This window comes from Monodelphis domestica, chromosome 1, assembly GCF_027887165.1.
Source record: "Monodelphis domestica isolate mMonDom1 chromosome 1, mMonDom1.pri, whole genome shotgun sequence".
NCBI lineage: Eukaryota > Metazoa > Chordata > Mammalia > Didelphimorphia > Didelphidae > Monodelphis > Monodelphis domestica.
Window position 1 is genome coordinate 446,829,940 of NC_077227.1, and position 144,179 is coordinate 446,974,118.

Sequence of the window (144,179 nt, forward strand, 5' to 3'; positions counted from 1 at the left end):
ATACATATTAATCATAAGAAAAAAATAGGTAAATGAGGCTGGAGAAGAGGAGCAAACTGTGGAATGGGCAAAAATTCTCTTTAATGGCCAGGGAAAAGGGTAGTGAGCAAGATGGGAGCCTTTACTGGCCCTGGGTGTATTCTGTGCCTCTCCATAAGAAACTCTTCAATGGAAAGCAAATGGGATTTGGAATCAGAGGATCTGAGTTCAAAAGCTGCTCTGCTGCTCACTACTTATAGGAACTGGGTCAAGTCCCTTCCATGAACTCAGTTTCCTCATCTGTAAGATGAAAGGGTTTGACTTGATGACCTCTGCAATCACTCCCAGCTCTAAGTCTATGATCCCAACTAGAAAACTTTATACATCTATAGATAGAGGCTGGCAGGATTTGAAGGCTCTTATTCTTCCCTGGAGAAATGTGCCTTTCCTCTCTTTACATAAACAAACTCATTTTGTTTTATTTGTTTAGTGAGGGAAATCGTTCCCTGTCATCCTCTGGTGGGATGGTAGTTCACAAGAATTAATAATTATTGTATGATGTGGAAGATCACAGGATTCCCTGTAAACAAGCCATCGCTGTTCAGAGAGAAGGAACATCTTGCCTGCATATGTTTCATTAGTAACAAGGCATTCCTCACGGGCTTCTTTCCTTATTTTGAGAAATGGGATGCACAGAATTAACTTCCTAATGGCCCAAGTGGTAACAAAATGAGATGGAAAGGAGCCAAAGTTCAATGGATTCCAGCACAGTGATCCCCTCTAGGAAGTCGTTTGGCCCCATGCTATTCCATTCGTCTTGGGTTAATGTTGTATTGCTCTACTGGAGAGGTGAGGGCTCCAGAGGGTCTAGCCCTGGTGTATTCTAGCCTTTAAGGCAACTTGAGCTTCCTTCTTATGTTGTTGGCAAAGGAATGGGGGCAGGTCTTCTATCAAGGCTGCTTCGGTGTAACCCCCCTCAAGTTCCATTCAGGTCAACAAATATTTTCTGAACTCCTTCTATGGGTCCAGCTCTATAACAGAGGAGAAGGCCTTGCCCTTGTCCTCAGGAAGCTCACCACCTGGTTAGAAAACACACAAGAAATTGTTGGCAACAACAAAGGAGGCAATGCTGTTTGTGAATCATCCTGGAAGAGACAGTGCAGAAGTAGAGGGCTGGAGAGATCAAGGGAGGCGTCCTAGAAGAAGCAGGACTTAAACCAATGGTTTTCCACATTTATTTAAGTAACAAAAGGAGAAAGGCATGCAACTTAAGGACTAATGAGTAGTAAGAAGAAGCAGGAGGGAAACAATCAGGGATGGATTATCATGAATATGAATATAGAAGAGGTGTTTGCAGATGGATTTGGGAGTACATCCTGACATACTGGCCTGTATCTGGCAATGACCTGGTGAAAGATCCTCTAAGAAACACAGATGGGGAGGAAATTGAATATTTTCAATAGCTTCTGTAGGCCAGAAGCCAGGACACTTTGAGTCTGGTTTCCTGAAGCTATCTTTTGAAGTTGGTCCCTTTTCTCAGAGCCCTGAATAATTCTATTAACTATGTGCTGTGGGGTCTGGTTCTTTGGAGTGTGCTTTGGGGGAAAGACTAAGGAAATCTGTGGAAAAAATAAAGGCATTTGTAAGGTCAAGCCAGGAGGTGGCAATCCCTTTGTAAAAAGCAAAAACAATTTTTAAAAATCACTTTTTAAGTGAGCTGTTTATGTCCTCATTCAAAAGGAAAGGGATAACAATTCCCATACCCAACTCTGCCCCCCCAAATAATAATAATAACAAAATCCAAGTTGCTGTCCTCTCTTGAAGCTGAACCTCAAACTCAGAATCCAAAAATTGGGTTTGGACAATTCATGTCTACCAGAGCAGTTTCCGTTTTATCTAAAAAAATCATCTATTTAAATTCAAACTAGGAATCTGGAGACAGACACCCGGACATCTGGTTGATTGTTCTACCTTTCCATTTCATATTATAGATGTAGACGTAGCCCTGAACACCTGACATACTCTCTCTCTCCAATTGCTCTGTCTGCCTGATGACATCAGGTGCTGAAAATATTGCCAAAGGGCTCTTGATGGTTCAGTTCAAGGTTCTTCACGGTTTTTGGGGTTTTTTTTGACAGTCTGGTGAAACCTCAGAATCATGTGATTAGACTGATAAAGAAAATTCACAGGAAACCAATTATATTGAAATAGTTATTTTAAAAAAATTCTTAGGACTCAAGTTATAGAGAAATGGACATAGTATAGGAGAGACCCAAGTTCAAGTTCTCCTCCCAAGCAAGAGACCTTGGGCAAGTTATCTCACTTTTCTGAGCCTGTTTCCTCATTTATTAAATATAGATAATAAAACTTAAACTAACTACCTCATAGATCTGTTGTTTAAAAAAAAAAGAGCTTTTAAAGCTGCCCTCTTGTCTTCTTACCTCTTATTCTCCACCACACTCTCTTTGTTTTAACAATAGTAGTTTGAGTCCTGTCTGCATGCCTTTGTAGTAGCCATATGCCATGCTGGAATCTTTTCTCCTCTCATCTCTGCCTCTTAGCTTCTCTGGCTTCCTTCAAGATCCAGCTCAAATCCCACTTACTTACTCTGGGAGTCCTTTACCACCTCGGTATCTTATATTTGCTCTATTTATATATCTTTGATTTCCCTACATATTATCTCCCTACATGGTTATACGTCCTCTCCCCAATAGAATGTGAGCTCTTTTCTGGGTAGAGGTTGCATTTGCCCTCCTCTGTATCCCCAGGGCTTAGGATAATTCTTGGCACATAGTAAGAGTCCCATAAATCTTCATTGCCTTGACCTGACTTGGCTGCAAAGCCATCCCGAAATGTGAAGCGTTATTTTCATCGCCAGGTTTAGTGTAAGTATTCTCGGACAGTGAGTTCTTTCAAGGTGACCCCTCTGGCTGGGGTCTTCTGGAGCTGACTTTCCTCCAGCCTCTCTTGCAAAGATACAAAGTCCTTCCCCAACATGTAGGCCAGGTGGATCATAGCCTCCAGCAGTGGGACGTAGTACCTGTGACTAGAGCGGGTCTGCAAGTGGAGAAGAGCCTTCTCCCCAACCTCGAAAGCCTCCGTGGGGCGCTCCAGGTCTCGGTGGCACACCAACATGGCACACAGGGAAGGGATCACCAGAGTAGGGCAGTGACGGGTGAGTTTCTCCTGCAGGGGCACCACCTGGATAAAAATATCCAAGGCCTTGATGTACTGTCCTGCCCTGAGGCAACCATAGGCCTCCTTCAGCTCTGCTCTGGTGAGGAAGTCGATGAACTCCCTGGAGCGGCGGACACACTTGATGGAGTACAGAAGACTCAGGTACTCCTTGAAGGCAAGCTTCCTCTCACTGATCATCTCCTCTGTGAAGTTGCCTGTCAGGTATTTCTTGGGGAAGATGATATCTTCAATTTCTTCGCTGAAATTCTTCAGGAGGTTTTTGTGGAGGGCCTCAAAGTCTGAGTACCGCCTCTCCAGGATGGCTTTGTTGCTGTCAAAACTCCCTGTCTGGATGACAATGATTTTGTACATCTGAGATTTAAAAAAAAAGAAAGAAAAGAAAAGACAAAATCATTTAACTCCAAATCAGGTCTCATCCGGAGGTTCTCAGCCTTTCTAATCATAGATCCCTTTGCAGTCTGGCAAAGTTTATTGACCCCTTCTCAGAATAATGTATTTAAATACATAATATAAAATACATAGGATTATAAAGGAAACCAATTACACTGAAATACAGCTATCAAATTGAAATTAAACAAGCTGAATTAAACAAGTTTTTAAGGAAGTTCATGAGTCCCAGGTTAAGACCCTCTACTAAACTTACATCCCACATGGAAATCCAGATTTTGTAATGACTTTGTACTTTTTTAACCCTTATCTTCCATCTTAGAATCAAGTGAGTATTGGTTCCAGGGCAGAAGAGCAGTAAGGGCTAGGCAATGAGGGTTAAGTGACTTGCCCAAGGTCACACAGGTAGGAAGTGTCTGAGGTCATATTTGAACCCAGGACCCTCCTGCTAGTCCTGGCTCTCAATCCACTGGGCCACCTCATTTTCTTCTTGTAATGGTTTTAATAATTAATTTCAAGGAGTAGCCAGGTGGCTCAGTGGATAGAGAGCCAGGCCTGGACACAGGTGAGTCCTGAGTTCAAATCTGCCTTCAGATACTTCCTATATTTGGACAAGTCTCTTAACCCCCATAACCTAGCCCTTACTGCTCTTCTGCCTTGGAACCAATACTTAGCATTGCTTCCAAGACAAAAGGTAAGCATTTTTTTCAAAAAATAATTAATTTCATTGGGTACTTTCAGTGATCTGAGCTTCTCCCTAACACAAAAACCCATCCTTTTAGTACCAGAATCCTTTTAGTGATGCTACATGGCTATGTATTATATCATACCCCAATCTCCAAAGAATCAAACTCTGTGGGGACTCCCAAGAGTAACAGAAATACACATTTTGATTCAAAGAGGCTTGCCATTTGTTACTAATCATGACTTATTGTCATTTAGCCCTGTCCTGCTATTTGTGACCTTATTCGATGTTTTCTTGATAAAGATACTGGAGTAATTTGCCACTTCCTTCTCCAGCTCATTTTATAGAAGAGGAAACCAAAACAAATAGGGTGAAGTGACTTGCCCAGAGTCACACAGGTAGGAAGTGTCTGAGGTCAGATTTGAATACAGGAAGAGGAGTCTACTTGATCCTGCACCTGGCACTCGATCCATTCATCTTCCTAGTTGCCCAATGATGGCTTGCTCATGAGAAATAGCATAGAAGCGATCTTTAAAGGAGATGGGCTGGCCATGGAGAGAGAGTAAGAGATAACAGTTGGAAAGCCTCCTGCTGTCAATGATATTGGGAAGAAGAAAAAAAAAACTAGGGCAAGGCTACTGGCTGTTGGAGAAATACTTTATGGAGAATTTATGGGAAGATATAGACAGGAATTTTACAGAATAAGAGGTTATTGATGGGCTACAATCTATACCTATGAATGAAATGTTTATAATGAGGAAATCAAGGCTCTACTAATGGAAGCATTTGTTTGGAACCTGCTGTTCCACATATAGGACATTTTAATCCTCTACCTGTCTTTGTGCAAAAATGGTTCCCCCATGACTAGAATGCACTTCTTCCTCACCTTGTCTCTAAGCTGCCATCTTCTAAAGGAAAGTCTTGCTTGAGATCCCCTAGTTGTTAGTGCTTCCTCTTATTATTTTGTATATATTTTGTATTTAGATATTTATGCAAATGTAATTTCCTACAAATCAGAGGTGAGCTCCTTAAGTACATTCAATTGAATTTCTGGTGCCTGCCATAGTGCCTGGGACACAGTAAATACTTTAAAAAATAATTTCAGAATGAATTTAGAACTTAATAAGTACTGTGTAATAAAAGTGATAATAAATGTAGAATTGCTCTGTAAATCTTAAAGTGTTAACATGTCTGTATATGAGCATTATTGTATGGAGTGGTATAAGTAGAAAGATATTTTTCTTTGAGTATTCTCTTTGGCTGCCTTCCATGCCTAGAAGGCTCCCTCCTCGGTTTCCCAGCTTCTCTTAAATCCCAATTAAAATCTCATCTTTTACTGGAAGTCTTTTTCAACTTCTTTAATTCTAGTGCTTTCCACTGTTAATTATAGTACTTATTTGTCCTCTATATAGCTTCCTTTTTATATATTTGTTTTCATGTTGTCTTCCCTATTAAAAGATCAATTCCTTGAGGATGAGAACTGTCTTTTGCCTATTTAGCACAGTGCTTGGCATACAGTGAGGATCTAATAGATGTTTTTTGATTGATTGGAAAGATATTTAATTATACATTGCATTGGGTTCTTTATTATTATAACATATATGACTTATTGTTCTACCTAGATCATGAGCTTCCAGAGGGCAGTACAATATCTTTTTTCTATCTGGAACTTTATAATCTCCTTTTTTTACACTTATATTTTATTAGAATTTCAAACTCAATACATTCACACATACATACATACCCAATTAGTATATTTTTTCCAAATTTTAACTTCTGTGGAATTGCCCCCCACCCTTTCCATTGAGGACATCACCATCTTCCAGACCCAGCTTAAATCTTAGGAATTTTATAATCTTCTCCCCCCCCAAAAAAAAGACATTCACTTACATCCCATAGCATATGACAACATTGAGAGGTAAGTAGAATATTATTCTCATTTTCAAGGAATCTGGGGCCCAGTGAGTTGCCCACAGGTTACATAGTTAGTGGCATGGCCAAGATGAGGTGCCAATGGAAGGCAGTAGACCCTTCTGTAGTTCAGCTTACCACATATTTGGAAGAATATTTTTTTGCAATTCTGGCAGATGAGATTTCAAAGAGCAGTTTGACTGGTTTCCAATGGCATTTCTCATTCCTCCAGTATTCTTGGAGCTCCTTTGTGGTCATGGAAGAGTTGGAGCTTGGGTCATTGCTGCAATCTGGAAGGACAGCACCATTAGTGGTAAGAACATGGGGAAACAGACAACCATTTCTCTAAGAATATGGGAAGATGGCTGGGCCTCTCTCTGCCAAGGGAGACTCACAAGTATTATGAGAAGTTATTAATCATAGAACTAATATTCCAATCCTCTACTTTCACTGAATCACAGGAAAAGTTGGTAGAGACTTTAGAGATCCTCTAGTTCAACCTCTTAATTTTTCATAGGTCCCTGAGAAATAAGGAGACTGGGCCAAGATTATACAGCTGGTCCATGGTAGAACCAGAACTAGAATCTGGATCTCCTTACTTCTAGGCCAATAAGCTATCATATTCTCTTTTTTAAGCTATTCTATTCTTTATTATAATATAATATAATATTATCATCTACTATTTCAACTCCTACTGAAATTAAGATCCCCTTACAGTAATCCCCCCCAAATCATCATTCACCCTTGGTTTAAAGACTGAGGAAGCTCATTCTTCTCCAAGGCAACTCATTTCATTTTTAGTCAGCTCTAACATTTAGGAAATTTTTCCTTTTCCTCCATGGAAACCTGCCTTTTTCTTGGGGGTGGTCCCCCGTAGTCTAATCCAACCACTCATTTTGTAGGTGAAGAAATTACATTTCAGAGAGCGTAGGCCTTTGTCCAAGGTCCCACAACTAGGTGGAGTAGAGTCTGAAGTGAAAGTTAATAAGACATCTGTGGGCAGATGGGCTAAGTTCATCATGCAGTCCTGATGCCTAAGGCATTTCTGGTTTTAGACACTACTAAATAAAAACCAAAAAAACCAAGTCTCTATTATCCACGCTAATGCTAATCGTTTCTGTAAAAGTCTTCCATAAAGGAGCAAAAAAGGGAAGCAGTGCCATTGATAGGCTAGATATAATACAAAAGCTGTTTTGTACTTCTTTATCTTTCAAATGCAATATGACATATAATTTATAAAATATGTGTGTGCATGCATATATATGGATGGTATACTGACATGGCATCTCTCTATATGCATATATATTTATACATACATCTATAGCATATGTATATATGCATACCTACACATATTCATGTATTTACAATAGATTTAACTTCATAATTTTGGGTCATGTTAAGTCAGTCAATTAGTCAATCAATAAACATTTATTAAGCAACTCCTATTTGCTAGGCATTGTGCCAAGCACTAGAAATACAAAAGGTAATCCCTGCCCTTGAGGAATTCACAATCCAATAGAGGAAATGATGTGCAGACAACTGAACAAACAAATGATATACAGGATTGATAGGCAAAAAAATCAACAAAGGAAAGGCACTAGAATTAAGGGAGATCAGGAAAGGCTTCCTGTAGAAGGTGAGATTTTAGCTAGGATTTAAAGGAATCCAGGAATGCTGGGAGGCAGAGATGAGGAGAGGGAGCATTCTGTGCATGAGAGCTAGTCAGTGAAAATACCAAGTCAGGAGATTAGAGTGCCATATACTAGGAATAGCAAGGAGGCCAGGGTCAGCGGATCAAAGAGTTAGTGGAGGTTGGAGGTGGGGTGAGGGTGGTGCCAAGTTTGGAAGAATTTTTTATATTTTTATATAATTTTTATATTTAACCTTGGAGGCGATAGGGAACCAGTGGAATTTATTGAGTACAGAAGTGACGTGGATAGACCTGTGCTTTAGGAAAATACCTTTGGTGGCTAAGTGGAGAATGGACCGGAATGGGGAGACCCAAGGCAGGAAGTCCAACCAGTAATAGTATAATCATGGCCTGAGGAGAGCTTACATCAAGTTGTGGCTGTAGCAGAGGAGAGAAAAGGACTTCAGGAACTGCTAGACCTTGGCAACAGATAGACTAAAACCCAGAGAGAAGAGAGTCAAGGAGAAAAGGGTGATTGATGTGGTAAAAGGCCTTTGAGAGGTCAAGAGGAGAAGGATTATGGAGAGGCCCAATGCAAGGGGCAGCTAAGTGACTCACTGGACTGAGAGCCAGGCCTTGAGATGAAGAGGTCCTAAATTCAAATGTGACCTCAGACACTTCCTAGTTGTGTGACCCTGGACAAGTCACTTAACCCCCATTGCCTAGCTCTTACTGCTCTTCTGCTTTAGAATCAATACATAGTATTGGTTCTAAGACAGAAGGTAAGGATTGGTTTTTGTTCTTTTTTTTTTTAAAGAAAAAGCTCAATGCATTGGCAATTAATAAAGCACTGATAATTTTGAACCAAGAATTTTGAAGAAAAAAAAAGTTTGAAAAATGAGGTCAGAAGCCAGACTACAGAAAGTTAAGAATGAGAAGAGGAGAGAAGGTGGAAAACCTCTTGTACCCAACTTTCTTAGTGAGTTTAGTTGCCCAAAACAGGAGAGACACTGGATCATAGTTTGCAGAAGTAGCTTAGATCAAAGTTCATTTGGAAGAACAAAAGATCAAGGATATCCAGGGAAATAATGAAAAAAAAAATACAAAGGAAGGGGGCCTTGCAGTCCCAGATCTTAGACTATATTATAAAGCAACGGTCATCAAAACAATTTGGTACTGGCTAAGAGACAGAAAAGAGGATCAGTGGAATAGACTGGGGGCAAGCGACCTCAGCAAGAGAGTATATGACAAACCCAAAGATCCCAGCTTTTGGGACAAAAATCCACTATTTCATAAAAACTGCTGGGAAAATTGGAGGACAATGTGGGAAAGATTAGGTTTAGATCAACACCTCATACCCTACACCAAGATAAATTCAAAATGGGTGAATGACTTGAACATAAAGAAGGAAACTATAAGAAAATTAGGCGAACACAGAATAGCATACATGTCAGACCTTTGGGAAGGGAAAGACTTCAAAACCAAGCAAGAATTAGAAAGAGTTACAAAATGCAAAATAAATAATCTGGAATACATCAAATTAAAAAGCTTTTGCACAAACAAAACCAATGTAACCAAAATCAGAAGGGTAGCAACAAATTGGGAAACAATCTTCATAAAAACCTCTGACAAAGGTTTAATTACTCAAATTTACAAAGAACTAAATTAATTGTACAAAAAATCAAGCGATTCTCCAATTGATAAATGGGCAAGGGACATGACTAGGCAGTTCTCAGCCAAAGAAATCAAAATTATTAATAAGCACATGAAAAAGTGCTCTACATCCCTTATAATCAGAGAGATGCAAATCAAAACAACTCTGAGGTATCACCTCACACCTAGCAGATTGGCTAACATGACAGCAAAGGAAAGTAATGAAAGCTGGAGGGGATGTGGCAAAGTAGGGACACTAATTCATTGCTGGTGGAGTTGTGAATTGATCCAGCCATTCTGGAGGGCAATTTGGAACTATGCCCAAAGGGTGATAAAAGACTGTCTGCCCTTTGATCCAGCCATAGCACTGCTGGGTTTGTATCCCAAAGAGATAATAAGGAAAAAGATTTGTACAAGAATATTCATAGCTGCACTCTTTGTGGTGGCCAAAAATTGGAATACGAGGGGATGCCCATCAATCGGGGAATGGCTGAACAAATTGTGGTATATGTTGGTGATGGAATACTATTGTGCTAAAAGGAATAATAAAGTAGAGGAATTCCATAGAGACTGGAATGACCTCCAGGAAGTGATGCAGAGCGAGAGGAGCAGAAGCAGGAGAACATTGTACACAGAGACTGATACATTGTGGTACAATCGAAGGTGATGGACTTCTCCATTAGTGGCAATGCAATGTCCCTGAACAATCTGCAGGGATCTAAAAAATACTATCCACAAGCAGAGGATAAACTGTGGGGGTAAAAACACTGATGAAAAGCAACTGCTTGACTACAGGGGTTGAGGGGATATGACTGAGGAGAGACTCTAAATGAACACTCTAATGCAAATACCAACAACAGGGAAATGGATTAGAGTCAAGAACACATGTGATAACCAGTGGAATCATGTGTCGGCTATGGGAGAGGGAAAGGTGGTGGGAGAGGGGGTGGGGAGGAAAAGAAAATGATCTTTGTTTCCAGTGAATAATATTTGGAAATGACCAAATAAAATAATGTTTAAAATTAAAAACAAAAAGAAGTGGCTTAGATCAGGTAAGGGGTTTTGAGGATAGTGGAGAAATGGACATGTTTATAGGTAGTGGTGATGCAAGCAACAGAGAGGGAGAGACTGAAGGTAAGTGAGAGAGTGGAGATGATGGAGGATTGCGGGGTCGGGGTGGCAATCTGTGGGAGTTCTTAAAAACATTCCAGTTGATAGCATGGGAAGATGGTGAGAAGTGGATTGGATAGCAGGAGAAGTCAGCCTTGGAAGGACCTTTCTGCCACATTGTAGCCCTTAGTTCATAAGAGGAAGTCATGCTCTCTTCAAAGGGGCCCAAAGTTAATGAGACATAGGAAGAGTCCTTGGATTTCTCCAATCTCCTGCCTGTTCCGGGAGTTTTACAGGGAGTAACCTACTCAAGTCTTTCTCTGGTGTTGGGCTGAAGGGACCAGGATGGAGTGGGGCTGTTGCTCCTGCTTCATTTTCCATTTTCTCAGTGTGGTGGGCATCAAGATGCCTATTCCAGCCTGAGCTCCCAGGGTGCTGGTCATTCTCCATATTTTGTAGGCTGCTGTGGGCACAAGAGAGAGACAATTGGCTGGAAGAGAACTAAAGTTTCTAGAGTCAGAGACCTGTTTAAATTCCTCTTGCTAGTGGAAAGAGGAAAATAGATATAATCACAGGGTCACATTTATATGATGCTTTAAAGGCGGATAAACTTTTTCATACATTATTTCATTTAATCTCTCATAACAACCCTAGGAGTTAGGTGGTGGTGGTAGTAGGTGATTGGTTGGTTGTTGTCCTTTATACTTGAAGAGAACCCAAATGATACCGTTGGTCATATCTTTTGACTTGAAAGAAATTAGATATATGTGAGGCAAAGTTGCACAGTCATCAGCCTCACTTTCTTTTCCAGAGTCATTGAAGGCCTGTGGTAAGGCAAAAGTCAAGACAACCGGAGATGACTCAGGATGTAGTGGATGACCTTGGCTTCTTTGATGCCTGGTCAAGCTCTAAACACTCTACAATACCCTCTTCAATCGCCTTCATGGCTTTTGGAATAAATTGTGCTCATCTGACCCTTCCTCTGGAAAAGTCTCCATGTGCCCCGGGTTGGACACCCCCCAACTAACCAACGAGTTTGAGGCCAGTGAGTTATCCTCAACCTAGTTTAGCCCATTTGCCTAGACAGTTTGCCAGGGTGTGGCTGCTCTTGGGCATGCTACCACTTCTTGGAGTCATAGGCAATAGTATGATTATTAGAGCCACTTCACAGATGAAACTAAAACTGAGGGGTTAAGTGACTTGGTCAGGGTCACACAGCTAGTAACTGTGTGAGGTAGGAGTAAAAGCCATGTCTTCCTGGTTCTAAATCCATCTTTCTATCCAACATACCACCTACTTTTCTCTCATGTCAAATTCTTGTGGTGAACTATCTTGGGGATTATTGTCTCATTGTGTGATTAGCTTTTTGGGTCTAGGTCCCAGACTGAGGACAATATTTCCTGAGCTGCATGCCAGAAAAGCTAATAGTAGCTTTTTAAATTAAGATTTTGCTTTTTAATAAAAGCTAATGGTCTCTGTTTTTTTTTTTTTAAACCCTTACCTTGCGTCTTGGAGTCAATACTGTGTATTGGCTCCAAGGCAGAAGAGTGGTAAGGGTTAGGCAATAGGGTTAAGTGACTTGCCCAGGGTCACTCAGTTGGGAAGTGTCTGAGGCCAAATTTGAACCCAGGACCTCCCATCTCTAGGCCTGACTCTCAATCCACTAAGCCACCCAGCTACTCCCTAAGCTATTGGTCTCTTGAAGAACTCCTAGTTCAGGGTGTAGGTGCCTGTATGTAGCAGCTTCTTTATTCTTGGTGGAGATGTGTTCTAGGGTCCTGATCAAAATCCCTTGAAAAGGCATTGCTTAGAGGCTCCCAGGATCCTGATGAGGGGATTCATATTTTTGTTTTGAAAACTGAAAGCTTGCTTTTTTTTTAGCTTTTTAAAAAAAATTAAATTAAAATTAATTTTTTTTAGTCAATTTAGAACATTATTCCTTGGTTACAAGAATAATATTCTTTCCCTCTCTTCCCTCCCCCAACCCCTTCCCATAGCTGACATGCAATTCCACTTGGTATTACATGTGTCCTTGATCAGAACCTATTTCCATGTTGTTGATGTTTGCACTAAGATGTTCATTTAGAGTCTACATCCCCAGCCATATCCCCTCGACCCATGTAATCTAGCAGTTGTTTTTCTTCTGTGGGAAAATTGAAAACTTTCTTAAAGTGCAAAGAGAAGACTATAAGATTACGTTATCATCTTGCCATGCTTTGCTTGAGTTATTATTTCTAAAAATCTTTCACAATGGGGCTCACATTTTCCTTAAATCCCTTTATAATATCCTTGCACCCTTATAATAATAGCCAAAATTTATATAGCACTTTGTGGTTCACAAAACACTTTACATCTATCATTTCATTTGATCTCCACAACAACCCAGTGAGGCAGGTCCTATTTATTATCTCCATTTTACAGATGAGGAAATGGAGGCTGAGAGAGGTGAAATGAATCATCTAAGGCCACACAGTTCATCAATGTGAAAGGGAGGGTTAACTCAGGTCTTCTGGTTGCAGGTCAAGAGTTGTACCTATGACATAATATTCTCTCTTTTTCATGTAGGGAATCTAGACAAAACAAGCAGCCTACCAGAGGTCAAATGTTATAGATTATTACATAGCATCCTTTCTCCTACTCCTCAGAAGGGTCAGGATGCTCTTGCCTTTTGCCAGTCCAATGGAGGCCATTTAGAGAGGAGACTTTTATAGCATCAGAACCACAGTCAAAACCCAGGCTCTCTGAAGTGTCTGTTGATTCTTCCAGTTATGCCCATGAAATTGAAGAGTCTGGTTAAGCCAGTCAGGCAGCTAGGCAAACAGATGTTCAACTGGCCTCTGGTCCAGATCTAGGTATTTGCCTCCTGGAGCTTGCATCCCCTGGACCCTAGAAGCCATTGTTCAGGCTTACTAACTCACCATATTAGCCATTTGCATGTTTCAGTTCATATGCAGAGCGGTTTGACAATGCCACAATCAGAATCTGTACACTCTGGGATGGGAGGTTCATTTTAGACAAAGGGAAATCAGGTAACTCTGGGGTCCATGTAAAACCTGGATAACTCTTGACAAGCCAATTGCTCCACATGTATCTCCTTTTAATGTAACAGGTTCAGTCTCCAAAACTAAGTTGCAGAAGATTTGCCTATCTGCTTTGGGAGAGGGATTTTTCTATGCCATTAAAATCAAAGACTTGAATCCCTGAACCCCTTCCAACCTCTCATCCCCAAATAGTTTATAGAATCACAGGTTTGGAACTAGGAGTGACTTTAGGGACTACCTAGTCTAATCCACTAATTTTACAGATAAGGAAGTTGAGATACAGAGGAGCTGAAAAATTCACCCAAGGTCATACTTTGTTATTATATTTACTGTATGGCAGAGACAAGAACTGAACCCAGGTCCTATGGCTTCAAATCCAGCTTTCTTTCCTTTGCACCACACAATCTCTGACACCAGGCTTCCCTATGGCTTTGGGAGAAAGGTAGGTTCAAAAAAAAGTATCCCTTATATAAGGGCAATTAGGTGGAACAGTGGATAGAGTGCTGACCTGGGACTCAGAAAGACTCATCTTCCTGAATTCAAATTTGACCCTCAAACACTTACTATTATTTGTGTGACCCTAGGCAAGTCACTTAATCCTGTTGGCCTCAGTTTCATCATCTATAAAATTAATGGGAGAAGGAAATGACAAACCACTCCAGTATCTTGGCCAAAAAAAACAAAAAACAAATGAGGTCATGAAGAGTCAGACGTGACTGAAATGACTAAGCGATGAACAACAGCAATATTCCTTACATTAACGATCATTAAGTATATTAAAGCAGAGGATTTTAGAAGGAAAGAGGGAATAGTAACACACCCATTCTTGGAACTTGATATTACTCCCCACTTCCATCAGAAGATTTCACCACAGGCCCCCCCACTTACTAACCAGTTAGCAATCTTTCCCAGTCCTACTTCACAGATGTTAAGCCTGGCCAAGAAATTCTTTCTCCCTGAGTATAGAAGAAGAGTCTGTGCCATGTTTTCTGCCCCATCGGGTAGTCAGAGGGAGAAGCCAAGAGAAGGTTTCAAAGGAACTACTGTACTTGCAGGTCGACAGACTCATGTAGGAAAATCAATGACCCAGCCAACCGTGTCAAAAAATACTGACCTGAAGCCTCTAGGGATTACTTCTTGTATGTATCCACTGTCAGGAGAGATGCTGTTGGATTTCACATAATTTCTGAGCCTTTCTGAAGCATGGTTGTATTCTTTTTCTGCTTTTCTCTGACTTCCTTATTCTACAAAAAGGAAATAAGCAGTGTACTTACTAAAATCTCTTTAATTTGATTGGCTGGCAGGCTGGGGAGGATATGGAGTTTGATCTCAAAGTGAAAGTCTCTTCTGATTGCCATTTCTCCTGCCTGTGAGACCTGATAACTCTGTGAGCCAAGGATTTTTTTTTCTAGTGGATTTTCTCTTCTAAAAGCTGGATGTCTTCCTCTCATTCTTGAAACCAATCTTCCTAATTGATAGTTCCTTTCTATGTTAATATTAGAAAGTATGGGTGAACCTGACTAAGCCACTTAATCTCTATTTCCTCATTTGTAAAATGAGGATAATAACAGCACCTCTCTCAAAGCATTATTATAAGATCAAATGAAATAATATAGGTAGAATGTTTTGCAAGCTCTAAAGAACTATATGAAGTACTTTTAGCTCTATACCATAGGGACAAGAAATGTTCTTGCAGACTTTGAGTTCAGTGCAATCTTAGGCAGTTGTGTGGCACAATTGTTAGAGAGCTGGAGCTGGGGTCTGGAAGACCTGTCTTTGACACTTACTACCAATGTGACTCTGGGCAAGTTACTCAAATTCTCTCCAGCTCAAGTTTCTTTATCTGTAAAACTGGAGTAATAACAGTACCTACAACCCAGAGCTGCTATAAGGATTAAATGAAATAATGTCTTTTTAAAAAATTATCTAGTGTACTTAAAAAATTTTTAATTTTGACAAATTTCCACATGAGTTTTCCAAAGTTATAGGATCCATATTGTCTCCCTCCCTTCTTTCCTTCCTCCTCCAAGAGCTGACAAGAAATTCAATCTGGGTTATATATGTATTATCACACAAAACATATTTCCATATTATTCATTTTTGTAAGCAGTCTTATAAAACCAGCATCCCAAAACATACACCCAAATAAACAAGTGATAAAGCATATGTTTTCTTCTGCATTTATACTTAACTAATTCTTTCTCTGGAGGTGGACAGTATTCTTTTTTAACAAGCTATCAAAATTGTTCTAGATCATTCTACTTCTATTAGTCACAAAGTATATCACATTTGATTGTTCCACATTATTACAGCTACTGTGTATAATGTTCTCCTGGTTCTACTTATTTCAATCTGCATCAGTTCACATAGGCCTTTCTAGCTCTTTCTGAAATCATCCTGTTCATCATTCCTTATAGCTCAATAGTATTCCATCACCATTATATACTACAATTTGTTCAGTCATTCCCCAACTGAGGGACATCCTTTTAGTTTCCAATTTTTTGCCACCACAAAAAGCACAGCTATAAATATTTTTGTAATGAGATAATATTTGTAAAGCTAATATTGTCAAGATCAAATTGGCTAATATTTCTAAATGAAATAATATTTCTGAAAATTACATAAATCTTCTTTCCATGTAGATGTATAAATATTTTTACTTTAATGAGTCTTTTAAACTTTCTCTTTCTTATTTACCTTTTCAGACATCTCTTATGTCTTGGGTTTGGACTTCAAATTTTTTTTTTTAAATCTGGCTTATTCCTCACGAATGCTTGGAAATCTTCTATCCTATTGAATGACCATTTCCACCCCTGAAAGAATATACGCAGTTTTGCTAGATTTGTGACTCTAAATTGTAAACCCAAATCTTTTGTCTTCTTGAATATCATAGTCCATGCCTTTTAGTCCTTTAATGTAGAAGTTACTCCATCCTGGGTGATCCTGATTGCAGCTCCTTGTTATTTGAATGGTTTCTTTATGGCTGCTTGAAGAATTTTCTCCTTAGCTTGGTGGCTCTTGAATTTAGCTATTATATTCCTGGAAGTTGTCATTTGAGGATTTCTTTATGGAGGTGATCTGTAAATTTTTTCAATTTCAATTTTATTTTCTTGTTCAAGGATCTCTGGGCAGCTATCTTTGATAATTTCTTGTAATATAATATCCAAGGGTTTTCTTGATCATGGATTTCAGGTAGTTCAATAATTCTCAAATTGTGTCTCCTAGATCTATTTTCAAGGTCTGAAGGGTTTCAGTTATAACAAATCATGAAGATATTAAAGATATATTCAAAATCTGACTCTAATGAGAAAAGAGTTCATGGACCAGGCTTATGGTTATATTTCTAATATTTCACATGATTGATTCCTGAATCCTTAAATTAGATGGGACTTAAATTTTGTTGAACTTAAAAATTAAGCCTCTACTATTGTCTACAGTCTGAAGGCTAGCAAGTCATTTGTAAATGTCCTTTGTAATGTCGAAGACCAACACTTAACATCTAAATAAACTTGGTGCCAGTGGTATGGGAAGAAAAAGATTTGACCAAAGTTGGGAAGGACTTTGAAGTGAGCTTCTTTCCTGGGTACATTGCTATACAGTTGTGTTGCTATTCATTCTTTTATTTTGTAATTGGTTTTTAAAATTAGGGTAATACTTCTGTTGTTTTACTTGTTTCATTGACATCCCCAGAATCCCCTATCCTATGATCCTATATAAAATCAGTTCAGCTTGCTCACTTACTCTCTCTGACTTTCGGAGGAAGAGCTCACAGGCTGACATGATGCCGGTGATCTCTGCGTATCTTGAGTTTTTTCTATCTATGTCATTCCTCCCTTAATCTTTAAACCTTACACACATATTCTCCCAGCTCTTGATTTCCCTTCTAGGTAATTAGACCCACGTGATAATTTTGTAAAGAGGCTGGTTCTCTTCATAGGTCAGTCATTTTTTCAATAAGATATTTCATGTTTTCTGCTGTTTTTTTCATTCCTTTGATTCTGATTTATTGTTTCTTGATTTGTCATGAAATCATTAGTTTCTAGATAGTCAATTCTTATTTTTAAGGTCTGATTTCCTCAGTCAGTTTTTGGTTCTCCTTTTTCAATTGGCCCATTTCTTCTTGCATCACCTGCATTTCTCTTTCTCACTTTTCCTCTTCTTCTCTTAATTTGTTTCTAAAGTCTTTTTTGAGTACTTTGAAAATTTGTGTCAAATCCATATTTTTCTTTTGGACTTTGCATGTGTTTCCTTTGCTTTCACTGTCCTGTTATGTGTCTGTACCTTGTTCTTTGTCTCCACAAAAATTCTTTAGAATTAGGTGGGGTTTTTTTTGTTTGCTCATTTTTCCTATCTAATTATAGGTAGATTCTATTTTCTGGAAAGTTGGGGTACCCTTTTAAACTTCAGTCCTTGTTTGATATTATTCTCAGCTTATTTTCTGGGCCTGAGGGCTAAACCTCTGGCAGCTCCCTCTCACTGATGATGCAATTGATCCTTGAGGTGCTGATGGCTTAAGGACTTGCCTCAGGCTTGGATGTAAGCGTTTGATCTTACTCTGACCTTGATCAGGTCAAGGGCTGATCAAATTCTAGGCCCAGGCTTAGGCTCAAGTTTTTGGTCTTGCTATGTACTTGATCCAATCAGGTACATCCTTGATTACCCTATCTTGGAGCTCTGCCCTGAACTTTAGGCAGAAAGATTACTACTTAGTACTTAATACTATCAACCACCTCAAACTGTGTACTATGTCCTTATCCCAAGCCCAAACTGGAAATTCTGGATTCACTCTGGGCTCACATGGATCAGTCCACTTCAGCTCAGACTACCCTGGACTGGGACTTCAGAATTCTCAACAGGTTTGAAATTTTAAAGGGTGTGGGTTGACTTGTATCACTATTTGCCTAGGCAGGATCTCAGACTCTGAATGTTAGCTTGAGCTTAGGTTCTGAACCTCGGACAGCAGATGTGAGGGGAAGAGGTAGCTTGCTCTTCCCTCCTTGCTACAGTCTTTTCATGGCTCTGCTTTCCTCTCATCCCAGTTCCCCAGATGATCTCTGCCTACCTTTTGGGTTTTTCTTTTCTTGAAAATTGTTTCACTCTGTCTCCCTATTGGTTCTTTCACTCCTGTATTCGTTTTGGGGTGATATTTTAATCTTGGTCGGAGAGGATTCTCATGGTGACATGGAGCACCTCTGGTTCACTTTTCCATCTTGGCTCTGAAATAATAGTTCTGGTATGTTACTCCTTGAATACTTTGTAAATTACGAAGTACTATATTGTTATTTATTTGTTTCAGTCATGTCTGACGCTTCATCACCCCATCTGCGGTTTTCTTGGCAAAGATACTAGAGTGGTTTGATATTTCTTTCTCCAGCTTATTTTCTAGATGAGGAAACTGAGGCAAACAAGATAAAGTGACTTGCTCAGGGTCACACAGATAGGAAATATCTGAGGCCAGATTTGAATTCTGGAAGACAAATCTTCCTAATTCCAGGCTTAGTTCTTTATTCTTATCCATTGTACCACTTAGCTGCCCACAGAATACTAACATAAGTAATATTATTGTTCTTCTTATCATTATCATTCTAGGCAAGTTTTCTGTATTATAATAGACAAAGTTGTTTGTTTGTTTTTTCATTTGAAATGATGCAGGGCTAAGAACTAGGAAACTTAACCTGAGTTTCAAGGAAAATTTGATCTGATCTACTGACTACATATATGAACAAGTCATCACACTTCTCTGACCCTCGAATTTCTTATTTGTAAGATTAAAGTGTTGGACTAAATGATCTCTTAGATCTCTTATAGCTCTCAAAGTCTGTATGATTTTATGATTCTACAATAGTTACCAGGATAGAGAGAAAGCTTATTGAAAGAAATGGAGTGGGAAGATGACTTCATCAAGACTGTCTGAGCTGGCTAATAGCTCAGAAAATATTACTTTCAATGAAGAATTTCTTTGGGACTGTTTATTGTAACCTCACAATCTAGCCTAGGTTGAAGTTGAACCCCAAGACAAAACATTTCTTGGCTAGGACCTCAACTATACAGACCCCTATGGTACAGAGACAATTCACAGAACTTAGAGATGCCAAGATATTGGATGCTGATGTCATTTTCTTTAATGGAATCACAGAGATTTGGAAAGATCTCCTGGGGAGGGTAGAGAATCCTAGAGCTGAGATTGTTAACTGGAATTCTGAGAAATCAAGCTCTTCCTTCTTTTTTTTTTTAAACCCTTACCTTCTGAAACCTTAGCATCAATACTGTGTATTTGTTCCAAGGCAGAAGAGTGGTAAGGACTAGGCAATAAGGGTTAAGTGACTTGCCCAGGATCACACAGCTAGGAAGTGTCTGAGGTCAGACTTGAACCCAGGACCTCCCATCTCTAGGCCTGGCTCTCAATCCACTGAGCTACCCAACTTTCCCCTGGAACTCAAGTTCTTTGAGAGAACTGTTTCTTTGGGAATTCTAGGAACCTAGGTTTGGGACCCCATGCAAGGAAGCAGGAAGGTATGACTGGGGCTCAGGCAGATGATCTAGTGATTGAATTAGAGAGGAAGAAAAAAAGAAGAAAGATGTGGGGCAGAGGAGTGGATAAGAGCTGATACCAGGCTAAATCGGCAGTTGTGACAGTTGGTAAGAACTCATTTAGAAACCTCTTTCACCTGATTTCCCAGATCACAAAAAGCCATGCTGTACTTTGCCTAAAGGTTTATTTGTTATTTAATTCTGCTGACAAATTACCTGGACATTATGGTGGTTTTTTTGTTTGTCTGCTTGTTTTTTATCTAAGCCTAAAAGTATGTAGTTTTAAATTGAGAGAAGGAATATTAGCCCATAGAACAACATTGTTTTTCTTATTTACTCAGGAGTACTTTGGGGGCTGAGCAATAAGAGAATGACTGCAATTTTGGTCACTTCTGACCTATTATTCTACTTTGTACTTGGGGAGAGCAAATTTATAAAGAAATGAGTCAGTAGGGGCAGCTAGGTGGCTCTGTGGAGAGTGAGGCTTAGAGACAAGAGGTTTGGGGTTTAAATTTGATCTCAGAAAGTCCCTTTCTATATGACCCTGGGCAAATCACTTAATTCCAATTGCCTAGCCCTTCTTGTTCTTCTGCTTTGGAACAGATACCTTGTATTGATTCTAAGACAGAAGGTAAGGGTTATTTAAAAAAGCAAACAAAAAGTAAGCATCAATAATACATTCTGCTTGTGTGTGTGTGTGTGTGTGTGTGTGTGTGTGTGTGTGTGTGTGTGTGTGTGTGTGTGTGTATTTTCTTGAGTTCACCATCCATAGCCTAGTGGCACATCCCTGTTCTCCTCAGTTCTCTGCTTTTATATAGTAATTGAAAGTTTGCAAAGCATTTTACATTGATTATTTCATTTGCTTTTAATAACTCTTACAGATGAAAAAACTGAGGTTCAGGGTTAAGTGAATTAGCCAATTTTCCTCAAGAATTACATAGCAAATGTAATGGCACTCCGGTGCCATCGTTAAAATCCAGTTCTTTTTAATATCAACATTTTACTCTATGTGGTTTTGTTATATGTCAACAAGAAAAAAAAAGTCTCTGAAGAGCTGAAAATAAATGCCACAGAAGTACACAGTGTGTGTGAGTAGACAGCCCCATATAATCAATCAGGAATTTTGAAGACTAGGTAAACGTCTTTGCAACTTATAATCTTAGAAAGTTGCTGAGAGCACTTAGGTTAAATGACTTGCTCAGGGTCACATAGCCAGTATGTGTCAGAGACTGGATTTGAATCCAGGAATTTCTGGCTTCAAAGCCAACCCTTTATTTGAAGCCTCTCTGCCTCTTATGCCTCTTAAAAGTAGCTCTGGAGCAATTTTGTAGGGAGATTAATTTTGCACTTTGCAAAATGGAAAGAAAGCGGGAAAGATTGGAGTTAGGGGGCTATTACAAATGTTTCCAGTTATCTGAGCATGTATCCCTTGGACTCCTTGAAGCCAGGGGCTGTGTAACAACATAACATCTTTGTATCTCCAGGTTACCTAACACAGACCCTTTTTGCAGGCTCTTAATAATTTGAATGAATTGAACTATCAAAATTACATGATCGATCACCACATCCATCTAGCAGTTGGACCAGTTAATAAGAATTTATTAAGAGTTAGTACTGGGTGCCAGGCACTATGATAAATGCCAGAGACACAAGGGAAACAACAGGGTCCCTGCCTTCAAATTTCTAATATGGAAGACAACATGCAAATAACTGTATACATACAAGATAAATGTGATACATACATACAAGATAATAACACACATTTGAGATTAATAAATAGATAAGAGATAATCACAAATGAAGGGTATTGTTATTTGCTGTGTGGAGCAGAAGTTGAGGGACTTGGAATGGCCTCCTGCAAAAAGTGGGACTTGAGTCTTCCCTCCAGACAATACTTTTCATCTGTGATTATCTCGAATCTATTAATTCATCTTGTATGTAGGCATGCCTTGGTAAAAAGCCAGGTGGTGGAGGTAGGCAAGGAGGTCATTCCATGCATGGGGGATAGGCAATACAAAGTTATGGAGTCAGTAGATGAAGCGTCCCATATGAGAAATAGCAAGTTGGGCAATTTAATAGGATTTCTATCTTGAGGGAGGGGGGGGGGGCGGGATGAGGGATAAGTGGAGAGTGGCTGCATAGAGTATAAGAAATCTGAATAGCCAGGAAGGAGGGAAAAGAAGTAATGCCCTTAGGTGCAGAAAATTGCCAAACTTTAACTTGGAGGTCCCAGGTCTTAGCCCCAGGGACTCTGACCACTACTTACCTATTTAATTATAACCCTTCTGGTTGACTATTTTCTCACCATTTTGCAGAGGTCCTGAAGGAAAGTCAAGCCTAGAAAGAATAAACTGGTTAGTCCACCATACTCCCCCAGGGAAAATATTTTAACTTTATTCTTCAAGCTATGTCTGGGGATTTATTTGTTTTTTTCTTTTTAAAAGGGTAAGGGTCTTAGACCAGAGGTCTAAGCAGGGCAAAATCCCAGTGAAATAAAGAAACTTTTCAAGGTCTGATGTTATAAAGTAGAAGGGTTTGAATCCCTGTTCTCTGAGGGCAATGACTTCTTTTTCCACAAGACCATCTGGCCATTGAAGTCCATCTCTGGTACACAGTTGTATACCTTTCTGTATTACTCTTTTATTGCTTCATAGTTGCAGGTCCTACCCAACTGGTGAAACAGTTAACTCAGAGATGGCAGGAATCCTCGCTCTTCCTTCTTCAGCCCCCTGTAGCTAATTCCCTGCCAGGCATACAATCTAGAAGAGCTAAGAAAATGTATCCTTAACAGTTATTTCCTTCAACCCCCTCATTATATAGGAGAGGAAACTGAGTCCCAAAGGGAGGGGTGGGGATTAACTTGCTGGGATCAAAGAGCTAAATAATGAGGAGCAGTGGCAGAGATGGGGCAGAATGACTTGATAATTTTTAGGAAAAAAGATTCTTCTGCTTACCATACTCTCATTAAGTCCACTGTAGATTTATTTATTTTGGGGCCAGGATTTTTTTTTAAAGCTATTTTCAACCACCTAGCATGTTACAAGTCTTGAGAAATATTTGATGGATGAAACTCATAAATTGCCTAACCCTAATTCTTTCTAATAAAGAGATGAATACCATAATGTATGAGCTGACAGAGTTTTGTGATAAGAAATTCAGATTTCAGTGATGATAAAAATTCCTTAGTTTCTGCCACCAACATTCAGTTGGATAAATTATAAATGTAAAGCATTTGGAGCAATAGCTATTCTGAATTATTTCATTATCTCTGAACAAAATAGTTTGTGGAGTTGTTTTAATCAACTTTATAACTCCTTCAAGCACTGTGTGAATTGTAAAATTCAAAGCTTTTCACTCTTCAAAAAACTCTTTTCAAAAATTTAGAAAACCTACTCAAACAAAGGTCATCCATTTTCGGTGTTTTCCATTTTGATATGCTTTTCCTAAGAGCTTATAATGAAAAGAACCCATGTTACTGTGCCTCTACCCCGTCCAAAGATAATGTTCTCTCAGCATGGTAAAATCTGAATTGAAGAAAATCTCAGATGAACATTGAGAGCTAGAAGAGCTCTTGGAGTTTTCTGAGCTAATGGCAACCTTTTTTACAAGCAAGGAAGACTGTGCTAGTAGCAGAAACAATTCTGGTTTTGCAATCAGAGGGCTGCAATCTGCTCCGTCCACAGACTAATTTAATTTTTCCCAGCTTCAATCTCTTCAGTTGTAAAATGAGAGGTTGGGCTAGGTGACCAACCTCTGAGGTTCCAGCTTTTATAGCTATATTCCTAGGAGCTGAGGCCCGGAAAATTTAAATGATTTAGCCAATGTCACATATTTAGGCTGCCTTGAACTGAATTTCTTTCTTGGGTTCTCTCCAAACTAATTGTCAGACTGGGTCAGGATCACTTGGAAGATTTTGTACCAAACATTACTAAGTTTTCCAGGAGGAAAGCCATTGTGCTTTTTCTAAGGACTCTGAAAATCTAGTTCTAACGCATATAAGAAATCGCTGTACGTCCCTCACCCTGTAGTAGGTACCACTCTGGGAATGCGTGTACATGGGTGGGGTGTCTTATCTCCCAGGAGGAAGCAGCCCAGAGCCCGTGGGGGTGGGGACATCCCAAGCAGGAGCCCGACGTGCCTCAGGGAGCTATGGCAGGAACTGGGCGGAGCTGGCGCTGCCAGAACTTTGGTGGCAGAGCCCAGGCTGCCGGAGGGGCAGACGGGAGCAGGCGGAGTCAATGGCCTGAGTGATCTTGCAGGTGTGTGGAAGGGTCGGGGAGAGGGGAGGGCCGGACTGTCTGCGCCTGGTGTTGGGGAGGAAGAAGCCCCCTTCCCTACTTCCTAACTGACTATGGATTTCACTTTTCTGTTTGGCCCTGGGTGGCACAGAGTGGGAAGGGCACATAGCAGTCCTGGTACTGGACCCCTGGCTCCTCCCCGCACCGCTCTAGGTTGTGACTGCACTTTGTTTTGGTTCCGCAGGGAAGGGGCCGGAGATGTGAGGAAGATTTAAGAGAATGGCTGCTGTGTACTTTTGCCGAGGCTTGAGCCTCTAGCTCTGTGTCTAGGTATGAAATGCGATTGGATTTAAGTGACTACTGTCTGCCATTCACCGAGCTAGGCGCTGAGGATGCAAAGAATGAAACAATTCCTCCTTTAAAGCGCTTACAAAAAACAAGTAGGTATTTCTTGGGATGGGGGAATTTTCGGAAGTTTGACCAAGATGAGGAGCCTCTTTGCTTATAGCCCAGAAGGACTCCAAAGTAGACATTCGGTTGTTGTGGTTTCATCGTTTTTCAGTCTATGTCCCACTCTTTCTGACCCCTTTTGGGATGTTTTTGCAAAGATATTGGAGTGGTTTGCTCTCTCTTTCTCCAGCTGCATTTTATAGATAAGGAAACTGAGGCAAACAGGGTAGGTGACTTTCCCGGGCTCACGGGAAACTCAAATCTGAGGCAGGGTTGAACTTTTGGTCTGGCTTTCTGCCACCTAGTTGCCCTCGGGGCACTGGGACTCCAGGCTTCATTTCTTGTTTCTGATAACCCTGCCCCTTCCACTAGGTTGGCACCAAGGAACGGCTGACCCTCCATCCTGGAAAGAACACTTCCTCCTCAAAATATTGATGGAGCTAGCAGAAAGTTGTAGATACTTTAGGACAAGCTGAAGCTCTCCAGAGAAGTTCTGCCGCCCCATGGAGAGGGTAAGTGGAATTCAGTAGCTATTGGAGATTGGAGATAAGACTCTCCTGGCCCTATTTTTAGGTCTTAACCTCTCCTGTTTTGGGGTGTGTGTGTGTGTGTGTGTGTGTGTGTGTGTGTGTGTGTGTGTGTGTGTGTGTGTGTGTGTGTGTGTGTGTCCTTAAGCTCCTATATGTCCGGGACTTCAGTGAGCAGTATCTACATCTTCTGTGTAGAGCAGAATAGGCTCCTTTAAGACTGAATACTTTCACTATGAAGTTCTTGTGCTCAAACCTCTGTATGTTTCCCTTCGATGTTCTTTTGCTCTGATTAGCAAAGATTGCTGAAGATCATTTACTTCCTAGGTTATTGTCTAAAGACTGGAATTATAGAAGTCATCTTAGTACAACTACCAGTCTAAGGCAGCAACTACTGCAGTAGCACCTCCCACAAGTGTTTGCACAGCCTCAGCTGGAAGATTTTTGAGATGGAGAACTCCCCCCTTTTCAAGGAAGCCATCTGACTTCATTGTTGGGCAGCAAACATTGTTTGAGAAATTATTTTTCTTATGGAACTGGAAGCTGTTTCTCTGCCACCAAGGCCTCTACCCCTCCTGGATCACAAAGGATTAATCTAATACCCCTTAACAGCATCAAATTTAAAGCTAGGGATCATGTTTTGGACTAAATGGTCCCATTTCTTTCAGCTTTCTATGATATCATTTCATGTTCTTTTCTCATCTTGATCATTGTTCTGGGGATGTGTCCAAAGTTTTCAGTGTTCCTCAGGAAATGTCCTCAGAACTAGATACAATGATTCAGAGGTGGTTTGTCCTCCTTAGCATTTCTACAATATATCCCCTTCTCATACCACAACCACTGCAGTTTAGGGCCTCCATTACCTCTAGTCTCCCATCTCCAATCCATTCTCCACACCATTGCCAAAGTGATATTCCTGAAGCATGGGTCTGAACATGTCACTCTTGAGCAGAGCTGTTTGTATGTTATTCTTTTAAAATCCTTACCTTCTCTCTCAGAATCGATATGAAGTATTGGTTCCAAGGCAGATGAGGGATAAGGGCTAGGCAATTGGGGTTAAGTGACTTTCTCAGGGCCATACAGCTTCATGGTATCTGAGATCAGATTTGAACCCAAGACTTCCAGTCCCAGGCTTGGCTCTCTCTCCACTGAGCCACCTAGCTGTCTCTGAACAGGGATTTGTTTTTGCATTTTTTTGTATTTCCCATGTTTGGCATAATGCCTGGCAAAAAATAATTGTTTAATAAATGCTTATTTATTATAAATATATTATACAAATAAGTATTTATTAACATAAGTGCTCCAGGGAAGGAACCATCTTGAAATTTTGTATTTCTATCCTAGAATCTATCACAGTGCCAGGCAAAGAGCAGGCAATTGGTAAATGCTTTATAGCTCTAGACACTGTGCTAATTATAAGATGATGTTAACTGACATTCTTTGCTATTCTTCAGGGGCTGGTCATTTATGGAAAGGTGGCATGAGAACTCTCAGAAAGAAAGGTAGAAGAATCCTTAGAAATGATCTATCTAATTCAAAACAGTTGTTTTAAGGAGGAGAAAAATGAAGCTCAGAGAGGGAAAGTGACTGTTAATGGTATTTATGGAATAAAGTCACAGATTGGAACATGCTTGTTTTGGGGGACCCGTGGAGGAGGTTGTAGGAATGAAGACTGTTTTCAGGTTTCCAGGACTGCTATGAATTTAGAATTTGGCCTCTGGTCTTATTACTTGAAATAGGTTCAGCTTGACTCATCTAATCTGAGAGGTCGCTCCACTTAGAGGTGTTGTAGAGGGATAGATGATTGAACTTAGTCGGTCCACTGGTGAGAAGATGCTTGCTTTGGATTAATGTCTTTTGAGGGAAGATAGCTTCTTAGAGGGAAAGGATGATGTCTTATTTGAATAATTCTTTATAGCACCTAGTCAAAGACACTTCATTAATAAGAGTGGATGATATCTATTCTGAGTAAACCTCAGAGCAGAGTGGAGTTAACTGTTCCCCTAATTTTCCAGTGATTCCTCCTTTGCTCCTTATGGATCACATAGCTATAGACTTGATGTGTATTTGGAATTATTTGGGGCTTAATTGGGCTATTATTGAGATTTTGGCTATCCTTTAGATATTTTTTCTCTCCACCTAATTTGTATTTCTTAGTTGGTCAATTTTTCCTCTCTCTTCCTTTTAGGAGTTTCTGGTTAAGGGTAAAGTTAATCTTCAGCCAAGTTCAGACATGATAAGAGTGGGAGAGCTACCAAGAGAATCTAGTTCAAGGTTTGGCATCCTGTAGAATGTATGCCAAAGGAAGCAAATTCAAGTTGTAGAGAAGCAGAAATGCAAATTACTGGGCCCACACTATAGGGAAAAAATTAGACACACCTGGAAGTTACTGATAGTGATGTCATACAGGATGTCAGCAACAGAGAGAGGTTCCAGAGTTGCCAATTCTTTTTGTTTATTCTTCCAGCTTCTTCAAGGAAATGATTCCTTGTAACCCTTCCCTTCAAGTTCCATGCCCCGACTTTGAATTGAAACTGAATTAAGGAATTTCATTCTTCATTTCCAGGGCATGATTCAAGGGATTGGAAAATGAGCTAATTTTTTAAAACTGAAAACAAATAGAGGATTTAGCTAGGAGAGACCAAGATGTTATTGGATAGTGAGTGGGTAAGGGGATTTATGAAGAGTTTTTGCAATGAATAGGGAATGATCATATTAATTTTTTTCCATTAGGGAAGAATGAACCTTAATTGCAGCAGAAGAAATTGGAGTTCAGCAAAAGAACCATGAGATCATAGATTTAGAGCTAGAAAGGCCTTTAGATTACTTTGAGTCCAACTCTCTGAAGAAACTGAGACATAGAGATGCCAAGTTTCCCAGGAGCCACAGCTTATAAGGTCTGAAACAGGATTTGAACTCAGGTCTTTCTAACTCTAAATCCAGAACTCTTAAAAACCTTCTCATGGTGTCACTAGGAACTGGAATAAGCCAGATGTTCAGAGAGGTAGAAGATACAGCTTTGTTTGGAGGTGGAGAGTTGGATAAGCTCATCTCTAAATGTTTGTTTCAGACCTGATTTCTAGGACTGATGTTAGGGAGGCAGTGTGGGACTTTCCCACTGCTAGTTTTAGAAGGCAGGGCTCATGTTTCATGCAACCAGTCTGACCACTTCTTATGTGGGATATGTAGCTACCTTGTGACTGAGCTTAGAGAAGTGTGGTCTCATCCTTGAGGGTGTGACCTTAATGGGCCCTCCCATCCTGTTATGTGCTCTGAAATGCGAAATAATACTTTTCCCTTATGTCTCTTTTCAGTCTATATTGTCTATGTGTGTCTGATAGGTTTCTTATGAGTATTTCTCCTGTTCATATCTGTATTTCTTGGTATGTCTCTGCATCTTGGTATGCCTATCACAAGTAGGTACCTTTGTCAATCTTGTATGTGCCCATTTGCTTCTCTGTATCTGATGTGTTTGGGATCCTGTGCAAGGGATAACTCAGAGCATGGACAAAAATGGCCTAAAATTTCTGTATTTGTTCTTTTTCTCTTGGATATCAGGGCTTAGGGGTAAGGTAATACTTATAGAAGTGTGCTGGTTGGGCTGTTTTCTTGAATTAAATTAGGACTGTATTCACAGGAACAATATTAAAGTTCTTTCATAAGTTTTTTTAAGAAATTAATTCCACTCTTTTGTACTCTAGAATACCTTCTATCTATCTACCTACCCTTTCTGCTGCCCATCCAAACATCTGCTTAGGATCTAGGGTGTTAATGGTAGAGGAAGAAGAGTTTCCCTGGGAGAAAGAAAGAAAGAGAGGGGGAGAGGGAGAAGGAGAGGGGGAGAAAGAGAGGGAGAGGGAGAAGGAGAGGGGGAGAAAGAGAGGGAGAGGGAGAGAAAGAGAAGGAGAGGGAGAGAAGAAGAGGAAAGAGAGACAGAGAGAGAGACAGAGAGAGACAGAGAGAGAGACAGAGAGAGAGACAGAGACAGACAGACAGACAGACATATAGATACACAGACACACAGAGAAAGCCAGGGACAGAAACAGTCTGCTATAATAGGAAAACTGTATTTGTAGTCAGAAAACCTGGGTTTAAATTCTTGTTTTATATACTTATTAATTATGCAAACTTGGGCAAGTCACTTTTCTTTGGCCCTCAGTTTCTTCCCTTAAATAATTTGGATTTGGATTAGATGATCTCTAAGATTTTTTTTAATCTCCTTATCTCATATGGACCAGCAACTTGGTACAATGGAAGCAACATCAATAGGGAGCTGGGGACCTAAGTTCTTATCGTGGTACAATGGAAAGAAGTCAGCCTCTGGAGTCATAGAACTGAGGTTCAAATCCTCTCCCTGAAGCTTACTATCTGTATGACTTTGTGTAAGTCATTCAGACTCTCTAGGTTGAATCTTTAAAATGAAGGAGTTGGACTAGGTTATCTCCAAAGTTCCTTCTAGCTCTACATCTGTGACCCCATGATGTCATCTCCTACCTCTATACCTCAGTTTTTCTCTTCTGTCATATGGGGATTTTTAAAATTAGATAATTCGATATATTAGATAGAAGTCCATTCTTACTACAATTTGCTTCTAGTTCTATGCTTCCATGATCATACTGTTTTATTTTGGTATTTTTATTAACTTTTTGTTTTTGTTAAAAATATATACATTTCTGAATATATTCAGAGTATGAATATTCTTTTTGTTCTCTAGTGGACCCTCTCTTGTAACAGCAACAGCAACAACAACAACAACAAAAAAAACAACTAACTCATCACCAGAAGAGACTTTTATAGTCCCCCATCTCTGCAAAGACAGAAGGGCATTATACTTTCTCACCTCTTCTCTAGGGACAACTTCTTGATCATTAGAACTTCCCAGCCTAGTTTTTAAAATTGTTCTTTCCACTTAAATTATTGTAGTCATTGTATATTTTGTTTTCTTGGTTAACTTGATGCACTCTCCAACAATTCATATAATTCTTCCCATGGTTTTCTGAATTTTTTTTTAACCCTTACACTCCTTCTTAGAATCAATACTGTGTATTGGTTCCAAGGCAGAAGAGTGGTACGGGCTAGGCATTGGGGGTTAAGTGACTTTCCCAGGGTCACACAGCTAGGAAGTGTCTGGGGCCATATTTGGACCCAGGACCTCCTGTCTCTAGGCCTGGCTCTCAATCCACTGATCCACCTAGCTGCCCCCTTCTGAATTCTTTATGTTCACATTTCTCTTCCCCAGTTTGTTCGTCTATTCTCCAAAGTTCCACCTCCACAGTCTATTTTCTTTCAAAATTTTTGTTGTCACAAAAAGTGCTGCTGTAAGCATTTTTGATGTATATTCCATGAAAATTTTAAAGGAAATTCAAGTCCAAAGACTCTTCTAAAGGAAGAGTGTATACTTTAGGTGGGAGAGATGAGAGCTAGAGAGATTAGGAGGTGGAGGAGCTTGGAAAGGATGCTTTGGAGTTGTTCCACTTTCAGATGCCATTATTGAAACAAAGCTTCATGTTTCCTTTTACTTTTTCTGCTCACCTTCCTGTCTGGGCTCCATCGTAGCTCCGTTGTTATTCTCTATCTAACTTTATCCCTCCTAAATATATTTGTAGTTGTGGTTGTAGGGTGTGTGTGTGTGTGTGTGTGTGTGTGTGTGTGTGTGTGTGTGTGTGTGTGTGTGTGTGTGTGTGTGTTTCAGGGAAGGATATGCAATTTTATTCAACCTTCCCTACTTGTTGCCCCATGAGTTTGTTCCATCATGCACGAAGCAGTAAGGAACAGGGCTCTGCAGTTGTGTCTACAAGTGTGTGTGTGCCAAAGGGCTCTTAGTGTTTCTGAATTCATTCTCAATCTTGAAGATGAAGCCTGGAAATTACAGTTCTGCTCCCTGGCCCGACAGTTTGGGGGAGTTACCAGGAAAAGACAACACAGAAGGAGAAGATGATAGAAGGGCATCACTTGTAGGATTTTAGAATGAAGAAGATGTAAACGTAGAAACCTGCACAGAAGTATTTGGGGAAAGCTTTATGCAAGAGGTTTCTGTTTTGTCATGGGGTGGGGACAGAGTTGCTTCTCAATCTCTTTCTGGGCCTTGCCCCTGTGAAAGAGGATGCATTTTGGGAGCCAAGCCTGCTTCCAAGCATTTCATCAAATATATTCTTCAGGCTGCCTTCATATCTCTTCTTTGTTGTTTGGTCATAGCACAGTTACCTCTTGTAAAACTGGGGCTAAGTGGTAACTGAGGAGGCTGGGCAGCAGAAGCCTCAGAGCAAAAAAGAACTTTAGAGGATGCAGGGCAGAAAGTGAAACAAGGTTATCAGAATTGGAGTGCCTGGTTCTCAGAAATTTTGTTCCCTTTGCAGTTATATTAGTAGTAGAGTTAAAAGAAAATGGTCAAAATTATTCCTCTGCACAATTATGCGACCTGGGACAAGTAATTTTATCTTCTTCATTTCTTCATCTGTAAAATAAGGTTAGCCTCAATGGTCAGGACTTCCAGCCTCCCAGCTATAATTCCAAAAATATTCTATTGATTTGTGTAGAAAAAGGAAGAATTCCAGTTGCTGGTTTTCAGTTTTTTTCTGGAATGAGTATACTGATACTACTTTGACAAGTGATGTAACTTCTCTGCCTCAGTTTCTCCATATGGCTACCTCTGATTTAATCTTCCAGGATGGAGGAATTTGTTTTATTTTATTTTCTTCTGTTGGTTTCGCTTGGCTTTTGTGTGTATAAGCACTCAAGTGCCCCTCCCCACAGGAGCAGAAAACCAAAATCAGTATTGCTATTTTTCCTAAATGCTCCAAAGAAGGAAGCATGAAGCTTTTTTCTAGCCTGATTTGAACTGGAGATGAAATTGGGGATTCATTTGTTCCTCTCCTGTACAAACATCAAGTGTGGGACTTGGTGCTGATTCAGTGAAGGATGAACAAAACATAGCCTCTACCTTCACAGAGCTTATGATGTCTTTCTTGTTTCATTTCTAGTCTGGGAATATTTTCACTGTTGTAGCTGGCAACATATCAACTCTTTGTTTGAGCTCTGAATATAAGAAATGAACTTCTCGTACCATTTTGTGAGATTTCCTTTGTTAGGTTGAGAATAGGACTTTACCCTTCTCTCCAGTATAACAGTCCCCACCCCCCTAAAACCTATTAACCAGAATGAAATAGGTACTAGGTTGGAGATACTTGGGCATGTACAATCCTTGAAGTTGACTTTTCTTTTGGTCTAGATTCCTGGGCACTTGTGGAGTGAAATTATCTGCCAGTGCAGATGGGCAACTGACCTGAAACTTCTAGTCTGTAAGATTTTCCTGGGGACTTTGAGAACTTTAGTGACTTGCCCATGGTCCTACAGTTAGTATGTGTGAGAAACAGAATTTGAATCCAGGTCTTTCTGACACAGTCAGGACCCCAGCTCCACACTGCCTCTCAGCTAACTATGGGTAGACTGCAAAATGGCAGGACATAGAGGGATGGGGTGACAGAGCCTTAGATCAGTTTTGATCCACTGAGGCAAGAAACCAGAAGGGAAATCTCAGAGAGAGGCAGAAGTTCTGTGTAGCATTAAGATTTTTTGTCCTTGCAGAAATCTTATCAACATAGCATAAATGCCTCTCTCTGAGATTTCCCTTCTGGTTTCTTGCCTCAGTGGATCAAAACTGATCTAAGTCTCTGTTAATGGTGTGTGTGTGTGTGTGTGTGTGTGTGTTTATGTGGCCAGAAGAAGGATTGGGAATAAAGAAGGGAGAAAGATGGTGGGAATATGTAAACAGGACCAACATTTAATATACACTTCTCTACCCTTAGGTATCCACAAGTAGTTCGAAACTGATGTATCCTACTTTGGTATGTAAATGTGGAATTCTCCAGGGCAAGAGACTGTTTGCTTTTTAAATTTTTTTATCCCCAACAGCTAGCAGAATGCACAGCACAAGGCAGAGGCTTAATAAATGCTTGTGAAATTGAACCAATGTGTTGGGACTTTCCTAGAAAACACGGCAGCCTGTACCTTGTAAGGAGAAGATAGAGAATCAGGGGCCAGAGACCCTGGAGACATTCCCCAGTAGCCTGGCCCCCTAGAGCTGTACCCTGCCAGTTGAAAAGTCATCAAAGGGCAGTTAGGTAGTTTCTAGAGAGCCAGGCTGGAGCACATAGGTTCAGATTTGGCCACAGAATACTTCCTAGCTGTGTGATCCTGGGCAAGTCATTTAATTCCAGTTGCCTAGCCCTCATTGCTCTTCTACCTTGGAACTAATAACTAGTATTAATTCTAAGAAAGAAAGTAAGAGTTTAAAAAAAATTCTAGAAAGGAAGTGACTGCTTCCCATCTAGCATAGGGTGGTCTAGAGAAGTTATTTATAGAGGAAAGTTATCACTATTTACTTGTGGGGCTCAGGATCTCAAGGTTAGATAATGTATTGGGATTCAGGCAATGTGGGTTACAGTCCTGACTCACTAATTAGCTGAATGGCCTTTGACTTACTATTTCCTCTTTCTGGACCTGTTGCTTCATCCATAAAAAGAGAATGTTAAATGAGGGGATTTCTTGGGTCGTGGCATTTTGTGTGTTCGGTGACTTTATGCTTCTCTAATTCTCTATGCTACTGCATTTTATCTCCTGAATTCTAGACTGATGTTTGACTGTTCCCAGCCTGGCTTTTTTGGAGAAGCTGAGTATTTATTTCTCTTTCCTCCCTAGGATGAGAAATGTACACCCAAGAGTTTTTCCAGGCTCAGCGGAGCCAGTTGGTGGGGCGGCTGGCCTTAAGGTCGTTGGAGAACTTTGAAAGTGTCTTGGACTATCTGCTCTCTTGGGAAGTGCTTACTTGGGAGGATTATGAGAGTGTGAGCCTCCCTGGGCAGCCCTTGTCCACTTTGGCTCGACGTCTCCTGGATATTGTCTGGAATAAAGGCGGGCAAAGCTGTGAGCTGCTCTTTGCTGCGGTGCAGAAGGCTGAGGGAGCAGATGAACAAACAGAACCACTGAGGAAGTGGAGTCAGAATGAATCCTGTTCAGTGCAGGACCTGCAGAAACACAGGCCGACGATTGTCAGGAAAATCTATGGCCACGTGGAAAGCATTTTAAACCTCTTACTTGAACGCGGTTTCCTCACCAAGTACGAATGTGACGAAATCAGGCTGCCCATATTTACGTCATCCCAGAGGGTAAGAGCTTGCATGAGAAAGAATCATGAGCTGGGTGTTTAGCCACCAGAAAATGTTTCACAGGTAAACCCTGCAGACCAGTGGGGTCACAGCCCTGAACACAGTTGTACATGAAAAATGTTCACACGGTGTTGCCCTAGGAGGAGCACAGGCTCAGGATCATAGAGCAGAGCTGGAAGGGATGTCGGGGCTGCTAGCCCCCTCTACTCATTTTACAGCTAAATAAAGCAGGCAAGACAATTGGAATACGACTGCTGGCATAATTTTTACATATTTCCCTAGTGCCTTTGTTTGCAGTTTCCTTGACACCGCTTTCCCCCAAAGCACTTTCATAGTATGATACCGAAGGAAGAGCCCTGACCCTCGACTCAGGGGACTTGGGTTCAAATCCAAGTGATTACTCCCTGAGGTACCTTGGGCGAGTCATTCAGAATCCCTCTACAAAATGAGTGGGTTGTTTCCAGTGGCCTCTTCAGTCTCTTCCAGATCTAGACATTTGGTGTCATTTTAATAATCTTGCAAAAGGACTCATTGTCTCCATTTATGGAGGAGGGAGTCAGATCTTGGCGAAGATAACCTGGAAGAGGGTTGTGTGTGAATGGCAGAGCCGGCATGAGAGCCCAGGCTGGGCTCAGACCACTTTTCCACAGCCTTCATGATCTCAGAGCTCATGGGCATTACCCTGGCATCGGGGTGGGTGAGGAAAACAGCCCTGCCCTGGGTGAGCTTCTGCCACTTGTTATTTGTATGACCTTCAGGAAATCAGGCCCTGCCTCTGCTCTGCCTCAGTTTCCTTATTTGAGGAGCCCAGACTATAGGACCATGAAAGTTCATTCCAGCTCTCTATCCTGTTGTTGGTTTTCCTTTTAGTCTTCCTGCCCCTCCTGCCAAGCACAATAAGCAATTACCTTGCAGCTAGTAAGTGCTTTTAAAAAAATCTGTGTTAGATTAGATTGGATTGGATTGGACTGGATTGGATTAGCCTTTTTTTTTTTAACCCTTACCTTTTGTCTCAGTTCTAAGATAGAGTGGTATGAGTTAGGCAATAGGGGTTAAGTGACTTGCCCAGGGTCACACAGCTAGGAAGTGTCTGAAGCCAGATTTGAATGCTGGTCCTGACAAATCCAAATCTGATGCTCTATTCACTGTGCTACCTAGTTGCCCCATGATTGAACGTTTTGCTAACCCATATATATATTTGGGAAGAAGGATAGGTATTGGATATATGATTTCATGAGTCTAAGGAATTTCCAGGTAAGAAAACTACCTCTGCTGATGCAAATTGGCATCTTTTTTTGCAACTCAGAATCTTAGAAAGTTGCACAGAGTATGGAGAAGTTAAGTGACTTGCCTAGGGTCACGCATCAAGTATGTGTCAGAGGCAGGACTCAAACCCAGGCCTTTGTGGTTCTTTTACATGAAATATCTCTTTGCAGCTATTATACAACTGGCTCAAGTGGGGGGGGGGCAGTTAGGTAGTACAGTGGTTAGAGCAGCAGACCTGGAGTCAGGGGGACCTAGGTTCAAATGTGACCTCAGATACTTCCTAGCTGTGTGACCCTGAGCAAGTCACTTTATCCCATTTGCCCAGCCCTTACTTACCCCTCTTCTGTCTTAGAAATGATACTAAGAAGATATGGGTTAAAAAAAAATTAACGCTGCTAGGGAAATGTGTATATGCTTATTCAGCAAACAATTTATTCCATTCTAAGGAAATCAAGTTCTGTTAAGTCACACGCATTTGTTGAAATCCTAACGTTTGTCCTAATCAAATGTGTCCAGCCCTGTGGGGATACTGAGCTAGGGGTCCTAGTCTTGCCTGGAAAGTCCCGACAGTCTCATGAGACAACAGAGGCCAGGACACACCAGCCTGGGGGCAAGCCGTGGAGTCCAACAGCCCAGAATCCCAGAGGATTCTGAGGGAATTCAGGGATGGATGAGATCCGTGTAGGCTTGGGTCCTTACCGAAAGTATTACAGAGGAGGTTGGGCCTCGAACTGGGCCTTGAGAGATGCGAAGAGTTCAGAGAGAGAGAAGAGGGGAAGAGATTTCCCGCAGAAGTCACCGCATGAGCACAAGCATGGAGGTGGAATGGAGGCAATTGACTATGGAGAAGGGACATGAGTGCCCCTGGAGGGAGCACAACGCCCAGGTTTGATCGAGGTGACTTTGGCCAAGTGAGCACATCTCTCTGGGCCTCCGAAGAGGCAGGAGTGGAGGCATCATCTCTGCTCTCCTTTCTAGTTCCAGATTGTAGGATTTGGTGAGAGGTAGGATAGTCAGCTAGGTGGAGCAGCAGATAGAGCGGTAGGCCTGGAGTCAGAAAGACCCCCGGTCATTTCTGGCCTCAGACACTTACTAGGTGTGTGATCCTGGGCAAATCACTTCATCCTGTTGGCCTCAGTTTCCTCTTCTGCAAAATGAGCAGGAGAAGGAAATGGCAAACCACTTCAGTATCTTTGCCAAGCAAACCCCAAATGAGTCCTGAAGGGCCAAACTGGACTGAAAACAATTGAACAATAGCAGGATAAGATCAGATGATAAGACTGCCAAATCCCAGGATTTAGAGGTGGGAGGGTCCTTAAAAGTCATCTTATCCAAGCCCTTTATCTTAGCGAGAGGGTGATGAAGTCCAGAGATAACCTTAGCTGCCCCGGCTCAGGAAGGGACTCCAGGGAACACTGGCTGAGATTTTAAAAAATAGATGCTCCCATTTCACAGACATTCTTCTCTATTTTCTCTCTGAATTAATATCCATGAACTGTCTTTGGAGTATGTTGGAGGTGATAGCTGAGCAAGGGAAGAGATTCAAAGGAGCCTGGGAGATCCTCCACTAAAATGGGGCTTTTCATTTTCTTGGAGCTAGCCATTTCCTTTGATTGGCATGCCATGCACAGGGAGGCCCAACCGGCATCAGGGGAATGATGCAAAATGTCTATTTTGGGAAGAGAAACTATAGTGAGGAAATTCAGGCTCCCTTAGAGTTTTTCTCACTGAACTTCCTCAGCTGGGCGTAGACAGGCTATTGGGAAACAGAAGCTTCGTAATACCAGCCTGATTCACTGAACCCTTAACATCGTTGGGACTGGGGTGTCAGTATTAGCTCAGAGGCTCTTGGTGTTAGTCATACTTTACCTTCCACTTAGAATCAATACAGTGAATTGGTTCCAAGGCAGAAGAGTAGTAAGGGCTAGGCAATAGGGGTTAAGTGACTTGTCTAGGGTCACACAACTAGGAAGTGCCTGGGACCAGATTTGAGCCCATCTATAGGCCTGGCTCTCAATACATTGAGCCACTTATTTGCATCCCCTAATAATAACCTTTAAAAACTCTCATTTTCCTGGCATTTGATTGTGGCAGAGAAGGGTAGTTAAATCATAATAATCAGTCAACCACTTTCCCTGAGTTTTTTTGTGTAAAGTGTAGCAGATATGTAATGGACTTTCTGTGATTCTTGAAGGCAAGAAGGCTTCTTGACTTTGCAAAAGTAAAAGATAACGGAGTGGCCCAGTTTCTCCTCCAGCACATCCTCCAGTTGCCTGTCCTGCCAGTCCCACTCCCTGATGGTATGTATGTCCTTCTCAGCTTCCCAGAAATGTTGGGATCTCTTTTCCAATATAGGCTGTTCTTGGGAGAAGGAATTCCTAGTGGTTTAAAAGAAAAAAGTGTCAAAGCAAAACTTGCCTCTCCAGCAGCATCACTGAGGATGCTTATTATCATTGAAAACATTGATAATATGCTTACTTGTGTATGAGGGCTGCATAGAGTACAGAGTAATAATAATAATAATAATAATAGTAATACCTAGCATATACATCACACTTTATGGGTTACAAAGCATTTTACATGTGTTATCACAGATTTGAATCACTTGCCTGCTCCCAGAGGGATGGAGGGGAGGGAGAGAGGGAGACAATTTGCATCATATAACTTTGGAAAACTTCTATGGAAATTTGTTATTACATGAAATTGGTAAAATAAAATATCATTATAATGAAGAAAAATGCATGTGTTATCTCATTTTATCCTCAAAACCCCTGGGATGTAAGTGCTATGATTGTTTCCATTTTACAGATAAGGAAACTTGAGGTTAAGAATCAGCAAGTGGCTGGTCATTTGTCATGCAGCTAGGAAGCATCTGAGGCTGGATTTGAACTCAGGTTTTCCTAACTTCAGGAGCATTTCTCTATCCTCTGCACCATCCATTTGCCTCTAGTTAATAGTCATAGACTGGCTTGCTGATCCTGCTGGTTATATAAAGCCATAAAAAGGCTAATCACAACTATTAAAGCAATACTGCAATGGGCAGGAAGGCATACAATGGTATGGTGGCTAGAAAGGAAGACCTAGAGTTGGGAAAACCTGAGTTCAGACCCCAGAAACTACTGTTTACTACTGTCTAGTAAGTTCTTGGAAGACTTACTTAACCTCTGCACAAGTCACAACTGCTATTTGCCTCCATTTTCTCCTCTGGAAAATGGATATCATAGTAGCTACATCCCAGAGTGGTTGTGAGGATCAAATTAGATAATAATTGTAAAGTGTTTTACACAGTGTCTGGTACACAGTAGGCATTATATAAATACCAGACATCCTCCTCCTCCTCATTATTGTCACCTAATCTAGCAACTGTACCCATGTTGGTTTCTAATGTGTTTCAGTGGAGAGAACACTGGATTTAGCAACAGAAGACAGACTCAAATTCTGTCTCTACCATATATATAGTCCTTGGGCAAATCACTTAACCTCACTGGTTTCTTGTTTCCTTATCTGAAAAATATAGGGGTTAGACTAGCTGGTTTCTCTACTCCCTTTCAGACTGAGGTCAGTAAAAAGACTAATTCACCTTCTTTGAAAATTTCAAGATATGTTTTATTATTTTTAAAGGGGTCTAAAATAACAATGTGTCTCAGGAACAAGAGGGGACAATGTCCATTGCTTTGGCAGAAGATGCTGAGGCTCTAACTGTTTGGAGAACCTGAGCAATCCTTTAAGTAAGCTATTAGGTTGAGAAGAGGCAATTTGACAGTCTCATTTAATGGTTGATTAGTTGCAAAAGAAATATGAAATCTTTCATTCAGTGTACACAGCACCTTGTTTTGCCACTTAATAATGCATTTGTCATGTGACATTGTATAGTATAGTTATTTATGTTTCTCTCTATCCCCTACTAGATTGAAAGTTCCAGAAGGGCAGAGAATTGTCTGCGTTTTGGATCTTCCCAAGCCTCTAAGACAGTGTTTTCTATTTTCGTCCTTCAATTGTTTTTCAGTTGTATTTTAACTCTTCAAAACCCCACATAGGATTTTCTTGGCAAAGTTACTAGAGTGATTTGCCATTTCTTTCTCTGGCTCATTTTACTGATGAGGAAACCAAGGCAAAGAGGGTTAAGTGACTGGCCCAGATCACACAGCTAGTAAGAATCTGAGGCTAGATTTGAATTCAGGAAAATCAGGCTTCTTGATTTCAGTTTTATCTACTACACTACCTATGTGCCCCAAGTGTCCTTTGTACAGTAAGGTATAAATGTTGAACAAATGAACATGAAAATGGATGGTTATATTTAGAGCCCTCCCCACCAGAACTTTGAACATCTCATATTTCCATAAAGGGGAACTGTGTTAAGACATAGGAGGTTATTGATTTAGAATTTTGAGTTAATAAATCTTTACAAGGACAGCTTCCTGAATACTCCCTACTCATGACATTGCTTATTCAAAAGTGTTTTATGATAAAATGAACTGAAGATGAAGAAATCCAGCCTCCCCTCTATGTCAAGGCACATAAAAATTACTAATGAACCTCTGAGTTTCCTCTGTGTGCCTAATCTCTGACTCACTCTATCACTGCCAGCTACATACATTTCTCTTTTCTTCTTCCCGTTTTTTTTTTAAACCTTTATCTTCTGTTCTAGGGTCAACTCTAGGGCAGAAGGTCAAGGGGTAGGTAATTGGGATTAAGTGACTTGCCTAGGGTCACATAGCTAGGAAGTTCCTAAGGCCATATTTGATCCTCAGTCTTCCTGACTCTACGGCTGGTATTCTATCCACTGTGCTACCTAGCTGGCCCTCTTATCTCCTTTTTCTAATTCCCTTCTTTACACTTCCATTACATTTTCTATCAGCTTTGATCAAAGCTTTAAACCTGCAATAGAATATTTCTAGGATTGATGGATTGCACTAGGAACTAAAGTTTGCTGACTCTTGGGTGATCCAGAATGTGATTCAGTGCTCTAGGTGACTTGTCTGAGAGATTCCCCGTAGCATTAAGTCTTGCACTTCCTTTTTTGTACAGAGATATTCTCTGTCAGTGATGGTGAACCTATGGTACATGTGTCAAAAAGAGCACCCAGAGCCTTTTCTGTGGGAACACCTGCAGTCACCTGCCAGAGTTCATTACTAGAACTACTAGAGTAGAGGGACTTGAGTTGGAACTGCTCCCCTCCCCCTCTCCATGCACCAGAGACATTCCTTACTTACCCCCCCTCCTCTGCTCATCAGCCAATGGGAGAGCTTCTTCCCTCCCCTGTCTGGGATAAAGAGGGGGGGAATGTGGTGGTGGAGAGGAGATGGGGCACAGCACTAGGGGGTGGGGCCAGCACACTATCTCTAAAAGGTTCACCATCACTGTTTTAGGCATCCTTCCATCTGTAGGAAGGAAGGTCACTTTCTAAGCCCAGATGAACATTTAACCCATGTATCACCAAATCACTCTGCCCAGGGAACCCAGGCCTAACTAAGTCAAATCAACGTTCATCATTTCCTATATAGGATTTTATTTTCATTTCTCTTTCTTCTAGTTACTGCATGTAAGAAGTACACCGCCAAGCTGAAGGCCACAGTGTCTGCCCAGTCTCGTTTCCTTAGCACATATGATGGGACCGAGAATCTGTGCTTAGAGAACATATACACAGAAAATATCCTAGAAATTCGGAAGAATCTCAGCTTGGGTGTACCCAGCCAAAAGGGCCATGACACCCTGGAGCTGGCTGAGATCTTCAACCATAAGGGGTGCATCAATGAAGACGCTGACACTGTGCTGCTGGTAGGAGAGGCAGGCAGCGGGAAGAGCACCCTCCTGCAGCAGCTCCATCGCCTGTGGGCCACGGGCCAGCAGTTTCAGGATTTCCTCTTTGTTTTCCCATTCAGTTGCCGGCAGTTGCAGTCCATGGACAAGCCGGTCTCAGTGCAGAGCCTGCTGTTTGAGCAGTGCTGCTGGCCCAACGAGGGCCAACAAGAGGTCTTCTGGTACCTCCTCGATCATCCCGATCGGGTCCTGCTCACTTTCGATGGCTTTGATGAATTCAAGTTCAGGTTTACGGAGAGAGAGACCCACTGTTCCCCCACCGACCCTACCTCTGCCCAGAATCTGCTCTTCAACCTTCTGCGGGGCAATCTGATGAAAAACACCAAGAAGGTACTGACGAGCCGGCCCCACGCCATCTGCCCTTCCCTCAGGAAGTACGTCCGCAAGGAACTCAGCCTGATGGGCTTCTCCCAGGACGGGATAGAGCTGTTCATGAGGAAGCATCACAGCGACGCTGGGGTAGCTGACCGGCTGGTGCAGCTGGTGAAAGCGACCTCCGCCCTGCACGGGCTGTGCCACGTGCCTGTCTTCTCGTGGATTGTGTCCCGGTGTCACAAGGAGCTCCTGCTGCATGGCTCTGGCTTCCTGAAGACTACCACAGACATGTATCTGCTGGTCCTGCGGCATTTCATATCTCACGCCTCCCCTGAGGACGTGGCATGGGGCCTTGGGGCCAGCACCCTCCGGCCTCGTCTGCCCACCATCCTGCGCTTGGGCAGACTGGCTCTGTGGGGGCTGGGGACGTGCAGCTACGTGTTCTCTGCAGAGCAGCTTCGGGCCTCTGGGGTGGACGAGGAGGACCTTTCTCTGGGCTTCCTGGTGCCATCTAAAAGCTTCCCTCCGGAGAGCTCGGCTCCGGTGGAATTCTTGCACATTACTCTGCAATGCTTTTTTGCGGCTTTCTATCTGCTGCTTGGTGCTGATGTCAACCCCTCCGCGATCAGATGCGTGTTCGGTGGGCACAAGAAGCCCCATCAGCCCCTGCCTCGGCTGTTCCCCATGGCCTGTTTCCAATCCCCTGAGCCAGAGGAGGAGAGCGTCCTAACTCTCTTGCAGAGAGCCGAAACCCACAATGTCCGGATTACCGCCGTTTTCCTGGCAGGCCTGCTGTCCCAGGAGCACTGGCGCCTGGTAACCGAATGCCGGGGAACTTCCACCCCACTCCTCCAGAAAAAGAGCCGTGTCAGGCGGTGCCTGGCCCGAGGCCTCAGGAGGCACTTCCGGTCCATCCCCCGGGCTGTGCCCGGAGAAGTCAAGAGTATGCATGCCATGCCGGAGTTCGTCTGGTTGATCAGGAGTCTCTACGAGATGCAGGACGAGCATCTGGCCCGGAAAGCCGTGAGCAAGCTGGAGGTGGGACACCTGAAGGTGACCTATTGCAATATCGGTCCTGCGGAATGTGCTGCCCTGGCTTTTGTGCTAAAGAACCTCCAGCAGCCTGTGGCCCTCCAGCTGGATTATAATTCAGTGGGAGACATCGGTGTGGAGCAGCTCTTGCCATGCCTGAGTGTCTGCCGCGCGCTCTAGTGAGTCACTCCCTCAGCTGCTTCCGGGTTCCTTGGATTTGGGGAGAGGGGACTTAGCATAGTAGGGAAGAGCTGGAGGGGGCCCTGAGCCCATTAACCCAGGGGTTCTTAACCATTTGGGGTATCATGGACTCCTTTGGCAGTCTGTTGAAGCTTTTCTCTCAATAATAGTTTTAAATATTTATTTAAATAATATTTTATTCAATAATAATATTTTATTTAAAATGCATAGTTACAGAGGAAGCCAATTATATCAGAAGAGTTATAATATTTAAAAAAAATAAGTTCATGGACCCCAGGTTAAAAACTCTAGAATTTAAAAAAAAATCCTTACCTTCCAGAGGCAGCTGGGTGGCTCAGTGGATTGAGAGCCAGGCCTAGAGCCAGGAGGTTATGGCTCAAATATGGCCTTAGACACTTCCTAGTTGTGTGACCCTGGACAAGTCACTTGACTCCCATTGCCCAGCCCTTACTGCTAAGATGGAAGGTAAGGATTTACAGATTTTTTTAAACCCTTACCTTCTGTCTTGGAATCAATACCATGTATTGGTTCCAAGGCAAAAAAAAAAAAGAGCAGTAAGGGCTGGGCAATGAGCGTTAAGTGACTTGCCTAGGGTCACACAGCTAAGAAGTGTCTGAGGTCAGACTTGAACCCAGGACCTCCTGTCTCTGGACCTGGTTTTCAATTCCCTGTACCACTTAGCTGCCCTCTAGTTGCTGGATCTTGCAGCTAGAATTTGAAGGGAGCTCAGAGGTCATCTTATCTATTCCTCATTTTATAGATAAGAAAAGTAAGACCCAAAGAGGTTAAATTATTTGCCCAAGATCATTCATAGAGGTTGTAAGTAGCCCAACCACTTTATTTTAGGGAAGACAAAAGAATGAAGTGATGTTCCCAGAGCAATATAGTGAGTTCATGACAAGGCTGCTTTCTACAGTCCTTCACCCCCCAAGTTAGCTATGCCCATCTTCCTCCCAAATATGCCAGGACAGTGTGTTGGAGGTGCTGAGGGTGGTTTTATTTGTCAAAATCCAAGGAAATGGTGACCAAATCTCTTGGCTCAGCTGAGCCAGACTGATTTTTCTTTAGAAATTAAATCATATTGTGTTCTACTGCCTCCCTGAAGGCAGACACAATATTACCCTCTGAATTTACAACCCTAGCACCCAGCATCATACCTGGCATGTATTAGGATCTTATTGGTCAATTTATATTTCTGCCCCTAACGGAGAGAGGACATTGTGTTCTGAAATAGTCATGGCTGTCCAAGAACAATGACAAGCAATAGGGTATTTAATTTTTTTCCTGTCGTCTAGGTAGGCTGCAACATGGTATCCCCCATTTCTCCAACATGAAGTCATTTTTTATGTCTGTCTTTTTTCCCAAATATTTTTTTCAATTACATGTCAAACATTTTTAACATTCATTTAAAATTTTTGATTTTCAAATTCTCTTTCCCTCCCTCCTTCTTCTCCCTTATTCAGAAATCAAACGATTTGATATATATTATAATGTCAGTCTTTAGACTTGAGACTCTAGAAAATCTTATTAAAAAGAATTCAGTAAAAAGTAGATTCCATGAGGGCAGAGGTTATTATTATTATTAATTCTTTTTAGTTCTGTAGCTTCAATACCCAGACTGGTACATTCATTGAATTTAAATACCTTTTTTTTTTAAGTTCTTCAGAATCTCTGGGGTGTTTTCTATAGGTAAAATCCCAAGAAGCATATTAATATTAGTTATTTCTCATAACATATTCCCATATTATGGCTCTATGTCTTATTTACTTTCTGACCTTGATTGATTGGAAATTTGATAAGAAAGAATGTTCCAGTTTGATGTCCCCATAGTTTTTTTTCTTAATCAAGTTTAAAAAACCAATATAAATTATTTTTATCCTTGATGTTTTGTTTTATTTTGTTGTGGATGTTATTGTTGTTGTTTTGATTCAATAGTCTAAAGCAGTGGTTCTCAACCTTTCTAATGCCGTGACCCCACAATACAGTTCCTCATGTTGCAGTGACCCCAAACCAAAAAAATTATTTTGGTGGCTACTTCAAAACTGTAATTTTGCTACAGTTATGATTTGGAATGTAAATACCTGATGTGCATTATGTATTCTCATTGCTACAAATTGAGAGGTTGAGAACCGCTGGGCTAGAGAATAATCTTTAATTAAGTAAGAAGGAAAGATAGTAAGACAGCTGCTAACTTTTCTCAGGTTCTCAGGTCTAGGACCCATCATTTTAACACCGTTCAGGTTCAATCGCCTTTATCATTTTGGAGGTAGTGACACAGATGGACCCCTGAGCAGGAGGTGGACAAGTTTGATGTCCAGAGGGAAAATGACCTAAAAGAGTCTCAAAAGATTTTTCACACACAGAGCAGCCTTCTATAAATTGACCCTGGCAGAGTGCCATTTACTCAAGCATATGCCAAAGGGAGTGAGTGAGTTTTACCAAATACTGACTTGTAGATTGAGATGTTTGCACTTAAAAGAACCTTGGAGATTGTTTACTCAGCATCCATCCATGAAGCACAGATATTTGTGCTATTGAGATAAATGAAAACTGTGCCAAAGCCTGTTGTTACCTTTGCAACATCTCTTAAATAAGCCCCTTTCTTCTAAATGCTACTGCTCTGGTGCAGCTCCTCATCACCTCTTGCTTAGACTATTGCAGTATCCTGCTTGTAGGTCTGCCTTCCTGAAGTGTCCCTACTTTAGGCCATATTCCATTTAGCCACTAAAATTATTTTCCCAAGTTACAGATTGGATCATGTCACCCTCCCTCTCCCAATCATCTCTCCTGCCTCAATAAATTTCGGTGGTTTCCTGTTGCCTCCAGGAATAAATACAAAATGGATTAAAATCCATACATAACTCTCTCCTCCCTTTACAGACTTTTTAAAACTTTTTTCCCTGACATGTATTCAATCTAGTGACACTGGGCTTCTGGCTGTACCAAGATTAAGACACTCCCATCTCTCAACTCTAGAAGTTCTCTCTGTATGTCCCCTATGCCTGGAGTGGTTTTCCTCCTCTGCTTAGACTGCTGGCATCCCTGGTAACTGAAATCACACCTTCTATTGGAAACTTTCCCCAACACTTCTTAATGCCAGTGCCTGTCCTTCTGTCAATTATTTCTAATTTATCCTGTAGATAGCTTACTTTATCTATATTTGTTTGTATATTGTCTTACCCATTAAATTACAAGCTCCTTGAAGGCAGGGACTGCCTTTTTCTTTTTTTGTATCTTTAGCACTAAGCATAGTGCCTGGTATATAATGTTTATTGATTGATTGATTGATTAAGGTATGCTTAGATTCAATTCTAAGACCCCAAAGGATTGGTTGGGACATCTGAAGAGTCAGTGTATAATCAGGTGAAAAGCTCTCTCTCAAAAAAGGTGTCCTATGAAGATCCTTCCTTTGCCTCTCTTTATTTTCTTCATTTTTTTCTTTTCTTTTTCTCTTTTAGCTTGAGAGATAACAACATTTCTGACCAGGGAATCTGCAGGCTGGTTGACCAAGCTCTACAGTGTGACCAGTTTCAGAAGCTCGCGTAAGTAGGACTTCCATCGTTGAAATTGATCCCAACTCCATGGAGGATGAGTTTCTGTCTTTGGGAATGGGGCAGGGTACAAATTAAGAAGCAAAATAACCAGGTTTGTTTTGTTCCTGAAACTTCTGTTTGTTCTAGCCTTCCCTTCAACACTTTGGGTCTCCTGTGAATCTTTCAGGTTGTTCAATAACAAGTTGACAGATGATTGTGCTCACTCTTTGGCCAGCCTTCTCAAGTACAAGCAGAACTTCTTGGCATTGAGGTGAGGAGAGGGGAGTCACTTCTCTTAGAGGTCCCTTAATCCCTACCCCACCTCACTCCTCCACAATGATTTCATACTTGAGCAAAGTAAGAAGAAACAAATGTCCAGATCCAATCAGTTTGAGACTAGTCCAGAATTTGTTACCAGATAATGATCTGAGATTTCAGGGTTCCTGGATTGCCTGAATACAGTGTAGTGGTAGTGGTGGTTATTATTATGTGATATCCCTTGGAACTTGTCATCCTAATGATTCTTTGGGGCATTTGTTCTTTGCCCCACCCAGGGCAAACAATTCCTAGATCATTTCCCCTGTTCTATGCCTTATGCCATTTGGGCACTGAATAGGCACTGTGTTTAAACTAGTGATGATAACAGGTTTGTTTTGAGATTTTACTGTAAATCATGATGCAAGGATGCTATGGTCCATCCCATAGCACTAAACTGAAGATTGCAGGCTAATTAGGCTTTCTCCTTTTTTTTTTTTGGCATAGAAATAGCAGCTCTGGTCAGTAGCAGCTCAGGTGGCTCAAACAGTAGATGGTTTGTGTATCTGTAGTCCAGATCCTTCCAGCCTGAACCTCACTTGTAAACATTTTGGGACGTAGTTACCTAAGAATTAGTTCCTTATTTTCAGTTGGCTTGCCTGTCTGATTATATTATATTCTAATTATATGGGCATAGATTTAGAGCTTAGAAGGATCTCAGAGCTCATCTAGTCCAACCTTGTGATTTTTCTGTGATGGAAAACTGAGACTCATAGCAATAAGTCCAAGATCATACAAATAGTATCAGAGTCAAAATGTGAATCTAGGCCCCTGACTTCTTTCCACTCTACTGCTTTCATTTTTAAGGTTTGGATAAGCAGGAAAACATGGTAAAACCAGTGATTGTCCCCAGCCCTTGTTTGTTGGACTTGGGCTTATTCACTTGTTTACCTACTCTCATTTCCCTTTTTTGTTCTCTGGCCAATTAGCGGAGGTGTTCTTAAGTGGGACCAAGGTTGAAGAATGGAGCCTTATTTGATAAAATTAATAGCAAAGAAAAATAAATTCATTGACATGGTTTGAGCTCTTAAATAACTTTGGATAATTTGAAAATAGAGGATTTGAATTCGAAGCAAGAGAATCTAAGTTCAGATTTCAGCTTTGCAACTGAAGCTAGCTAGACATTTAATCCTTTCTGGTCGTTAGTTTTCCCATCTATAAAATAAGTTTGTTGGATTGTTCGATGATCTTTAATTCCATTCTGACTGTATCCTGAGATCTTAGGGTTCTATCCTATGGTCCCAAGTTCATTCCTATTCAAAGAAATACAACTCAAAGCATGTGCCTTGTGGTTGTTGGGTAGATCAGGACCTGCTTGAAGAAGCCCTGGGGTTTCTGTCTTCTGACTCCTCTCTACCTTCATGATTAGGTCTTTCCCATCTATTTTGTCTGGGTCTCTGTTAAAGTCAGTGTCAGTCTCTGGGCCAAAGGACTGATTAGAAACTTATGTTGATTCTACCAGCTTTTCTTGCAGCTATTCACATCTTCCTCTCCTCCCCTGCCTTATATCCCTCTTTAGGCCACTCTTTTGCAACAGGTAAATGCTACCTGCAGTCAGCTTTCAGAAAAAGAAAAAGAATCCTAAGAAACTGAGGCTTGTCTTTGTATAGGCACCAAGTTAGTGACTGAAGCAAAGGGGACCATAACTCATCTTTCTCTAGTCTGACCTCTCCCTTATGGTTTGGAAAAGCCTACCACCTATTTTGACCTTCTCTCCCTCCCTGCACTCATATACCCATCATGCTTTGCTTGGTGTTTTATTTTTCCCCTCTTGCTGAGAGCAAATGAAATTGTGTCAGATAGTTGAGTAGGCCAACATGGTCAAGTTAAGAAAAGGTTCTACTTTTTCTTGCAAAATAACGTGAACTAAATCTAGAATTGATCTAGAAACCTGCCATTCTCTTCTCCTCCTGTCTAATCTAAACTCCATAAAATGAGCCTGCTGATTCCCTGGGCTGGGAGAAACAACTAGCACCAATCTCCAGGTTTTCCGTGCTTTATAAATCTTAAAGCAATATAGAGACATTCAGAGTTAAGATTATTATAATTATTTTTGCCTTCCCTTCAAGGTGTGTGGATTGAGATCACTTTAAAATTTCAGGTTGGGGAACAATCACATTACTGCAGTAGGAGCCAAGGTGTTGGCTGAAGGCCTGAAGGACAATGATTCTCTTCAGTTTTTGGGGTAGGTTGCACTCCCAGGAGAGGGAAGGGGGAGAGACCATCAAAAGTTCCACAGGTCAATCTTTGGCTGTTTTTAATTTCATGCACTTGTGTGTGCATGCCCATATATGTGAATACATGCATGTGTGCAAACCTCTGTGTGTATGTATATGTGTGCATGTGCTTGAGCAGTCCAGATTAGCAGAGAAATCATTGCCAGATGGTCCTCAGAGGGTAAGAAAGAGGACCACCTTGTGGCCATAAGTTACCACTTCCCCACCGAGTAACCCATTCTACTTTTGGACATCTTGAAGTGTTAGGAAGCTTATTTTTTTCCTACCATCAAAAGTTTAAATTTAACTCTTTGCAATTTGTGGTTTCTACTCTCTGGGCCAAACAGGACAAGTCTGGTCCTTCCTCCATATCAGAGACATTCAAATACTTGATCACAGAAGCATATATTTAGAACTGGGAGGGGCCTTAGAATTCTTGTGGTCTAACCCTTTATTGGGATGGGATTCGATTTGTGATTTCATTCACATAGAGAGCGCTCGAAATTCTACCATTGGGGGAAAGTTGCCTGGAGGTGGGATTTGAACACAGATCTTTCTGACTCTAAAGGCAGCTCTCATTTCTCTAAGGCATGCTTACCTCACTGTAACCATTTTAAGTAATCTGATTATTAGTATAACTCACCATTATGTCCAACTTTCCTCAAGATTACCCTTGAGCTAGCTAGAGAAATTATTGTTATCCTTGTTTTACGAATGAGAAGATCTCAATGCAGTAGACCTCAATCCTTCATTTTGTTATGTTTCAGTAGATAGAAAAGGAAGAAAATAACAACAAAAAAAGAGAGAAGCTGAGCTATAGATCCTGGCTTCTAGGCAAGAGGTAGGGTCTAAGGACTTTGGAAAGTTTCAGGCAGTATATTTGGCTGTGAGATTGAAAGGGGCTCCTCTTACACACACACAGCATACCCAGAGGAGATAAGGATTGAGGAGGGAAAATGGGAAACTGGAAGTAGAGAGAGTTCTTGTGGCAGTTTTCCTCTTTAGCATAGAGTTAGGATACCCTGTCATGAAGCTCATCCTTACCTGCCTCAAAACATAATTGCTTAACAACCAATATTCAAAAAACCTTGTACTTTCCTTTCTATTCCCTTATGAAGTGGAGTCTTAGCTTCACAGGAGTCAATGAGGAAAAGGCCCCAGCTGAGTAAGAGTCACAGAAAAGCACAAGCTATTGCTAACTTAAGGAACATTAAAGGTCGATTAATGTTCTTTTCCAAGGAGGTGTTGGTTCCATTATGCTCCAGGTTGGTTAGATAATATCTGTAGTATGGTGGCCAGTGTGGGCTACCAAGTTTTAACCCATCAGTGAGGTAGAGGGATGTCAACCCTGAACATCTGAGGATTTCCTCCAGTGGAATGGGTGGGTGAGAACAATTTGCTCCAATGGCCCTGAAAGTATCTGAAGCAAGTAACACAGAGCCCTTAGAGCTCGTTCAGACATTGAAGAAGCCAAAATCATTAACTGCATCCCAGGCCATTTCTAATTGTCTTGAGTTTTGTTTTGTCACTGGACTTTGATGACTGGAAGAGAGAATGAGGCTGGTGATTATATAGAATTCTGCTTCACTTAAATCAAATTCACTTGCAAGCTAAGGGAAAACCACATGTTAATGTCATGGTCAGAGACAGCTAGTTGGCTCAGTGGATAGAAGATCTGGCGTAGGGAGGATTTGGGTTCACATCTGGCCTCAGATCCTTAATAGCTTTGTGTCCTTGGGCAAGTCACTTAACCCTATTTGCCTAGCTCTTGATTTTCTGTCTTTGAGTTGTTACTAGGATGAAAAGTAAGAGGGTTTTTTTTTTTAATGACATTGATCTTCTTTGAAAACAAAGGATAAACAACAACCATGTTTTTAAAAAAGACTTTAATAAATTGATTTATAACAAGATTTGGGTGTTAGATAGTTAAGCAACACAGGATCCTAAATTAAAGGACTTAGATGGGACCTCCGAGGCCATCTAGTCTAATGTCTTTATTTTATAGACAAGTAGCAGATTGAAGCTCAGACAGTTTAACTTTTCTCAGGTTATACAAGTAAGAGAGGTGAGATTGATGCAATGAAGGGGGAAAAAGTATTATAGAGGCAGAGTCAACAAAACTTGGAAACCAAGTTTTTCTATTCTATATTTGTTGTGATGAAGAGGGAAGAATTAAAGATAATGTCAAGGTTTTGCGACACAATGGTTGGGAAAATATTACCACAAAAAAGAGACATTTTGAAATTAGGATGAGGAGCAGGTTCTGGAGAGAGTTCTCTTTTGGACATTCTGAATTTGAGATTCTGGAAGGACATATCCAGATGGAGGTTTGGAACTTGAATTTTGGATAGAATTTAGGGCTGGAATCATATATTTGGGAGTAATCTCCCTAGAAGTGATGATTGAAATTGTGAGGAAAAGCTGAAATCACTAAAGGAGAGAAAGAAAAAGAGAGCCAAGGTGGGAACTTTGGGAATATTTAGGGACTGAGAAGAAGAAGAATCAGACCAAGAAAGAATGATCAGAGAGGTGAGAGGAAATTCATTCATTTAATGTCCAGTACACTGAGATTTTTTCAGGCTTTGCCTCTTTAGCCCCATGTGAGTCACCAGCCTATGTTGAGTTGGGAAAAATTTTTTTTCTCTTGGATTTTTCATTTAAACATAACATTATTACACTGTAGAACTGCCCCTGAAAGGATAAAAGCCTAAAGAGCTTTGTAGATTTTTAAGATCATGATTTCCCTTCCATCCAGAATCATGAGGTGGAGTTATTATGTTGTCTTATTGTGAGTGTTTTTCTTTTCAGTCTCTGGGGCAACACAGTGGGAGACGAGGGAGCCCAGGCACTTGCATGTGCCCTCCATGACCACCACAGCTTGAAGTGGCTCAGGTGAGACTGGAATTTCTGTCCTGTTGCAGAAGAACTTGGGGTGGGAAAATTTGAGAGGGACAGAGGAAAAGAGGCAACAGAGAAATTGCATCAGGGTGGATATCCAATGACTGTCACCTTCTTGCTCCTTTGCTCTATGCAGCTTGGTGGGAAACAACATTGGCAGTGTGGGCACCCAGGCCTTGGCTCTAATGCTGGAGAAAAATGTATCACTGGAGGAACTCTGGTAGGTACTAGTGTGTGCCATATCCTTATGCCAGGGAGGGACTCCCTAGCCAGGTGGGGCAGAAAAGTGCTTAGGGCCAGGGCATTTTATATAATATTCAGGTTTGAATGGCTGCACTAATGAAAGGGAACAGTTGTTTGGGTAAAGAGTAAATAATCTATTCCTAATTTATGGGTGACTTTTGAATGTTATAGCCTGGATAAGGTGGATTTGATCCCAGGACTCCAGAAGAAAAGGTTTAAAGAGAGCATGAGAAGATGTAGATATTTCAGAAAGCACATATTTAACAGAAAAAGCCTCCTCCTATAGACTTCTCTTTGTTGTACTCACTTTACATCAATGCAACTGTAATACTTTTTATTGTTGTTCATTTTTAATCTTACTAGATAGCCCTATGGAATCTATTGCAGATAGAATCTTCTTTTTAAGAACAGTTATGTTATACAAACTATATACAAATTTGTTCTATAGGCAATGATCCCTTCACAAAAAAAAATGGAAAGGAATTTCTCTTCTAGATCACATCATTCAGCAATAGGTTCCCCTTCTCTCAATCTCTTGCTTATTTATCTTTCAATCAATAAACATTTATGATTTTTAATTAAATTTTATTTTTTTCAGTCAGCAGAAATCTACCTTCTTTCTCTGCTCTCCCATAATTTTACGATAATAAGAACAAAATTCGTGTTACAAACATGTATAATCAATCTCAACAAATATTCACACTGGCCATTAAAAAAATAAAAAATAAATAAATATATACATTATCACATATACATATGTAAATATACATATTTGTGTGTATATATATATTTCATTCTGTATTCTGCATCTTACTCCTCTCTATCAGGAGGTAAGCAGTATGCTTCATCATTGACTCTCTGGAATCATGGTTTATCATTATGCTGACCAGAGCTTCTAAAACCTTTATAATATTGTTATCATTGAATAGATTATTTTGCTTCTGTTCATGCTTCACTCTGCATCAGTTTCTACAAATCTTCCCAGGTGTATCTGAAACCATCCCTTTCATCATTTCTTATAGCATAGTAATATTTCATTACATTTATATACCATTAGTCGTCTAGCCATTTCCCAATAGTTTGCCACCCCTTCAGATTTCAGTTCTTTGCTACCTCAAAAAGAACTTTAAATGTATTCTTTTATATCCTTAGCATTTGTTTTACTTAGGACTAATTCTTTCCTTGATCTACCCTCCCTCCAATTCTGCCTTCTCCTCTTTCCCTATTTCCCTGTTGAGTGAAATGTATTTATATCCCCACTTGTTTCAGTGTTTGTCCCTCCTTTGCTTAATTCAGATTATAATGAAGTTCCTTCCAAGTATCATCTTTGCCCTAGCCTATCCTACTTGTTTATATAGACTTTGACTTATAATACCTGATTATATGAGATAATTTTTCTTATTCTTCTTTTCCCTTTTTTCCCCTTCTTTTCCTCAACCCTGTCTCCCCTTCTTTAGTGTATTCTCCGCCTCTCTTTCCATTCTTCTTTTAAGATCCTTAGGATATAACAGAACCATTCCCAGACCTTCTAATCAGACTGTCTCGATAACCTCTGATGCTGAAAGTTCAGAGGAGATGAATATATCTTTTCCCCATGGTAGAATGTAAATAATTTATCTTTTTTAGTCTCATCAATTTTTATTCTTATTTATCTTTTTATATTTATTTTTAAATTATATTTATTATAAATTCTTATATTTATTCTAAATAAATATTTATATTTATCTTTTTAATACAAATTTTAAATTCTTATATTGGAAATTCAAAGTTTCTCTATAGCTCTGGTCTTTTTTTTCCCACCTTTTTTTAAATTGAGAGTACTTGGAAGTTCTCTGTTTCATTAAAAAGTCATTTTCCCCCTGTAGAGTTTTTTTTAAACCCTTACCTTCCACCTTTACCATCAATACTGTGTATTGGTTCCAAAGCAGAAGAGTGATAAGGGTTAGGCAATGAGGGTTAAGTAACTTGCCCAGGGTCAAATAGCTAGGAAGTGTCTGAGGTCATATTTGAACCCAGGACCTCCTGTCTCTAGACCTGACTCTCAATCCACTGAGCCACCCAGCTGCCCCCAATTTTACTTAATTTTGATGGGTAAATTTTATTCTTATCTGTAATTCTATTGCTTTTGCTTGCTGGAATATTGTATTCCACCTCTCTGCTCCTTTATGGTGGTCACTGCTAAATTTTATGATGTCAACTGTGGCTTCTCAGTACTTGAATTCTTTTTTTTATGATTTCTCACAGTATTTTTTCTTTGACCTGGAAGTTCTGAATTTGGGTTATAATGTCCTGGGAATTATCATTTTTTAGTTTCTTTCAGTAGGTGATAGGTGGATTCTTCTATTTCCACTTTGTTCTCTTGTTCTATAAGATCTATTTAGTTTTAAGATTTCTTGAAATAAAATGTCTAAGCTCTCTTTTTTTTTTTTTTGGTCATGGCTTTCAGATGGTTCAATGATTATTAATTTTTTTCTCCCAACTCTTTTTCATGTCCCTTATTTTTGTGATAAGATATTTTACATCTTCTTTTTTTCATTCTTGTTTTGTTTTGTTGTCTCATGAAGTCATTGGCTTCTACTTAATCCGTTCTAATTTTCAAGGAATTTATTGTTTGAACATAATTTTGTACCTATTATATTTGGATATTAGTTACCTTTCCAGTTCTTTCTTCATGATTCATTTCTTTTCCAATTTTTTCCTTAAGCTCTCTCACTTATAAAAATACATTAATTCTTTTTATTTAACTCTTGCTTTATCTCTTTCAGAAATTCTACTTGAATTTGCATTCAAGCTATGTTTTTCTTTGATGTTTTGGTTGTAGATATTTTGGAGTCCTCATCTTTTGTGTTTGTATCTTAAGTTTCCATGTTACTATAATAACTTTTTATGGTGAGACTTTTTTTGGTTAAGTCATTCTTCCAGTTTACATTCTGACTTTCAGTCTTTATATTAGTACCAGAATCTGAGCACTTATGGAGGGAAGGGCTGGGCAAGTCTTATTGCTTTCTTGGAATATTAACTGTTGTGTTATTCTCAGGGACAGTTCCGGGCAAGGGGCCTGAAAGCTTTCAGTGCTCTCAAAGTGGACTGACCCAGAGCAAAGTTCCTCCAGTCTGAGCTTTGTAAGTTCCTGACTTTGGTCTGCATCTTAGCAATAGTAGATTGCTGCTAGACTACAACTGTCAGCTAGCTGGAAACCTCTGTTAGCTCAGAGTAAAACAATTGGAGGCTTGCTTTTGGTCTGGATCCCATCCTGGATTATTCCTCTGTAGAATTCAGATTGGACTAGAAGCTAGAACCTCATTGTGTTCCTGGGGGTCCAAGCCACATAGCCTCTGCTTGTTTCTGAATTTGCTTCTTGTTCAGTACACTGTCCAAGAACTATGCCCAAACTTTATCCTGACCTACAACTGGTCCTCTCTTCTGTCTGCTGAGAACCAGTGACCAGTAATTGGTTAATAGGCAACACAGCTGATAGTTGGTACCAGTTTCCACATCCTGACCAAGGTTGTAGTGGCCTGGTATGGTCCTTGGATCTTGTCTTGACTTTAGGAAAGGCTTCTTGGTGCTAGAATACTCTGAGGGTGCATACCTGGCCAGATCCAAAACCTAGGTATGTTAAGAACTCTTTGTCTTCCTGTGTTTACCTGGACTTGACAAGTCACTGTGACTTTTTCTTGGATTTTTCCATTAAGATTTGGTTAGGCACATTTTCTAGATCTGTTTGGAGGAGTTATTTTTTTGTGGGGGGGTAGGGACTGGGGGAGCTTGCTGTACTTCTCCTTGGATGTCTTCCATCTTGTCTCAATCCCACCCCACTAGTCCCTTGTTCATTAAGAAGTTAACCTTAGCACACTTCTCCTGCTCCATCAGTCAAAAAATGGAGTATTGACAGGAACAAGGTGGGAGGGTTAGAGGATCCTTTTATCTTTGATTTTATTATTAGTTTTTAAAGAAGAATGATTTATTTAAAGGAAAGGGAAAACAAGACAACTTTGAATGAGTTATCATTGATCATAAAGAACTCTGCAAATCCCCAGAGTTGTGGCCCAATAAGAGTGGTCTTATTGATGTCTGCATAAACTCCATCTTCCTATACTTTTCTTATGTTCTTTGCTTGTTTCAGAGGGGCTGGGATTAGGAAACTGGGGGTAGTTTTCTCTCCTTTTGTTCTTCATGGCTCCCAAGAGCTTTGATAGTAGGCCTATTCCTTATATAGCTGTTAGCTTTGATACAGGAGACAGTGTTGCTATAGTTTAAAATACACTTGATTTGGAGTCAGGAAAACTGAGTTCATGTTCTGAATTTATAACTGATTAGTCATATGAACTTGAGCTAGGTCCTACCCTTTGTTTCTGTGGGCTCCTTGTGTAAGCAATGTGCTTTGTGAACTGTAATGGCCTTTTAAATAGAAGTTATTTTTCTTATCATTTTGAGAGTAGGTCCTGGGAGGGTTAGAAAACAGGTGTGTTCATCCACAATTTGACCCATTTTCCTAACATTTCAGGCCAGCAGTCAAGCAGGGCAGATGACACAGGTTAAAAATCAGAGGAATTTGAGCTAGCATCTATCTTTCTCCCTTCTCCCCTGACCACATCACTGATGCTTATGCAGCAGCAGTTTTTCCTTTCTTGTTATCTTTTGTTTGGGTCAATGCATGTTATATTGAGTTTATGGTACTGAGTATTTTAAATGATTTTGAATACATTGTAGAGAAGTCTTGCTCTGATCTGCATTGGATTGGAGATTTTGTATTTATTTCTCCCTATGTCATAGCTGCTATCCCAACCCCCAAAGATCTCATGTGTATTTTGTATATATTTATATCCTCATCTGTTGCTTATATATGTACAAATCATCTTCCCTGAGAGAAAGTAAGCTCCCTGAGGGCAAGGAGATTTCATTTTTTGCTTTATGTCCCCAGCACCTATCATGTGCCATTGACTGATTGATTGAGGTACATATTCCTTGGAAACTGGCTTGAAAAGACCTTATAGAGCTGTGTAGTGGGAGGGAAGGTGACAGAGAGTGAAAAATGGTTCATGAATAATCTTCATACATATAATCCCAGAATCACAGGGTCATAGAATCTCAGAATTGGAAGAAACCTAAGAGGGCTTCTAGTTCAAGCTGGAACTGAACAAGACCCCAGTGGTCTTCAAACTGTTATTTAAAGATCCCTACAGTACAGTAATTCCCTATCTTCCAAGATATTCAATTAGGGGAGGTGGCATGTACTGATAAAAGCATATGCAAAATAAATACAAAGTATATATTTCTTTTTGATAGGAGAGATACTAGCAAGCCAAGAGGGTAAAGAAAAACCGAATGTAGAAAGTTTCTTTTGAGCTGACCTTTGAAGAAAAGAGATTCTAAGAGACAGAGGGCAAGAAGGACTGCATTTTAAGCTATGGGAGACAGTTTAGACAAAGGCATGAGAGATAAACTATTATGTGTGAGGAACAACAAAAGTTCAATTTGGACATACAGTGGTGCCTTGATACCCGAACACCTTAAATCACCAGCAATCTGTGATGGGAGCAGTCACAATGGGGATTTTTTTACTTTAAGTCATGAGTCGATATTTGAATCAGAAGCTTGGCTTGTGGGAGGAGCCCAAGGTGGATGAGGTAATCAGTACAAGCTAGATTAAGGAAATGTTGAGATTATGGGGGAAAAAAATAAACAGTTTATTGAAAAGACACACCCAGAAAAAGTTGCAACAGGTCGTGCATTGGAGCTCTGTGACAACACTTATTTCACACATTATTGAAATGTTCTAAAAGGGAGGAAGAAACAAACCTCCATGGAAAGGTTTTTGTTGAAATGGCCTCTAAGTGAAATCAAGGAAAGTGTGGCAAAACAGCCAAAATTTAGTGAAGAAAATAACTAAGTAAAGTAAAAAAAAAATAGCAATTAAGTTTGGCAAGAAAGCTACATATCAGAAGTAATGTGTAAGGTGAATTTTGCATCTACATGTGTAGAGAGTAAGTTATGTTAAGCGATAGCTCATGAAATGAAAACCTTCTTTGCCAGCATTTTCACCTGACCTTGAAGGTAAATAACATTTAATAAGCAAGTTTATTTCTTTACTTTCTTTCTTATCTATAAATATATTTATTTGCTATTTATAAAGTACATTTTCATATTTAAAAGCATAAAAAACAAAAAAAAATTCATGTCATTTTTTGGAGGCATAACAAATTAATTGCATTTCCATTAATTTAAATGGGAAAATTCAATTAGACACATGAACGAATTGAGTTATGAGCTTGGCCATGGAATAAATTAAACTTGTATGTCAAGGTACCATTGTATTATAGTATGTGCCAATAAAGTTTAATTAACCTGGAAAGGTAGGTTGGAGCCAGGTTGTGAAGGACTTTAAATGCCCAACAGAGGAGTTTCTATTTTAGCCTTTAGGTAATGGAGCCACTGTACCTTATTTAGCAGGGGAGTGCCATACTCATGCCTTTGTTTTGGAATATCAATGGCAGTTGGATGAAGGATGGATTGGAGAGGGGAAAGACTTGTGGCAGGAAGACCATTTAGAAGATCATTGCATTAGTTCAGGCAGGAGATTTCATAAAGGCCTGAACCAGCATGCCATATGAATGGAGAGAAGGAAATTGATATGAGAGTGTGAAGGGAACATCAATAAGATTTGACAATTAATGGAATATAGGGTTGAAGAGAAAGTTGAGTCAAGAATGATGCAGGCTATAAACCTGGGTGACTGAAATGTTGGCATCTTCAAGAAAAATAGGAAAGTGCTGAAAGGAGTAGGTTTGGGGATAGAGAGTGTTACAAGGGAATCACTTTAAAAGACTGATATATATTAATTTAAGGTCGCCAAGGAATCAGCTATGTAATTCCTAAATGAAAAACTCAAGTCAGCCGTCAGCCTTTTTTGGAGTTTAATTACAATAGGAGCAAGAAAGGAATTAGAGATATATATATAGAGAGAAAGGGGAGAGAAGGGAATAGGGCTTAAATACCCCTTCTGTTTAGGCTGGGCCAAAAGGCCCAAGCCCTTAGATAGCTGGGGCAAAGAAAGGAGATCAGTCCCTTTCACTCACGTGTCCAAAATGGAGAAACAGTCTCAGAGGCCCCCACCTTCAGCTTCCTTCAGAGCAAGCTTCCTCCGAGCCCAGGAACCACACCGACCAAAAAACTCAATCCTCTCTCCTGAGTCTCCAGACCCTCCTATCTTTAAGGACACCATCCAAGTTGCCTCCCCTCAGTCCTCACATCTACCAATCACTCTTCATCAATTTCCCTGTCAATGGAGGCTCTCGCTTAACCCAGGACCGCCCAGAGGTTTCTAGCTTTTGCACATGTCTGTTGAAGGTCATATTTTTCAAATGATTAAATCTTTACTCTTTTGTTCCAGCCCTTTCTAAATCCTGTTAACTTGAGTATGGTAGAGATTGGAATAATTAAATTTTGATCTAGGCTGCAGCCCTTACTCAATCTTATTAGGACTGAATAGGGTGGAGATTTATTCCAAGTATCTCCATTGTATCAATTCTAAAATCAATCAAGACTCAAAGAAATTCCTGTTCTATGCTTAAGCATAGGTCAAAGTCCTTTCCATTGTTCAGCAAAGGGTTTCTGTCCTAAAGTAATCTTAAGAAGGGAAGAGAAGGAACCTCCCATGCCAATGGAGTTCCCATTCCAATAGACTATCAGTAAGAAATTTTCCAAGTATGAAATATCCCAATGGTGAAATTTCCAACATTTATAAGTCTAAGGAAATTTGAGGTTTACAATCCCCCCTGATGATCATTGGGAGACTAGTCTCCCCATTGATCATTTAACATAATCATTTTGTAGTTCTAAATTCACTTCTAACTAAAGATATACACAATATTCAATTTTCTAAGAGAAATTAGAATAGTGAGAGAGGAAATAGAAAAGAAAAGAAAGCAAAACCAATGTTTGCTAGGCGCATTGACAGAAAGCCAAATTAGGGGCAGTCCCTTTTGGCATAAATGTTACAATAAATGTTCAATCAAAAGTTCAGTCCAATCAATCACATCCAAAGTTCATTCTTGATCTTCTTGATGAAGTGTAGGTTTTTGGCATCTTTCTGCAACAGTTCATTCTCTGGATATAAAAGTTTCAAGCTTCTTTCTTGAAGATCTTTTCTTGAACAAAATCAAAATCTTTGAATTTTTTATAAAAGTAAAATCTTAAACAAAAGTCTTGGATTTTTATAAAAATAAAATCTCAAACAAAAAAAAATTCAAAAATTCTTAGATTTTAAATTAAAATACAATCCCCCCTGAAGTAAGTATTAAAAAAAAAATCAAGTTAAGCTCAGAATGCAATGTTCAGGTATGGGGTTGTATGTGTCAATTATCAAAAAAATAGAAAAATAATCAAAAACATAAGAAAATTTCAAAATAGACCTTGTATAGGTCCAGTTTAAAGTAATTTCTATCCCACAAGTATGTAGGACAGAATGCAGTAATATTTCACTTAGCCATTTGTAGCCAAGACTACAGGAAGTTGCCATAATATAAGAAGAAAAGAATTAGAATTCTATTTTGATGGGGAAATGTCATTCCCTTGTCTGATTTTTTTTCCTTCAGAGATATAGGGAGCCAGCATGATAGTCAAGCTTTGTACTTGTTTGAGTACTTCGAAAGGAGTGTAGATACAAGGAAGTCCTACGACTTAAACATAAGTTAAGCGTCGCAACCTTGAGTCTCACTTTAATATTTCATGTGTGCTCTATTGGCACTATTCAGGTTTAGTCTGTGCTCCTTGTTTTTATCCCTTTTCCTGGAATCAGACACAAACATTAATCACAGTCCTATAATATTTTATCAATAAATGGCAGGTTCCCATAGTTTAAAGCTTTTAGGCATATATTGATATTATAGCAAGAGTATATATATATTAACTTGTATTACTGCAGGGAAAAAATATTAATATTAATTATGTGTACCTTCAGTACAAAAATGAAAAAAAATCAAATATTCTGATAAAAAAATAAAAGAAAAGAAATAAGAAAAAATAAGAAAAAAATCAGTAATTCAATATGTTCTTGAAAAAAAAACATCCATTTGTCTATGGATTATTATCTCCAATTCATATGATAAGATAGAGTCACAATTCATATGATAGGATAGAGTCAATCAGTCTCAGCAGAAGATGCTTTCTTCACATGTGAGCAGTGAATCCAAGAGTCTCTTTCTCCAATCTTTATAGATGTTGGAGTAGTTAATAATATTTGGAATGGTCCTTCCCATGAAGGTTCAGTTGCTCCAGTTCGCTTGAAATTCTTGATATAAACTTTATCTCCTGGGTTCAGGTCATGCAGAGAAAAGTCTAATGGTCCAGCTTGTACTGCAGCTCCGGATTCATGAAGTTCACGTAGTTTGTGCTGTAACTCCTGTATATAGGAAGCAATAGTAATATCTCCCCCTAATAGCGATGTATAAGCCGGGGAGAAAGGCTTAGCCTGTATAGGCGGATGTCCAAAAAGCATCTCAAATGGTGAAATATGTAAGTCTCCTCTAGGCCTGCTTCTAAGATAAAATAGGGCCAGAGGGAGAATTTCAGGCCATTTTAAATGGGTCTCAGTGCATAATTTGCCAATCATAGTCTTAAGTTCTTTATTCATCCTCTCCACTTGGCCTGAGCTCTGGGGGTGATATGGAACATGGAATTTTGGAGTTATCCCCAAGCAAGAATATATTTGATTTAAGACAGAATCGGTAAAATGACTCCCTCTATCGGAGTCAATACGTGCTGGTAGGCCAAAACGAGGAATAATTTCTTTTAAAAGTATCTTTGCAACAAAATCTGCTGTGGCTCGGGTCGTAGGAAATGCTTCCGGCCATCTGGTTAGTTGATCTACAATTACTAGACAAAATTTATAACGTCCAGCCTTTGGCATTGTTATGAAATCTATCTGTAGGTGTTCAAAAGGTGTGTAAGCCAGAGGACGTCCCCCAAAGGCTTTTCCACGATATGCATGTTGGTTATATGCCTGGCAAATAGGGCAGGCTGAACATACTTTAGAGGCTACAGTAGTTATACCAGGGGCTATCCATACTCTCTTGACAGAGTCCACGATGCCCTGGGTGCCAAAATGACCATTTTTATGAATAGATTGGCAAATTTGGTTATAGAAACTTCTAGGGAGCAGGGGTTTTCCTTCAGGTGACACCCATACTCCATTAATTTGTTTTGCTTTAAATTTTTGTTTCCATTTTTCCACTTCCTTTTCATTATAGGAGAGTGATAAATTTAAATTATCAGTGGTTGTTAATGTTAAAATTAATCCAGGTCCTTCTATGGCTGCTAGTTTTGCAGCGGCATCTGCTCGGTCATTTCCTCTAGAGACAGGGTCAGAGCCACCTGTATGGGCAGAGCAATGAACTACAGCTAGGGCTTTAGGCAGTTTGAGAGCAGAAAGAACTTCATTAATAATTTCTGCATTAGCTATGGATTTTCCAGCTGAGGTTAAAAATCCTCTTTGGAGCCATAGCATCCCGACTGAGTGACAAATGCCGAAAGCATATCTAGAATCTGTATAAATTGTTGCCTTTTTATCCTTGGCAATTATACAAGCTTGTTTTAGAGCTATGAGTTCTGCTCCTTGAGCGCTAATGTTAGAAGGTAGTGAAGCTGACCATTCAGTGGCAAATTCTGAGACTACGGCAGCTCCAGTGTAACGTATGCCATCCCTCATAAAAGAGGAACCATCGGTAAATAAAATCAGATCTGCATTTTCTAAGGGAGTGTCCAAGAGATTATCTCGAGGCTTTTCTGCCATGGACACTAATGTTTCACAGTTATGTAGTGGTTCTCCTGAAGTGGGTAAATCTGGAAGCAAGGTGGCAGGGTTAAGAGTTGAACAGCGTTTCAAGGTAATATTTTCACTATTTAATAAGGTTATTTCATACCTTGTAATTCTCTGATCCGAGAATGCCTGTGTTCTATGTTTTACCAATAATGCTTCAATCTCATGTGGGCACATTATTGTTAATGGACATCCCAATACTAAATCAACGGTTTTTGTTACTAGTAAGGCTGTAGCAGCTACTCCTCTAAGGCATGGTGGTGCTCCTGCTGCTACTGGGTCTAGTTGGGCAGAATAATAAGCAATTGGGCGCTGAGAAGGTCCCAAAGTCTGAGTTAACACACCAGAGGCTACTCCTCTTCGCTCATGCACATATAAAGTAAATGGCTTGTTGTAATCTGGGATGCCTAGAGCAGGGGCAGACATGATAGCCTTTTTCAGATCTGTTAGAGCTGACAAGTGTTCAGGCTCTAATTTGAGGGGTTCAGGAACCGAATCCTTTGTTAATGCTATAAGGGGTTTAGTGATTTCCCCATAGCAAGGAATCCATTGTCTACAAAACCCTGTTGCTCCTAAAATTGCTCTCAGCTGTTTCTTAGTGGTAGGAGCACTCAATTTTTGAATGTTCTCAATTCGTTTTGGAGAAATATAACGAGCACCCGCAGTCAAGATGAATCCCAAATATTCTACTTTTTGGAGACACCATTGAACTTTATCCTTAGAGATTTTATGTCCTCTTTTGTGCAATTCCAAAAGAAGGTGTTTGCTATCTTCTTGACATGTTTCTGCATCTGTTGAAGCCAAGAGTAGATCATCTACATATTTGATTAATTTGCTATTTTTAAATGTTATATTGTCTGTGTCTTGGCTCAAAATTTGCTCAAATAAGCTCGGACTTTCGACATAACCCTGTGGCAGCCGACACCAGGTATATTGTGAGCCCTTCCAGGTGAAAGCAAAAATATGCCTGGAGTTTTCATGTATTGGTATGGAAAAGAAAGCTGAACACAAGTCTATTACTGTAAAGTATGTAGCTGTGCTAGGAATAGATGAAATAATAGTATGTATGTTAGAAACTACGGAGTGTCTCTTTATAACATGATTATTCACTGCCCTTAGATCCTGTACGAATCTATAGATGTGCTTGCCATCGGGTCCTTTTTTTGGTTTTTTAATTGGCAGGATGGGCGTGTTGTATTCAGATTTGCAAGGGATTATTATTCCCTGTTCTATTAATGAGTTAATAACTGGTGTAATACCCTCAATTGCCTCCTTTGAGAGGGGATACTGAGGGATAGAAGGAGGTGGGCTAGATTTAGTTTTTATCTGCACAGGAACAGCAGATTTAAGTAAGCCTACATCAGAAGAAGATGTGGCCCAAAGAGACTCCGGTATATCTTTAGGTATTTCAAAAATGGAAGGTTCTTTTGCCTCCTGGTTTTCAGAGAGAAGTACAGGGAGTAAATTTAAAGATTCCTCTGGTACTTCTAATGATAATGAGCCATCTGGGGAGCATGTTATTGTGGCTCTGAGTTTGCATAGAAGGTCCCTCCCCAGCAAATTTAAAGGGGAGTCAGGCATCAAAAGGAAGGAGTGTTGTACCTCTAGGGGTCCTACAGACACCATTCTAGGAGGAAGTCTTTTAACTCTTTGGGTTATTCCTGATACTCCCATTACATTCTCTGAGCCAATAGAATAACATTGTAAATCAGGTGTTCTCTTTAATACAGACCAGGAAGCTCCGGTGTCTAATAGACAATCATAATAGGTGTTACCCACTTTTAAGGTAACATGGGGTTCATTAGTATGGGGAGGGCAGTGGATAGGGACAACGGGTAGTAGGACATCAGGGTCTGGGAAATCAAAGGTTGTATCCTCTGATTCCTGTGCCCCAGCCCCCCCCGGGCACCATCATTGTGTTTGGGATATTCCTTGGGCACCCCCCTGAAGGGCACCTCTCTGAGGGTCATTAGTACCTCGAGTAATTTTTGGACGAGCGCCATTTCTCATATATTGTTGAGTATAATCATTAAAATTTTCTTCAATTTGAGCATTGTCATTAAATTCCCAATTCCTATTTCTATAATTCTGGTTTCTAAAGCTCTTATTTCTATATTCATTATAGTTATTTCCATAGTCATTATTATAATTTCTAGAATTTTGGTTTCTATAACCATTATCATAATTTCTATAGTTATTATTTCTAAAACCATTATTAAACTGTGTATTCCTTCCAAACATCTTAAGAAAGGTTCTACATTCCATCATTTTGTGGCCCTTCTTCTCACAGAAGTGGCAAGTAATGGATTGATAATTGGATTTCTGGAGAGGGGCAATTGTCGTTGGTTCATTATCATGCCCACTTTCTAATTTAGTTATCCTATCTATTACACATCTCATTTTTTTCTTCATTTCCTCCATGTCATCATTATTCTCTTTCTCCTTTTCTTCGTTTCCCTTAAAAACATATATAGCTGTTTTTCGCAATTCTTCAAGGTCCATATCTGACCATCTTGGGCATTGTGTTTTAAAATAATTTTTAATTACTTTGCATGAATTATTTACAAATATTCTTCTAACTTGTCTTAAACTATTCTCTTTATTTAAGTCCCAATCTAAGTATCTGTCCCCAAACTCGATAATTCTGTCCATAAATCTGGAGGGTGTTTCGTTTTCCTTTTGCTTAATTTTTTCCAGTTCCATCCACTTATCTGTACTGTCCGCACATTCCTTCATGGCCGTGAGGATGGCCTCTCTACAACGGTATAGTTGTAGATAGTCCTCAGGATTATTATAGTCCCATTCGGGATCCTGAGATGGCCAATGTGCTGCATTACGCCCCCGGGTTTTGTTGACATGAGCAATTATTTTATTTTTTTCACGTTCACTTAAAAAAGCCTGTAGTAAGCTCTCAACGTCCTTGTAAGACGGATTATATTGGAAAAATATGTCTCCCATCTTTTTTGTTACTAGAAAAGGATCTTGTTCATATGTGGGGATATTTCGTGTAAATTCATTTATTTCTTGGGGAGTAAACGGTATCCTATGTCTTAAAGTCACCACATCCCCATTTCGTCCTATTTCAGGTACTTCTCTTAGAGGAAACAGGCCTCTAGTTGGATTTTGCACCTGTGGGTCAGTTTGACAAGGACAGGTTTCTCTAGGAGGACAAGATCTCCCTTGCATTGGAATTTGGTTTTCTGTAGGAGAAGGAACATGAGAAGCTGGGATTGCAGGGGAAGGGTTTTGGGGATTAAATTCAGACAAGATTTGCACTGCACGAGAGAAGCAGTCTGTTAACTGGGCTATAGGGAAGGTGTTTTCCATCTCTATTTCAGGGAAGGAAATTTCCTCATTCAAAGGTTCAGAAACAGGTCTGTTTCTGGTAGAGTGGGTGTTTGCCCATTGATCCTGTAAGAAACATTTTAGATCTTCTAATTGGGCTTGCATTTTTTCCTCAATTTTTCCTATTTTATCTTCCATATCTCCCATTTTATCCTCAATATTTCCTATTTTATTCTCAATATTTCCTATTTTATCCTCAAGTTTTTCTATTTTATTCTCAATATTTCCTATTTTATCCTCAATTTTTTCTATTGTATCCTCAATTTTTTCTATTGTATCCTCAATTTTTTCTATTTTATCCTCAATATTTTCTATTTTATCCTCATTTTTTTCTATTTTATCCTCAACATTTTCTATTTTATCCTCAATATTTTCTATTTTATTCTCATTTTGTTTTATTTTATCCTCATTTTGTTTTATTTTATCCTCATTTTGTTTTATTTTATCCTCAATATTTTTTATTTTTTCATCTCTAAATATAGTATTGAGGAGTACAAAAATGACAGTACCTATTAATATAAAAATTTGGAGGTATCCTTCATTCCTCAATGCCCCTACTTCTTCAGCTGCCATATAATTGTCAAAGAATGTAGTACTCATTTTTATATGTATATTTTGTAATTTCACAAAACACGTGGGGAGCAGGGCAAAGCAACAAACTTTCCACAGGGTTTTTTTTTTTTTAATCCAGGAAGTTGTTCCTTAAGGGAAAGGATATTTAGAAACAGTTCTTCCAGCCAGGACTTTAGAGTCCTGTTGCTGAGATTTAAAAACAGCTGTTTTCTGTCTATCAGAGTCACACAGCTGGGAAGTATCTGAGGTCCGATTTGAACCCAGGACCTTCTGCCTCTAGGGCTGGCTCTCAATCCGCTGAGCTACCCAGCTGTCCCTTAAGATTAAAGGGAAGAAAAGAAAAAACTGCTGATTCCAATTTAACTTAAGGAGAAAAGAGAAAAAGTTTTTTATACTCACGTGTTCTAGCAGCTGTGTCTTTAAGCCAAGTTTTTTTTTTTTTAAAAAAAGAACTAAGTGGTGAAACAGTATAGTAAAAAGGCAAGGAAAAAGTTTTATTGAGAGGATTCTTTAGACTCCCGTGTGGTCAGCCACAATGTTACAAGGGAATCACTTTAAAAGACTGATATATATTAATTTAAGGTCGCCAAGGAATCAGCTATGTAATTCCTAAATGAAAAACTCAAGTCAGCCGTCAGCCTTTTTTGGAGTTTAATTACAATAGGAGCAAGAAAGGAATTAGAGATATATATATAGAGAGAAAGGGGAGAGAAGGGAATAGGGCTTAAATACCCCTTCTGTTTAGGCTGGGCCAAAAGGCCCAAGCCCTTAGATAGCTGGGGCAAAGAAAGGAGATCAGTCCCTTTCACTCACGTGTCCAAAATGGAGAAACAGTCTCAGAGGCCCCCACCTTCAGCTTCCTTCAGAGCAAGCTTCCTCCGAGCCCAGGAACCACACCGACCAAAAAACTCAATCCTCTCTCCTGAGTCTCCAGACCCTCCTATCTTTAAGGACACCATCCAAGTTGCCTCCCCTCAGTCCTCACATCTACCAATCACTCTTCATCAATTTCCCTGTCAATGGAGGCTCTCGCTTAACCCAGGACCGCCCAGAGGTTTCTAGCTTTTGCACATGTCTGTTGAAGGTCATATTTTTCAAATGATTAAATCTTTACTCTTTTGTTCCAGCCCTTTCTAAATCCTGTTAACTTGAGTATGGTAGAGATTGGAATAATTAAATTTTGATCTAGGCTGCAGCCCTTACTCAATCTTATTAGGACTGAATAGGGTGGAGATTTATTCCAAGTATCTCCATTGTATCAATTCTAAAATCAATCAAGACTCAAAGAAATTCCTGTTCTATGCTTAAGCATAGGTCAAAGTCCTTTCCATTGTTCAGCAAAGGGTTTCTGTCCTAAAGTAATCTTAAGAAGGGAAGAGAAGGAACCTCCCATGCCAATGGAGTTCCCATTCCAATAGACTATCAGTAAGAAATTTTCCAAGTATGAAATATCCCAATGGTGAAATTTCCAACATTTATAAGTCTAAGGAAATTTGAGGTTTACAAGAGGAAGACTATGAATACTCTTTTAGATATGTTGAGTTTGAAATGCCTATGTGACAGAAAATCTGAAACACCAGTCAGGAGGTTATAGATGTGACACTGTTGCTCTGTAAACAGGGTTGGTTATAAAATTTTGAGTGTCCACTTCAAGAGAGGATAATTGAATTTATCAAAGATTGATAGAGTTACCAAAAGAGAAAATATAGAGAGATATAAGTGAAATGGATTCAGGATGGAATTTTGGAATACATCCATAGTTAAAGGTTGGTATATGGAAGCTGATGTAGCAAAGGAGATCAAGAAGGAACAGTTAAACAGGAAGGAGGAAAAATTAGAATTAAGTTCTCTGAAAATCCAAAGAGGAGAGAATGTCTAGGAGGAGAAAGTTGTCATTAATATATACTGCAAAGAAAGGTCAAGAAGGATGAAGACTAAAAGAAAAACCATCAGATGTTTATAGTGAAGAGATCATTAATAACTTCAGAGAGAGTAGTTTCAATTGATTCATGAAGTTGGATGCCAGATATCAGGGAGCTCAGAAATGAGTGGGAAGAGAAAAAATAAATGGATGGTTAGCCTTTTTCTAAGAGTTTTGCTATGAAAGAGAAGAACGAAATTACTTGATAGCTTGAGGTGATGATAGAATTAAGTGACAGTTTTTTAAACATGGAGAACTTCACAAGCCTGTTTGTAGACAATGCAAGGTGAGCCAGAAAGAGACTAGCTATAAGAGGGATGTATAGGAATAATTTGGAGAGTATTTTGCTTTAAAAGACCAGAGGGGATAGTATTCTGCTTAGCTTTTCTCTGAATCCTTTGAAATGTTTTCCCTAAATCAAGGGTATGTCAGATTATGACCACTTTCATCTCCTTCTCTATAATAATTGCTGAGATGGAATGCTGACTTTCTCTTTAAGGTTTCTATTATTTTCACCTCAGCAGTTAGTTCCTGTGTATTGGTTAGAATCAGATCCAGAATTCAAGTTTCTCTTGATCATTTTTTTAACCTTTTGAACAGTAAAATTATCACACAGATGTCAAATTATTAGTAGCTTTAATATTGGCAGAGAGAACACTAGCACATTTTTGGATAATTTGAAGTCTCCAATCACTATTAAAAACATGCCTACATGTCCAGCTTGTGATGCTTCCTGAACATTTTATTTCCTATTTCTTTGTAGGTGGTCTGTAGCATATTCCCTTAAGTGTTCTTCAGTTTTTATAAAAAATTTTTGTTTTTTATATTACCATCATTTACAAAAAAAATCTCTTCCCCTCTCCTAGCCAATGGACCATCCCTTAAAACAAAGAGAAACAAAAGCAAAACTTTTTATTTTTATTTATTTATTTTTAAATTTTTTAATTTTTATTTGGTCATTTCCAAACACTATTCATTGGAAACAAAGATCATTTTCTTTTCTTCCCTCCCTCCTCCCACCACCTCTCCCATAGCCCACGCGCGATTCCATTGGGTATCACATGTGTTCTTGATTCAAACCCATTTCCATGTTGTTGGTATTTGCATTAGAGTGTTCATTTAGAGTCTCTCCTCAGTCATATCCCCTCCACCCCTGTAGTCAAGCAATTGCTTTTCATCCGTGTTTTTACTCCCACGGTTTATCCTCTGCTTGTAGATAGTGTTTTTTAGATCCCTGCAGATTGTTCAAGGACATTGCATTGCCACTAATGGAGAAGTCCATCACCTTCGATTGTACCACAATGTATCAGTCTCTGTGTACAATGTTTTCCTGGTTCTGCTCCTTTCGCTCTGCATCACTTCCTGGAGGTTGTTCCAGTCTCTATGGAATTCCTCCACTTTATTATTCCTTTTAGCACAATAATATTCCATCACCAACATATACCACAATTTGTTCAGCCATTCCCCAATTGAAGGGCATCCCCTCATTTTCCAATTTTTGGCCACCACAAAGAGTGCAGCTATGAATATTCTTTTTTTTTTAATTTTATAATATTTTATTTGATAATTTCCAAGCATTATTCGTTAAAGACAAAGATCATTTTCTTTTCCTCCCCCCCAACCCCCATAGCCAACACGTGATTCTACTGGGTATCACATGTGTTCTTGATTCGAACCCATTGCCATGTTGTTAATATTTGCATTAGAGCTTCGTTTAGAATCTCTCCTCTGTCATGTCCCCTTAACCGCTGTAGTCAGGCAGTTGCTTTTCCTCTGTGTTTCTACTCCCACAGTTTATCCTCTGCTTATGAATAGTGTTTTTTTCCCTAGATTCCTGCAGATTGTTCAGGGACATTACACCGCCCCTAATGGAGACGCCCATTACATTCGATTATACCACAGTGTATTAGTCTCTGTGTACAATGTTCTCCTGGTTCTGCTCCTTTCGCTCTGCATCACTTCCTGGAGGTTGTTCCAGTCTCCATGGAATTCCTCCACTTTATTATTCCTTTTAGCACAGTAGTATTCCATCACCAACATATACCACAATTTGCTTAGCCATTCCCCAATTGATGGGCATCCCCTCATTTTCCAATTTTTGGCCACCACAAATAGCTCAGCTATGAATATTTTTGTACAAGTCTTTTTGTCCATTATCTCTTTGGGGTACAGACCCAGCAGTGCTATGGCTGGATCAAAGGGTAGACTTTCTTTTGTCACCCTTTGGGCATAGTTCCAAATTGCCCTCCAGAATGGTTGGATCAGTTCACAACTCCACCAGCAATGAATTAATGTCCCTACTTTTCCACATCCCCTCCAGCATTCATTACATTCCTTTGCTATCATGTTAGCCAATCTGCTAGGTGTGAGGTGATACCTCAGAGTTGTTTTGATTTGCATCTCTCTGATTATAAGAGATGTAGAACACTTCTTCATGTGCTTATTAATAGTTTTGATTTCTTTATCTTAGAACTGCCTATCCACGTCCCTTGCCCATTTATCAATTGGAGAATGGCTTGATTTTTTGTACAATTGATTTAGTTCTTTATAAATTTGGGTAATTAAACCTTTGTCAGAGGTTTCTATGAAGATTTTTTCCCAATTTGTTGTTTCCCTTCTGATTTTAGTTACATTGGTTTTGTTTGTACAAAAGCTTTTTAATTTGATGTAGTCAAAATTATTTATTTTACATTTTGTGACTCTTTCTAAGTCTTGCTTGGTTTTAAAATCTTTCCCTTCCCAAAAGTCTGACATGTATACTATTCTGTGCTCATCTAATTTACTTATAGTTTCCTTCTTTATGTTCAAGTCATTAGGGTTTTGGACTCTAATCCACTCTGGTATTCGCTTGCGTTTTATGGGTGAGTTCATTCCATTCACATTCAGAGTTATGATTACTAGCTGTGTATTTCCCAGCATTTTGATTTCTGCTCCTTTTCCTGCCTTTTCTTCTTTCACTATTTCCTTCTACACCAATGTTTGATTTTGAACAGTCCCCCTTGTTTCCACCCTTATTTTACTTCCCTTTCTACCCCCTTCCCTATTTATACCCCCCCTTATTTTCCCTGTAGTCTTTCTAAAATTAACCCCCCACTCCTTCCCTCTCTTGTACTGCTTCCCTCCCCACCAGACCATTTGTTACCCTTCTACTCCCCTATAGGGTGCAAATCTATTCTCTTCCCCCAATGGATTGGATTGTTTTTCCCTCTTTGAGTCACTTTCAAATCACGTAAAAGTTGAGTATTTCCTGTCTCCGACCTCTTTACCCTTCCAGTGTATTGATGTTCTCCCCCCTCCCACCATGAGCTTCTTTATGACATATAAATTTACCCCCATTTGTTTCTTTTCCCATTTCTTTTAATATTAACCTATTTTTAAGCTCTAGTTATATATATATATATATGATACTTATGCGTATATATTTTTGCACGCATATATCTATATACCTATTTATGTCTTGTCCTTTCATCCTATACAGTTTGTTCTGATCCCTCTAAGTATACTTCTTTTTGCTGCCCAGGTAATAACAACAGTTTTTATGAGTTACCAATAACCTGTTTTCTTATAGGGATACATATCATTTTAACTTATTGAGTCTCTAAAAAATTTTTTTTTTGTTTTTCTTTTTTCCCCTCTTTTTAAATTACCTTTTGATGATTCTCTTGAGTTCTGTGCTTGGACATCAAATTTTCTGTTCAGGTCTGGTCTTTTCTTTACGAATTCTTGGAATTCTTCTATTTTGTTGAATGACCATACTTTCCCCTGTAAGAATATAGTCAGTTTTTCTGGGTAGTTGATTCTTGGTTGTAGACCTAGTTCCCTTGCTTTCTGGAATATCGTATTCCATGCCTTTCTTTTTTTCAGTGTGGATGCAGCCAGATCCTGAGTTATCCTCACTGTGGTTCCTTGGTATCTGAATGACTTCTTCTTGGCAGCTTGTAATATCTTTTCTTTGGTCTGATAGTTCTTGAATTTGGCTATAACATTCCTGGGTGTTGTCAGTTGGGGAGTGATACAGGAGAGAAGTACAGGAGGTGATCTGTGGATTCTATCAATCTCCACTTTTCCCTCTTGTTCAAGGATTTCGGGGCAGTTTTCTTTAATAATTTCCTGTAATATAATGTCCAGCCTTTTTCTTTTGTCATGGTCTTCTGGTAGGCCAATAATTCTTAAATTGTCTCTCCTTGAACGATTTTCTAAATCCTGTGTTTTGTGAATGAGATGCTTCATATTTTCCTCAATTTTTTCATTCTTTTGGTTTTGTTTTATAGAGTCCTGCTGCCTTGTGAAGTCGCTCGATTCTAGTTGTTGTATCCTGGTTCTTAAAGACTGGATTTCATCCTTAGTTTTTTGGTCGTCCTTTTCCTTTTGGTCTGATTTTCTTTGGAGGTCATCTTTCATCTTCTTCACCTCATCTTTCATCTGCTTTGCCTCATCTTCCATCTCCTTTGCCTCATTTTCCAGCTGGTTGATTTTGGCTTTCAAGACACTATTTTCTGTTTCTAGATGATTTATCTTAGCTTTTAAGTTCTTTTCCCAATTGTTTTCAGCCTCTCTTAATTGTATTTTGAATTGCATTTTGAGTTCTTCCAAAGCCTGTATCCAATTCGCTGGGATTTCTGATTTTTCCTTTGCTGATCCCTCCCCTTCTGTTTCATTCGCTCTTTGCTCATTACCTGTTCAGAAGCTGTCTATTGTAATTTCTTTCTTCTTTTTCTGTTGTTTGCTCTTCTTTGCTACCCATATTTGGCTGTGCTCTTGCTCCTCTCATTTTGTTTTGGTTTTGGGGTTGTCAGTCTCCCCTCTTGGAGCTTTCTCAGATCTCTTGGTACAGTCTCTAGGGGAGGAATGTTAGCTTCCCTGTCCTCTGGAGGCTTTTGATTGAATTGAGTTCAAGTGGGTTGAGCTGTATGTGGTATGAAGCTCTGAGGCTCTGAAGACTCCTGGAAGTCTGGGCCTCCCAGGCTCTCTCCAGTTCTCTCCAGCTGCTTCTCCGCTGTCCGCAAGTGCCTTTGCCCACCTCCCTAAACTCTGAGGAGTTCTGATGGGATTAGTTCAACTGGATTGGTCTGGATGTGCCTGAGGCAAGGGTGAGACTGGAGCCCGATGGAGGGACCCAGCCATGGCCCAGTCTTTTCCTGGCTTCCTCCCCGCTGTCCAAGCTGGATGCTCCGAGCCTGGTGCCCCTCTGCTCACAAGGTAGACCCTGCAAACCAGCACCTTTGCCCGCTCAGAGGTTCCTGCTGCCGCCACGGGCTCAGCGCTCTGGGTTGTGGGGGAGGGGTCATGGGACCTACCCTCTGCCTTCCTCTTAGCCCTGAATATTCTCAGATTCCAGCTTTTGGGGGGCGTACCTTTTGATTTGAGTCCAGAAGGAGGGTTCCCCGCTTCTGTCCTGTTGTTCAGCTTGGGTTTTGGTGCCCTAGGAGCATTCAGTCTGTATCAGTAAGGAAGGGTCTTCCACGAGGTCTGAACTTTTGCTGCTTGCTAAGCCGCCATTTTGACTCCGCAAAAAGCAAAACTTTTTAAAGAGAAAGAAAGTTTAGCAAAATTAATGTATCAACTAAGATTGTCAATATATGTAATGTTTTGTACCCTATCTGTAAAATGGGAGGTAAATATATTTTCTTTCTTCTTTGGAGCCAAACTTGATTATAATAGTTACACAGGATTCATTTCTTTGATGTTGCTGTGATTGTTTTCATTGCATTTACATCATTCAAGCCACTATTTAATATTATTTTCATGTTCCTACCTATTTCACTTTTCATCAACTCAGGTAAGTCTTTCCATGAGTTTCTCTATTTTCCAAGTCCATTATTTCTTGTGTTATAATAATATTCCACTTAGTTCATTTGTTGCAACTTGTTTGGTCATTTCCTGCCATTCCAGTGATAATAATCCCTTTTCTTTCTGTCTCACATGGATTTTTACCCATAAGCTCTAGGTCTTGGATTTTCACATATTCCTTTTCAGTCAATTAAATTCAGTAAACATTTAATATATACCTACTCTGTTAAGTACCGGCATATGTACAAAGATAAAAACAAAATGGTCCCAATTCTTGAGAGGCTTATATTCTACTGTTATACTGAAAAACAAGCACAAAATATATACAAGATGGCTGTAAAGTAGTCTTAGAGGGAGGGAGAGCACTAAAAACTAGGGGGAATCTAGAATGTATTAGGCAGCCTTTGAACTGAGCTTTCAAGGGAGCTAAGGATTCTAAGAGGTGATGGTGAGGAGGAAGAGTATTCCAAACCCGAGGGATAAACTGAGCCAAAGCACAGGAGCAGAAGATGAGGTGTGATGTTTGGAGAAACATACATTAATGTCTGTCTTCATGCATTAGATGATTTGATATAAAACAATACATAGATAATGAAATGTTGGCTCTTTTCAAGGGATTGTGAAGGACTTTAATGCCAAATAGGAGTCTGTATTTTGTCCCTCAGGATTGTTTCGTTACATTCATTTACAACGATTCGTTTTGCCATTTCTAGTCAGTAGGTATCTTCATTGTTTTCTAGTGCTTTGCACAGTGCAAGAACTGCTGGATGGATATTTTTCTATAGTTGTGATTTTTCTGACTTTGACCTCCTTGTGGTTATCTTGTTAATTTGGAATATTAATACCTTTCCAGGGCCACATTCCAGTCATGAGTTCTGCCCTAACACCTGCTAATGAGAACTCTCAGGCAAAATTGGCATCTCATGTTCACTTAACATGTTAACTATATGTTAGGTATCTGAGGCTGTGGATTTTACTGCTGATTCCTCTTTGGATTTTGCCTCCTGGGAACTTCTTGGCCCCTTTCCTCTTTTCCTTTCATCTACTTTGTCAATATTATTAATATCTAGTTTGCTGACACTTTCTTTCTCTTCCTTTTCGCTCCCTAAGATTAGACTTGGATTACTGGTTCCAGGAGATGCATTCTTACTGCTGCTATGATGTATACTCTGTCCTGGACCTAGAGTCCATAATTCCTATATTTTAAATCTTAGACAAGAAATGTAAATCTTGTTTTCAGATGGATCTTATCTTGTTAAAAAGACCTTTTTCTTCTGAAGTTCTTGCCTTTGAGCTATTGAAGTAATAAATATATGACCCATACTCTAGTTTCTTGTCCAGAACTTTATAATTCTTAGGAATACTTTCTAGTTTCTTTCAGATAGATAACAAGTGTTATTACACACTTATTGTGTGTGAGGAAATGTATTAAATTCCAGGGATAGGCAGACATGGCAATTTCATTCATGCCTATATATGAATCACCTGAAATGGGTGGTTGTCATCGGGTCTGATAAAACCTCAGAGCTTCCTTGCCACGTGTCCTGGGAAGGCATTAGACCTTATTATTATTGTTATCTAAATGAAGTGGAGCTGCCTTCAACAGAGTGTCACCAGACACCATCACCTGCTCTCTTCTTTTTCTGACTCTTATTGGGTGATCTTTCACCTGATCTTATGTATGGATCTTAGACAGCTGCTTCTTCTGAGACCTGTTACAACTCTAAGCCTCTGATCCCTTGATCTTCAGAAGAGTTTGAGTCTTTTCTCTTTAAAAGAACCTCTAATACTTTGTTCCAAATATTCAGGAGACTTTCTTTTTTTTCCTTTCTCTTTAGGTCCCATTATTCTACTCTCCATTTTTCTGTCATAACTCTATTATTCCTTTTGTCTATTTTTCTTCTCTATTTCACCTACAAGTAGCTAGGTAGTGCAGTGAATAGATTTAGAGGCTGGACTTGGAGACAGGAAGACCTGAGATCAAATCCAGCCACAGCATTTGCTAATTGTGTCACTTGACTTGAGCAAGTTATTTGACTTTCCTCCTCAGTTTCCTTATCAATAAAATGATGATAATAAAAGCACTTACCTCCCAGGGTTGTTTTGAAGATGAAATGTGATAATATTTGTAAAGCACTTTGCAAATATTAAAGTACTATATAAATGATAGCTGTTATTTCCCCATTTAAACCCTTCTTCCTTTTTTTCTCCTTTAAAAAAGTATTTTTCCAGAATTGATTATCATTATCCATTGTATTTATATATACCTCCTTCTCTTGAAGAGTTCAGTGAATTATAGGACTTTATAAAAAAAGAGATAGTTGCAGACTTGGTATTTAGATCAAAGAGGAATTTCTAAGCTTGAATTTTCAAGGGTGGAGGTAAGCACTGAGATCTCACTAGGGACCATCAAAAAAAAAAAAGCATATAACCTGGCTTCACTGGCAGAGCAAATTATTTTTGCCTGAGTTTTGTAGATTATAAACCATCTTGATTCTCCTACTGGAAAATAATACCACAGGGGCATCTCATTTTAAAGAAGATATTTAGTCATAAAAAATTGCATGCAAATCAAATTCCATTTAAAGTGCAATAGGTGAGTTTAGTATTTCAAGGAGCCCCCAGCCCAGTTCTTTGTGAGTACAAAGAAATCGTGTCAATATCATGTAATGAGAACAGCCACGCTGAGATTTACTTGTTTTGTAGGACTGGAAAATTAGATGTAGGTTTTTTCTTAAAGTAGAGCCTTCCTATAGTCATGAAGCCTTACCCAGATTTTTATCTGTATTCTTGTTAGCCTTGAAGAGAACCATCTCCAAGATGAAGACATGTGTACCTTGGTGGATGGACTCAAGAAAAATTCAAGTTTGGAAGTCCTTAAGTAAGGAACCTGTTGACTTGTAAAAACAATATTGCAGTGTCTCAATGTCTCTGCTGACTAACTACTATTAGGTAGTTGGGGCATGGGGGAGGGTCATGGTCCTAAATCACAATTTGTGTCACACTCGCTGTATCATTACAGGGTAGATAGAGGTTCCCATGTTACCCAGTATAGGGGAAGACATGGAATTTGATGCTGCACAACTCCTATTTCAGAGCAGCATGGGATATAAATAATGCAAGACTGGGGTTTGTGTCTGGCTCTGTCAAGAACTAGCTTTGGGTCTTTGGGGGAAACTTCCATTTTCTGGACCTGCAATTTCTAATCTATAAAATAGGGGTGGGAGTGGACTAGATGATCTCTAAGGTTTAACTCTGTGACTCAGGGTCATGTCTGGCTTGACAGGATACATTGCTCTGTGGGCATCGTGTTCTCTCTCTTACTGTTTTACATATGTTTAGGTGCTGAATTTGAAGTTAGGAGGACCTGAGTTTGGATGTTGTTTTAGATAGTTAATTAGCAATGTGACCCTAGGCAAATCATTAAGTCTCATTCAACCTCATTTTCTTCAGCTATAAAATGGATATAATAATAGCTTATTAGGGGTTTTGTGAAGCTCAAATAATGTTTTTTATCTATCTATCTATCATTTATATACATGTAAATTGCTTTGCAGACTGTAATGTGCTATTTAAATATTAGCTTTATTAGTATCATTATCATTAAGAAGTAAAACTTTATGAGCAGAGAATAGGAACTTGGGCACATTGTGTGTGTGTGTGTGTGTGTGTGTGTGTGTAATAAAACAATAATTTCATGGGGGAAATGTTTGAGATCTAAAGCTATTCTGCTCTAGAGGTTTTTATAGTATGAGGGTGGATACAGAGAGGGGAATGATTTCTCTACCCCAATAATCATTTTTTGTTTATTGTTTTAAAAACCCTTTTCTCTGACTTGAAATCAATTGATTCCAAGGCAGAAGAGTAGTAAGGGCTAGGCAACTGGGTTTAAGGACTTGCCCAAGGTCACATAGCTAGGAAGTATCTGAGGTCAGATTTTAGTCCAGGACCTCCAGTCTCTGGGTCTGGCCCTCTATCCACTGAGCCACCTACCTGCCCCTCCCTCAATAACTGTTGATAATACTAGCTAATATGTCTATTTCTTTAAGATTTGCAAGATACTTTGCATATTTTATCTCATTTGATCTAAACAGCAACACTATGAAGTAGGTGCTATTATTATCTTCATCTTATAGATGAGGAAACTGACCCTGAGAGAGGTTAAACAACTGCTCTGGGATTATACAACTAGTAAGCATGTGAGGCACAATTTCTAGTCGGGTCTCCTTACCTCCAGTTTCAGTGAGGAAAGAAAAGGAAGCAAGCATTTATGAAATGTCTGTTCTGTGCTAGGCAGTATACTGAGGGCTCTACAAATATTATCTCACTGGGTCCTCACAACAACTCTATGAAGTAGGTGCTACTGTGATTCTCATTGTGCAATTGAGGAAAATGAGGTGAACAGAGGTTGAGTGATTTGCTCTGGATCACACCACTAGGAAGCTTCTGAGGTCAAATTTGAACTCAGGTCTTCCTGGCTCCAGGCCCAACCCTTTACCCACTACAGCACCTAGCTGCCACTAGACCTACCAGAATAGCAAATGGGGCCAGAATACAAAATAAACCATCAAGCAGGTGGTAATTAAAGGATTGAGCTGTGTTTGCATTTGGCAATAGTAGGGAGGCAATATTCCAAACCATGTCCTGAGCCAAAAGGCCTCATTTTGAAATAGCTTAAGAGATGCCTCAGATGCTGCCTGGTGCTGGAGCAAAGTTGCATCTGCCCTGGCAAATATGTCCCCAGGAAAATGCTTGTCTTTCGTGACAAGCAGACAGCTGCTTCTGTTGAAAACCGTCTGCTTCCTGACAGACAAGCAGCTCTGCTTGTTTGTGTTGCTTTTGGGGGGCTGTGAGGATGCCAATTGTTTGAGGGAAACATTTCTGCTTGTTACTCCAGTGGGAGACATTGGCAAAAACCAGGTTTTGGCAGAAGTGCCTATGAAGTTAGAACTCAATGCTGATTACACAAATATGGGCTGTGGGGAGGTGGGGTTAATAGCGACTCATTATTGCACAAATTTAGATATATCACAGCTCAAATCCTGCTCCTCCAAACAGAAAAACTATTTTTCCTAGAAGCCCATGATATTAAACCCAACATTATCTGGCATATACCAAGATACCAGCTACTCATGCTGCCATGTCATCTTATAATTAACCTATTACCCTATAAATGTTTGTCCAAGCTGATAGAGCTCTTCATCTCTCTTAAATGAAAGAATAAGGTTTTCTTTATCTAGGGCTAGCTGTCACCAGATTATTATACTTTGGGCTTCAATTTTCTCTTTTTGTAAAATGGGGGGAAAATAATAGTATTTGTAGCTTTATCTCACAAGTTATAGGTACCATTCCCATCTCTGTTCAAAGGCTTTCCAACAACCGCATTACCCACCGAGGTGTTTCTGCCCTCCTTCAGGTTCTGGAGAGTAATGCTACTATCAGATCAATCTGGTAAGTTGTCTCTCTTCTTGGAAGTCTTTCTGTTTTGAACAGCCCATATTCCTCAATTTTTCAAGTCCTATTAGTCCTATCAATCAGTACTTGAAAGGGTTTTCCACTTGCCTACCTTGATGCTAGGAACTTGGAGGTGTGACAAGAGATTCTATATAAGAGGAAGATGAAATTATAGCTCCCACCCTTAGGAAGCCAACCTAGATTTACTTTTCAAAATGGCCAAAGCTCTATTACAAAGGAGATGATTTATGATGCTGATTATACATTATATATAATGTTACACATATGTAATATATAATGATTACAAAGGATATGATTTATGATATATAACAATTCTGACACTATTTTCAAAACAAAAAAATCATGATGCATGGTCCAAAGAAGGTGATATCTTTTGTAAAGCTTTATTAAGTTTTTCAATTTATTTGTCAGACCCAGTCATCACAATTTTGGGGATATATAGTTGTCAGATATTGTTAGGGATGTCAGAGGGAGGTGCTACATTTATGTACTAGGTCAGATTTGGGGTAAATGACCTCAAGTTCCTTCTAGCTATATGATTCTATGATTTTTGTGGTAGGCAAGATTTTAAAAGCCATATTATAATGTTATATACAGCCAACATTGAGCCTTAATATCAAATGCATATTTGCCAAAACTGTGCTCTTACAAGTATTTCCAATAGTTTAATCATTCACATTAACAAGTGAAAATATTTTCTTCAATCTAATCATATGCTCTTAGTTACAATATTTCTTTTGGGGGTCTGTTTTCTATGCCCTTAGTTAGTTTTAATATTTCTTTCTGGCCCTTCCCCCCCCCCCCCCCCCCCGCCTCTTGTATTGCACTTAAATTACAAAGGCTAGAGCTAGTTTCAGTACTTCACTTTTAAAAAGGCTTCCTCAGTGCTTAATAAATCAGGTGAATTATTACCCAAGGTATGTCAACAAAGATCAAGCAATTCTATTCCCAGATGGTTATCAAGTTAGAATGGGGTGGTTTTAATTTCTTGATTTATCTCCTGTCAGTTCCTTGGTTTATATATCTCACACTGCCTTTTCCCTGATCTCCTGTGCCAGATTAAGTGCAACAAAGAGGGGGAGTTGGTATTGGTTAGAGGGGAAAGAGTAATGAGGGATAATAGGAAACTTTTCAGGACCATGGTTCTGTGGAAAACACTAATATACAGATCCTCTCTCTGCCCTCACAAAGAAGATAAGAGCCTTGAAACCAGTCTACTGGAAAGAACACACTATATTTTGTGTCAAAAGACCTGAATTCAAATTCTCATTTCTTTTTCTTTATCATCTGAAGGATCTTGACTGAGCCACATCTTTGTGGGCCTTAGAGCCAGACTAGATGTTCTCAAAGGGCCGTTCTAGCTCTAATTTCTATAATTTTGTATGACTAGATGATTTCTAGGGTCCTTTACTAATAAACAACTCATTTATTTAGTGCTTTTTAGATATTTAAATCACATCACATGAAGTACATTTGCTCCTCAGAACAACTCTATGAAATGGGTGATATTATTTATTATCTCCATTTCACAGAGAAAGAAATTGAGGCTTAGAGAAATTAAACCATTTTTCCAGGCCCTTATAAAGTATCTGAGGATGTAATTGAGCCTTAATTTTCTAAAAGTAAAATGTGGATTATGAAATATTGCAGCAGTGTTTTTCACTTAACTGAAACATCTTATTTTTTCATGGATTTAGGCTCAGAGGAAATACCTTCACTCCAGAGGAAATTGAGCAGCTGAGCCTCATGGACTCCAGACTTTTGTTCTGATCATCACGAGTCAATTTGTTTCAGGAGTTTTGACTTTGTATTCTAGAAAATTTGGTTTGATATAGAAACATAACACTCAGATTGAATTCTGTTCTTCTCATTACCTGTTAGCCCTTGGATGTTGTCAGACACCTGAACACTTTCAGATTGGAGCAGTATTTGACACTGGAGGATCTTTCTCCAGAGTTTATTTCCATGAAGCTCTTCCCAGTTCCACCCTTGGAACAAAGTGACTATAAGCTGAGATTTGAATGACATAATCTAATGAATCCCTCTAGAGGTTGATGACATCTCTTGAGTAGATGAATGATACATGGTCTTACCCTTCTGAAGCAGAGGGGAGTACGTTTTGTTAACTTTGAGTGTCTGCTATTGTACAAAGTAGTGTTCCACCCATGAAAATACTGCTTATTCATAGAGGGGAGGGTTGGGAGATGGTGACGAAGCTGAAGGAAGGAAAAGTTCAGGAAGAATAAATGTCCCCTTTCCCCTGGTATCTCTTTCTCTTGGGCCTCCAGTACTATCTTGGATTGTTGCCCTGAATCCATGCTCCTATCACGAATCCCAATCAATCCACAAGCCAAGATTAAATGGGTGCTATGTACCAGGTACTGTCCTAGGTCCTGAAGACAAATACAAATGTGTTAGGCCTTGTACCCAAGGAACTTACATTCTATATACACAACACATACTACGTGGTTTTGGTGATTCTTCATATGCTGATTGGGTCAGGATATTTCTTCTCTCAGATCTTTAATTCTTTATACATATATATGTATACATACACATACAATAAATACACATACCCACTAGGTCAGGGCTAGGATCTACCTCTCCCTTTGGTCTTTATGATACTTTTGGGAAGAGCAGCTTGACAGTGAATGCTAATTTCCTCTCCAGTTCCAAAATTGTAAGAAAACTAAGAATTTTGAGGTCATCCTTCAATAAAATGGCTACAAGTTAAGATGTAAGGGACAAAACTATGTGAAATAAACTACATGTGAACATTTCTTTTAAATCATGTAAAATATCCATAAATAGATGGAGTCTTGGAAACTAAGCCTCATCACACTGCAGCATTTTAAAGTCACTTAGGGACTGAATTTTGAGAAGTGTCAGATGGTCTTCTAATTTGATCCCTTTAGATTTTTCTTTTTTATTTTAAACAAGCTCTGCTGAGATATCTTTTGGATAGGAATTTTGAAGCAGACCTCTGGCGGTTCATTTGCTAACAGTGGCATATTTATATTTGTAAAGTTGCATAAGAAAAACTTGCTGGAAGGATCTGTGATTTCAGCATGGGGAGTTCCTGGGGTAAGAACTCTAACCAAGCCTTGATCCTGTGGAATTGTTTGAAACAGAGAGGTAAAATGACTTATTCAGGCTTCTAGAGCTAGGAAACATCAGGAGTGGGATCTGAACCTGGAACTTCCTGACTTCAAACCCAGTATTCTATCACTATGCCAGGTTGACTGCATGGAGAACATACTGGTCAGCCAACAAACACATTATTCAGGGTCTGCTGAGGTGTAGGCACTATGCAAGGCATTGGGGATACATAGGCAAAAATGAATGGGCCCTACTCAAGAACATTATATTCTATCAAGTGCAAAAAAGGTCCTGGTTATTTAAAAAAAACCTACTACCATAACTCTATGTTTTTCTGGAACTACAAACCTAGAGAAAGCAATGATTGTAGGAGGGGCTAGGTTGTTAATATTTATAAAGCACTTTGTATATTCTCAAAGTTGGTATTTTTATAGAAAATGTTACTGTAAACTTATTATGTAAATATTAAGCTATAGGTATACATAACATTAAACTATTTTGTCACTAAAGCTGCCTTTGTCATAAATAAGACTTTCTGAATACACATGAAACTTGTTTTATATTCAAGAATAAATATTCCTCATTGTAAAAAAAAAAAGCTTTTAAAAAATCAGACAATTTTTACTTAAGAAGGGATGCTTTGAAGTTGCCCAGCAAGCAACATACATTTGGTTTTCAGCTAAGAAAAAATGAATGTAGCCAAATTCCCAATGATCCCTGTTAGAAGAACTTTGCTGTAAATGGACTGAAAGTAAAATTATAAGTAAATTAGAGCCTCTTCATCTTACTAAATTGAAGAGAACTGGCTTAAGACACTTCTGACAGAAACAAAATAAGTTTTTAGAATATTTCTCTTTTGTAGATGCTTAATCACAAAGTAATCTTTTGCTGCTGTGCTCACAAAAACAATTTTAGTATTGAATGAGCCAACGCCTCTTTGTTACCAGCTGGAAATGAAATATTTGGGGCTTTGTTGCCTTTACCTAGGGAAGATATCTCAAGGACTAGAAATATTTTAAAGGACTGAATATACTTGTTTCTCCTGGATTTTGAGAGAGGTATTGTTGGAGGATGGGGGTGTGGGGAGGGAGAGAGATACTTTATAAATATTTTTTAAAATTAAATCTTTTAGTTCTAAATTCTTTCCCTCTCCTTTCTTACCTCACCTATTGAGAAAGAAAAGGAAAAAAACGAAATAAAGAAAACCCAGCTAACAAAACAAAGCAAAATTACAAACATGGATTGTCATGAAAAGTAAATATTCTTAATAGCTATGTCCCACCCACCACCACCACCACCACAAAGCCACCCCAGCTTCCCCCAAAAGAAAGAAAAATATTTTTTCAATCTGCATTTTAAATGTGTCATATCTCTCTCTGGAGATGGGTAGCATGTTTTATCATGAACCCTTCAAAATTGTGACAAGTCATTGTGTTGATCAGTTGCTATGTCTTTCACAGTTGATTTATCTTTACAATATTGCTGATACCATATAAATTGTTTATATAGTTCTGCTCACTTCATGTTATCAGTTTCTATAAGTCTTCCTATTTTTATGAAACCATCTCCATTTTTTTTACAGAAAATAGTATTTCATTGCATTCATGTGCCATAATTTAAGCATTTCCCAGTTAATGGGTATTCCCTCATTTTCCAGATGTTTGTGACCACAAAAAAGAGCTGATATAATTTTTTTTGTTAAATATAGGTCTTTTTCTTATTTCTTTGATCTTTTGGGGCATAAACCTAGTAGTGGTATTGCAGGATCAAAGGGCATGCATAATCTAATACCCTTTTGGACAGAGACCCAAATCATTCTGCAGAATGGTTGGATTCGTTCCCAGCTCTACCAATAGTGCATTAATGTACCTGTTTTTCCATATTCCCTCCAGTCTTTGTAATTTTCCATTTTTTGTTTTCTTAGCCAATTTGATGGGTATAAGGAGATACCTCAGAGTTTTAATTTTCATTTTCCTATTAGTAATTTAGAGCATTTTTTTCACAAGACCTTTCTTACTCTGAAAAGTACTTATTCATATTCTTTGACCACTTATCAGTTCCATAATAGCTATTATCTTGTTAGTTTGACCTTCTGTATATTAGAAATGAGAATTTTACCAGAGAAACTTGCTGCAAAAGACTTCCCTTACCCTTGTTTCCTGCTTTTCTTCTTTTTATTACTAAATTTTATTTTATTTTTCCCCAATTACATTTTTTGAAAGTTTCCAATATTTTTCAAATAACATTGAGTCTTAAATTTTCTCCCTCCCTATCCTCCAAACTACCCTCCTGCCTGTTGATATAGTAAGCAATCTCCTATAAAATTTGCATGTTCAATCATGAAAAACATTTTTCCATATTAATCCTTTTGTGGAAAGAAATGAATAAAAATTTTAAGAAAGAAAATGAAAAAAGTTCTCTTTGGTTTAGATTCAGATTTTATCAGTTCTTTTTCTCTGGAAGCAGATGGCATTTTTTCATCATGAATCTTTTGAGATAGTTTTGGATCATTATATTGCTGAGAATTGCCAAGTTATTCACAGTTATTCATTGTAGAGTATTTTTATCACTATGCAGAACATTCTCCTGGTTCTGCTTGTTTCACCCTGCTTCAGTTCATTTAAGTCTTTCCAGGTTTTTGTGAGCACCTATTGCCTGTCATTTCTTAGAGCACAATAGTATTCTTTTGCAATCATATACTATAACTTATTCAGCATTCTACAACTGATGGATATCCCCTCACTTTCCAATTCTTTGCCCCCACAAAAGAGCTGGTTTAAATATTTTATACATTAAACCTAATAACACTATTACTGGGTCAAAGGGTAGATGCTGTTTTATTTCCGTTTTGGCATAGGTCCAAATTGCTCTTTAGAATGATTGAATCATTTCACAACTCCCAGAACAGTGCATTAGTGTTTTAGTTTTTCTACATCCCCTCCAAGTTTTATCATTTTCCTTCTCTATCATAATAGCATCTGATAGATGTGGGATAATACCTTTGAGTAGTTTTAATTTGCATTTCTCCAATAGTAATTCAGAGCATTTTTTGCATGACTATAGAGAACTTTAATTATTTTGTCTGAGAGCAACCTGTTCATATCTTTTGACTATTTATCAATTGGATAATGACTAGCACTTGTATATTCAACTCATTTCTCTATATATTTGAGAAATGAAGCCCTTATTAGAGAGACTTATAAAAAAAAATTTACACCATTATGATTATTGTGTATTACTCTCCATCCTTTTTTCCTGTTTCTTTTCTGACCACTCCCTCCTCCAATTCCCGCATCCCCACTTCTTTTATTCCTTTCTGTGTAATTAGAATCTGTTACCCTAAAAACTATGATCCCCAGAAAAACTACAATTCCCAGCACCCTACTCACTTCCTGTCATTATTTGCTGACATAGACAGGATATAAATTGGGTGGAGTTTCATCTCTCAAATTCTTTTTTTCCTGGTTTTATTTTGTCAGATAATAAACTTTTAAAAAATCATATTTGAAGTATTGGACATTAATTTAAATCTTACAATTATGGTGACCACGAAGTGAGTTCAGAACCCTTAATTCCCTCTGAGTAGATTAGTTTGAAAAGAAACTACGTTTCTCCTTCCCCACTCCTCCACCCCAGAACTCTCTTCAGAGTTTTTCTGATGTTGCTGCCACCACCTGCTGATGCTGATTCTGCCTCCTCCTGCTCCTGCTGCTGCTGCTCCTAATCCTACTACTACTGCTGATGATTGCTGTTGCTGCTGCTGATTGTTGCTGACAACCTGGGAGTACTTGGAGCTGCTTTCCAAATAATCTGGGAAAGTATAAATCCCTCTTTCCCTTATATTGCCAGCACCTGAGTACTTGCTAGCTGCTTGCCTTGGAAGCCAGGCTGTGTTTCTGTTAGGCAATAATTAACCTCCTAAAGGCCTTTTTACCCTCTTAACTCTCTGTCCATGCAGCAGTTAAAGAAAACTACTCTCTGGTGTTTTTACCCCTAGAGGGGAGGGGAAGGAAGGTTACTCTTCCAAACAGGAAGTAGAATTGCAGGCATGACCCACTCTATGAAGAGCAGGACATTACCTATCTCAAACAGCTCTCAGTTTTAGGATGTCTTTTCTTACTGCCATTCTTGGGTATACTGGTCCTTGTGATTAGCTGGAATAATCCTGAGATTCAGGGGAGAAATTCATCTCCCTACACCCCCTTGTAATTTTGGCCTGCCCAGTCTCTACAACACATCCCAAATGAGATTCTTCTACACTATGCTCAGTGTGAAATTCTTCCTCATTATGGGAGATCCCAGAGGTGTGACCAAAAGGAACCTAGATGGATGATGATACTGGGGAGGAGAAGTAACTTTAAAGAGTCTGGAGGTGATTTTAAGCCTTTTCAGACTCCATTGTTTTATGTAAGTCTGTATCTGAATTGGAAAAACGAACTCTTGAATTCACTGCCTGTATCCTGTCACATATATTGTACTTGCTGATTGCTTGTTTTAAGATTTTGCCCATTAATTTCTGTTACACTTTGTCACTTTAAGTTACAGTGTTTTGACAATTAGCTATATATTCTGTTGCACTGTTTTCATTTGTACCTTTCCCCTACAACTGGAGAAGGTTCCATTGTAAAATATCTTTGAGTTGTTTGTAACAAGAGGTAAGGATCTATTTAGTAGCTGAAGTGAAGTGCTATAGCACTATTCCTCACCTCCACATTAAAATGGATGAGACATATGAAAGACATGTATTTTAGAGCTGTTATAGTTTCATACCAAAGGAGGGAGCAATATTGTAATCCTCACTTCCACAGTACAATGGTTGGGACATATAATAGACATGCCTTTAGAACTGTTACAGTCCATGCCAAAGGAGGGAACAAACCCAAGGGGTTGGTTACCCCATGGTGGGTTATAGTCTTATAAAATTTTCCCAAGGGGCATTGTACCCCTAAATGGCCCCCAAGAGGGAGCATTTTGGCCAAGATTGAAAAAAAGCCATCAGCTTCAGTGGCTACCTAAGTGGAAATGAGTGTTGGTTAACACCCTCCTCATGGAGGATTGCATAATTGTCATAGGGATTGCAACACCCTCCGCAGGGGAGGGGATTGTGTAATTGTTATAAAACTAAAAAAAAATCTTTTAAGAAAGAAACATTTCAGGAAAAGGAACTCGATAACTCTTTGAATTTAGAAGATGAATTATTTGAAGAAGGCACCATGAAGATGCCTGAAGAAACCTCCACAGCATCAGAAGACCCAGAATGCACCGTGGAGTATAATTGATTGAACTGTGGCGGGTTGTTACACCTTTATTTTGTATGTCAAAGGCAACTGCCCCCTAATTCATTTTTTGTCAATGCACCTAGAAATCACTGGTTTTGTTCATTTTCCCTTTTATCCCCAAATTGTTGTGATTTATAAGTTGGTTATGTTTACATGATCCACTGGGGAGACTAGTCTCCCAAATGATCCCAGGGGTGATTGTGTAATTAGAATCTGTTACTCTAAAAACTATGATCCCCAGCAAAATGATGATTCCCAGCAAAACTATGATTCCCAGCACCCTACTCACTTCCTGTTGTTATGTGCTTACATAGACAGGATATAAATTGGGTGTAGTTCCCTCTCTCCAGCTCTTTTCTTTTTGTCTTGGCTTTGGTGGAGTGGAGATTTTTGAGGAGGCAGAAAAACCTTAGTCCCATGGTTATATTTTGTCAGATAATATACTTTAAGATTTAAATTAATGTCCAATACTTCAAGTATTATTTTTTACACTTCCCATCCTACCTTCCCTTCCCCTCCAACTATCTTATTGGGTAAGTTAGCTTTCTAAACCCAAATGCTTGTATATATTCTTCCCTGTTGAGCCATTTCTGATGAGAGTAAGGTTTATATACTCCACTACCAACCTTCTCCTTCTTCCACTCCACTGTAAAAGCTTTCATGCTTATTTTATATCAGGCAATTTACCCTATTCTATTTTTCCTTCTCCTTCTTCTCAATACTTTCCTCTTTCTCATGTCTAAATATAATTTAATTTTAAAATAGCATTTCATTGCATTTAACTCATACTTTTGCCCTCTGTCTATGTGTTCACCTTCTAATTGCTCTAGTAATGATAAAGTTCTCTGGAGTTTCAAGAATCATCTTTCAATGTTGGAATGTACACAGTTTAACCTTATTGAATGTCTTGATTTCTCTTTCCTGTTTACCATTTTATGCCTCCCTTGAATATTGTTACTTGAGAGTCAAATTTTCCATTTGAATATCCATTTTTTCCCCTGAAGGATTATGCTATTTCTAAGTAAGTGATTCTTGTTTGAAGTCTTGGCTCTTTTACCCTCTAGAATATCATATTCTGGCCCTTTGACCCTTTAATGTAGAAGATGTTAAATCTTATATTATTCTGACTGTGGCTACACAATATGTAAATTGTTTCTTTTTGGCTGCTTACAATATTTTCTCCTCATCCTGAGAGTTCTGGAATTTGTCCTTGCAGTTATCCTTTTGAGAACTCTTTTAGGGGGTGATTGGTAGAATCTTTTAGTTTCTAGTTTACCTTCTGGTTCTAGAATATCAGGGCAGTATTGAAAGATACTGTCTAAACCCTTCTTTTTGATCATGACTTGCAGATAATCTAATAATTCTTAGGTTATGTCTCCAGGATTTATCTTCCAGGTCAGTTGTTTTTCCAATGAGATATTTCACATTTTCTTCTCTTTTTTTCATTCTTTGGGCTTTGTTTGATTGGTTCTTAATGTTTCATGGAGGCATTGGCTTCTACTTACCCAAATCTAATTTTTAAGACAATATATTCTTTAGTGACCATTTTTACATCCTTTTCCATTTGGCCAATTCTACTTTGTAAAGAGTCCTTTGCCTTAGTGAATTTTTGTACCTTTTTTTTCATATGGCCAATTCTGCTTTTTAAGAAGTTCTCTTCTGTGCATTTTTGTATATCTTTTCCCATTTGGCTAATTAAAAAAAATTTTTTTAACCCTTACCTTCTGGCTTAGAATCAATGCTAAGTTTTGGTTCCAAGGCAGAAGAAGAGTGGTAAGAGATAAGGAATTGGGGTTAAGTGACTTGCCCAGGGTCACACAGCTAGGAAATATCTGGGGCTAGATTTGAACCCAGAACCTCCCATCTCTAGGCCTGGCTCTCTATCGACTGAGCCACCTATCTGCCCCTGACAATTCTGCTTTTTAAGGAATTTTCTTTAATTTATGCCTCCCACCAATTGGCCTATTCTGTTTTTTTTTTTTAAGGTATTAATTTCTTCAGTATTTTTTTGTGTGTGCCTTCTTTACCATGCAGTTGACTCTCTTTTTTTGATTATCCTGTATTAATCTCATTTCTTTTTTTTAATAACATTATTTTATTTGGTCATTTCCGAGCATTATTCACTGGAGACAAAGATCATTTTCTCCTCCCCCCATCCCATAGCTGATGTGCAATTCCACTGGGTATCACAAGTGTTCTTGATTCAAACCCATTTCCATGTTGTTGATGTTTGCACTAGGATGTTCATTTGGAGTCTCTTCTCAGTTATATCCCCTCAACCCCTGTAGTCAAGCAGTTGCTTTTCCTCGGTGTCTTTACTCCCACAGTTTGTCCTCTGTTTGTGTATAGTGTTTTTTCTCCTAGATCCCTGCAGATTGTTCAGGGACATTGCATTGCCACTAATGGAGAAGTCCATTATGTTCGATTGTACCACAGTGTGTCAGTCTCTGTGTACAATATTTTCTTGGTTCTGCTCCTTTTGCTCTGCATCACTTCCTGGAGGTTGTTCCAGTCCCTATGGAATTCCTCCACTTTATTATTCCTTTTAGCACAATAGTATTCCATCACCAACATATACCACAATTTGTTCAGCCATTCTCCAACTGAAGGGCATCCCCTCATTTTCCAATTTTTGGCCACCACAGAGAGCGCAGCTATGAATATTCTTGTACAAGTCTTTTTCCTTATTATTTCTTTGGGGTACAAACCCAGCAGTGCTATGGCTGGATCAAAGGGCAGACAGTCTTTTATTGCCCTTTGGGCATAGTTCCAAATTGCCCTCCAGAATGGTTGGATCAGTTCACAACCCCACCCTCAGTGGATTAGTGTCCCTACTTTGCCACATCCCCTCCAGCATTCAGTACTCTCCTTTGCTGTCATGTTAGCCAATCTGCTAGGTGTGAGGTAATACCTCAGAGTTGTTTTAATTTGTATCTCTCTGATTATAAGAGATTGAGAACATTTTCTCATGTGCCTATTAATAGTTTTGATTTCTTTAACTGAAAACTGCCTATTCATGTCCCTTTTACTCTCATTTCTTTTTCCAATTTTTCTTCTACCTCTCTTATTCGATATCTAAAATCCTTTTTGAGCTCCTCTAACAATTATTTTTGATCTTAAGAGCAAGTTACATTTTTCTTGGAGACTTTGGATGTAGAAGTATTGACTTTGTTTTCTTCTGAGTTTGTGTTTTGGTCTTCACTGGCCACCAAAATAATTTTCTATGTTGAGGTTTTTTGTTGTTGTTGCTTGCTCATTTTCTAGCCTTCTTTTCTTTTAACTTAGAAAACCAATAAAGTTAGGGTCTGTAACTGACATGAAGGGAGCACTGTTTTAAGCTATCGTACTCCAGAATTTATTCTGATGTGTTATAGTTTTGGAGTGTTCAGATGGGTTTATGTACCTTCTCTCCCATCTTGGCTCTGTTTCCTGCTTTTCTTCTAAATTTAGGTTAATTGGGTTTGTTTATGCAAACCTTTTAAATTTTTCTATAATCAAATTGTTTTGCCACCTCTGCCTCTTGGTTGGTAATGAAAATAACCACAGCATCCTTTCAATAGTCTAATAGGTAATTTCTCGAATGAATCACCAATTGGCTTATGCTGTCACCTTTTAGTCTAATATGTACCCATTTCCTGCTTATCTTGATGTGGTATGAGAGGATAGTCTATGCTTTGTTTCTGCTTGATTACTTTCTAGTTTTTCTAACAGTTTTTGTTGAATAGTGAGATCTTTCCCCAAGTGCTGGGATCTTTTGGGTGTGTCAAACAATACAATACTGTGCTCATTTGTTTCTGTATATTGTGTATCTACTCTGTTCTAATGATCAATTTCTCCTGAATATCCCTGGCCTCAGTATCTTCAGACCTCTCTTTCTCCCTAATCGTTACTAGGCTGGAAAAATTACTCGCTGTGATTTATTAATAACTTTCATGGATCAAAATTTGGTCTGGTCATTTTCTAGGGTGTTGTGGAGGAGGTTTACTGGGTGAACTAGCAAAATACTTCCTCTTACTTTTCCATCTTGACTCCACCCTGGTTTGTAATCTTTTAATGATAGTCTTGTTTTTGTTCTGTGGCCTTGTTCTCTTTAGTGAAGAATCCATATTAGATTATAAACTATAACTTAATTTTACCTGATTTGGGGGGAATTTTCAGAGCAATCATTAGTTTCCCATAGATGAGAGTAATCCTCCAAGGTAGCTTGATTTGTAATCATTCAGCAAAGGAAGTTTTTAGCTGAGAAATTTCAAAACCCAGTAAGGATCCACAAATACAACCTAAGGCCTATGTATAAAATTGGTCAGATTAATCTCTCTGTGGTTACTTCTTTTAAAGTCCTCCAAAAGGGAATGTGTCAAAATTGGGACATTAATGTATTTCTGGTGGAGTTGTGAATTGATCCAACCATTCTGGAGGGCAATTTGGAATTATTCCCAAAAGGCTATAAAAGAATAGATACTTTTTGATCCAGTAATACCACTACTAGGTCTGTAGAGATTTTAAAAAATGTGAAAGGACATGTTTGTACAAAAATATTTTCAACTGCACTTTTTGTGGCAGTAAGAAATTGGAAATTAAAGAGATATTTCAAATGGGGAATGGCTAAATAAATTGTGGCATATGATGATGATGGAATATTATTGTGCTATAAGGAATGATGAACAGAATGATTTCAGAAAGAACTAGAAAGACCTACATGAACTGGTGCAGAGTGAAATAAACAGAACCAGGAGAACATTAGACACTAACTGAAATATTGTTGAAAAATCAAATGTGATAGACTGCTAACAGCAATACAATAATCAAGGACAATTCTGAGTGACTTATGAAAAGGAGTGCTGTCCACCTCTAGAGAAAGAACTGATAAAGTAGAAATGCAGATGAAAACATATGATTTATCATTTGTTTATTTGGTCATATGATTTGAGGTTTTGGTTTTATAAGATTATTCACTTACAAAAATGAATGATAAATATGTTTTGAATGATAATACATGTATAACCAGAAAAAAAGTCCTCCAAAAAGAGGGTAGAGGCAGAGGATTATCCTAACAATAAGTGGTCATTTGGATAGCCTACTCAATCAGTCAATAAATATTTATTAAGAACTTACTATAAGGCAGGTAAGTGGTACAGTGGATAAAGTTGTGCCAGGCCTGGAGTCAGGAAGACTCATTTTCCTCAGTTTAGATCTGGTCTTAGACACTTACTATGTGATCTTGGGAAAGTTTCATAATCCCATTTGCTCCAATTAAAAAAGAAAAGAGTTTATTATATGCTCAGCACTGTTCTAAAGCACTGGGAATACAAAAGGAAAAAGACAGTTCCTTCCTGGAAGGAGCTTACAATCTAATGGGGGAAGATAAAGCTGAATGGAGGTAAGGGAACCTGGAATAGGAATGGTAGATAAGTCAAATCCAAAATGAGTACAGTCAGAGATGTGAAAGAAGTCTAACTTCAAAGAAGGTAGGTGAAAAATGAGATATCAGGAGATTTCTCTCCCATTTCTCCTCTGATCAGAAGGCAGAGGGTAGTGATAAGACATGGTTACCAAGGCTAATTTGAATCTAGGAAAATGATGAGATTTCCCATTGAGTTTACTAGAGGCATGGTAGAGAGGTCAAAGAATTGCAAAATGATGGCAATGGGGGAAATGATAAGAGGTTTATATACTCCAGATATGTTTTATAACAACACATGAATTCTTATGGAAAAGTAATTGGGAAATAGCTTTTTTTCCCTCATATTCACAAAATCTTGTAAAATGTTAAATGAAAATGACATGAATTCTGATTCTGGAAATATAACACTACTCTTACCTGCCTTTTGTGAATTAAATTGAAGATCCTTAGTAGCATTACCACTGGGTATCAGTCGCCTAAAATCAACCGATTCTGCACAGGACAAAAAATGTGGGAATCTTATATCTCTCCAAAGGACTGAGAATAGATCACAAATTTCCTCCTTTAGAATCATATATTTAACAATTTCCTCTTTAAGAATTGCCCAGAGTTTTCTGTTATTCACTCTCTGCTGGGGTGAAACATTCTTGAGCTTCTCAGTTATGAAAATGGGAAACTGGATAGTCATATTCACTAAAATGAGTAGCAGTAGAACACATTTCATGAAAAGAGATGATTTTATTTGTGAAAGAGAATTTAAACTCTTTTTGTTTAACTTAATTCAATCAAGAACTTGGCTTTCACACTTACTCAGTTATTAACACTTAGTCCTAAAAGTCCATAAGCACTGACCCCCTCTCCTCACCAAGCAGTGCTAGGCAAATTGGGAAGCTATGATTGGTTCCTGAGATGAGATAGACCAATTCACAGTGCAAGTAACTAGAAACCAGAGAGACAGAAAGTGACACGGAGAAAACTGTTTATAACAGCCAACCAAGGGGGTTCTGATTCATTCTACTGCCTTGGTGACTCTTGCTTAAAGAGGACTTCTATGTTGGAGGCACTTCTTCTGCGTGATGATTCTGCTTTGGTGATTTGAGGAGTTTGGGTTTGGTGACTCACTTGGGGTTGAGGATACCCTGACCTTAAGGCTCTTCTCCTGTGTTTCATGGCATGCTCTCTTTGGTGAGACACTTGGATCCAGACTTAGGGAATTTAGCTAGGCGATACTTTCTACCTCCTTCCTATATTCCACCCTTTATTATCTCTACCTTGCTGTAATAAAGCTACTAACAGACTTTTGACTTAAGAGTTAATTATTATAAATGGTGACCACAACAATATTTTTAAATTCTTATATTTGCCCCCCTTTTAATTATTATACACAACTATATCATCTATCATATATCTACTCCTGTGCTAAGTGCTGTTAAAAGAGCTTCCTCCTGGAGGAGGAGGATGGGATGATCTTGTTTGGAAAATGATATTATCAGTAAAACAATTAGAGAACAATATTAGAGAGGGGAGAACTCCTTGGGGATTGGAATAATCTGAGAAGGCTGTTTGAAGGTGAATCCTTAAAGAATTGGTTCTTAAAGGATTCTGATGGTCTATGATACCAAGTTCTTAAAGCCTAAGCCACTAGGATACAATGTCTGTAGGTGACTTGAAGTTAGAAAAGTTTCCAGTATGGACCCAACATTGGCATCACTTTTGCATCAGGCTGAGGTAGTGGGGGAGTGCTGCAGTGAATGATAGTCTACATGTAACTAGTTATTAGCACAGTGACACCCCTTTGTGTTGTTACCTTTCAGGATGAATGCCACAGATTCTTAGGAACAAGTCATTTTCCATAGGGAGAAATAATGTCATGATTAAGACCCTTCCCTTCCTCATCCCTCCCCTGAGTATCATTCATCCTCTTTCATAACTGGTACTTAATTTGTCAGAGGAATTAATTAACAAGAATCCAGTGTATTGAAAAAGCCTTCACTGCTAAGTAAAAAAAAAAAATCACTTCCTTAAATATTTTTGGACTCAGTTGGGAATCAAAAACCTTCCTCCTAATTGAAAGACACTTAACTAAACCATAAGCCCTGGCTGTTGGCCAGGAAGGATGAATTAAATGTGTGGCAATCCCTTCTCCTCCTCTGTGACACAAATTTGGTCCCCCTAAATGACTGGTGGGTGAGTGGCTTCTGGAATAGGAGGTGAACTTCCCATCAGACTCATTCAGAACGGGAAACTGAGGCACAGGGCTGAGAGGGATTGGGAAACTCAATGGTCTAGGACTAAGGGGAGAGTGTTATTTCGGGACTCTGGACTAAATCTGCAACCTAGGAGTTCTGATTCTCTGCTCAAGCCCAGGCATGGACTCTGGCCTCTCCTCAAGATGTTATCACTGGGGGACCATGGACCCTGCCCTACCCAGTTCAGCAAGGTGTTTTGACAGCTGAGGCCCAGAGGGAGGAGGACTGGTTGCTCCACCCCTTCCCATCACATAGCCAATGATGGCTCGAGGTCTGCTGCCAGGCAACCAACCAGGGAGCGCTACGCCACTCTCCTCGTCCCCGCCCTTTCTTGCCTCTTCCTCTCTCCACAGTCCTCCTCCACCCCCACTTTAGTTCGACCGAGCTTGACGGTGCGGAAAGTCCCTTAGTCCTGAGCTGGATCAGCAGCCATTGGCGGAAACGCTGTCACGAGAAGGACCAATCGTGGCGCGCGCTGGAACGTCGTTCAGGTCACGATTGGCCTTCATGTCAGTTCCCCCTACCCACTACCACTCCCTCCCTTCCTTCTCTCCAGCTTGGAGGCGGGGCAGGCGGGGGCGGGTCCAGGTAGCAGGTTCGGTAGCTCGGCGCCGCGCGTCTCTTAGAGGTAAATAGTTGGCTGTGGCAGCGAAGATTTTGGCCTGAAGAGCCGGGGGCCTCAGCGTTGGGAACCCGGGTTCAACTTGGTCGGACCTGTCGCCTTCAGGTGAGCGAATGATGGGCGGCCCTGGCGTCTCCGGGCTGGTGTTGGGGAGGCGAGACTCCATAGGCGTCTTCCCCTCACTCTTCCGACGTCCCCGGCGCCGCCGCCTTCCTAGTCCGTGCTCCCCGTGCCTGGTCCGTTATTTGGGCCTCCCCGGCCCGGCAGACGTCACTCGTCGGTACTTCCCTGGCCCCCGCCCCCCAGCGAGGCCTGCTGGCTTTGGCCTTCCTCAGGGAAGGCTCCCAAACCTCTTCTAACGGCCGCTGCTTGACGGGTTCCCTGGGCAGCCCTTTGAGTCCCTAAGGGTCTGGGGTTGAGTCGGGTAGAGCGAGAGGGAAAGTCATAAATCGTAAACTCTCCGCCACTCCCTTTCCCCCTTCCCCCCCCCCTCCCGTCCTTGGGTCGGGGGCGTTAAATTGAGGCACCCGGCTGGTTGGGAGTCTGCTAGGGAGTTACTGTCCACATTTGGGCCTCAGAGACTTAGAGGTGGGCTCAAACTAATGCTTAACTCCGCTTCGTTGGGATAATGAGAGGTTGAGGTGGCTGGAAGAGCAATGAGGATTAAAGGTTCATAGGATTAGAGCTGGAAGAGACCTCAGATCATCTGACCAAGGATTCCAAAACTTGGGGTTCACCAACCCCTCATGAGGTCTGAGGCTATCTGTGAACTTGAATGGGGGTAGGGTGAATTAAATCTTTGGCTTCACTGACTTCTAATTGAAATTTAGTTTTTCCTTCAGTTATGAAAGGGGGTCCTTGACAAAAAAAGCTAAGATCTCTCTTGGCCATTCCCCTCACTTTACAGATGGGGTAGCTGAGGCCCAGGGAAGTAAAGGAATATCCACCCCATTGTTGTCTCTTGCTGATTTATTTTCATTTCTGTTTCAGTTTTCTATCCTCAGTGTGAGGATGCTGTTACACAATCAATTGGAGTTCTTTAGTTGAAAGATTCTCTGTGGACAGAAGGTACTCTCTTTTCCTTTTATAATGAATGGTCAGGGAAGCTAGATGCATAGAAAGCCAGGCCTTTAGATGGGAAGCCTTGGGTTCAAATTTGGCCTCATATACTTTTACCTCTGATTGGGGAAAATACTTAAATCCAGTTGCTTAGCCCATACTATACTGCTTTGGAACTGTTGCTTTTGATTCTAAGGGTTTTTAAAAAAATTGTAAATGGTTTGGTGGTTAACACACATGGATCTAAATCTGTCATTCAGCTTTTTATATACCTATTTTATATTTCAGGCACTGGGTATACAAACACTATCTCAAAAAGTGAGATGGTCTCTAAAGAAGGCATTCTATTAGGGGGATTCAGCATGTATACAGATAAGTAGATATAGGATATCTGTAAAATGAGGGAAGGGGCACTGACATCTAGGGGATTGGGAAATGCTTATTGCAGGAGGTGATACTGAAAGGAGTCAGTCAATATGCATTTGTTAAGTGCTTATTATGTGTCAGGCAGTGAACTAAGGACTGGGAATACAGATATAAGCAAAAAGAAAGACATCCCTTCCCTTTTTGGGGGGGGACTTAAAAAAAATATATATATATCCTAAGGGGTGAAGACAACACATAAAAGGAGGGTGAAAAAGAGGAGGTGGCACAAAGGATGGTACCTTGCATAGAAACATGTTGGTGGAGTCCAGATTGCAACCTAGGGAGAAATGAGTGAAAAAAGTTGGTGGGTTCTAAGAGGCAGAGGAGAGAGAGAGAGTATTTTAGGCATAGGGACTCACTTGCCTGTGCAAAGGCACAGTAGCAGTCTATGAAATCTAGGCTTTTTTGATAGAATGTAGGGTGAATAAAAGGTAATAAATTGTTGGAAAAATTATTGGAAAAATAGGCTAGAATCAGATTGTAAAGGGCTTTAAATGGCAAAAAGAAGTTTACATTTTATCCTAATGCTAGTGGGGAGTCATTGAAGTGTCTTGATTACAGGAGTGACATGGACAGACTTGTTCTTTTGAAATATTAATGTGGCAATGAGGTGGAGTATTGAAACAGGAATTGGTGAATTTGCATTCCAGAGACTGCTGTTCATGAACGTTTGATATACAATGAAATGTTGTGTATACATACTTGTGTACAACTTAGTTGCTTTTGTATTTTTAAGACAGTTGATTGTTCTTATTCTATTTCCATTCCTTCAGGTTCAGCTGAAAATAACTCATTACCTTGCTTTTTGACTGACAAGTCTGTATGTGACATAATAAGATCGCTAATTTTCTAGGCTGTGGTTTTCACAGGGTAAAAAAGAGATCCTTAATGTGTTTCAAGGGCTGAGAGAGGGAATTTGTTCCTGCTAACTTTTCTGCACTCCTTCACACCCCAGGTGGAAGTAATAACTCCAAATATTAGCCTGTTGTTCTTCAGTGTATAGTGGGTGGATTTGCACTTGTGAATATATATTAACAAAAGAAAATGGTGTTGGAGAACTTATTGAAACCCAAAGCACTTATGTTCTGCTACAAAATCCTGGAAAATTCCTACAAATAATACATTCCCTTTGGTTCTTATAATATTTGACAAGATCAATCAATGCTTTCTTTTTATTTTTTTAAATAAGTTTTTATTCATATATTCTTTTTCTTGCATCATTATAGTTATATCAGGAATTCTTCCCACTTCTATTTCATATAACAATATTTTTTAGAGAGGGGAAAAAAGCATAACTGATAAATTCATTTAAAAAAAAAAACCCTTACCTTCCACCTTAGAATCAAAATCGATTCCAAGGCAGAAGAATAGTAAGAGCTAGGCACTGGAGATTAAATGACTTGCACAGAGTCACACAGCTATGAAGTATTTGGAACTAGATTTGAACCTAGAACCTCTCTTCTCTAGGCCTGGCTCTCAAACCACTGAGCAATCTAGCTGCCCCCTGATAAATGCATTTTTAAAAGTCTGAAAACCTGTGTATCATGCTTTCTTAAAAAAAAAAAGTATATTGTCTAATGATTTAAGTGATTTTGTATGTTAAGACAGGACTTAAATTTAATGACTAGAAAGGTTAGGATGAAGGAGGGAAGAGTGAAGTTATCATATTTATTACTTGATAAATGTTACTATTTTTCCATATTCTATTTTCTAAGTAAAGTTTGGGTTTTTTATATTGTCACACAATCTGTGGTATAAAGTCAGATATCAACATTATATTTTCCCCCTCTGATATATGACAAGTAAAACAACATTGCTTATTTACACAATAATAAAATGTTTAACATTAGTAGGACAATGATTAGGGTGAAGGTTTCACCCTTTTCTTCATATTTTTATTGTCATCAACTACAACTGATTTTGATGTACAAAATCAATAAAGTTATTTGACATTATACTCAAATGAATCTGTGGTATTGATAAAGAAATTCCCTCTAATTACGTAGTTCAAAATTAATTTCCATTCTCTGTGACTCTTGTCCATGTTCTAAAAATTCACTACAAAGGGGCTGCCAAACATGCTGTGGGCCTTTCTCTGACATTGTAAAAGACCCAGTGGGTTATTTGTTCTTTTTTTTTCCTTTTAAACATTATTTTATTTGGTCATTTTCAAACATTATTCATTGGAAAAAAAGGATCATTTTCTTTTCCTCCCCCTCCCGCCACCCCTCCCATAGCCGATGCGCGATTCCACTGGGTATCACATGTGTCCTTGATCCGAACCCATTTCCATGTTGTTGGCATTTGCATTAGGGTTTTCATTTAGAGTCTCTCCTCAGTCATGTCCCCTCAACCCCTGTAGTCAAGCAGTTGCCTTTCCTCGGTGTTTTTACTCCCACAGTTTGTCCTCTGCTTGTGGATAGTGTTTTTTCTCCTAGATCCCTGCAGATTGTTCAGGGACATTGCATTGCCACTAATGGAGAATTCCATTACATTGATTGTACCACAGTGTGTCAGTCTCTGTGTACAATGTTTTCCTGGTTCTGCTCCTTTTGCTCTGCATCACTTCCTGGAGGTTGTTCCAGTCCCTATGGAATTCTTCCACTTTATTATTCCTTTTAGCACAATAGTATTCCATCACCAACATATACCACAGTTTGTTCAGCCATTCTGAAGGGCATTCCCTCATTTTCCAATTTTTGGCCACCACAGAGAGCTCAGCTATGAATATTCTTGTACAAGTCTTTTTCCTTATTATCTCTTTGGGGTACAAACCCAGCAGTGAAATGGCTGGGTCAAAGGGTAGACAGTCTTTTATTGCCCTTTGGGCATAGTTCCAAATTGCCCTCCAGAATGGTTGGATCAATTCATAGTTGGTTATTTGTTCTTGAGACATGACCAGTCCATCTCTTTCTGTAATACAATTCTTTGATTATATCCGTTACTCACCTTCTTCAGAGTTACTCATTAGTTATATGTTGCCACCTGCTCATGCCCATCAGAGACTTTTTCATTGCCCTTATGTAATGTTTTTCCATAGTTCTTGGGAGGCAGTGGCATGACAGGTTTGGAAGCATAATTAAATCATTTTTAGGATTCTCTAGGAATATTAAGAAATCAAATTTCTTTGATCTAAAACCCTTTCCATACTTCCTCGTTTGAAGGTGGTCTACATTAGTGTGGTAGTCAAATAACTGGATCCAGAATATGTCTTATCTTGTTAGTTCATTGCCTCTCCACCCACCTGAAGTATTTGGGCTATTGATTGACCAATCTAAAGGACCCTGTACTTGTTGTTCCTTCCTTGAAGGACTTGATGCTTTGATCCATCTTGAGAAGAGATTTAAGGTGAATAAACAATTATTTTATAAGCACTTTTTTTGTTGTTGTTGTTGTTGTTGCCAAGCATTGTGCTAAGCACTGGAAAAAACAGGAAAAACGATACCTGCTCTCAAGTAGCTGATAGTCTAACATGAAAATAACTATGTGCAAACAAGTTATATTAAGGATAAATTGTAGATAATCATCAGAAGGTGAAAATGAGCATCAAGTGGGATTGAAAAAAGCTTTTTGCAGAAATTGAGACTTGAGCTGAGCCTGGAAGGAAGCCAGGGAAGCTAGGAAGCAAAAGATGGGGAAATTCCATGGAGGGAGAATAGTCACTGAAGATGTCCAGTTGGAATATCTAATTCAAGGAATATTGAGGAGGCCCATATAAGATTGGAAGGTTAGGAGGGGACCAAATTATGAAGGGCTTTAAAAGCCAAATGGAGAATTTTATATTTGATACCTAAGGAAATAGGAAACTACTGCAGTTGATTGAATAGATTATTCCCACAGATCTCTTTGATAACTGAATGGAAGTTGGATTGGAATGGGAAGAGAGCCTTGAGATAGGAGAGCTATGAACAGACCATTGAAATAGTCTAAACTTGCAATGATGAAGGTTTGTCACCAGGGTTGTGGCATTGTCAGAAGAGAATGTGCATATAAGATACTACAAAGGTAGAACTGATAGCACATGGCAGCAGATTGGATATAGAAGGTAAAAGAAAGTGAGGATTGAGGATGACAACTAGGTTGTGAATCTGAGTGACTGGGAGGTTAGTGGTACCTTTAACAGTAATAGGGAAGTTTAGAAGAGGGGAGAGTTATAGGGGAAAGATGTTCAGTTTTGGACATGTTGAGTTTAAGATATCTGATGGACATCCTAGGAGATGAGAGGATAGAAGTCAAGAAAGAGGGTAAGGATGAATAAATAGATCTAATAGTCATAAATATATATGTGTATTCACACATCTAGGTATATATACGTATGTGTTTATAAATGTGTATTTCTTATTGACGGAGAGAGTATATCTAGATGTGTATCTTTATATATACACATGGATATATATGTGTGTGTGTTTATTTGAATTCCTGAGAGCTGATGATTTCATCACTAAGATTGAAGGATAGAAAGAGAAGAGGGACCAATATAGAGCCTGGGGGTGGGGGGAGTGGGGAAGGGTAACCACAGTTAGGTTCATGACTTTGATGAAGATCCTCCAAAGACCGAAGAGTAGCTAGACAGGTAGAAGGAGAACTAAGAGCAGTATCAAAAAACTGTAGTGTCAAGAACAAGGTGATATCCAATATCAGAAGATGTAGAGAAGTCAAGAAGGATGAGAGTTGAGGAAAGGCAATTGACTTTTGGCCATTAAAAGATAGTCGATAACTTTGAAGACAGCAGTTAAATGATGAGATCAGAAACTGGACTGCAGAGAGTTGAGAATAATGAGAAAAAATAAATGAAAACATCCAAGGGAGGAGGCTTATTTATTTACTATAGGACTGAGGGGAATGACCTATTAAGCAATGGGTAGTAACTTTATTATTTGTTTATTTTGGAATGCCAGCACAAAACTTTTTCCATATCCTTTTATTCTTCAAGTTTGCTATAAATGTTGCCCCAAGTCATCTTGGGTGAGCCTTGTCAATGGCAATGGGGAACTGCCAATTTGGATATCTCTGTCTTTTCTCTCTTCCAGAACTGGCTTCGATTAGAGTAATGTAAATTTAAAACAAAAATTTTATTTTATTTTTTTTTTCAGTTAGATTAATGTAAAATTAAGGAAAAAAAAAACATTTCTGGTAGATTTGCCTAAAGCCCAACATAAGGCATTAATAATTTTTTTCCTTCAACATAAATCTCATTGTACTGTACAGACACAGTGATTAAATGTTTTTATTTAAAAGTTATTATAGGAAGCTTGGAGTAAAAGCATGCAATCTTTTTGAAAGCAATCAATCCTGCTTATTCTAAGGCTCTTTCTTTTGAACTCTTTTCACAGTTTTTTGTCCATCTGTACTTTCTTTCCCAGTTATACATACCTTTGTATAAACTCTTTAGGGTGCTCATTTAGATGCATATTGAAGTCAAAACAATGGTCCTTCTTTATCCTTCCGGTCTTTTCTGTAGATGGGCAGGTCAAACTCCTTTGTGTAATTGCAGATTCTTCCAAGAAACTTTTCTTTGTGGAGGTACTAGATGTAATTAATACAATACCATCTTTATCTGAGGACCTGGCTATCCTCAGGGAATCTTTCCTGGACCTAGACTCTTGCACTGGATACCCTTCCTCACTGTGGTGAATGCTTTGGGTGAGCATACATTTCCTTGTTTTATGCTTCACCATGTTTATTTACAAAAGGTTACTGACTTGGATTATTTCTGTAATTTTCCAAAGAATCTAAAACATTTCTAGGAATGATCTTGGCATATAGAACGGAAGCATCTTTTAAAAGAGCCTGTAAGGCAGGGTTTTGTTCTTCAGAGACAAATGTTTTTTTCTGAGTTGGCAAATAAGTTCAGTGAAATCTTATATTCCTTTCATCATTCAGTCATTTGTGAAGTGGTAAAAATGTGGTTGTTACCCTGAATTTAAAAAAAATGCTTACTTTCTGTCTTAGTATCAATTCTAGGACAGAAGAGGAGCAAGGGCTAGTCAGTTAGGGTTAAATGAATTGCTTAAGGTCACACAGCTAGGAAGTGGCTGAGATCTGATTTGAACTTAGGTCCTCCTGACTTTAGGCCTGGCACTCTAATCCACTATGCTATCTGACTGCTCTGACATTTCACTTAAAGTAAAAATTGATTGTGAATAATATTCCACAAATTTTTATGAATTTGGAAAAAAAATAGGTCTTATTTGGATACTTAGGACTTATTTGGATACTATAGAATTTTTTTTTTATCATTCACCAAAGTATTTTAGAGAGGAATTTGCTTTCAGTCATAGTATTGGAGATAAGGGAAGTCCTTTTAATGGTATGTGAATTGTATAGTGGCTAGTACTTAATCTTTTTTTGTGCTTTAGAAGCAAGGCTAATTTCTAATATTCTTTACATTTTTGTTGGGGAAAAGTATAGAGCTGGGAATAGAAAGGGTTTGACTGGATATTTGTCAATGTAGAGTTTAGATGGTCTATACTGGTCACACTGGTATTTTTATAGAATCATGAGGTTGGCAACCATTTATATTCTTTCTTAGGAAAATAAATGGGAGAAAAGATTTAAGGACAGAGAATTTCTTAGCATATACTAAAATAAAGATGTTTTAAAGGATTGTATTGCAAGTATATTTTGCTTTTTGTGATATTAATGTACCTGAAAAGTTACATGTAATTCAAATTGCATTTTAATTTTGTTGGGAAAGCTTGCTACATGTGGAAATTTTGGTTTTGTTTTATTTCATAAAAACCAAAACTTCCTTAATTTAAAGTTTTTGTAAATTATAGCATTCCTGTTTTAATATTTTCACATGTACTTGTGTCAGTATATAAGTTGGGGTGAAATTTTAAACTGCATGAGGATTTTTACCTCCAGTAATGAAGTGATAAGTCAAATTTTAGCTTATTTAAGAATATGATAGTTTCTCTTTTTAGAGAAAGAGATTCTTTCTTTAAGCGATGGTTATTCTATAATAACTAGAAGAGTTTTAAAAAGGTCTCATTGACCTTCCTTTCTGTTTGGTAATTATGATCAGGAGAAGGGTTTAGTACAGTATGCATTGATTTTGACATCTGATAAGGAATAGATAGCTTCCAGTGCTTTTAAGAACCAGTATACTTTAGATTAGAAGAACAACGTTCTTGAGTTTCAAAATTGTTTTTGTTTCCTTAAGTGAAATTCTTATGAATAGTATGTGCTGATAACCTGAGAATCAAAATGACATTCTATCTTCAAGATAAGGTAGATACTGACACTTTAATAATATGTACAGATAGTGATTCAGCTAGTTGATATTATTTTATTGTTTCATATGATTTAGAATTTGCTGAAGGCTTCTTTGCTATTTTGTATATAAAACATTTTTGACAGTATTGTATTTCCAAGGCCATTTGGAGTTAAGGTAAATATTTTTGTCCTATAAACTCACATATTATTTATTACTTACCCATAAGATTATAAATCCCTATTTAGTTAGAATCAGCAAGCAAACTGAAATAACCCAGTATTTTCACAGATCTTTTCCAGTGATAATTGATGCTTTGGTTTAAGTAGGTAAACATTAATTAAGATCCTTGTTACTGGGAATACAAAAGTAAAAATAAAACAATGTCTGTTCATAGGGAGCTTGCATTCTTTTGTTATGAAGACTTCATATTCATAGACAAGTAAATGTAAATTAAATTGAGGAACTACAAAACACTTATGAGCTGGGGTGATCTTGGATTTTTTTTTTTTGCCCTTCCAAGTGCCCTTTCAAGTGGCACCTCAATTTAGCCTTGCTTGAAAGTAAAAGTTCTTTTTTTTAAAAACCTTTACCTTCCACCTTAACATCAATACTGTGTATTGGTTCCAAGGCAGAAGAATGGTAAGGGTTAGGCAATGGGGGTCAAGTGACTTGCCCAGGGTCACATAGTTGGGAAGTGTCTGAGGCAACATTTGAACCTAGGACCTCCTGTCTCTAGGCCTGGCTCTCAATCCACTGAGCTACCCAGCTGCCCCCAGTTTTGGGGGTTTTTAGAGGCATATGGGGGAGGGAGGGTTTGGGTAGGAACAACCCATATGGAAGTATGGAGTTGAGAGACTGAATGTTAAGTCAGGGACAATTAGTAGTCCACATTAATATACACACTGGGGAGTAATAACAAATATTTGAAAAGATAGATTGCAATTAGTTATAGAAGGTATCAAAAGCTAAGCTCAGGAATATTTTTTTTTATCCCAGGAGCAATAGGGAACCACTGAAGATTTTTTAACAGATAGTGAAATGGCTAGACCTTGCTTTAGGAAAATTATTTTGGCAATTTTATAAAGAAGCCACAAAAAGCATGGTGACCCCTTAAGAGCTGAGAAGTGATGAAAGCCTGGACTAGTGAAAATGGAGTAAAAGGTACAGATGTGAGAGACATTGATGTAAACTCTCTAAGACTTGTTAATTGATGGAATAGGATGGGAAGAACAAAGGGTGACTTGAAGTTTGTAAATCAGGGTGACTAGAAGAATGATGATGCGTTCAGCAGAAATAAATTGGAAGAAGGGGGTCCCTTTTTGGGGGGGAAGATAATTAGTTCCACTTTGAAGGTATTGCATTTTTAGATGCTGACAGGACATCTAGATGGTCATTGCCAATTGCCAACTCTACATGCAAGTTTCTGGAATTTAGGGGAGAGATTAAGGCTAGATATATAGATTTATAAGTCACCTATATTTTGATATCATTGATCCCATGGAAATGGATAAGACTGCCAAGAAAGAGGGCATATATAGAGAGGAAATAAATATTCCTAGGACCCAGACTTGAGGGTACATGCACACATGGAACAGGAGATGGATAAGAAATCAAGAAAAAAGGTGGAAAAGCACCAGTCAGAAAAACCAAGCGAGGATAGTCTCTTGAAAGCTAAGGAAGAAAGAGAATGTTCAGAAGGGAAGGAGTGGTTAACAGTTTCAAAAGCTGTCAAGAAGTCAAGTGGGATACAAACTAAGTAAAAGTCTTTAGATTAAAAAGATAAAAATATTGCTGTTAACTTTGGGGTGATTATTCTCAGTTGACTAATTGGGTTGGAAGCCATATTGCAAGGGTTTCTGGTGAAGCTCCTGTACATAGAAGATGGGGATACAGTAATTGGAAGAAGGAGAAAGATTGGCTCTGTGAGAAGGACTACTTCTTCCTCAGACCCTGTAGAAAATAAGGTAGGCAAAATTTAATATGTGTAGTAAGGGAGAAGAGAGATTCCCATAGGAGATGACCTTTACTCCATTAGTAAAGAAGGAGGAAACTCTCCTTTTAAAGAAAAATGAGGAAGAGATGATATTGGGATCTTGAAGGAAAGATTTGGGGAATATAAGAGAGTCAGCTGGGGTAGAAAAATGGATTGCTAAGTAGCAGTGCTCAATTGAGATCATGGACTTGATAAGAATAGATGTAGGCAGGGTACTTCCTTGGTTTCTTCCTATTGAGCTCATCAGTGTTGGAATAGCTATAGAGGGGATCTGGGTTTGAGGATTGGCAAGGCCTAAATTAGGTCCTAGAACAAGTCATTCTTGTCAAGGTAACAAAGTGAGGGAAGTGAGAACTAGACAGGACTAATAATTTAAGAGAACAAGAAGTACAGGTGGACAGATAAGAGGTCATGGTAAGGATAAAACATTGCAGAGGAAGCACTAGAAGAACAAGAAATTTTGATCAGAGAGTTCAGGATCATGAAGTGAGTACAGTTAAGGGTAATAGATTATCCTTATGAGTGGCTGAGGTAAAAGAAAGATATAGGCCATGAGAGTTAAGGAGGTTGTTGAATTAGAAGATTAGGGCTCACAAGTTTAAAGTTATGAGTCAGGATACTGGGGAAGAATGTGAGCTGATTGAGAAAGGGGGAGAGTGACCTGTAGATCAGCAGATTATAGCTGCAAAGATCTATACTTGTTGATCGATAGATGGAGTGAACTTTAAAAAAGGAAAAAAGTTTTGGAATAAAGCAGAGGGCAGGCTTCTGAAAAACTGGCAGTGAGGAGAAATGCTTCATTTAGAGATATCTTTTGAAACTTCAAAGATTAGTTCTTTTCAGTGTAGTTTAATCTTTTAAGTGGGGCATTTGGGGAAGACTAGTACCTCTGATTTGAGGTCATCCATTGCATCCTAAGCCATCACCACTCATTTTGGCTTTTTGTCTTGCCACTGAACTTTGATGATTCTGTAAGAGAGAGCAAAGCCAGTGACTTTGAACAGTTCTGCCTCACTTAAATCCAATTAATGCACAAGTTCATCAGTATTTCATTCCAGCTCTATGATGGAATGCTTGCATGGGTTCAGGATAATGGAAGATGCCCTCACACTTTCCCAGTCATCAGTGGAATGAATCAGGGAAGTGTGCTCTCTCCCATACTTGTTAGCAGGATGTTTTCCATAATATTGTTAGATGCTTTTAATGAGGATGAAAATGGCATCAAAGTAAAATTATTTAGATTACAAGCTGAAGTAGAGGGGCAGTTAGTGCATGACTTTTTGTTCACAGTTGATTGTGCACTCAGTGCTGCTTGTGAGACTGAGGTACAACAGAATATGGATTGATCCTATGCTGCTTGTGCTAATTTTGTCCTGACAACACCAAAAAAAAACAAAAAGAAAAACCAGCTAGCCAGCCAGCACCACACTATCCATACATGGAACCATCAGTTACAACAAATGGAGAAATCTTAAATGCTGTGGATGGATGTTAATGGATATATGTACAAGTACATAGATGATGAGGTTGGCTTAAGAGTTGCCAGAGCTAGCTCAGGGTCTGCTCTGAAGGATCTGAAGGAAAGTAGGGGAGAGAAGAGGTAGTAGGCTATCTACCATATTGAAGATCTACACAGCTGCCGTGTTGACTTCATTGCTGTCTGGACAGTATGCCGTCTCATTCTGATCTTGTGTTAGTTTGTTCAGCCACAGTAGGACATACTGTGCATTGACCTTGACATGGTGATATCATTTTGGTCCTCTTTAAGCCTGAACAATAATTTTTTAAGTATTGACTCCTTAGCAACTGGTCATTTGAATATTATCTAGAGAGATAGCTATGATATAGTGGATAGACATCTGGCTTTGGATCCTGGAAGACCACCTGAGTTTGAGATCCATCTTTGATTGATTATATATATATATAGATGTGTATATACACACACACATACATTGTGTCTTTGTAACCCTGAAGTGTCACTTTTCCTCTCATTGCTCTAAGAAACTCAGTTTATAAATTGCAGAGAAGTTATAGACCTGCATTGGTAGAGAGTTTCCCCATTCCAGAGAAATCACAAGTTTAGTCTCTATTCTTCATTCTTGGCAAATATACTAAAATACTCAGGGGCAGTTAGGTAACTCAGCTGATAGAGCCAGATCAGTAGACAAGAGGTCCTGGGTTTAAATCTGGCCTTAGACTTAGCTGTGTGATCCTGGGCAAAGTCACTTAATCCTCCTTGCCTAGCCCTTACCACTTTTCTGCCTTGGAACCAGTAATCTAAGACAGAAGGTAAGGGTTTACAAGAAAACAAACAAAAGAACCCCACTCAATGATAGTTTTCCATTTTCCAATGCTGAGAAATAGGAATTTACAACACTTCAACAATGAGATAGTGAGACTGTACTTAAAAATTCATATAAAATAAAGCATTATTAGTTTTGGAATATTTTAAGGGAAAAAAATCACCTACAATAGTTTGCTAATTCAGTTAAAATTATTTGAGATTTGATTGGTTTATTTTTTGTACAGACCTATGATTCCATTAGTGAGGCAACTCCTTAAAAGCAGATCTCCAACCAATTTGAAACTTAGAAATAGCTTATTATCATTATCAGTGTCTCAGTATTAAATGTGGCTACATCTGGTTAGCTTTAAACAAGGCAATTGATATTTGCATGACAGCTTTGGACTATGTATATATCATGTCATATACAATGTCAAGAACATGGTAGGCATTCAGTAAATAGTTTTCTTTCAAATTTAAACCTGACTTTAATGCAATTTTCATTAGTACTGTTTTGCTTTGAAAAACTCTGAAATATTAGTGGCAACTATCACTTCCATTTCTGAAACTCTTGGTTTTTAAGGCCCTCTATGGTATTTATCAAGCACAATAGAAGGCCTTGTAAACTAACAGTTTATTTATTTCCATGATGTTTTATTCAAGGAAGGCATGAAATTAATATATTACTTGTAACATGTAATTAATATGTTAATCTATTTTGCTGTATTTCCAGAGTTATAAATAGTCTTTTGGCAAAGTTATTGGATTCCTGAATTCTTAGAACCATCCTTTCACCCCATTTCATATGTTAAGTAAAGGGCAGGTCTTAACCTTACCAAACCTAAATTTTATTTAAAAATATTTAGAAGAGAACTTAACCTTTCTTGATAATACTTTATGCATATATAAATATACATTTACCAACATCTGCCCTAATATGAACTCATTTCTATTTATATTATCCTAAGTAGAAAAGGAAAAGGATTGTTTATCATTATCTCTACAATACTTTTTTTTTTACTTAGGACCTAGAGATTGTTCATCTTCTATAGATCAGTCCCATTTTCTCTATATTAGACATTTTTCATATAATTTTTTCTCCCATATCTTTCTGACCCAAATCTATTTAAGAAACTCCAAGCCAAAATTATTGGTATTCAACTAATTTTTAATATGTTGTCTAATGATACAATGTGGCAGCTGTGTGGTTCTGAGGATAGTGTGCTGGACTTAGAAACAGGAAGATCTGAATTCACATTTGGCCTCAGACACTTATTAACTGTGTATCCCTGAAAAGTCACTTAACTGCTATTTGCCTTCATCTACTAGAGAAGGAAATGGCAAAACCTTCTAGTATCTTTGCTAAAGAAAAACTCCTCGACAGTATTGATGTGCTCTGGTCCACAGAGCCTTGAAGAGTCATGCACCACTAATAAATGAACAATAACAATGACACCATGATATATTTAGTGACAATTATTAGTATTATTCAGAAATTAAACAGCTACTTTATTATAACGAGGATATGCATATAGGAACTATTTTTCACATTAAAGTATTAGTTTGAACTGTCAAAAATGTTCTGGATATTAGACCCCTGATAAAATAGTAATGAAGATATATATTTTTACAACTTCTAGTAAACTTTACCCCCTATTTCTAAACCTTTACTCTTTGTCTTAGTAACAACTCTTAAGAGAAGGACAAAGGGGTAGGCAAATGGTTAAGTGATTTGTCCAGGGTCACACAGATAGGAAGTGTCTGGGGTCATATTTGAATCCATGTCATCTCGACGCGACACTAGGCCTGGTGCTCTATCTATTCTTTGTGCCACCTAGCTGCCTCTTAGTAAACCTTTTATAATATAAATTAATTCCATAGTTGTTAGAAATGGAAAAAATACTTTTATAAGATGTTTTAAGAATAGAAAGATGATACTGATTCAGAGGTGAAATATTCCATTGACCAAAATATAATATACAAAAAAATGAGTTGTGGTTAGTTTAGAATATGTGAAGTAAGAGTCATGTGATCTCTGGTAAGTCATATTAAGTCATATCACTTTTGGGGACTTCAGTTTCTTCTCCTTTCCAAGTCACAGTTCTATGATTTTTTGAAAATGAATTTCCTTCTCCAATGCGCATGCTCCTTCTCTTTCCTTCCACATACCACATGCATTTATAAATGACAAAATCTTGAATCAGTGTATATGGAATTAAGAGCTATCACTTAATTCACAGAAAATCTGTAGGGTATAAATAGGCTATTTTAAAAAATGTGTACTTTTTGTAGGTTTCATGTTAAAATAAATCATAAAAATAAATGTTATTCAAGTTAAAGGTTTTCTTGTTTTAAAATTTAGAGAATTTGATAATTATGTTAATAAACTTTTTAAAAATGCCTTTGTAAATTTTGAAATTTTGAGCTTTTTTTCCTTGGCTTGAATTTTACCAACAACTTTGTAAACACTACTGAAGTAGCTTTTTACCTGCTTTATGTTGTGATAAGTTATGCCATTTATCTCCTGAGTCGTTTACTTATTATAATTTATATATAAAATTGTATATAAAATATATGATATGAACGTGTCTATGCATTGGGATAAATGAATATATTTATAATACACATATGTATGTATACCTTTCCTTTGAATCTTTTTGTTCCTGTATATAGCTGAAATATTCTTAGTATTGCTTCCATTGCATACATGTTCATAATAACATTAAGAAATGATATAACTTTTATCATAGTTTATGTTGAAAAAAGGTTAAAATTTCTTTTTGCTTGTCCTCTAGGCTTTTTGATTTGAGATATTTTTAGAACATGGACATCAATTTGCTAAAACCAAAGCTTGAGACTGCCAATGAAGGTGTTTTTTTTTGTTTTTTGGGGGGCCATTTTACTGCAAATATGCTAGTGATTCCTTTTTCTTGAATTAATCTTTCAAACTTAGAATCACAATGAATTCAGGCTTATGGAGCCAAGAAAAAGTTACTTCACCTTACTTGGAAGAACGAATTTTTTACTTGCTTCTGCAAGAATGCAGTGTTTCAGACAAACAAACACAAAAGATTATTAAAGTACCTAAAGGAAGCATAGGACAATATGTTCAAGATCGTTCTTTGAGCCATGCAAGAATTCCTCTTTCTAAAGGCAAGAAAAATCATATTGGATTAAAAATTTTGGAACAGCCACATGCAGTCTTATTTGTGGATGAGAAGGATGTTGTAGAAATAAGTGAAAAATTCACAGAATTGCTTTTGGCCATTACCAATTGTGAGGAAAGATTCAGTCTGTTTAAAAACAGAAGCAGACTAAGTAAAGGCCTCCAAATAGATGTGGGATGCCCTGTGAAAGTACAGCTGAGATCTGGGGAAGAAAAATTTCCTGGAGTTGTACGCTTCAGAGGACCTTTGTTAACGGAGAGGACAGTGTCGGGAATATTCTTTGGCGTAGAATTGCTGGTAAGTTTGACAACTATGTGGAATGTGTAGTTTGTTGAGTTTTTTGAGGGGAGGGTTGTTGAAGGGGAAGAGCATACAGTTAAAAATAAAATAAGATTTTTCACAGGACTATTGTGTTTTAATTGTCCCCCTCTTCTCCCACTCCCGCCCTCCCAGGATGTATTGAGCTCTTTTAGGGCCTGATTGCTAGGACTTAAAATGTAATACTATATTGAATATTCCAGAATGATTTACTTTAAAGCTATAGTAGGGAATGAAATTAAACACAATGTTTAAGATCTTGTCTTTGAAATTTCCTAATACAGTTGCCCATAAAAAAATGAATTCTAATAATGCTATGCTGGAATTGCAAACTAATTGTTTAATTAAACAAATTCCTAACAGTTATAATATGTATCATTTATGTGTTTTTTAGACATTGTTCTCTCATTATATTTATATCATATAGAAGTTACACTAGTCAGGAAGACCTGATTTCAGATCTGAGCTCAAAGACTTAATAGCTGTGTGACACTGGGCAAATCACTTAGGCTCTATTTGCCTTAGTTTTCTGTACTATAAAATGGGTATAATAATAATTTCCACCCCCTAAGGTTGTGTCAAATAATATTTGAAAAGAGCACAATGACTGGCACAAAGTAAGTGTGATATGAATGGTAGTTATTGTTGTTATTATAGATGAGTTGGTTATGCATGGATAATTCTTTTCTATAAGGTATGGTAGTTTGACAGTTGTCCCATCTATGACTATTTGGGTAAATCAGGGAAGTAACATGGTATATAGAGAGGGCTGAATTGAGTCAGGAAAATTGGATTTTAATCCCATATCCTCCTCTTATGAGCTGAATGAACTTGGGCAAACCACTTAATGGCCCTGATCTTTATATTCTTCATCTGTAAAATGGATTTAATAATACTTTTTTCATTCGTTAGCTATGAAGATTAAAGGAGATTATGCACATGAAAATACTTTAACAACCAGAAATTTATACACATATAAATTATTTCTGCTACTAATTAGTAGTAGTTAAAACATGCTAGATAATTATGTGACTATTGCATTTGTTTATAAAGGTATCATATCTTACAAAATTAAATGCCAATTACACTTCAATTGCATGAGCTTTGCATTTTTGCCACTTTGTGAATGGAATAATTTGTATTTACCTCTTAATTGTTATAAAGTGATTAGAAAAAGAATGCTTCTTCATAGATATTAATGGTCTTTTGATACTGTCAAAACTATAAAATAACTTACTCAATGACAATACATAAAAACATTGAATTATAAATTGTACTATATTTTCTATTTATAGACAAGCTCTTTTTTTTTTAAACCTTCAATCAAGTAACTGTCGGCTTTAGACAACTGCTAAATATTTTTACTTTTTGGGTTTGGACCTTTTCTAAAATTATCTCTAATATTACTTATCAAAAATTTTTTTTCTCTATTTAAATCTAGGAAGAAGGTCGGGGTCAAGGTTTCACTGATGGAATTTACCAAGGGAAACAACTTTTCCGGTGTGATGAAGATTGTGGTGTCTTTGTGGCTTTGGACAAATTAGAGCTTATAGAAGATGATGACAGTACATTGGAAAGTGATTATGCAGGCCCGATTGACATGATGCAGGTTGAACTTCCTCCTTTGGAAATAAATTCCAGAGTTTCTTTGAAGGTTGGCGAAGGTATAGAATCTGGAACAGTTATATTCTGTGATGTCTTGCCAGGAAAAGAGAATTTAGGATACTTTGTTGGAGTTGATATGGTAAGACCTCTAAGGTTTCGGGGGTGGGGGGGAGGTTTGTTTGAATGTGTATAAGTTGGATGTCCAAGCTTCTTATTAAATCAGCAAAGAATCTGCCTATTGAATGTGCAAAGTGGAACATTTGTGGAGTATGGTTTTAAAAGTGTTTTCTAAGTGTACTTGATTTTTGGGAATTTGCATGTTGAAAGAAGTCAGGAATGTAGATTATGTATAAGAATCCACTCTATCTAGTTGTGACATTTATTAATACTTATACTTTCAATTTTTCAAAGTGACTTTGTGCCTATTACATCATATTATAGTTTCCTTTTACTTTTAATCCAAGAGTTTTAAATATATATTTGTTGTCTGTTATTGAGATATTTCTCCACATTTTTAGTTGGTTTGGTTTTAATGAAAAGTACTGCATTGCTTGCTTTGCTTTTGAATATGAGAATGTGTCATATAATTTAAGAACTTCTTTAGAAGAAGTAATTTTTGATATTGATATTGTTTGGGGGTTAGAGTAATAAAAAAAAATAAGCCCTTAATCGGAATAATTAATGTATTCCTATGTGGATAATTTTACCTGTAGCATTACTTGTCTAGGAGAAAAGAAAGAAGGCTAAAAGCATGTTTTTAGTTTTTCAGTGTAAATGAGACATGTTCTTCATTCCTACTTTGTACTAAAAGGGAGAAAAAAGATTTGAGCTTTAGCATGGAGAATTCATTATACATAAAGAAGTACTTAATAGAGAACTATTAAACTCCTGAATGAGAGGTTGTAAAATCTCCATTTTTTAATATTTTTATTTTTAGAAAACCTGTCTTTGGTAGTTTAGGCATAGTTCTTGATGGAAAAAAAGGAAGATACTGGGCTCTCCAAGTCTTTCAGGTCTTGTTATCAGTTGACTCTGTGAGTGTCCTATATAATAGTAATAATCCTAATTAATAATAGTAATAATCCTAAATAGTCCTAATAATAGTAATAATAGTAAATAATAATTTGTTATACATTCATTATATTCAAGGCACTGCACTAGGTATTATGGGCACTATATATGAAATAATAACCTTCTGGAGGCAGCTGGGTAGTTCAGTGGATTGAGAGCCAGGCCTAGAGACAGGAGATCCTGGGTTCAAATGTGACTTCAGACACTTCCTAACTATGTGATTCTGGGCAAGTCACTTAATCCCCATTGCCTAGCCTTTACTGCTCTTTTGCCTTAGAACCAATACACACAATTGATTCTAAGGTGGAAGGTAAGGGTTTAAAAAACAAACTTTCTCCAGGTGAAATGATAGAATTGTTGAAAAGTATTGTAAATCCCTCCCCCCTCCTCTCCCCCGCCCTCCCAATGAAGAATAACACATACTCTTACTTTTTTTTTTTTTACATACTCTTACTTTGATGGACTTGTGATCTCATTAGTCTTCTTTCATACCTCGTTACCATTATTTATGTTGTTTATGTTGTGCTGGTATTGTATATTCAAATTCAAATTTTTATATTTAAATTTCAGTTTTAAAGATTTACAAGTAGTAAAAGAAGTTACATAGTGGTCAGAATAGGAAGAATTTTAATCAGAAAGTTATTTCTGGAGGAGTGGGGAAAAAATCTAATTTTGGAAACAATTTTTATCCAGACTAATGTTTATGTTGTTACATGTGGAAATAGAAAGTAGTTATACAGGAAAAATTCTATTATAGAGTAGAATATGAAAAAAAATTAGATACTTTCCTTATGGATTTGTTATAATAGTTCTTGGGTTATATTTTCCAAAATGTGCTGATAGTCTTATGAAAGCTTTTCACAGTGCATTAATTTTCCTCGAGCACAGAAGATAAAATTATTTAAAGAAAAATTTCTGAGATAACAAAACTGAAAATGTAAATTTCTGTATGTTTATTTTTAATTTGTAGGATAATCCTATTGGAAATTGGGATGGAAGATTCAATGGAATACAACTTTGTAGTTTTGCAAGTGTGGAAAGTACACTTTTGTTGCATATCAATGATATTATACCAGGTATGTTTTATATATTTAAAAATCCTGTCATGTATATATCTGAACACTCTATATTTGAAGCCCAAAATCTTATTTAGCTTCCCAATGTAAAAATGGAGATTTTGAGCCCCAGACTTCAATCCCCAGAAGTCTGGGGTTCAAAATCTCCATTTTATACACCAATAAACAGCTACTTTTTATTTTTTAATGCAATATTATATTTGCACAGAAAAGTTTTCTGTGTTACTATAAAACAAATGCCAAATATTGCTTTACTTTTAGAAGTATGAGATGAAATGTGTAGCTTTACCATTCATTTTTTCTTGTTCTTCAGTTATATTATGTTTAATTCTATCTAGAATTAAATCTAAATCTAGAAGGATTTTAAAGTTATACTTTTTCTAAATAATAAACAACTCAGCTTATGTTTATCTGTATACCTGCCTCTTTTGGGGGGATGGGGGAAGAAAGGAGTTGGCGGGAGGAGGAATGAGTGGGGATAGTGAAATGAAGGAAGGAATTTCTACAGCAAGTTCTTTTATCCTAATATAAATCATCTTTTGGCCAGTTATGAAATACTCTCTGGGTATATCAAATGCCTAATTATAAAAGTATTAACTAGGTCTGGATCTTGCTTTTAATGTTTCTATTGTATAGTCTAGAACTTTTTTTTTAATGTTAACATAAAATCAGAGGTGAAGAGGTGTTAAGGTAGATCATGTGGTTCATGAATAAAATATTTGTGTTGTAAGAGATGACAAACCCTGCAAGCAGTGGCGTGTAGTTTTAGCCTAAGAGTCTTTGAATGTCTTTGGCATGGGAAGATTTGAAGGTTACACAGATTACTCGTTTAGCCATACACACATGCTTTTAACGCTCATCTCCTGACCATACTATCTATGTGAACCTGGGTAGGTCACTGGGCAATTCTCAAGGACCTGGTTAACTCTCTAAAATTATAAGCTGCAAAGAAGATGCTGACCTACATTGATAAAAAGAATTTATCTGTAAGTTCCCTATACCACTGAAATCTTAAGAACAGTTCCTATCCCTATTCCTAAGCAGCTATTTTTAAAGTGATTTTTTTTGTTTCTGGTTCTCTTATGATTAATAGCACCATTAGGTAGGCAAGCTGAAGCAATTTTTATCCTAGAGTCCCTAGTGCTATTTTTGACATGGATAAAATTTTTGAATTTCTTTTCCATTTCTTCTCTGTACCTCAGTTTACTTATTTATAAAAAGCAGGAACTGAACCAGGCAAGTTTTACTATTAAGGTGTTTTTTAGCCGTGAGTTTATGACAAATGATCAACTCCTAATGTTTGATCATTCCTTTTCTGTTGGGTTGACAAGTAATATTTAAGGAGGCTAAAGATGAGCAAGAAGGCCTTAAAAAAACTGCAGTACTTATTCACATGTTTTTCAAATTACAAAAGGAAGTATATAAGAAATAATAGGAAATATGAGATGAATATTGCTGTATCCCCTTTTTGCTTTTGGGTCTGAGATAATTTTCTGCACCTGGATTCTTCAGAATTTTTTTTAGTCTGATAATTGGAATCTTGACTATTCTTCTCTGTACTTTAGTTATAAGAATTTTGTATTAGACAAAAGCATTCTTACGTATTTTATGTTTTCACTAATGACATTTTGTATAAAAGTTATCCAAGCTAGAAATGTCAAATTTAGGTCTATGGTATTTCTTTAGTATTTTTCTAATATGTAATAATTTATAAAAGTCGAAAGATCCTTTCTGGTTTCTTCAGAATAGGAATTTAAAATACAAAATAGTAAGTAATGTCTGTAGATATCTTTAATTTCAGATTTCATGATGTTTTGGCCTGGCATTAATATCAGTAGAAAGATGAATAGAAAGAGTCCCCCTTAGTAAATTGTTTTTATGGTAGTGATGATGAATTTTTTCTGATCCTTTTATTCCCATCTATCCTGTTTCCATGGTGATTAATGACATGTATTTCTTTGATATCTGGCCATGTTAAGGCTACAAGTCTATATAGCCATGGAGGAGAGCAAAGCCACATAAGAGCCAAATCCATGAACATGCATAATTAGCATGATGATTATTATAGTTAGTATAAATGAGACCTGTTCATAAAAAAGCGAGGGTGTTTTCATTGGTTATCCTATTATCACCTAATCAGAAAGATATCATTAACACGAATAATATCTAACTCTTATTTAGCTAACTCTTATTTTGCTGTTTGTCAAAACACTTTTATATAGCCTCTCACTTGATTTTGAACCCCCTTCCCGAGAACCTAGTGTGATAAGTGCTGATTTTTTCCTGATTTTACATATGAGAAAACTGAGTCTGACACTCAAGGTCACACAGATATTTTTAATAGACTCTTGAAGATGGAGGGCCTTCCACTCTTCTCCTTTCTATGGCTAGTTGACTTTTTCTCTATTCACAGGTAGACATTAGAAATATATAAGAAATAGGTTTTTAAAAAAGAATAGCTTTGTCAAAGACTAACCACAGTTGAATCCATATAAATAAAAACAGTATTGAAAAGAAAAAATTATGGGAAAAACAATGTCAATTTCGTAATGTATTGTCAAAGATATTCTTATTTTCTATTTAATTGATAAAACTATCTTATTGATGTTTCTTAATATTTATTTATGAACTGCCCTTTAAGGGGGTTTGTTGGGAACTGTCATTTTTGTCCAAGTCAGGGAACATATTAAGCACTAATCTGTGGCAAGCTCTATGATGAACACTGAGGTTATACAGAAAAACAGTGGTTTAGGAATTGACAGTCATCTAAAGAGGGAGATAACATATAAACAGATAAGCAATATGTAGGCCAAATTAGTAGTAATCCAGAGAAGGAAGGGACTAGCATATGGGGGACTCGAAAAGGCTTCCTAGAAGCTTGGATTTTAGCTGAGACTTGAAGGAAGCCATGAGGCCCCTACAGAGTGCCTAACAATTGACCACATTGACTCTACTCAGTAGCTTCAAGTAAGGGTGAAGCTCCTGATTTCTCAAACAGATTCAGTCAAGGAACTGTCATGTTATGACAAAACATGCCACTACATAAAAAACAAAACAGTGAAAGCTGAAAAATAATTCATTAGTGCTAAAGTTTTTTTTATGAGACTATTTGAATTATAAATACGATTTTCTCTCAAGTTCTAGAAGCTCTGCCATTTGAACATGTTGATAAATCAGCGATCAATAAACACTTATTAATCACCTTCTGCATACTGGGGATACAAATGCAAAAAAAGACAGTCCCCGACCTCAAGGAGTTTACAATCTAATGGGGAAAGACAGCACACAAAAGAAAGCTAAAAAAAGGTTGGGGGAAATACAAGAAATGAAGAACCAAAGTGATGAGTTCTAACATGATGATGAGGTTATTCCAGCAATGAGTTTCATGTGACTAGGTTCTAAAGAATGTAGTGAGATGAGAAATGAGATGCCTGAACTGAATTCTTCTCTCCTTAACTGGAGGTTCAGAGTTCACAGTCCCAGTCACCAGAGAGGCAGAGCATAGAGATGAGATCTTGCAGGATGTTGAGGTGATCCCTGAAATAAGACATTAAGCTCATTTCAATTAAAGTATAATATTTCTTATAAAAATATACACATATACTTTTCTTGATATTTTAATAGTAGTTGACTAATTCAATTAATAAGATTGAACGAGTTAGGGAAAATAATGCCAGGTGTGACGTTATAGGACCTGGTTTCACATTCCAATTCTGTTACTGTCCATGTGACTTCTGGAAAAAATCACTTGAACTCTGCTCCTCCCTCTATTTCATTATCCATAAAATGAAGGCTAGATTCTCTTAAGTTCCTTCCACTTATACATCTCTTATCGAATATTATTCCTTAAGATTATATGGTTAATTGTGAGCTTTCTTTCTTTCTTTTTTTAAATAATATTTTATTTGATTGTTTCCAAGCATTATTCATTAAAGACAAAGATCATTTTCTTTTCCTCCCCCCCACCCCCATAGCCGACGCGTGATTTCACTGGGTATCACATGTGTTCTTGATTTGAACCCATTGCCATGTTGTTAGTATTTGCATTAGAGTGTTTGTTTAGAGTCTCTCCTCTGTCATGTCCCCTCAACAGCTGTAGTCAGGGAGTTACTTTTCCTTGGTGTTTCTACTCCCACAGTTTGTCCTATGCTTATGGATAGTGTTTTTCTCCTAGATCCCTGCAGATTGTTCAGGGACATTACACCACCACTAATGGAGAAGTCCATTACGTTCGATTATACCACAGTGTATTAGTCTCTGTGTACAATGTCCTCCTCCTTTCGCTCTGCATCACTTCCTGGAGGTCGTTCCAGTCTCCATGGAATTCCTCCACTTTATTATTCCTTTTAGCACAATAATATTCCATCACCAACATACACCACAATTTGTTCAGCAATTCCCCAATTGATGGGCATCCCCTCGTTATCCAATTTTTGGCCACCACAAAGAGCGCAGCTATGAATATTCTTGTACAAGTCTTTTTCCTTATTATCTCTTTGGGGTACAAACCTAGCAGTGCTATGGCTGGATCAAAGGGTAGACTTTCTTTTATCGCCCTTTGGGCATAGTTCCAAATTACCCTCCAGAATGGTTGGATCAGTTCACAACTCCACCAGCAATGAATTAATGTCCCTACTTTGCCACATCCCCTCCAGTATTCACTGCTTTCCTCTGCTGTCATGTTAGCCAATCTGCTAGGTGTGAGGTGATACTTCAGAGTTGTTTTGATTTGCATCTCTCTGATTATAAGAGATGTAGAACACTTCTTCATGTGCTTATTAATAGTTTTGATTTCTTTATCTGAAAACTGCCTATCCATATCCCTTGCCCATTTATCAATTGGAGAATGGCTTGATTTTTTGTACAATTGATTTAGTTCTTTATAAATTTGAGTAATTAAACCTTTGTCAGAGGTTTCTATGAAGATTTTTTCCCAATTTGTTGTTTCCCTTCTGATTTTAGTTACATTGGTTTTGTTTTGTACAAAAGCTTTTTAATTTGATGTAGTCGAAATTATTTATTTAAATTTTGTGATTCTTTCTATGTCTTGCTTGGTTTTAAAGTCTTTACCACCCTCCCAAAGGTCTGACATGTATACTATTCTGTGTTTACCCAATTTACTTATGGTTTCCTTCTTTATGTTTAAGTCATTCACCCATTTTGAATTTATCTTGGTGTAGGGTGTGAGGTGTTGATCAATTCCTAATCTCTCCCACACTGTCTTCCAATTTTCCCAGCAGTTTTTATCGAATAGTGGATTTTTGTCCCAAAAGCTGGGATCTTTGGGTTTATCATATACTGTCTTGCTGAGGTCGCTTGCCCCCAGTCTATTCCACTGATCCTCCTTTCTGTCTCTTAGCCAGTACCAAATTGTTTTGATGACTGCTGCTATAATATAATATAGTTTGAGGTCTGGGACCCATCATTTGTGTTTTTTTTTTCATTATTTCCCTGGATATCCTTGATCCTTTGTTATTCCAAATGAACTTTGTTATGGTTTTTTCTAAATCAGTAAAGAAATTTTTTGGGAGTTCAATGGGTATGGCACTAAATAGATAAATAAGTTTGGGTAGGATGGTCATTTTTATTATATTGGCTCATCCTATCCATGAGCAGTTAATGTTTTTCCAATTGCTCAAGTCTAGTTTTAGTTGTGTGGAGAGTGTTTTGTAGTTGTGTTCATATAGTTCCTGTGTTTGTCTCAGGAGATAGATTCCTAGGTATTTTATTTTGTCTAAGGTGATTTTGAATGGGATTTCTCTTTCTAGTTTTTGCTGCTGAGCTGTGTTGGAGATATATAGAAATGCTGATGACTTATGCGGGTTTATTTTGTATCCTGCAACTTTGCTAAAGTTATTGATTATTTCAATTAGCTTTTTGGTTGAATCTCTAGGATTCTTTAAGTAGACCATCATGTCATCTGCAAAGAGCGATAACTTGGTCTCCTCCTTGCCTATTTTGATGCCTTCAATTTCTTTTTCTTCTGTAATTGCTACTGTTAGTGTTTCTAGTACAATGTCAAATAGTAGAGGTGATAATGGGCATCCTTGTTTCACTCCTGATCTTATTGGGAATGCATCTAGTTTATCCCCATTGCAGATGATATTAGCTGATGGTTTTAGATACATACTGTTTCTTATTTTTAGGAACAATCCTTCTATTCCTATGCTTTCTAGTGTTTTTAATAGGAATGGGTGTTGTATTTTATCAAAGGCTTTTTCTGCGTCTGTTGAGATAATCATGTGGTTCTTGTTGGTTTGCTTGTTGATGTGGTCAATTATGTGGATGGTTTTCCTAATATTGAAGCAGCCCTGCATCCCTGGTATAAATCCTACTTGATCATGGTGGATGACCCTTCTGATCACTTGCTGGAGTCTTTTTGCTAGTATCCTATTTAAGATTTTTGCATCTATATTCATTAGGGAGATTGGCCTATAGTTTTCTTTCTCTGTTTTTGACCTGCCTGGTTTTGGAATCAGTACCATGTTTGTGTTATAAAAGGAGTTTGGTAGAACTCCCTTTTTTCTCCCTATTATGTCAAATAGTTTGTATAGTATTGGGATTAACTGTTCTCTGAATGTTTGATAGAATTCACTGGTGAATCCATCAGGCCCTGGGGATTTTTTCTTAGGGAGTTCTTTGATGGCCTGCTGGATTTCATTTTCTAATATGGGATTATTTAAGAATTCTATTTCTTCTTCTGTTAGTCTAGGCAGTTTGTATTTTTGTATATATTCATCCATGTCACCTAATTGGTGTATTTATTGCCATATAATTGGGCAAAGTAATTTTTAATGATTGCCTTAATTTCCTCTTCATTGGAGGTGATGTCCCCCTTTTCATCTTTGATACTGTTAATTTGCTTTTCTTCTTTCCTTTTTTTAATTAGATTGACCAGTACTTTGTCTATTTTGTTTGTTTTTTCAAAGTACCAGCTTCTAGTCTTATTTATTAAATCAATAGTTCTATCACTTTCTATTTTATTAATTTCTCCCTTAATTTTTAGGATTTCTAGGTTGGTTTTCTGCTGGGGGGTTTTAATTTCATCGCTATCGAGTTTTTTTATTTGCATTTCCAATGGATTGATCTCTGCTCTCCCTAGTTTGTTAATATATGCACCCAGGGATATGAATTTACCTCTGATTACTGCTTTGGCTGCATCCCAAAAGGTTTGAAAGGATGTCTCGCTGTTGTCATTTTCCTCGATAAAATTATTAATTTTCTATGATTTCTTCTCTAAATGATTTTGGAGTATCATATTGTTTAATTTCCAATTATTTTTTGATTTGGTTTTCCATGTACCATTACTGATCGTTATTTTTATTGCCTTGTGATTTGAAAAGGCTGCATTTATTATTTCTGCTTTTCTGCATTTGTATGCCATGTTTCTGTGACCTAGTGTATGGTCAATCTTTGTGAATGTGCCATGTGGTGCTGAGAAGAAGGTGTATTCCTTTTTGTCCCTATTTATTTTTCTCCACATGTCTATTAATTCTAATTTTTATAAGATTTCATTCACTTCTTTTACCTCTTTCTTATTTATTTTTTGATTTGATTTATCTAAATTTGATAATGGTTGGTTCAAGTCTCCCACTAATATGGTTTTAATGTCTATTTTTTCCTTCAATTCTCCTAGTTTCTCCATTAGAAATTTGGTTGCTATATTATTTGGTGCTTATATGTTGATTAGTGATATTTCCTCATTATCTAAAGTCCCTTTTAACAGAATGTAATGACCTTCCCTATCCCTTTTAATCAGGTCCATTTTTGCCTTGGCTTTATCAGATATCATGATTGCAACTCCTGCCTTCTTTCTGTCAGTTGAGGCCCAGAAGGTCTTACTCCATCCTTTAATTCTGACCTTTTGGGTGTCTACCCGCCTCATGTGTATTTCTTGAAGACAACATATGGTAGGGTTTTGGATTCTAATCCATTCTGCTATTCGTCTACGTTTTATTGGTGAGTTCATCCCATTCACGTTCAAAGTTATGATTGTCACTTGTGGACTCCCTGGCATTTTGATATCCTTCCCTAATTCTAACCTTTCTTCTTCAGCTCTAACTTTTTAATCCAGTGATTTATTCTAAATCAGTCCCCCTTGTCCCCTCCCTTGATATATTTCCCTTTCTACCCCCTCACTTTTTGTTCCCTCCCCCACCCCTCTTCTTCCCTCCCTTTTTTATGTTCCCTCCCCCTCAAAGCCCCTTGGTTTTTCCCTTCTCCCTCCCCTTGTTGGGTAAGATAGAATTCAAGATCCCAATGGATCTGGATGTTCTTCCCTCTCAGAGTTGATTTCCCTGAGATTAAGGTTTAAGTAAAAACTCTCTTCCTCTCCTTATAGGAGTTTTCTTCCCCTTCCCTTCCTGTGTGAATCTTTGTGTGAGAAAGATTATTCTATTTGGTCTTTCTTTCCCCCCTATTTACACATTACGTTTTCCCCACATATTAATATACATAGATTGATATAAATATAGTCCTTATAGAAGAGAGTTTGAAAAAAAGAAAAAGATAACATTTTTCTCCTTTTCCCTTTCCTTCATATTTACCTTTTCAGGTATTCCCTGCTCTTTGTTTTTCGATATCGAACTTTTCCACAGAGCTCTGGTCTTTTCTTTGCAAAAACTTGGAAATCTTGTATTTTGTTGAATGCCCATACTTTCCCTTGGAAGTATACAGTCAGTTTTGATGGGTAGCTGATTCTTGGTTGAAGGCCCAGCTCTCTTGCCTTTCTGAAGATCATGTTCCATGCCTTACGATCATTCAGAGTAGAACTTACAAGGTCTTGTGTGACCCTGATTGGCATTCCTTTATATCTAAATTGTCTTTTTCTGGCTTCTTATAAGATTTTTTCTTTTGCTTGAAAGCTTTGGAATTTGGCAATTACATTCCTGGGAGTTGTCTTTTGGGGACTTAGTGTAGAGGGTGTTCTGTGAGCTCTTTCAGTAGCTGTATTGCCCCTTTGTTCTAGTATCTTGATTGTGAGCTTTCTTAACCAATTCAGAAACATATTTGAGGACTTATAGCACACTTTTTTTTTCTATTATCTCAAGGAAATATTTTTCTAATGGCCATTTTTTTTTAATTTCTAAGAGAGGGAAGTGCTGATTTTATTAAACATAACCTACCTTGTTTAAATTTCTTTGATTTTTTTTAAAATTAAAAAATGAATTCATATTGAGACACTTGGAGTCTCAGGAAATTGTCCATTTTTAGTATAATTTTAAGGAAGAAAAAGACACCCAAAATGTGAAGTTTAGCTCATGTATAATGGATAGTGTTTTCCTCAGCATAGAACACTCCAAGTATAGAAAAAAGATTTGAAGTATTTTCTACTCTGGGGCTCTGCATCATCTGTATTTCTCTCAATATAGTTTTCCATATTCCAACTTGGTTTGAAATGTAAATCATCCAAGAGAGATTCTCAGTAGCAATTAACTGTATTTCTTTGCTAACTCCTTCCTTCCCAATCTCCCATTTATATTCTCATTGTGTACCTTACCAATACATTTTGTTTTTTACTATTCTTTATTAAAAATAATACATAATAAATAATGTGGACTCTAAATAAAGAATAATTGTCAAGTCTTGGTGTCTGGCATTATATTAATAAATGTTGAATATGTGTTTTCTTTGGGATTCAAATGTCAGACATATGACCTGCACCTAAATTTGTCATTTTGTGAGACAGTGGCTATCACTGCTTCCATAGGAGCAGCCAAGAGTAAAGGAGAAGGGAAAAATAAAATAGCATTAACTGTGGTAATTACTATTATTACTTTTAATTGTGAATGTTAATATATTATGTCTGTTTTAGATATAATGTACTGGAGTTGACTGGCTTCTGAGGTCTTTTACATCAGTTAATTATCTTAATATGAAGAACTATTTATTCTCAGTTTCCTTGATTTATTTTAAAGCTTGCAACTTTCTGATATTTTCTGCACTTAAACATCTATGCTATGCTATGCTATTTACTATACTGAGATAGTCCAAAGAAATGTGTTTTTTTGCTTTACTTGGTTGCTTCCTATCATATTTAACATCTTATTATTTTGTCATAGGCTTGAAATAATTTACCACTTTAATTCGTGAATTAGAAAATAAATACTGCAATTAACTTAGAAGTTTAAGTCAATATTGTTGAGGCTAATTTCTGTAGTAAATGCAGTGTGGTACTTAAAAATGTGTATTTTTTCCTCAGTGGAAAAATGACCAATCATTACTTGGAGCTAATTAATACAATATGATTTCCATTTACCCCATTTTAAAGTGGCTTCTCCATGTGTTAAAATGTAAACTTTTTCCCATTTTTTCCTATCTTCCAAAATCTACTTTGGGTGATACGGTTTGGGCTGATTTACAGCTTTATCAGGTATGATTTTTAAGTGTTATGTACATCTTGTGGAATGTGATGCAGATTTTTTCAAGGACTACATTTCCATATTGTTTTTTACACAAATATGTTTTTAATATATTGATATTTAATTCAAAGAAGACTATGATTTTGTACTGGTCTTGGTGCTAAATGTGACTGCAAAATTTTATTAGCATTGCTTAGCTACATTAGAAAACCTGCTACAAAAAAGAATTACTGTCTTTGGATCCTAACTTATGTGCATATACCTCTGTGTTTAACATATTACATTTATATCTATATTCATCATACACAATTGAAATGGAATAATTTTAAATTCCTAAACTATGCATGCATTTTAATGTAGTATTAAATACCAGACTGAGTGTGTTTACAAATGGCTAAAATTTGAGAAGGTGATGTCTAAACCTGTTTGAGTTTGTTTTCTTAAAAAATTTGAAGAGGAATAATATTTTTCAAACATATGTTAAGCTATGTGCCGGGCACTTGTTAAACTAAAGGAAAGACAGTTCCTGCCCTCAAGGATATTCCCATCTAAAGTGGAAAGACAACATAGAAAAGAATACTAAAAAAGAGGAGGAAACAGGAAAGGTGGTGATGATATGGAATATCAAGGCTGATGAGATCTTGAAAGATGATGAGTTTGGGGCAGCTAAATGACTCAGGGAAGAGAAAGCCAGGCCTGGAGTCAGGAACTTGGGTACAAATCTGGCCTAGATACTTCCTAACTGTTTGACCCCAGTGAAGTCACTTGACCCCACTGCCTACCTGTTGTTGCTCTTCTGTCTTAGAATTGATATTAAAACAGCAGGTAAGGGTTTAGAAAAGTAAAGGGAAAAAAAAAAGATGAGGTTTTCAAAATGATGAGCTTTCCAGGGCATGGTAAAGAAGTTACAAAAATCTAAAAGTAATACAGCCAGGTGAGAAATGAAATGTCTGAGTTGAGCTCCCTCCTTTAAATTGAGAGTTTGGAATTCATGGCCTCACCGTTCAGTCAGAGTGGCTCTACAACGTAAGGATAATACATGGTTTTAGTGGAGGGAACACTAGATTTAAGATCAGAAGACCTGAGTTTAAGTTCTGACTTTGACCCTTTATTAGTATAAGCCTGAGTAAATGACTTCTCTTCTCTGTGGCCTCAGTTTCCTCATCTTTAAAATAAGGTTTGATTGAATGAATGCTAACCATCTCTTCTAACTCTTAACTTCTTGTTACTCTCTTTGGAAGTAAGGTGCTTTTTATCTTTAATGGCACCCACAAAATCATAAATTTGTGACATGTTAACCATACAAATATTGACTTTTTAAAAATCTACTCTAGAAATAGTCTTTGCTTGATTTTTGCTATTTTTACTTTAATGCACTTCTTAATATTGATGACTTGAAAAGCCTTTCTAATGTTTTAGATAGTGTGACACAAGAAAGAAGGCCTCCCAAACTTGCATTTATGCCAAGAGGTGGTGGGGATAAAGCTTTATCCAGTCATAGTAAACCAAAGGCTACAGGTATGCTTTAATAGAATAAGAGTTTTTGTTAACATGTGATTTTGATGTTAAAGTAACAGAAGTCAGAGTTGAGTTACTTATTTTTAAGTAATACATTTTGACATATCTAGTAATGGAAGAAAATTTTATATGGGATTTTTGACTTAAGGTTAGGGCCTTGAATTGGTCACTGGGGGCTTAGTGGTCAGGGATACATCAATTGCTTGAGCATAATCATCTAGCTTAAGTTTTAAGTTCTATCTGTCAATCAAAATTGACTAATTTTGGGTACCTGTCACTTAAAGCATTGTGAATTCAATTTGCATTTGGAATTATGAATTCAGTGGCTTTAAAATTGTTATTTATAATTTATATAGTGCTTTTTATGTATATGCAGTATTCACAGATGGTTTATTTTGCATAAGATGAAGTATCTTAATAATAATCATATGAACTTTACTTAGCTACCAATAGGACAGATAAAATTCTGGGCCTCCAGAATGTGTGTGCCCTTTTTTCTTTCCCAAACACATTTAGCCACTGTCCACAGAAACTCCTTTGTACTGTATTTCTGTTGGGTGTGTATATGTGTTGTGTATTTGTGGGGGTGTCATTAAAAAAATCTCTCTTTAAGTATTGTAGGTACTTCTTGAGTGGTCAGTTAGCTAATTTTTTTTTTTTAAATCTTGAAAAGTTGCATGAGATTCCTCTGAATAATTTGGGTTGAGATATCAGTCAAATAATCTTGTTTTAAATCATTTTAGAGGAAGGTATATCGTAAAGGTAGTTGAGGTTTCAAAAATGCCTCAACATAAGTTGGAACTTATATGATTTTGGACCCTTTCTGATATTGACTGATCTGTAACTCAAACAGGATGTGAAATTTTTGTATTCTGAATTAGTTCATTACTTTTTTAAAATCCCCTCACTCTCTATGTGTATATGGATATATACATACCTTAGTTTTATTTATATACACACTTAATTGTGTTGGTCTAGTGACAGACTTCTAAAGTACCCACACTGAAACTACTTTGTACAATTACTTACTGGTTTGTCAAAGAAGGTTAGATTTTTAATAGATCCTAGAAATTTCATCACTTTTAACTCCTCAATAGTATGTTTCGCAGAAATGGGTGTTAGGCAGGACAGTGCTATGAAGCTTTTTCAGTATTGCTTGTGTAATATTCTACTGCTTTTCCTTCACTGTGTGAAGAAACTAATGAATGAGTCTTTTTAACCTGTTATTTCAAAGACTAATTAAAATAAAAAAATAAATGACTGAAATTGTTGAATCATTTTAGTTTTAATGTACCAGTAATGATGAAAAAGGATGTTTAAAAATTGATAAGCATATGGTTTTATATTAACAAGGAACTGTTTCAAGATAAAATGCCAATCAACCCTATTTTTTCACTCGATATTAGGAAACACTGATTTTTTTCAGTGAAAATTTTAATGCAAAAACTCTCCAACAACTGTTAAGTAAATAGTTTGATTTCAAAATAATTTGGCCAGGTTTTTTCCTTCTTTCCTTCTCCCATATTGACATTTGGGCAGAAGAATCATTTTTGACATTACCAAAATGGTAACAATTTTAAAATTGAAAACAACAAAATATGTTTTGTTTGTATACCTAATGATTATGTAATTGGTTGTGGATCTATATAGCTTTCTTTTCTTTCTTTCCTTTCTCTTCCTTTAATCTGAACTGGAGTTTTAAAAAAGAACTTCTCTTGATCCATAGGATCTACCTCAGACCCTGGAAATAGAAGCAGATCTGAATTATTTTACACGTTAAATGGTGGTTCTGTTGATTCTCAACCACAAATCAAATCAAAAAACACTTGGTACAGTGATGAAGGTAAAAGTTTTTTTTTTCTTTTTCCTAGTAATTCTATTCATCCTTTAGTTCATGGACAGTAGGTAGAATTTTTTTTTTCAATTTATATAGTTTTTTTAAACAAAATAACTAATCCTCTATGACTGCTGTATTAATTTTACAAAGTGAAAATACTGCCTTAGATTTAGATTGCTTTTGAAATTAATTAAAGCAATATTTCAAAGTATTAATTAGTAAATTTGTTTTCCTTCTTTTTTGGCTTATTTATTTGGGAAGATAATCTCTTGAATAAGTAAGAAACACACAAATACAAACAGACATACATATATTTCAACTTAAGGCAAACTTTGATTATTGAAATAAGAGTAAGAAATACAGTAGAATCCTTCAATATAACTTAAGCCAATTAAGCTAAATTGGTACTATGTACAATGCAAGTCTGATATTTCAGGATTAACCCATAAGGTGAGTGTGTTAGTCCAATTGGTTTTAAATAATAATAAGCAACTATCCTATGAACCAACTCTATTTTTATTTTGATCTATTATTCCAGAAATAACTTAGTTTTCTGGTTTCATTTATCACTCTGCAATACCAGGGGATTTATCTCAATTCTTTAGAGAAGTTGATTCCACCATTTTTTAAAGGCATTAAATTTCATGCCTACTGCTCACCTGCCACATTTGAATCAGTATATCTAAAACCACTGATCTTCTCTTCTGTAGGACATTTCATGTACAGAAAGGCCCTTTGTTGGGAAGTAATGGCTATTGTAATTTCTGTGTAGGACTTTAAAAAAAAAAAACTTAGACTATGCCTACCAGAAAATGAGTTTATTTATTAATCATCTAAATGGCATTACCTCAGTTTTTAAGTGCAGCTACATTTCAGGAATATGGGAACCGTGTGGTAAATAAATTTTGATTATCTTTGAGAGTTTGTGAAGAAAGAAAACTTTGAAATATTTGTCCATGTATAATTCTATTAAAATTTGTCAGGATAGGTTTTTGCCTCTTGAAGGATTGTTCTGCATTTTCAAGTATTTAGGAACCAAAACCATCCTATAAGACATTTTATAAATAGAACTTAACTATTCTAATGTTGCTCTTTTTTTAATACCATATTTTGAATACTTTTGTAACAAGTCAGGTACATTACCATGTATTGATAGTGTATGAAATTAGATTTTTATTTAATTTCTCATTTATTTTTCTTTTATACAATTTAATGCTTTTTCTATGTAATGATTTTTTCCAAGGGCAAAATATTTTAATAAAGCTAAATGATTATTCTTATAACTTAAGGAAGATATATTTTCTTTATTCATGAATTCATCATTGATCCAGACCAAAAGAATTCTTCATCTTAGTGCTTGTTTATCTGGGTTATATTATAGCTAGTAAGCCTCTATTTCATAATAGAGTATTTTAGAATTTGGTCATGTATAACTAAATTCATGAAAGGTAATTTTATTTCTAAGAGGGTAAAGTTGAAAGTTTGAAAACACACACAATCAAAAAACCTAATTAAATTTGTCTTTAAATAGAAACGAACCCTTTGAGTCTTGGGTTGCAATATAGTAAATTATTTAAATTTCATGTTTGAATATATATTAGTTGTTTTTCTATATGGTAGATTTAATCATAGAAGATATAAAAACATTTTTTAAAAAGATCTAATGTTTCCAGTTGATTCTCTAACTCAGAATAATTTATTTTTTTATAGTTGCTGAAGATCCTGCAAAATCCCTAACAGATATATCATCAGATTTTGGACATTCTTCACCACCTCTGCAGCCTCCTTCTATAAACTCTTCCGCCAATGAGAACAGATTTCACTCTTTACCATTTAGCTTGACAAAGATGCCAAATACCAATGGAGGTATTGGGCATAGTCCTCTATCTCTCTCTGTTCAGTCGGTGATAGGAGAGCTAAACAACTCTCCGGTCCAGGAGAGTCCACCTTTGACTGTACCTTCAAGTAATTCACATGGTCTTGAAGTAGGCTCATTGGCTGAAGTTAAAGATAATCCTCCTTTCTTTGGTGTAATACGTTGGATTGGTCAGCCACCAGGACTAAATGAAGTATTAGCAGGACTGGAACTGGTAATATGATTTGACCCATAAAACTTCTTTATTCTTTTCTATGTGGGGCTTTATATAGAATTTCCTATTTATTTGTTAAAATTATAAAATCCTATCTATAACCATCAAAATGATATGTGTTTATGTATGTATGTATGTGAGTATGGTTATCTAAAACAATTTTTATTCTTACATTGGCTTCTACCACCCAATATACTTCAGATTTAATTCTTTGTTTTCTGTTAATTTACATATACTTGGGGAATGTAAATTAATTTTAGTATTGGCCTAGGCAGATCACGATTAGGAAAGAAATATGTTATACCATTCCTTCCCTTGCAACCCCCTTATTTCCCACCACATTTCCCCAGAAAGTCCCAACCTAAATTAACCTGTTATGCATTTAAAAACCAAATGTAAAAAAATTTGAATTATTCCCCTTTTATTGATTGGATAAGGAGAATGAGATTAGTCAATAAATAAGACCCAAATTATATGATTCTTGAGCAAAAAATATTTTATAGCATGATAAAATATAGTTACAGAATTCAGTGTAAGGTAAAAGTTCAGTTACAGTTTGCTTCTTTAGACAGAATAGTACCTATCAGCATGCCTTTCAAGGCTTCTCTTTTCCATCTCATCAGTACCACTTAACTTCTAAAAACTGAAGTAATGAAAGGGATTTCTTATTTATCTTAGTCTGATTGTTACTTAAATCTGCCAAGTCAAAAAGGCTTTCCTTTGTCCAATTACTTCTACTTAGTTCAAGGGAGAAGTCTTTCTGAGTTGATCAGAGAGAAAAGCAGGCCTTTTTTTTGAGAATTGATAGTTAAAGGTTTCTCTTTCAGATTAGTCTAAAGACTTCAGAGTAGGATAATTTTTTAATGCTTCTTGCTGTTTCTAAAAGAGAGGAGGAGGAATATGGTGGCCTTGTCTATTTATATACATTACTTACTTTCACATTTTTGCATTTAGAGTGAGTTAAGTGTGAAAATAAGTTTTAACATATAGTCCATATGAATTTCCTTGATACAAATAAATCACTAATTTTAACTGTTAGCTCTTTAGTAAGTTAGTAAGTTACCTCTTTCAGATGAATACAATATTTATGCATTGAGAACTATTTGTTAATAATTGTCTCTGTAGGCAATTATTTACTAAATCTATTACTTCTACAGAGTTCTACTTCAATACCTCACTATGGTATGGAAGTGACCCTGGGTTTCTGGAAGTTGTGCCAGCAGAGCACAAGGGATGCAAGGTTCTACCATGCTAGAAATGCTTAGTCTTAGCAACAGATTATATCTGTTTTCTGAGGAGCAGCCTAGCTATAGCTATGTACAGAGAGGCTCATCATCAGTAGAGTTACCCCTTGATGATGAGTTATTTGGCCATGGAATCCCATGAAATAGAGAAAATATAAAATGGCTTCATTCCTGGGTAGCTTCCCTTCAAGGGTTCTGAGAATCGTGCAATTTTTATATTGTCTGTTAATATTAAATTTTTAGTTACTGGCACTCCAAATGTTAGATCCTTGTCTTGTGACTAATGAAAAAACTAGGCAAACTTAAATCATATCAATCTTTACATTTTCACTATAAGTGAAATCAGAAGGCATAAGGAAGGACATGCCTAAATGGAAGGACAGTTCACACTTTCTTCTAGGAAAGGCAAATAAGGAGTTGGTACAGTTGATTTTATATTGTGTCTGAAGGCAACAAGAAACAACTTGTTTTTTCCTATTGATAATCTCATATTGCTTGTGATAAGCATTTGCAAAAAGATCATCATGAAAATAATTGCAGCTTGTGTAAAAACATCTGTTACAGATGATAAAGAGATAAATTCTACAAAGAACTCTATATGACTTTTTTAATTAAATGGACATACACTTTGATACTCATTGACTTCAGTGCAAGGGTGGGCTTAAGGGAGGTGGTAAAAACTTTTTTTGGTTCAGGAGTAAGAAAAAAGAAATATAGATTATGTGTAGCCTCAGAGCTATATATTATACTGTCTTTGAGAAGAGAGTCAGGAAACGTTAGCTATGGCAAATATCAGATAACAGCAAAAACAAAATTTTATTTTGGTCACATGGAAAAAATCACTATTCCTTGTTGGAATAGAGGTGGGAGTCATTCATAAATAAGCTTTCGCTATATACTCAGACTACTGACTTGTTAGAGCAAAGAATAAAAATTGGAAGATATGTCACACAGTTGAGGGAACTCCATCTTGACTTATATAAACAAATTGTTGATACCAAAAATAAGAACTAGATAAAAGACAGATTTATACACATTCCATCATTTTCTAAAGTAATTTTTAACAAATGTAAATCAGGCATCACAATTAGGAGGCCAAACAAGACTGACAACCACATCAACATGCAAGTATTCTAACTCCTTACTAAGCAGAAAGATATGGCAGTCAAAAACAATGATGGCTTAGAATATAAATTTATTGTAAAATCTTAAGGATGGTGACAGAAGATTACAAACAGTATTGCCTCATAAAACAGTGGGAAACTGTGAATAAAAAACAACTTAAAAATTTTGGTGAGACATTTAAACTAAAATCATCATCAGGGCATTTAACAATGAAACTAGGAGGACAGCAAGGATATGACAGATAGAGAAAAATCTCTCAAGATTTCTTTAGCAAACTTTTTTCTTTATTGGCAACAATAAAACTACTATATTGTGACTAAAATCAGTTCTCAAGGTGCTGAAGAGTAAATAGAATAGAAATTCTCACTTCCTGTTGTTATTGACTAATAAAACAAATCATTCAATAGAACTGTTTTAAGGGGTCTTGTCCAACAAGGTATCTCACATGCATATATCAGAATTATGTGAGATTCCTTGAAATGTGTGTCAACAAAGATAACTTTATTCAATCCTCTAGTGATGCTTGCTAAAGGTGTTTGCCACAGTCATGGAGGATGCCCAGTGCAGAGTGCAAATGGAAGAGGGATTCCTTATAGATGGTGAGATATTCCAGATGCTCCTATTTGGGATAGTTTTACATTGATAGCATCAAGCCTTGGCACATTGCTGAGCCTTCTAAATGAAACTAATAATGATCATAAAAGAATCCAGTCTTAAGTATCTTTATAAGAATAACCAAGTGGATGTCTGTTGTCCAAACTAATATGCAATTGGGTTGACAACCTATCTACCTGGTCTCCAGGTTGATATACCTTGAATGTATATTGTGACTAGACAATGAACTGGACATAAAATTGAACAGAAGGATAGTGGACTGGATTGCCTTTGTTTTTAATGACCTCAAGTGTCTTCTTGGAGCAAAAGCCATCTTTTAATTTTTAAAGCTTATTTTTCTTGTCATCTGTCATTTTTAAATCACTTTTATTTTTGGATTTCATATTCTTTCCCTGTTGCAATAAAGACAATCCTTGTAACTCAGAATTTTAAAAAGGAGATTTAGTAAAATCAACCAATATATCAGCCATGGCTGATAGTATATGAAATATTACATACCCTTGGGGAGGCATATTTTCTCAACTCTTCTCCAGGATCAAATTTGGCCAGAATTACACAACATTAAATTTTTTCTCTTCTTTCAATTTCCATTTTTGTAGTCATTGTGCATATTGTTTTCTTGATTCTTCTTACCTCACTCAGCATCACTTCGTATAAGTCTTCTCATTCTTTTCTGAATTCTTAACATTTGTTATTATGGCAAAATAATATTCAAAGTAACTCATCTATCAAAATTTGCTTACTCATTCTTCAGTCACTGAGTCTAACATCAATATTTTTCTAGTAACGCTTGAATAGTTGAGCCATTAAATATAAGTTTCTATAGAATTAAAGTTACAGGCTATTCAAAGGGCAATGGAGAGGTGGAAGGTGGTTGTCTACCAACAACCTCTGACTTTTGAAGAATTGTGAGAAAGAAGCAGCAAAAAGAATATCGTTATATGACCAGAAAAAGAGATGGGCAAGTCATGGATTAAGAGCAAGGGAAAAACAATGAATAGCCCACATGTTCCTTTGGCATATCAAGAGATCTAGAGAAAAAATTCCTAGCATGTTATATGCACACACACACACACACACACACACACACACACACACACACACACACCCATACACACCCATACCCATAGATGACTTACAGGAAAACACAGACAAAAGTCATATAGAATGAGAAGGTGTGGATGGTTTGCAATCTAAATTTTTGTACAAAGTATACATATTGAAATCACAGATCCATCAGATTATTAAAGTACAACATACTAAATTGAAATTAACTATTTTAATCTCTTTTTAAAAAACTAACAGTCATATAAATTCCTTTCAAAAAGTAAGGTCATACTTATTGATTCGTGTAATCATTTTCCCATCTGGGATTCTACTTTTTATCCTTTTTATTTTCAAATTTATTCATTCTACTTTGATTGTCATGAACAGAACACTACAAAACAACAAAACATTGAGCTTAATTCTCCAAACTGTGAGTCAGAAAGAGGCTTCTTGCCACCCTGTAGAGATATGTTCTCTAAATAACTTATTTAAAAAAACAGGGAAATTCTTTGTTTCCTTCATTCTTTAATTTATTCATTTACTAAATATACATCTACTCTTTGCAGCACACTATATTGAGAGAAAGAAAGTTTAGATAAGATATGACTTGTACTTTTTAATCTTGTGTTGTAGCTGGATATCATACAACTATAATGTACAACATTATAAGCTAAATATATTAAAGACTTTTAAGTGCTCCATGAGATCCTAGGGGACAAGTCATTTTCCATAGTGAGAATTAGGGTCAGGATTAAACATTAAGATTTAGGAAATCTTTTCATAAAGATACTCTCTGAAACTATGAAAGTAAGTAAGATTATTAAAGGATAAAGTATAGAAAGTGAAAAAAGAAGGCCCTAGAATAATCCAAATTTAAGGGATTGGGAAGAAGGTGAGTAGGAAGGAGTTAGGAGGATTGTTAGGTAGAAAGAGTAGCAGGAGAGTCTCTGGAGCCAAGGAAGGAGAGTAGAAAAGTTTGGGACCTGTCAGTAGTATCAGGAGTTGCAGAGAGCTCAAGGAATATGACTGAAAATTTTGGTTTTGGAAATCAGGAATAATCATTGGTGACCTTTTCAGAGCTGCAATGTAGCAATGAAACTGGAAGCTTAGTTGTAAGGAGTCAAATAGACTAGTAAATGAAGAAATGGAGACATTGCTATTAGGCATCTTAAAAGAAGTTTATTTGTGACTTGTAAGAGAAAGATGCTAGAAGAGAGGTAGAAGGGTCAAGGGAAAGTTTTTTTGTTTTGCTTTTGTCTTTTTCTAATTGAAGAGACCTGCATATATTTATAGGTAGATGGGAAATAACCAGTGAAAGGGAAACTGAAGCTATATGGGAGAGATAACTTCTAAATCAAGATCCTATAAGAAGTGGGAGAAAGTAAGAAGGCCACAGACAGCAAGACTTGACCTTTAAGTGTAGGAATATCTTTTCTTTTGTGATAAAGCAAAATGAGAGAATGAGTAGTGATACTGACATATTTTTAGCAATGAAAAAGAGGATTCATCTCTTGTATATATAGTAATACCCCATGCCATCCCAATAATGGTATAGTTTCTACTATACCTAATAATGACAATTTAGAGAATAATTCTAGAGACATGCAGAAGGATTTTTCCCTTTTCTTTTGCTTACTTATTATTGAATGTCTTATTGTTAGATGGGAAGAATCTGAGAAATATGACTCAGTTAAGAGCTCATCTTTACTTTTTCCTTTTTAGTTTATTATTCACTGCTGTGAATAGTATCACTAGGTATTCAAGAAAATAATAGCTTCAATTTTTTTTTCCTCACTAGGGGTAGTGGTAGAAGAAATTCAGTAGCCAGAGAAGATTTAAGCCTTTCTTTTAAAAATAAATAAAGGGGGTAATGGCTCTTCCCTTGTCACTTTTAAAGCAAAGGCCTTAGCCTCAGTAATTTCTTAAATTCCCAGAAATAATCATCCTAATGGAAATCTCAGTATCACTCCCAATAAATCAGGAGCAGAATAAATAAAAAAAATATCAATCAATATTATCTAGTTCTTTAACTGTTACTTTTGTATGGGAAGAATAATTTACCTCTAAGTATATTTTATTTCAGGAAGACGAATGTGCAGGCTGTACAGATGGAACTTTCAGAGGTACGCGTTATTTCACCTGTGCCCTAAAGAAGGCGCTGTTCGTTAAACTCAAGTGCTGCAGGCCTGATTCTAGGTTCGCCTCACTTCAGCCAGTTTCCAACCAGATTGAACGGTGCAACTCTTTAGGTATTTGCAACCTTTTAATTTATTTCCTGTTTGGAACAGATTCTATTTCCAACCTCAGAATTTTGTGCAATAGTTAGAAATGAAAATACTATATTTGAAAGTACTAATTTCTGGTTAACATTAATATGCTTTTTAAATCAGGATTAATAAAAACAATTCCTTCATTGGTGTACAGTGATTATATTTTTAGTTATTTCCATTATCCTACATGATAAATTAATTTTCCCAAGATTTTAACCATACATAGTGGCTGAGGACTTTAAAATTCGAGTTTTTTAAACTTTACTGTTGTCCTTAGACGTTTAGTTTTCAGTAATTTCAGAAGATTGAAATGAAAATTTAGTCATTTTTACACCAACTTCTTTGTCTAAATGAATTGCTTACTACAAAATAAGACCAAGCTTTGAAACAAATTGGTCTTATACTAGAAAATCCCTTTTTTGATTTATTATTATAGAGCATATCTCTTCTTTATTAAATATTGCAGTTTCCTGAAACCATTCCTTGCCTAGATTTAGATAGCTTAAGTAATTGCACAGATACCACAAAGTGCTTCATTTTAAGAGTTGAGTGAGTATATGCAAAATACTAGCAGTTTTTGCTAAATAAATGTTTATGAAAAGCACTTTAAAAATACAATGAATTCATCATGTTGCTTTTAGAGGTATCCTCTTCTTTTCCTTCTCAGCTTCCTTCTGTTCTCTTCTTTGTATTAAAAAATGCTTTAGTGACAAAAAGTGATTTTAATTTCAACAGATAAAAAACTCTTTCTGCTTTGGAAACATTTGTGACATATACTGGTCAACAAACATTTGTAAAAAAAAGTTTTACTTGGTCAAATTTTGCTGTTGCTATCTATGATCTTTAAAGGTTAAATATTAATTACTAATAAAATTTTGGATGAATTGAGGATAAAAAAGGCAGGAATCAATTGCAGGTTTTGTAAAGTGAGCTAAATGATGCAAATAAAATTCATTTTTAACCTTGGAAATCAAATTTCCATAGTACCTATGTAGCAGTGCATCAAAATATAAGAAAAATGAAAGCCTGGGTAGAAACAAACAACCCAGTTTTTTTTTTAAATACTTTTCATGGTGATTTTATCTTTTCAGCATTTGGAGGTTACTTAAGTGAAGTGGTAGAAGAGAATACTCCACCAAAAATGGAAAAAGAAGGTTTAGAGGTAATGATTGGAAAGAAGAAAGGTATCCAGGGCCATTACAATTCTTGTTACTTAGACTCTACCTTATTCTGGTAAGTTTGAAATGTAGTTGAGTGTGATAGGTTAATGAAAATATTAGAAGCAAAATACCCTACACTAAGTGAAATACACACTAAACATTTAATTCTAAAGAATAAACAAGAATTGCCATCATTGTATGCATCAAATACTGGGGTTTGCAGCAGTCTGTTAGTATGGTAGTAGATTTCTTTTAGAGGCTGTAGTCAAATCCAGAAATAAACCATTCAAAACATTTTAGAAGTTAGAGTCAAATTCAGAAATATATCATTCAAAAGATGTACAAAGAACTGTGATATTTTTATGTCCTGCTTGTTCTGTAGTGTATTAAGTAACTTCTTTGTTAGCATGTGATGATTATCTCTTTTAATTAGTCAAGGAGAGAGAACTATCTTGTTGTTTAGAATAGGAAAGAATATTAGAGACCATATAGTCTAACCTGATCATTTTACATATGAGAAACAGAAACCCAGAGAAGTTAAGTGATTGCTCAAAATATTAAGTGACAGAGCCATGATATGAACCAATCTAGAGTGGTTGTAGACTTGTTAGTCTTTGGCCTAGATAAATACTTTTAAGATTTTTAGCCCTTTTTGAAATGACTAGACTTTAATTGTTATATCCAATTCTTATCTTGTAAGCAATTAAAAAACCCCCAAACTTCAGTACTGTCAAGCCTTATCTTTTCCACTTGATCCTAAAAAATAATTTCATTTCCTCTTTCTTCCTAGTTTACACTTGCTTCATGTTCACAGGACCTCCTTGGGGATGAGAGATCAGTTCAGATCTCCACAGATCTGTTTATAATTTACCTTTCCAGTCATATTTAGTTTAACTCCCCTTTTTCATGTTACATTCCAGGTAGCCTGGACTTCTTTCTAGTTTTGTCCTATAGTTTTCTTCTTACATGCATTTACAGAGACAGTTTCCCTTATACGGGTAAGAAATGCCCTCCACATATTAAAATCCCCCTTTTTTCAAGCCTCAGCACAAGTTCTTTTCTTTCTCAGATTTATTATAGCATTTTGTCTGACTTCTTTCATTTACCATATTTTATATTACATTGTATTTGGGTATATGTTTCAATCCTTTTCCCCACATTACCTTATAAACTCATTATTTCCCCCCTAATCTTGACCATCCTACTTACTTTCCTGTCTCTGTTGAAGGACCACATATTCCCATTCACCTAGGATTTTTCTTTAAACTCTTACCTTCCTTCTTAGAATCAATTATGTGTATTGTTTCCAAGGCAGAAGATCTGCAAGGACTGGGCAGTGGAGACTGAGTGCTGTAGCCAGGGTCAGACAGCTAGGAAATGTCTGGGGCCAAATTTGAAACTAGAACCTCCCTTCTCTAAGTCTGGCTCTCAATCCATTGACCTACCTAGCTGTCTGCTGCCTCATGTAGTTTTTAACCCCCTAGTCCAATCATTTGCTATGTCTTGTTTAATTTTATCTCTTCAACATATCTTGTACCAATCTTCTCCCCACTTATATGATTACCACTCAAGTTCAGACTCTTTTCAGTTCTTACCTAGAGTACTACAAAAGTTCCTCCTTGATTTCTCTTTTCTGGTTTCTCTCTTTTCTAATTCATCTTTCATACAGCTACCAGAATCATTTCTCTGAAGTACAAGTTGGATCGATCATGCCACTCAGCTGTGGAAGGGCCTCAAGTGATGCCCTGTTGCCTCTAGAATAAAATACAAATTATTCAGTTTGATATTTATAGGACTCTATGATCTGCTTCTTGCCTGTCTTTTAAAGCCTTATTCAGATTATTGCCCTTTATAAAAGCTATTCAGCCTAAACTGGGTTACCTCAGATATTAGTCTTCCTCCTGTTCATTCTCACAAGCCACCCTTCATGCCCAGAAAGTAGCCCCTCTATATCTCGCCTATATCACCAGCTCTCAGAACCATTGTTGTCCTTTGTTTCAATGCCTTCTCTTCCATGAAGTTTTCCCTGATCCATCCAGTTGTTAGTGTTCTTTCCTTCTTCAGTTTACTGTTATTATACTTATTTGTGTATATATTGTATTACTCCCAATAGAATGTGAGCCCTTCTCAGAGTGGAAACTATATTGATTTTATCTTTGCATCCCTATTCCATGGTATAGTGCATTGTACATAGTAGATTTTTGGGGGGTTCTTTTTGAATAGAGGGCATAGACATTTTTTATTTTTCAGTTCCCTATCTCTAGTTCCTAACACAGTGAGTGTTCTTCAGATAGTTGATACTTTATAAATCATTTAAATTAATATGAATAATAGATCTCCTAGGAGTTTGAGTATTTCATGTTTGAAAACATTAGTGTTTAATAATCTTTTACTTTTCCCCTATTCTGGTCCTACATTTTTTATTTTTGCTTTTAGAATCAGTTTGTTAGCTCTTGTATTAACTTAATATTTCCACATGCTGAGAGCCCACCAAAATGCATTTTTTTGTTTGTTTTTCAGCTTATTTTCTTTTAGTTCTGTTCTGGACACTGTCTTACTTAGACCTAAAGAAAAGAATGATGTAGAATATTATAGTGAAACTCAAGAACTACTGAGGACAGAAATTGTAAATCCTCTTAGAATGTAAGTACATTATATTGTAGCTAAATATCCTGTCTTTGAGATAGGTATTTGGTTGCTAACTTTTGTGTGGTAATTAACTACTCTACCATATTAGGTTATATGAAAGGGAAAAGAACTAAATTTTTTTTTTATAGTATATTCTAAAACTAATACATGCTTTTTTTTTTTAAATGCTGAGTTACCTTTTCTCACCAAGTACAGCAGCTACTCACAGCCCAATCCAAATGCTGATCAGCACAGAAAGTTGGCCCTGCTCCATTTCTAATCTGGATCAGTTTGTCTCTCATAGGCAGCAGTTTGATGGACCTCTGCTCCCAAGGGCTCACCATATTGCTGTCACACTGAGTGCAGACACCTGTTCAGCTTTAGCCTGATGGAAGTTCACAACTTCCAAGTTCAAGGGATCTGTCAGCCCTAACCTCCTTCATAGCAGAAATTATAGGGATGTGCCACCATGACCAGCCCTAATACATATCTTTTTATTTTTTAAAGATCCTTACCTTCCATCTTAAAATCAATACTGTGTATCAGTTACAAGACAGATAGTGGTGAGGGCTAGGCAGTGGGGGTAAAGTGACTTGCCCAGGGTCACACAGCTAGGAAGTGCCTGAGGTCAGATTTGAACCCAACACCTCCTCTCTCTAGGCCTAGATCTCAATCCATTTAGCCACCTGGCTGCCCTTAATACATTCCTTTTAAAAAGTCATTCCATTATGGCTTATATTGGTATTGTGTTTTCTTAGCTCCAATGAAGTTACCCTGAAATGTTTTAAATAACCTTAGTGGAATATATTGAATTTTAGTGATTATGGTAGGTTAAAAAAAAAAAAACCAAGATGTTTGGGATTTTCACTTTATATATGTACATTTTTTAGTAGGAATAGTGTCTAAATGAAGTAGATAAATCCAAGGGCATTTAAGTTTATTGTATGTAATTATATAGAGTGTTCTGAAAAGTCCTAGTGCAGCTATGAAAGCTTAAAACTGCACTGACTTTTAAATGCCTTTTATGTAAAGGATTAGGGTCAGTGGGGAAAGTATCTCATATATGTATATATATACACATATATATGTTAACTCATATTAGAAACAGATGGGTTTTTTAAAATTACAAGTCTTGTAAGTAATATAT

At 37.7% G+C, this 144,179-nt stretch overlaps 3 protein-coding genes across 11 annotated transcripts in view; 2 read left to right on the forward strand and 1 right to left on the reverse strand.

Annotated features, from left to right (window-relative positions):
• Positions 1-1,200: 1,200 nt before the first annotated feature.
• Positions 1,201-14,833, reverse strand: SNX20 (sorting nexin 20). Its single transcript, XM_001371519.3, has 4 exons — positions 14,709-14,833; positions 10,862-11,016; positions 6,299-6,450; positions 1,201-3,528 (listed from the first exon to the last, which is right to left on the reverse strand). Exons 2-4 carry the CDS (start codon positions 11,001-11,003, stop codon positions 2,860-2,862), a joined length of 963 nt encoding a protein of 320 aa, XP_001371556.1. The 5' UTR covers positions 11,004-11,016; positions 14,709-14,833; the 3' UTR covers positions 1,201-2,859.
• A 9,413-nt stretch (positions 14,834-24,246) lies between these two features.
• Positions 24,247-83,869, forward strand: NOD2 (nucleotide binding oligomerization domain containing 2). 7 transcript variants are annotated; one of them, XM_056812284.1, is made up of 15 exons: positions 24,247-24,384; positions 24,608-24,803; positions 25,186-25,325; positions 33,146-33,184; positions 34,038-34,504; positions 37,965-38,070; positions 41,304-43,116; positions 46,597-46,680; positions 46,859-46,942; positions 49,088-49,171; positions 52,011-52,094; positions 52,237-52,320; positions 77,589-77,672; positions 80,159-80,242; positions 81,964-83,869. In XM_056812284.1, the coding sequence occupies exons 5-15, from the start codon at positions 34,046-34,048 to the stop codon at positions 82,034-82,036; spliced, it is 3,039 nt and encodes a 1,012-aa protein (XP_056668262.1). In that variant the 5' UTR covers positions 24,247-24,384; positions 24,608-24,803; positions 25,186-25,325; positions 33,146-33,184; positions 34,038-34,045; the 3' UTR covers positions 82,037-83,869. The 7 variants fall into 7 exon arrangements, with proteins under 7 accessions (XP_056668262.1, XP_056668261.1, XP_056668265.1 ...); XM_056812283.1 differs by lacking the exon at positions 33,146-33,184; XM_056812287.1 differs by lacking the exon at positions 33,146-33,184 and having other exon boundaries at positions 80,208-80,242.
• A 12,741-nt stretch (positions 83,870-96,610) lies between these two features.
• The window catches only part of CYLD (CYLD lysine 63 deubiquitinase), a 63,863-nt gene continuing 16,294 nt past the window's right edge, over positions 96,611-144,179 (forward strand). The window contains exons 1-11 of one of the 3 annotated variants that reach the window (XM_007474855.3): positions 96,611-97,024; positions 97,910-97,987; positions 112,696-113,364; positions 114,827-115,129; positions 117,032-117,137; positions 128,918-129,016; positions 130,743-130,859; positions 132,564-132,943; positions 139,058-139,223; positions 140,336-140,477; positions 142,925-143,047. In XM_007474855.3, coding sequence (XP_007474917.1) covers positions 112,861-113,364; positions 114,827-115,129; positions 117,032-117,137; positions 128,918-129,016; positions 130,743-130,859; positions 132,564-132,943; positions 139,058-139,223; positions 140,336-140,477; positions 142,925-143,047 — 1,940 coding nt within the window. In that variant the 5' untranslated portion in view covers positions 96,611-97,024; positions 97,910-97,987; positions 112,696-112,860. The remainder of the gene's footprint in view (positions 97,025-97,909; positions 97,988-112,695; positions 113,365-114,826; positions 115,130-117,031; positions 117,138-128,917; positions 129,017-130,742; positions 130,860-132,563; positions 132,944-139,057; positions 139,224-140,335; positions 140,478-142,924; positions 143,048-144,179) is intronic. The other 2 variants (XM_056812289.1, XM_056812290.1) reach the window with 2 other exon arrangements.

Excerpts from the sequence above, each read along its gene's own strand:
- SNX20 (XM_001371519.3), bottom strand. The coding sequence starts at position 11,003 with ATGGAGAATGACCAGCACCCTGGGAGCTCAGGCTGGAATAGGCATCTT. Across the intron at positions 6,451-10,861 it reads AACACCAGAGAAAGACTTGA|ATTGCAGCAATGACCCAAGC; the intron begins GTAGGTTACTCC and ends CTGTCCTTCCAG. Across the intron at positions 3,529-6,298 it reads AATATTCTTCCAAATATGTG|ATGTACAAAATCATTGTCAT; the intron begins GTAAGCTGAACT and ends TTTAAATCTCAG.
- NOD2 (XM_056812284.1), top strand. The coding sequence starts at position 34,046 with ATGTACACCCAAGAGTTTTTCCAGGCTCAGCGGAGCCAGTTGGTGGGG. Across the intron at positions 43,117-46,596 it reads AGTGTCTGCCGCGCGCTCTA|CTTGAGAGATAACAACATTT; the intron begins GTGAGTCACTCC and ends TTTCTCTTTTAG. Across the intron at positions 49,172-52,010 it reads GATTCTCTTCAGTTTTTGGG|TCTCTGGGGCAACACAGTGG; the intron begins GTAGGTTGCACT and ends TTTTCTTTTCAG.